This window comes from Neoarius graeffei, chromosome 5 (genome assembly GCF_027579695.1).
Source record: "Neoarius graeffei isolate fNeoGra1 chromosome 5, fNeoGra1.pri, whole genome shotgun sequence".
Taxonomy (NCBI): domain Eukaryota; kingdom Metazoa; phylum Chordata; class Actinopteri; order Siluriformes; family Ariidae; genus Neoarius; species Neoarius graeffei.
Window position 1 is genome coordinate 79,131,605 of NC_083573.1, and position 144,179 is coordinate 79,275,783.

Genomic DNA, 144,179 nt, shown 5'->3' on the forward strand with positions numbered 1-144,179 from the left:
CAGGTGCATAGCAGTAACAGGGTAGAGAATAAAGTGACTAGCTGCATCAAGTGATAGAGGGAGCACTGGCGTGTACACACGCCTATTTTCAGTATTTGAGAGTGTGTGTGTGTGTGTGTGTGTGTTGAGCTGATGCAGGAGTGAAGGGGTTAACAGAGAGGCGGAGGGGGGGAGGGGAGGAGGGGAGGGGACTGAGTGTCCCTGACGCTGACAGCGGCGCAGCAGTGCTGTGGGTGAAGCGGTGGAGCTCGCGCAGGACGAGGCTGGGTTTATACTGTGCACGCGCGTCTAGCAGCGCGCGCGCTCTCCTCAGTGCGCGTGTGTGAGAGAGCCGGGGAGGAAAATGCGAGGCAGCGGCGGAAGCGGCGGCGGCGCGCGCGGGGCAGGTGGCTGGCCGACCTGATGCTCCAGAGAGAGAGAGAGAGAGAGAGAGCGCGCTGCAGTGCTGCCATGCCTCTGTAGCCGGGTGTGTGTGTGTGAGGAGCGGTGTGAGCTGTGATCGCCGCCATGCTGCCGGGGGTCGGTGTGTTCGGCACGAGCCTGACCGCGCGCGTGATCATCCCGCTGCTGAAGAGTGAGGGCTTCTCCGTGGAGGCGCTGTGGGGCCGCACGCAGGAGGAGGCCGAGGAGCTGGCCAAGGAGATGGACGTGCCCTTCTACACCAGCCGCATCGACGACGTGCTCCTGCACCAGGATGTGGATCTGGTGTGCATCAACCTTCCGCCGCCGCTCACGCGCCAGATCGCCGTCAAAACACTGGGTGAGAGAGAGAGAGAGAGAGAGAGAGGCATCTGTGCAGCCCGTATACACCGCGTGTGCTGCTTCTGCTTCCTGCTCATCATCATCATCATAATAGAGCGGGGTGGTGTAGTGGTTAGCGCTGTCACCTCACAGCAAGAAGGTCCGGGTTCGAGCCCCGTGGTCAATGAGGGCCTTTCTGTGTGGAGTTTGCATGTTCTCCCCGTGTCCGCGTGGGTTTCCTCCGGGTGCTCCGGTTTCCCCCACAGTCCAAAGACATGCAGGTTAGGTTAACTGGTGACTCTAAATTGACCGTAGGTGTGAATGTGAGTGTGAATGGTTGTCTATGTGTCAGCCCTGTGATGACCTGGCGACTTGTCCAGGGTGTACCCCGCCTTTCGCCCATAGTCAGCTGGGATAGGCTCCAGCTTGCCTGCGACCCTGTAGAAGGATAAAGCGGCTACAGATAATGGATGGATGGATAATAGAGCAGCGACTACAATTATCGACACCTTCACGATCTTTTGGCCATTGCAAAAGTAGAACAGACTTTCAATCCATAAATTGTGCATAAATGACTACTCAGACTTCCACTGGTGAAAAAAAATATGAGTTCATTCCTGATTACTTAGCATATCAGATCACGTGACATTGTTCCACAAGTATTGACACCTTTGTCCACAGTTATCGACATCCAGATGATCCATCCATCCATCCATCCATCCATTATCTCTAGCCGCTTTATCCTGTTCTACAGGGTCGCAGGCAAGCTGGAGCCTATCCCAGCTGACTACGGGCGAAAGGCGGGGTACACCCTGGACAAGTCGCCAGGTCATCACAGGGCTGACACATAGACACAGACAACCATTCACACTCACGTTCACACCTACGGTCAATTTAGAGTCACCAGTTAACCTAACCTGCATGTCTTTGGACTGTGGGGGAAACCGGAGCACCCAGAGGAAACCCACACAGACACGGGGAGAACATGCAAACTCCGCACAGAAAGGCCCTCGCCGGCCACGGGGCTCGAACCCGGACCTTCTTGCTGTGAGGCGACAGCGCTAACCACTACACCACCGTGCCACCCCTTCTAGATGATTATTTATTAAAAAAATAATAATAATCGGTATGTGGTATTAAGTTAACAAAACATATTTTTGTTTAAAATTTGTTTTACATAGATTTATACTGAGTACAAAATATCTTTTATATAAATATATAGATGTCGGTGCTTACGTAAATGAGGAAGTAATTCTAATGTTTCTAAACAAATGAACTGATAATGTTTAACTTGTGTCAGAAAATCTTTCTATTCCACTTTCTACCCACTTTCTAAGTATTTTCGTTGATCACATTTTGTTAATCATTCACTGTTTGTATTAATTTCTAGTTTTATCGTTGACCAGTAAATGTCAACAGGGAATTGAAATTGTAACCAATTAAAGGTTGCATGTCATTCCTCGAACCAAAATATAAAATGTCTACTGATATTGTAATATGCGATCGATATTTACAACAAACTGCAAAAAAATATTTTCTGAATGGAATAGAAAAATCTGAATAGTTCAAGCATGCAATTGTTTATATGCTAGGAATTTAATTCTGGTCTAATTCTATTTATTGCAATCGGATTCCAAATACTCTATAAACATTCCATTCTGTTATGGATCAGAAAAAAAATATTATAAATCACAGCACTTTTATTTTCTTAAAGTGCTTCATCTACTTCAACAACGTTACACAAAGATCGATCCATAACAGCTGTAAATGTCCTTTAATTCCACAGCGTGTGATAATGGTGGACACCGGTGAAAGTGATCACTATTATCGACACCTCACGCGACTTCTCAAACGCGCATTTAGATACAAAATGGTGACTGTCACATGAAAGAGTAAGAAACAGAGTAGGTTTCGACAAGGAGGTCATGAAATATCGGTGAATTTGATCAGTAAAATACATGTCCATGATCTTTCCACCATGCTCACCTGCGATGATAACGTCCGGGTTTTCCTCAAATTGCTGATCGTGCTAAAAAAACTCCATCTCAGGTAACGAGCTGTGTCATGAGACGACAAGATCAAAGGGTGAGGTGGGTCTTCCGGTTGATTAATTAACCAATAATAACTAGAGTAACTGAAACTCACCTTTGTAAAATTGTTTTTGATTGGTAAATCTGAAAAGGTGTTGATAATTATGGACTGTTGATAATTAATTGTAGCCGCCGCTCTAGTTGAGTTATATTTATTGTCATGCCTCTCATCGTGGACAGGACTAGGAACTAAATATACAGTTAAAGTCACTGTTATACACTAAACGTGAAATACTAACACACGACACTATAAGTCGCACAGTAAAAAACAGTGAATCCATTCATCCATCTTCAGGAATTATCCACCACACAGGAATATACACCCTGAATGACATGCCAGTCCACGCACATATTCATTCACACACTCATTCACTCCTCGGAGCAACGTAGTTTAGCCAATCCACTGACTGCAATGTTTCTGGTTATGGGGGAGATTTGAGGAAACCAAAGAATCTGAAAAAAAAAAAGCCGAAATGTAATAATAATGTTAATAATAAATAATGATAGTCAAATCAAGACAGATAGCTGTACTGTAACATCACAGAGAGATGTAACGTTCGTAAGGAAATACAGTTCCTCTAAAACCATGGCACAGACTAGAGTATATATAACAGAGTGACAGACAAAAGGAAGTGTGCATGTGGATTTGTTCAATATTATGTCTCTTGCGTACAGTGACCTTTAAAGATAGACTGCCTTTCAGATTTTTCAAACGTCAGTCAAAAAGAATTTTCCCCGACACCTAATTATTTTTGTTTAGTGGACCGAAAGCTACTGAATTCGAATCACAGACTTCCAGTTTTGTTAGTTTTTTTGAAATAGAACAATTAATGAATTTAGGGCCACGTGGCCCTAAATTCTCCACTATGTTTTCCTGCTTCACCATGAACCAATTCAAGATACTACATCATGCATGACGTGGTGGGCTTTCCCCGTTCACGCAAGGCATTGTGGGATACAAATTTGAAACAGGAGAGGAAAATGGAGGACGTGAGTGTGCGAATGAAACGTGAAAGACCGACTACAGTAACGGAAAGCGAGAAGAAAAGACATTATGTTATATACGAAGGAAAGGAAACGCAGGACCAAACTAATAAATCTCGGCGGTCAGCGAGCACCTCGGTGTGCTCAGCTGTTCGTTTAGCGACAGAATGATGGAACTGTCAGTGCACGCTCAAAGGTACGGTAAACCTGCGCATGTTCACATGGACTTCCTCTGTCTGCTTGACTGCGCCAAGCGAGTGATTTCATGCACATTATTTGCTTTAATCCCCTCAGATTAAATAACTTCCCAGCCACAGGATGGCCTGATATTTTTGAGATATTACAGAAATAAAAATATATCACAATGACCAAATTTCAGGTGGAGCTAAATTTCACAGATTTTATGAAATCGAAAGGTTGTCTAGCTTTAATAATATTTTTAATATTATTATTTTAATTTTGGCTCCAAAATCACAAACACCTTAACATAAAATTGATAAAAAATATAATTAATAAACAATCCAGCACCCATAAACTCTTAAAACACTTTGCATTCCAGGTAATAGTTCATAGTTCAGAATAAGGGAGCACTTTATTACTGAATATTAGTATCAGGTCCAATACTGGATGAAAACACTGCCTCAGTATGTTGATCAGACTTGATTTGTTTGCTGTGAATGTATATTTTGTTGACTGACATGACCAAGATTGTCCATGAGAACAGAGGTTTTAAATCCAGCCAGATATCATCTTTGTGATGTTTCATGTAACCAGGGAAGTAACTCGGCATATCAGGGTTGAACTTCTAATTACACTGAAAATGAATTTGTCTGTTTCACCATGATTAAGCCTTTATTTGTCACATGGACACAAACATAGTGAAATTCCTCCTTAACCCATCTGAAGTAGAGAACACACACGTGCGCAATGAGCACACACACACACCGAGAGCAGTGGGCAGCTATGCTACAGCGCCCAGGTAGCAGGTGGGGGTTCGGTGCCTTGCTCAAGGGCACTTCAGCCATGATACAGAGGGAGGGGAAAGTGCTGTTCATTCACTCAGTTCTCCTCACATTTTTCCTGCCAGTCCCAGGAACTGAACCAGCAATCCGTTGCTCCCAAGGCTGTTTCTCTAACCTTCAGGCCAACTTTATGACCTTAAAGTTGAAAAGCAGCCAATCATTAGTGGCACTAACTCGCTTGGTAAGCATGCTTTAATGCTTTAATACCTTATCACCATTCTTATCCATACAAAATGATGATATCCAACAAGTCCCTGAGACAAGACATGACATTCCCAAGCCCTGTGCAGTGTTTTACCAGGTTCAGGTGTATTGGTACAGTCGTGCTTGAAAGTTTGTGAACCCTTTATAATTTTCTATATTTCTGCATAAATATGACCTAAAACATCATCAGATTTTCACACAAGTCCTAAAAGTAGATAAAGAGAACCCAGTTAAACAAATGAGACAAAAATATTGTACCGTACTTGGTCATTTATTTATTGAGGAAAATGATCCAATATTACATATCTGTGAGTGGCAAAAGTATGTGAACCTTTGCTTTCAGTATCTGGTGTGACCCCCCTTGTGCAGCAATAACTGCAACTAAACGTTTCCGGTAACAGTTGATCAGTCCTGCACACCGGCTTGGAGGAATTTTAGCCCATTCCTCCGTACAGAACAGCTTCAACTCTGGGATGTTGGTGGGTTTACTCACATGAACTGCTTGCTTCAGGTCCTTCCACAACATTTCGATTGGATTAAGGTCAGGACTTTGACTTGGCCATTCCAAAACATTAACTTTATTCTTCTTTAACCATTCTTTGGTAGAATGACTTGTGTGCTTAGGGTCGTTGTCTTGCTGCATGACCCACCTTCTCTTGAGATTCAGTTCATGGACAGATGTCCTGACGTTTTCCTTTAGAATTCACTGGTATAATTCAGAATTCATTGTTCCATCAATGATGGCAAGCCGTCCTGGCCCAAATGCAGCAAAACAGGCCCAAACCATGATACTACCACCACCATGTTTCACAGATGGGATAAGGTTCTTATGCTGGAATGCAGTGTTTTCCTTTCTCCAAACATAACGCTTCTCATTTAAAACAAAGAGTTCTATCTTGGTCTCATCCGTCCACAAAACATTTTTCCAATAGCCTTCTGGCTTGTCCACGTGATCTTTAGCAAACTGCAGATGAGCAGCAATGTTCTTTTTGGAGAGCAGTGGCTTTCTCCTTGCAACCCTGCCATGCACACCATTGTTGTTCAGTGTTCTCCTGATGGTGGACTCATGAACATTAACATTAGCCAATGTGAGAGAGGCCTTCAGTTGCTTAGAAGTTACCCTGGGGTCCTTTGTGACCTCGCCGACTATTACACACCTTGCTCTTGGAGTGATCTTTGTTGGTCAAGCACTCCTGGGGAGGGTAACAATGGTCTTGAATTTCCTCCATTTGTACACAATCTGTCTGACTGTGGATTGGTGGAGTCCAAACTCTTTAGAGATGGTTTTGTAACCTTTTCCAGCTTGATGAGCATCAACAACGCTTTTCTGAGATCCTCAGAAATCCCCTTTGTTGGTGCCATGATACACTTCCACAAACATGTGTTGTGAAGATCAGACTTTGATAGATCCCTGTTCTTTAAATAAAACGGGGTGCCCACTCACACCTGATTGTCATCCCACTGATTGAAAACACCTGACTCTAGTTTCACCTTCAAATTAACTGCTAATCCTAGAGGTTCACATATTTTTGCCACTCACAGATATGTAATATTGGATCATTTTCCTCAATAAATAAATGACCAAGTATAATATTTTTGTCTCGTTTGTTTAACTGGGTTCTCTTTATCTACTTTTAGAACTTGTGTGAAAATCTGATTATGTTTTAGGTCATATTTATGCAGAAATATAGAAAATTCTAAAGAGTTCACAAACTTTCAAGCACCACTGTACTTCAGGAAATGCAAAAGTTCTTTTATTATCACTAAATTACATCCAGGGTTGTGAAGGATCATTCTAAACCTATTTGAAAACTCATCTCAGGTTCTCTGGTAACTCAGTCACTCTATACTGTTCCCTAATATATTTTTTGAAAGTGAATACATGCTTCTGCTTATACTGGTTGCCAGATGTTAGCCCATGTGGAGCGGTCAGAGCCTAGGTGTGGCAACCAAATATACTATCTCAGCAGTAGCGTCATGCAAATCCTGCCTTGGCCATATGATGGAAAACCTGATTCTGACGTCTGGGTCATGCAGTTCAGCTCAGCAGCCTGTTCCCCACAGTACATCCAAGGTTGCATTGGATTCATGTGACAGTCGATATCCTCTCGGCCGGGTGGAAGGTTCTGTGTCATGACGGACAGAGTTATGTCAGAAGTGTGACTGTTTCAGATAATCTCAGTGCCTCGATCGGTGGGTGTGATTGCACACATCCTGTGTGCTGAAACTCGCTTTCATCTTCCGGTTTAAATGTCACTCGCTGATATGTTAGCGTTGTTGCAAGTCAGGTCATTTAACCCTCGAAACTCCTAAATTATTACTCAGTTATTCTTTTAAAAGCTTATTACTCAGTAAGTACTCTGAATTATTCAGAGCCTACATTGAAACTCAGAGAAAAGGTGTGTAACACAAGTGAAGAATGATACATCTGGACCTAGCAAGAAGTCCTGAGAAGATCAAGGGTGAACTTCGAATTGTATTGAAAGACCTCAGGCCTGTTTATAAAAGGATATCTAATATAATCAGAGGCTTGTTCTCTTCTTGTCATGCACCTTCTTGTTTCTGGTTTACTGGGGTTTCTCTGGCAGAGCGGGTGAACACAGACTGGCACAGACAGATGCCCAGTAATGACTCAGAATAACCACTAGATTCTGAGAATGAGTTATTATCGGAGTTGAGATCATGTTCATAACCCCAAAATAGTCCATAACCACGGGACGAGACTGAGGAGCAGAACGATCATGATCTCTCTTGTTGACTGTGCTGTAGCATCTCTAATCTAGTATCTGGTTGCATTTTGCGATGAATGACCTTTATCTTTCTTTTCTTAACAACAAAAAGGCACCAAAACAGTAATAACACCTTTAACACACCTGCATAAGACCTATGGACTCAGTAACAAAACTAAATTCTTTAAAATGTTGAGTAAAAGGCATATCCAGTCCAGAAATATATTTTGACATTCAATCTGTTACTTGTCACAGTGAGTAGGTTAAGTGCTGTGTTACGTAATAAATAGGTGTACATATTATGAGTAAAGAATAAAAAACAACAGGGTGTGCTATTGTATGAAAATAATTAACGACAGGTAGGTGTGGTGCAGTCTTACACAAAGGTTTTTGTACAGAGTCGCTGTTACCGTACCACCCTGAACTGAAATGATTATTTTCCAATAAGAGCATGTCCCTAAGTGTTTCACTCCTTTTATACCATATCAGTTTCAGGGTTCTAACTAGACCAGAATATCAGCGTAGTGGCACCAGTCATAACGGCTGGGGGTTCGGGGGCTGCCTGAGGCCACCAAAAGCGCATGGGTTCTGTATGCTCCGAGATGTATTCTGGTGCATTTCCTGGCACTTGCAGGCCTCCCTGAAAGTCACTCTTTTTTGGTAACAGGAATGCAATTTTTTTTTTTTCTGCCAAAAGTTGCTGTGATTGTTTTTGATTGAAGACTTATTATAATTAATATTCAACTATATTGGTGACATGTTTATGGAATAAGAATAAAACAACCAGTTGGTAGCCTTGTGATGACCTGGCGACTTGTCCAGGGTGTACCCCGCCTTTTGCCCGTAGTCAGCTGGGATAGGCTCCAGCTTGCCTGCGACCCTGTAGAACAGGATAAAGCGGCTAGAGATGATGAGATGAGATGAGATGAGATGAGACAACCAGTTGGTGTTCACCAAGTGTCAGCTTCATTTTCAGCTTCAGCCATTCAATTACAACACATTACTCTCCAGATCCAAATCAGGAACTGGCACGTATTACATGCATGGCGCGTAAGCACCACTTAACACAGATGGCACTTTATCGCAAACACAGCATCAGGAAGGAGGTCAACCGGACTAGCATGATCAGTGATAATCTTCACACGGAACTACTCGGGGCAGCCATGCACTGGGCGCTTATGTGGACGGGGAGTGGAGTCTGTCCAAATGTAGAACATTCGCATGGCGGCGTGCTGTCACCGCTGCGTAGGTATAACGAGAAAATTAAACAAAAGACCACTTTTTCAAGATTGACACGTATTTTTATGAATGTAGTGGCAATTTTTTCAGGCTTGTCGGCAATATTGTGGGCATAGCAGTAAGGAAACATTGAGAATCGGCCCGATACGCTGAAAAGGCCGAATTAGAACCCTGCAGTTTGTCAATTTTTTATTTATTAATCAACATCACATCATAATACTTATGGTTTATAGCTTCGTTTAATGCTCTGGAATGTACATGAGACAAGTTAGTTCCTGTTAGCACTTACATTATGGCAGTTATGAACAGTTATTCTCTCACCAAACTCCATTTCTGTCACCAGTTGTCCCCCCCTTCCTCTTCATGATTATATGGTGTAGTGGTTAGCACTGTCGCCCCACAGCAAGAAGGTTCTGGGTTTGAGCCCAGCGGTCCACAGGGGCCTTTCTGTGTGGAGTTTGCATGCTGTCCCCGAGTCTGTGTGGGTTTCTTCCGGGTGCTCTGGTTTCCTCCACAGTTCAAAGACATGCAGGTTAGGTTAATTGGTGGCTCTAAATTGTCCATAAGTGTGAGTGTGAATGGCTGAGAGGAGACAGCCTCTATAATAATCCAGTAGAAGGCAACAGGAAACCACTACTGTAATGTTCCCTCGAGACTTTGATGGCTGAAGCTGTCAGAGCGGCCACGTCGCTGTCGTGATATGCCAAAATGGATGGATGGAGTTATTATATGTTGTATAGTACAGTCAGTAGAAATTGAGTTAAGTCGTATTTACAACTGACCTACATTGAACAGAGGGAACAAGTCCACAATCTCTACATAATGAACGTTTGAGAGTGAATTCAACAACGAAATGTCATATTTTTGGTGTTTTACTTTACATCCTATTAAATTTCTCACTTCCTGTTGAAGACCAGGAACAGAGGTTGCTGAAATTAGCTTTACCTTGTCAACTTTCAGTCTCAGTTCATTCATTTCAGTATCGCTTTCATCAGACGCATTGAGAAGACTGCACATGTTACTCGTTTTACAGGAATGATTGCATATCTACTTTCTGCTTGATCAGAACAGAGCCTGAGGCAGTAAAAGTATTGTAAAATGTATGGCTTGAAGTCAAATAGTGTAAACCGTTTCAGAACCAGTTGTTTGGGGGCATCGTGGCTCAGGTGGCTAAGGTGCCATACCATAAATCTGGGGATCCGGGTTCGATTCTGGCCTGAAGTCATTTCCTGATCCCTCCCTGTCTCTCTCTCCCACTCATTTCCTGTCTCTACACTGTCCTGTCCAATAATAAAGGTGAAAAAAGCCCAAAAAAAATCTTTAAAAAAGAACCGGTTGGTTGTACTTCTGTCCTGTATCTTAGGCAGAATTTTTGGAGCAACCTATTCACTCTTAGTTCTCAACAGTAATTCTGCTGGACAGCTTGGTGTTTACTTTGCTGTGGTATTTAACTAATCCCTTACTCATGAAGACCTTGAAGTGAGGCCGGAAGTGAGGTGCCCTGGCTGGCTTAGGTGATGATTACTCTGCGGTGTTACTCCAAATCTGTTTATAAACTGGTGTTCCTGAATTTGTACTCAAGCCAGCCAGACAAAGTCCTCTCTTTCGTGTAAGAACTGTTTATTATCTGTGTAGGTAATCAGAGTTTGCTCCAGTCAGGTTGCGTAATGCTGTGTTGATAAACATGTTAGCTGTAGTTCAGGGGCTAAAGCTCTCTGATTAAACATGCACCGCATTGTGCTAAGCTAGTGAGTTAAGCTATGAGGTGAAACATTCACTTCAAAATGCATCAAATAAAGACTGAATTTACAGTGGTGCTTGAAAGTTTGTGAACCCTTTAGAATGTTCTATATTTCTGCATAAATATGACCGAAAACATCATCAGATTTTCACACAAGTCCTAAAAGTAGATAAAGAGAACCCAGTTAAACAAATGAGACAAAAATATTATACTTGGTCATTTATTTATTGAGGAAAATGATCCAATATTACATATCTGTGAGTGGCAAAAGTATGTGAACCTTTGCTTTCAGTATCTGGTGTGACCCCCTTGTGCAGCAATAACTGCAACTAAACGTTTCCGGTAACAGTTGATCAGTCCTGCACACCGGCTTGGAGGAATTTTAGCCCATTCCTCCGTACAGAACAGCTTCAGCTCTGGGATGTTGGTGGGTTTCCTCACATGAACTGCTCGCTTCAGGTCCTTCCACAACATTTCCATTGGATTAAGGTCAGGACTTTGACTTGGCCATTCCAAAACATTAACTTTATTCTTCTTTAACCATTCTTTGGTAGAATGACTTGTGTGCTTAGGGTCGTTGTCTTGCTGCATGACCCACCTTCTCTTGAGATTCAGTTCATGGACAGATGTCCTGACATTTTCCTTTAGAATTCGCTGGTATAATTCAGCATTCATTGTTCCATCAATGATGGCAAGCCGTCCTGGCCCCGATGCAGCAAAACAGGCCCAAACCATGATACTACCACCACCATGTTTCACAGATGGGATAAGGTTCTTATGCTGGAATGCAGTGTTTTCCTTTCTCCAAACATCTCATCTCATTATCTCTAGCCGCTTTATCCTTCTACAGGGTCGCAGGCAAGCTGGAGCCTATCCCAGCTGACTATGGGCGAAAGGCGGGGTACACCCTGGACAAGTCGCCAGGTCATCACAGGGCTGACACATAGACACAGACAACCATTCACATTCACACCTACGGTCAATTTAGAGTCACCAGTTAACCTAACCTGCATGTCTTTGGACTGTGGGGGAAACCGGAGCACCCGGAGGAAACCCACGTGGACAACATGCAAACTCCGTACAGAAAGGCCCTCGCCGGCCCTGGGGCTCGAACCCAGGACCTTCTTGCTGTGAGGCGACAGCGCTAACCACTACACCACCGTGCCGCCCCTTCTCCAAACATAACGCTTCTCATTTAAAACAAAAAGTTGTATTTTGGTCTCATCTGTCCACAAAACATTTTTCCAATAGCCTTCTGGCTTGTCCACGTGATCTTTAGCAAACTGCAGACGAGCAGCAATGTTCTTTTTGGAGAGCAGTGGCTTTCTCCTTGCAACCCTGCCATGCACACCATTGTTGTTCAGTGTTCTCCTGATGGTGGACTCATGAACATTAACATTAGCCAATGTGAGAGAGGCCTTCAGTTGCTTAGAAGTTACCCTGGGGTCCTTTGTGACCTTGCCGACTATTACACACCTTGCTCTTGGAGTGATCTTTGTTGGTCAAGCACTCCTAGGGAGGGTAACAATGGTCTTGAATTTCCTTCATTTGTACACAATCTGATTGAAAACACCTGACTCTAATTTCACCTTCAAATTAACTGCTAATCCTAGAGGTTCAAATATTTTTGCCACTCACAGATATGTAATATTGGATCATTTTCCTCAATAAATAAATGACCAAGTATAATATTTTTTGTCTCATTTGTTTAACTGGGTTCTCTTTATAACTTGTGTGAAAATCTGATGATGTTTTAGGTCATATTTATGCAGAAATATAGAAAATTCTAAAGCGTTCACAAACTTTCAAGCACCACTGTATATCTCTGTTTAATGTGGTAAAACTGTCCCGACTTCCATGTGAAGTATTTTATAGGAGGCTAATATGTGTGCTCAGTTCACTGTCATTTATTTCTTGAGGTCTTGAATGTGTGAAAACAAAACTGTCATCTCAATTTCCTTGTGACTGTAGGACAGACATAGATTTAGAGAGTGACAGGAGGATGTGGTTTATAGCTTGTAATTAGCTTTGGGTATTACCTTTGGCTGAAATATGTTTTAAATGATTAAAAACAATGACAGTTTGAGTTAACTATGGATTTTATCAGCTGTCTTTGTCCTCTTTCATGGGAGTAAGGGTTAAATAGCATAAAGGTGGCTAGCTTTATCAGGTACATTATTGTAGAAGAACGTCGTTCCACTTTGCGAACAGATATTCAAGAATGATGCAGAAATTAGTCGAGTACCAGCCAATTACTGAATACAAGCTATGGTTTTGGATTTTGAAGAAAAGAAGCACTGGTTCATGAAGAAGAAGAAGCCTTTATTTGTCGCATGTACATTTAAAGGAGATACGCAGAGCCTTTATTTTTAAATGAATTTCTGAATGGATAATATCTCCATCCTTGACTCTTGTATGCTGCATAAATGGGAATAAAAAAAATATATTTTTGAGAGTTAAAATCGACCGCAAAGTTGGCATTCGAGCTGCCCCGCTGAGCCAGCCAGCCCTGAGCGTGTGACATCACAGCAGGAACTGGTTTTAAGGCCGAGGCCTTTGACAGCTATAGACCAAAATCATATAAATAAAAATTTATGGTGAAAGTAAGAAATACCGTTACCGACTCGCTCAACTAAGACTGATTTGACTTCATTGATTGTGGGTTGACTCTCATTAAAACAGGATAGGTGTTATAACTTATGCAACAGACATGTACATGCATGCATTTTCACTGATAAAACGTAAAAGGCTAATTAAATAATCAGATGAACTGAGACAATCACATTCTGAAGCAAATTAAATAATCTCATACTGGTAACTTAAACACACAATACAAGTTACATGTATTAATCTAAATGCAGGTAAACAACGTGTTGTTCTTTTTTTTTATCCAAATAAGAGTCGGAGCTTACCCATCTGTGTTCTCGCTTCTTGAAGGCCGATTGTTTTTGAAACAATCTGACTTTCAGTTGTTCGTTCAGTTCTCCATTCATTCACTTCTTCCATGTAAGGGAGAGATGCAATATCCAGTTTAGAAATCAGACGGCTGCTTCACTCATTCACTTTTCTTCATCCTGTGTACTCCGCCATTACTGCTCGGCTCAGGCAATTACTAAAACCCGGGACGGAATGGGATGTCACCGGTTTTAGCAACAATTGCAGGGAGGTCACTGCCCAAGCGATATGTCCCGTCCTGTTCCATCCCGGGTTTTAGCAACAACCCTCGGCTCACTCCGGGAGGACTGGTGCAACTGAACTCACTTTCTTTTTAAAAAAATAAATAAATAAAATAAATAAATAAATACTTTCCTTTTCTTGTAGTTTTCTTTTCCTTTAATTGTTGATACTGCACCCTCTTTCAATACGGGCTTCTAGCCAACGCTCTTCAACAGATCAGAGGTTTCGTACGAGTCTTCAGTAAAATGTGCAGAGCAGAGGAGAGACCACTTCATAGGCACCCAGTGTGCCCGTGAACTTCTCATAAAACGTGTCCAAATCTTTGCAGTTTGAACATTCTTGGGCCATGAATGCAACGTAAATCCACCTTCTGTCGTGTTGCTGCACCGGCCAAAACCACATCTACGTGGCATGGCGATAAATTAGCTCAAAATGGAGGATTGGAGTTGCAGTCAGCTCTGTGTTTTAGTATAGCAGAAATGGCGATGAGACCGAAAGACTTCCTGTTGTGATGTTATGGACATCAGGGTCAATCACTCAGACCGCTACCTATATAAATCACTTTAATTGTAAAAATTACTGTATTAGATTTATTGTTAACGCTTAAAACTATTCCTGTGCCATTCTTGAGGTCTCAAGGCATTTATAAACGAAAGTGAGGCCATGGCTCTGCGTATATGCTTTAAGCACAGTGAAATTCATCCTCTGCATTTAACCCATCTGAAGCAGTGAACACACACATACACACACAAGTGAGCAATGAGCACACACACATACCCAGAGCAGTGGGCAGCTATGCTGCAGTGCCTAGGGAGCAGTTGGGGGTTCGGTGCCTTGCTCAAGGGCACTTCAGCTGTGATACAGAGGGAGGGGAAAGTGCTGTTCATTCACTCAACTCCCTTCACGGTTTTTCTGCCGGTCCCAGGAATTGAACCAGCGACCCTTTGGGCCCAAGGCTGCTTCTAGTGCTGAAGCTAATGCCTTTATCTAGCTGCTAAGATAGTTTTAATCTCACTGTTTGGGATTGATGACCATATTCACTATTCCCAGTGAGTCTGAAATTGTTCTTTCTGCGACTGTTTATTACAAATGAGTGGAAAGGACACTAGGTGTATAGACATGGAAGTGAAATAAGTTACATTACAGGGATAGACATGAGTAACGTGTAACCATGCTGACAAAGAAATATCTATTATTCTATCCACATTCACTGGATATGAGCAATCATGCGATCTGATTGGCTACTCTATTACTAGGCTATCAGCTCATATACCATGAGTAGAGAAAAACAAAATAGCGGAGTGTGTTGCTGAACCAACCGAGGACGAAATAAAAACTCTACTCGAAAACAAAACACCCAAAATACACAAAAAAGCAACAAAATATGGAATAAAAGAATTTGATGGTAAGAACGTATCTGTTTTTTATTTTTCAAGAATTATTATTATTGAATTTTTCACAAATTGCTTCTGTCATTTTGCTGGTTTGTTTACATTCTAAGCAGAAATTATTTTGTCGGATGTTTTATATAAAGTGTTAATTTATCGAATTTGCAAAAACTTAAAATGCTCTGTTTCTCAAAATCCAGTGAATCAACTCGGTGCTACATGCCTTGTCAGCTATCAGCTCATGTACGACTTGATTTTGTGGAATAACTGTTAGATATTTATCTGAGATATTATACACACTCACTGGCCACTTTAATCGGAACTTGTTGTTGATTCTAAGATTCCTGTTCTTTGCTGCAGGAGTGGAACCCAATGTGTTCATCTGCTGTTGCATGCTGAGATGCTTTTCTGCTCAGCATGGTTGTAAAGAATTACTATGAATTGCTATAGCCTTTCTGGCAGCTTGAACCAATCTGTCCATTTTCCTCTGACCTTTCTTATCAACAAGGTGTTTCCACCTGTCGCTCACTCAGTGGTTTTTGTTTTTCGCACCATTCTCAGGGTTTTTTCTAGAAAAATTTAGTATGAGGGCGCTCACCATGGCGAGGGAGCGAAGCGGGGGGGGGAGATGGTGCCGGTTGTCCCCCCGCCGTGCAAAGCCTTTGAAAAATGCTCCAATGGGACATTCTGAGGCTATCTGAGAGGGAAATTGTAACAAATTGTCTGTCAACATTGAAAAAGAAAGAAGTAATCTTCTTCTGCCCCGGACAGTCTTTGGCTTTCTTCCGCTTCGTGCCGCAGGATGACATCTTTAAATGCCCAAGTGTCAACAAAAACAACTCGCGAACTACTTCTGTCAAAAGCTCCCGCGCTGGTGGGTGAAAGGTCATTCAGTCTCGAGAAATCTCGCTCTACAAGTCAGCTGACCTTGTATGTAACCCATGTCAAATCTCGCGAGAGCAGCCGCGACAAGTAAACAACTAAACACCATGACGCCTCAGTCTGGAAAACGCCAATTCGGATTGTTTTTGCACCGTCTGGCGGTGTATCTACTATGATTGGAATATTTTTGGAGCAATTATAACGTATTTGATGATCAGACACATTGTCACGTAGTGTTGCTGGGATGTTTTCACGGAGTCGGTAAGGGGGCGCACGCCGAGAGTAAGAGGGCGCAGCGCCCCTGTTCCCCCGTTTAGACGAAAGCCTGCATTCTGTGTAAACTCTCGAGACTGTTGTGTGTGAAAACCCCAGGAGATCAGCAGCTTCTGAAATACTCCAACCAGTCCATCTGGCTCAAACCGACACCCATGCCACAGTGAAAGTCACACTTTGAGATCACAATTTTTCCCATTCTGATGTTTGACGTGAACATTAACTGAAGCTCTTGATTTGTATCTGTATGATTTTATGCCTTGCGCTGCTGTCAAGAGATTGGCTGATTCGAGAACTGTATAAACCCTAATAAAGTGGCTGGTGAGTGAGTATTTTATGTTATTGTATTATGTAAAGGTCTGAAGTATGGTTGGTAGTCCTTTAATTACCTTTACTTAATGAAGTTTAGCTGTTACTCGAACATTCTTAGTATAATAAATAATTTTACTGTTAATATTTAATTTTACTCTAATGATAGTCACACCAGTTATTGCGATCAGTGCTGCATTGCTATGGACTACCCATACCATCCATATTGCACCTGATCAAATTCTAGACCCGAAAACATCAGGGGCCATATTGTAGCCTGACACACATTATGGTATGCAGCAGCTCCAATACTTCAACAGAAGGCAAAATGACCAGACGATTCTACAGACTGACTCAGAATGCAAATCAATTTCCCCTTTCCAGGATGTAGGACAGTCATTATCTCCATACTGTTGGTCTGTTTACTTTGTGTGGTGTGTTGATAAGCTAATCAGTTGTTCCAAAGGAGGAATGTGAACTTGGAAGACTCTGGCTGGTATTAACAGCTTAGTATGCAGATACAGATGATGGACACTGAGGGAAAATGCAGTGGAAAGGTGGTATTTGAGTCGGCTTGACAGCGCGTCGCTGCACTGATGAACCTCCCATATGTTTGTATGTGAGAACAGCACGTTTTCGTTTGGCCTTTAAAGACATTGAAAAGTGTTTAATCTACACTTTTCAAGTGTTGATTCAAGAATAAATAACATTTACGGAATATATTGTTAATTTTGTGTGGCGTTGTCATGAGCTTTTACTTTAAACGTTTTTTTAATGTTGTGTCATGCAATACGCCAAATTCACAGGCGCCGCCATCTTGGGTTTTTTAGTGATATTCATCACCGGTCGGCGTGTTTTGTTGTTGCTTCCAGCTCACTCAGTGTTGGTTCAATCAGCTTGAAACTCATGAGTCCCACCAAATGGTCGAATCAACATGTTGACTTGTTTTTCCAATAAAATCGGCTGAACGCTTTGCTGTCTCGCGACTGCGAAAGATCGGATCACTGAGGAAAACTTTTGTGTCCTTCGTAAAAATCAATGATTTTCCTCATATTTTTTCATGGAGAAAAAATGAGAAGGTGTATAAATATCAGTCATACTGTTTTGAAGAGAATTAACAAAAGTTTGAGCCTCTTATACACAGCGCATTCAAAGCACCACTGTCATTAGTCATGCTCGGTGTCCACAATTTAAAGTGAACATACCCGCTCAATTCTGGCTTTTATTTTTAACACAAAGGCTAGACCAATTTCATTGATGTATTACTTTTAAGCCTTCTAGGTGCATAATTATGATATACAAGAAGGAGCCTTTATTTATAATTTTTACCCTGATATTCAAAATTCTAAATCTCTTTATTTTTGGCTTTTTGGTCTGATTGAGGTTTTTTTTTCCTCATGAATGGAAAATTAAATCAATGGATGCTGGTTTGTGACCGGGGCAACAGACATCCATCTATCCATTATCTGTAGCCACTTATCCTGTTCTACAGGGTCGCAGGCAAGCTGGAGCCTATCCCAGCTGACTACGGGCGAAAGGCGGGGTACACCCTGGACAAGTCGCCAGGTCATCACAGGGCTGACACATAGACACAGACAACCATTCACACTCACATTCACACCTACGGTCAATTTAGAGTCACCAGTTAACCTAACCTGCATGTCTTTGGACTGTGGGGGAAACCGGAGCACCCGGAGGAAACCCACGCAGACACGGGGAGAACATGCAAACTCCACACAGAAAGGCCCCCACCGGCTGCTGGGCTCGAACCCAGAACCTTCTTGCTGTGAGGCGACAGTGCTAAGCACAACACCACCGTGCCGCCCGGGCAACAGACAGAAATGGAAATTTGATAAAACACAGAATTTTCAAATGTTCATTATTTTTTTTTGACATATTTACAAAATGAAACAAGTTTTCAGTTCAGAGCTTTATGCTCTTTACTTTCATATATTACACAACACTATGACAAGGACTTTAAAAAATGGCCTGTCGTTGCTAATTTGAGGTCAAATTGTGGACATAATTTTCCCTTGAACTTAAATTATTGTTGATCTGTTGTTTGGTGCCTGAAACTTTGCACTGGAGTTCTGAGACTAATGTCAGTGAGGATAACTAACAGGAAGTTTGTAGCTTGTATACACAAATCATTACACAATGACTTTAAACATTTCATACTCTATTTATGACTTCATACATTAGAAGATGAAGCCTTTATTTACTACATGTACACAAGCTGTATTTACATCCTCTGTATTTAACCCATCTGAAACAGCGAACACATGCATGTACACTTAAATGAGCACACACACATACCCAGAGCAGTGGGCAGCTATGCTACAGCACCCAAGGAACAGTTGGGGGTTAGGTGCCTTGCTCAAGGGCACTTCAGCCATGATACAGAGGGAGGGGAAAGTGCTGGTCGTTCACTCAACTCCCTTCATGTTTTTCCTGCCAATCCCAGGAATCGAACTGGTAACCCTTTGGGCCCAAGGCTACTTCTCGAACCTTCAGGCCATGCCTGCCCCCATACTTAAACTCAACACTCAGACAGTCTTGTTTATATGATTTATGACGGTGTGTCTAAAAAATAATACACTGTTATCTACAAAATGGACAATAAAATGTCTCATAGCCAGAAGAAGCGGCCATCTTGAAACCAGAATCACTTCCTGCTCAAAAACTTCAAGTAGATTTTGAGTTTGAAGGCAGAATAGAAGTAAACTGGATAAACATATAGTTCCAATTTGATTCAAATATTTTATCAAACTATTTCAATATTATTATGTCAACAGGAATGTGTTTTACGGGGAGGATTTGAAGACTGAGACGAAACCGGCAGCTATAAAAATTCTCCAAATGTTAGCTAGATTTGCTTTTTATAGGTCCAATGCAGGGCGGCACGGTGGTGTAGTGGTTAGCGCTGTCGCCTCACAGCAAGAAGGTCCTGGGTTCGAGCCCCGGGGCCGGCGAGGGCCTTTCTGTGTGGAGTTTGCATGTTCTCCCCGTGTTTGCGTGGGTTTCCTCCGGGTGCTCTGGTTTCCCCCACAGTCCAAAGACATGCAAGTTAGGTTAACTGGTGACTCTAAATTGACCGTAGGTGTGAATGGTTGTCTGTGTCTATGTGTCAGCCCTGTGATGACCTGGCGACTTGTCCAGGGTGTACCCCGCCTTTCACCCGTAGTCAGCTGGGATAGGCTTCAGCTTGCCTGCGACCCTGTAGAAGGATAAAGCGGCTAGAGATAATGAGAATGAGATGAGGTCCAATGCAAAATTCAAAAAAGGAAAACTCATGGCTGAGATGAAAGGAAATGTTAATTCACTGAATCAAAGCTATCTTAATGCCATTGTGTGGACATACAGTGGATATAAAAAGTCTACACACCCTGTTAAAATGATGGGTTTTTCTGATGTAAAAAATGAGACCATGATAAATAATTTCAAAACTTTAATGTGACCTATAACCTGTACAATTCAATTGAAAAACAAACAAATCTGTTAGGGAGAAAAACATGAAAAGCTGGTTGTATAAGTGTGCACACCCTTAAACTAATACTGTGTTGAAGCACCTTTTGATTTAATTACAGCATTCAGTCTTTTTGGGTCAGAGTCGATCAGCCTGCCACATCTAGACTTGGGGATATTTGCCCACTCTTCCTTGCAAAAGCACTCCAAATCTGTCAGATTGTGAGGGCGTCTCTTGTGCACAGCCCTCTTCAGGTCACCCCACAGATTTTTCAATTGGATTTAGGTCTGGGCTCTGGCTGGGCCATTCCAAAACTTAAATTTTCTCCTGGTGAAGCCATTCTTTTGTTGATTTCGATGTATGCTTGGGGTCATTGTTGTGCTGAAAGATGAAATTCTGAAGGAATTTCTGAAGGAAAAAAAACCCAAAACATGATGCTGCCACCACCATGCTTCACCGTGGGTATGGTGTTCTTTTGGTGATGTGCAGTGTTGTTTTTGCGCCAAACATACCGGTACTTCTTGGACTTGTGGCCAAAAAGTTCAACCTTGGTTTCATCAGACCATACCACATTTTCCCACATGCTTTTGGGAGAGTTGATGTATTATTATTATTATTTTTTTTTTTTGGAGCCGGGCCTGGATGTTTTTCTTCGTAAGAAAAGGCTTCAGTCTTGTGACCCTACCCCATAGTCCAGACATATGGAGAATACGGGAGATAGTTGTCACATGTAGTACACAACCAGTACTTGCCAGATTCCTGCAGCTCCTTCAGTGTTGCTGTCGGCCTCTCGGCAGCCTCCCTGACCAGTTTTTATCTTGTCTTTTCATCAGTTTTGGAGGGACGTCCAGTTCTCGGTAATGTCACTGTTGTCCCATATTTTCTCCACTTCTTGATGACTGTCTTCACTGTGCTCCATGGTATATCTAATGCCGTGGAAATGTTTTGTACCTTTCTCCTGACTGATACCTTTCAACAATGAGATCCCTTTGATGCTTTGTAAGCTCTCTGCGAACCATGGCTTTTGCTGGAGGATGTAGCGGAGTAAATATCAGGAAAATCCTACCAGAACAGCTGAACTTTATTTGGGGTGAATCAGAGTCATTTTAATTGATGGAGGTGTGAACCCAAAAAGACTGAATGCTGTAATTAAGTCAAAAGGTGATTCAACAAAGTATTAGTTTAAGGGTGTGCACACTTATGCAACCAGCTTATTGTACGTTTTTTATTTTTTATGTTTTTCCCCCAAACAGATTTGTTTGTTTTTCAATTGAATTGTACAGGTTATAGGTCACATTAAAGGTGGGAAAAGTTTCGAAGTTATTTATTGTGATCTCAATTTTTTACATCAGAAAACCTATCATTTTAACGGGGTGTGTAGACTTTTTATATCCACTGTAAATCCCACAATGGAACTGCCATCACAAATTCTTTTTTTTTTCTAAGACTTTGTTTCAATATTACTTTGACCTCTCGTGGAAAATTACAAGTGCAAGAAAAGAAAAAGAGTGTGCTTATCAGCTGAGGACAGGACAAACAGGAAACACAGGGTAACTGTTAAGAGCAAAACTGCTACTGATTCACAAAGCCACAGCTTCAATTTTTCTGTTGCCCTTCCTAAAATCCAGCTTCATTCATTTTCTGGCTTCACATATTGTGACCCACTCAGCAAACCGTACAGATTTAGTCTGCATATCCAGCACCTTCAAGAAGGAGTGCCAGCGTGAAGCTACCATTCCCATGCTTCGAGTAAGTGCCGTCACTTGTGTAAGAATTCCCTGGGCCTCTGCCTTAAGTCGTCTGGTTGGCTATTTACATGCTAATGGAAGCACAGAGAGCGAGACGAAGAGAGAGAGAGAGCTTTACTTGAAATTTGTGCTTTTGTTCACGAAATGAATTGCCCACCTTCTCTAAGCACTGACAAGTGAGCATTCCCGAGTGAGGGAAGTGGAGCTCACATGCTGATGGGTAGAAAGAAAAAAAAGAGATCTCACGAAGCAAAGAAGCAAGCCATCCTCATTCAAAGAGACACTTTCATGTATATTTCATTCAGCCTTCAGAAAGCTTTAATAGCTTCATCTGGCATTTGACCTTCCACCACAGAGGGGCAGTAGTGCGTATTTGCATTTCATGTTAGCTTCGCTTTCTGAATACAACGAACCGTGTAATCATGCAAAACTGCTTGACTGTAGAAGCAGGAGTGTTTTCTGAGAGTAGATCCTGCTTATGGAGTATTTCATGCAGAGGGACTTTACTCCTTTCCCATGACCACCACTTAAGTGGGCTTAGTTTGGCTGAAATACTCTGTTCTGTGCCCGATTACACCTTAATTTAAAAGCACACAAACACACACAGGGTTAGTCAAAATTATGTTAAAGGAGAACTGAAGTCATTTTTAAACTTGCTTTATTTCTTAATTAACGTGTTATTCAATTACGTTTTCGGTTTTAAGGCCCAGTCACACAGCCAAAACTTACGATTTACGCATGAATTGCGCATAAATTTCGAGTTGTGCGCGATTCATCAGTGCTGTGCGTAATTCATAAGTTTTTTTGACGTGGAGCATCAGTAGTTGTCAGTGGATGTTCGACGAATCGGGTTTGTGCGCGATTCCAGGTTTTGAGCTGCTCAAAAATATTGATCACGCACAAGTATGCGCGATTGTGCGCCGTTTAACGTAATTCGTGCGTCCTTTGCCGTAGTTCTGACGCGGACAATGCGCGACATATGCGTGGACCGTTAGTGGTTGATCGCAAGAAATTTACCGCTACCGCGCACGTCGATGACTTTTCACTGACGAATAACGCACATATCACGCATGTCTCGCTGTAGTAACACGTACATTTCACTGATATCCACTGACAATCACTGACAAAAAAGTATTAACGCATAAAACACTTGATCCATGCGCGCTCTATGCGTCGTTCATCAGTGCTAGTGTGCGGTTCATGCGTACTTATACGTGGTTCATACGCAGTTTATGCGTGGAGTGTTCGTCAATAAAAACCAGAAATTGTCCCTCTTTTGACCCTATGCGCTGATGTGCGTGATTTGTAAGTGATTGTAAGTGATTTGTACGTAGTTCATGCGCAATTAATCAGTGATTTTCGACCACGCACACCCCCAAAAAATGGTCAATCTCTCCACTGACAATCACGCACAAGCCAACTTTATACGTGATTTATACGTGATTTATGCGTGATCGGCTGTGTGACTGGGCCTTTAGTAACCTTATATCGTGACTCATTTTGGCAACTAAATATTGTACTTATCGGCCTATTCGGTTTTTAGCCACGTTGAATTTAGTTCGTTAGGTCCACGGCAGGCGCGATCTTGTATGAGACTCGTGCGAGATTTCGAAACGTGAAGTGCCAGCCAGGTGTCAGTGCCTCCATTTTGAAAACTGTTTTCCAAACGAAATATTGCACAAAAACGAGTTTAAATGACGATTACTGCCTACTTTTTTCAAACTTTCCTGATTGCTATCAAAACAAACAAAACTTCCGGCTTGATTACGTCAGCATTCGAAAGAGGGTGCGCGCGTCTTTTGACGACGTTGGCAGATGTCGGTCACTTTTATTTCCGCTGTACGTTTTACTTCCATCCTACGATGTCTCGCACAGGTCTCAACGAATCTTGTTTACGGCCATCGCTTTGACATATGGACTGATATATTACAGAGCATATTTCAAACACTCATAACTTGCTATCGCAGTGACAAAATAGCTACCAAAAATGCATTCCGATATTTAATAAAATGAGATAAATAGAATTTTGATAATTAAAAAAATTTGCCTTCAGTTCTCCTTTCACACTAATGGATTATTTTTCTCCTGAATGTGTGGTACGCCGTGACCGTGAAATGTGTGTCCGGGCTTTAAATGGTACTGTTGCTTGAACAGGTTGAGACCGTCCTGTAAATCATCTTGCACATATGATGTATGTTTTGTGATTAAATGGTTTCTGCCATTTAAGTGTAAACATAATTTTGACTCACCCTGTATATGTATGTATATTTCTGTCTCTACACTGATAGAGGATATCATAATAAAAATAGAAGCCTTTGTGCTACATTGTAAATCCACCAGTAGCATAAATATTACAAAAAGTGATAGGAGATAGTGAGAAGAGGAAGGTCGTGAAATAGAATAAGTAGAAAAACTCAATCATTTTTTTCAATCCTTATGGTATGATGTGCGTTTGTGTCCTAATTTGGTTCTTGACAATTCAGACAAGTCCGATCTCATACCCAGGAATTATCACGCAATACACTATTTATGAATACTCATTACAGAGTTTCAATCGAATAATCTACACTCACCGGCCACTTTAATAGGAACTTGTTCCTGATTCTAAGATTCCTGTTTTTGGCTGGCACGAGTGGAACCCAATGTGGTCTTCTGCTGTTGTATGCTGAGATGCTTTTCTGCTCACCACGGTTGTAAAGAGTTGCTATGAGTTACTATATCCTTCCTGGCAGATAAAACCAATCTGGCCATTCTCCTCTGACCTCTCTTATCAACAAGGCGTTTGTTTCCACCTACAGAACTGTCGCTCAATTGATGTTTTTTTGTTTTTCACACCATTCTGTGTAAACTCTCGTAGACTGTTGTGTGTGAAAACCCTAGGAGATCAGCAGTTTCTGAAATACTCAAACCAGAACATCTGGCTCAAACCGACACCCATGCCACAGTGAAAGCCACACTTAAGAGATCACAATTTTTCCCATTCTGATGTTTAAAGTGAACATTAAAGTGCATATTCTGGACCAAATTTTTTTTTTTTATATGAAAGTACAACCCCAATTCCAAAAAAGTTGGGACACTGTGTAAACTGTAAATAAAAACAAAAATGTGATAATTTGCAAATCATGGACACCCTATATTTCTTTGAAAATAGGACAAAGACAGCAGATCACATGTTGAAACTGAGAAATTTTATTGTTTTTTTTTGAAAAATATGTGCTCATTTTGAATTTGATGTCAGCAACACGTTTCAAAAAAGTTGGGACAGGGGCATGTTCACCACTGTGTTGCATCACCTCTACTTTTAACAACACTCTGTAAACATTTGGGAACTGAGGAGAGCAATTGCTATAGTTTTGAAAGAGAAATGTCCCATTTTTGCACGATACACAATTTCAGTTGCTCAACAGTTCGGGTCTCCTTTGTCATATTTTGAGCTTCATAATGCGCCAAATGTTTTAAATGGGAGACAGGTCTGGATTGCAGGCAGGCCAGTTTAGCGCCTGGACTCTTTTACTACAGAACCATGCAGTTTTAATATGTGCAGAGAGCAGTTTGGCATTGTCTTGCTGAAAGAAGGGAGGCCTTCCCTGAAAAATATTTTGTCTGGATGGCAGCATGTTGCTCTGAAACATGTATATATCATTCAGCATTCATGATGCCTTCCAAGATGTGCAAGCTACCTAATGCCATGTACATTAATGCACCCTCATACCATCACAGACGTTGGCTTTTGAACTGTGTACTGATAAAAAGCTGGATGGTCCCTCTCCTCTTTAGCCTGGAGGACGTGATGTCCAAGATTTCTAAAAAGAATTTCAGATTTCGATTCGTCAGACCTTGGGACAATTTTCCACTTCACCTCAGTCCATCGTAAAAGAGCTCGGGCCCAGAGAAGGTAGCTGTGTTTCTGGATATTGTTTATATCTAGTTTTAACTTGCATTTGTGGATGCAGAAATGAACTGTTTTCACAGACGATGGTTTTCTGAAGTGTTCCTGAGCCCATCCAGTGATTTCCAATGCAAGCATGTGTCTGCTTTTAATGCAGTGTCTCCTGAGGGCCTGAAGATCACAGGCATCCAATGTCAGTTTTCAGCCTTGTCTCTTGCATACAGAGATTTCTCCAGATTCTCTGAATCTTTTAATGATATTATGTACCATAGATGATGTGATCCCCAAATTCTTTGCAATTTTACATTGAGGAACGTTATTCTTAAATTGTTGTACTGTTTGCCCAAGCAGTCTTTTACAGAGCGGTGAACCCCTCCCCAGCTTTACTTCTGAGAGACTCTGCCTCTCTGGGATGCTCTTTTTATACCCAATCATTTTACTGACCTGTTGCCAATTAACCAAATTACTTTTTTTAGCATTACACAACTTTTTCAGTCTTTTGTTGTCCCTGTCCCAAGTTTTCTGAAATGTGTTGTTGACATCAAATTCAAAATGAGCATATATTTTTCAAAAAACAATAAAATTTCTCAGTTTCAACATTTGATATGTTGTCTTTGTACTATTTTCAATGCAATATAGGGTTTCCATGATTTGCAAATTATTGCATTCTGATTTTACTGATGTTTTACACAGTGTCCCAACTTTTTTGGAATTGGGGTTGTATGTCCCTTTACACACTCATCCAGAAGGGTAATTTTGCACAAGACCGTCTGTCTGCAGCAGAAAAAAATAAAATAACAAAACACGTCTGGAAAAATCCCAAGGGAGTCCGGAGCCAGATTCGTGACGTCACCTGCGGAAGCGCCAGCAGGCTGCGCGAGCTTTGCACGGTTTCAGTGCACAGCCTGTGTAGACCAAGCGCTCCCATTTCTCTCTCATTGTCCGGTCTTTTGGGAAATGATGAGTACTAATCTCATCAAGATTGGTGTTGCTACACCCTCCTACGATACATCTGTTAACCATTTTAATAATTACGCGATAACGTTGAAGAAATTTGCAGAAAACCACCAGGTCGTTTTCTCATAAACAAACCCGCGCTGACGTAGGATTCAGAGGGAGGCGTCCCGCACGCGACGTCACGAAAATCAATGTTTGCCGGGAAATCCAAATGCCAAGTTTTTTCAGAGGCGGACCAATTCGCCTCAAATGGCTTGATTTCAACTGAATTTTTCTGGTATTGCACATGGTAAAAAAATTGCAGAGAATGCAGAATGTGACAGATATTTGACCAAAGTTTAATATAAAATAGGAGAATTACATTGATCTTGCTCCTGAATTTACCCGTGATATGCACTTTAACTGAAGCTCTTGATTTGTATCTGCATGATTTTATGCATTGTGCTGCTGTCAAGAAATTGTTTCTAATAAAGTGACCGGTGCGTGTATTTTGTGATAAGTCTTAAACGTGGTTACCCATCAGGATTCTCAAAATGTAAAGAATCAATTAAACATCACCTTGTACTTTTTATCCATTTATAGTTCAGTTTAAAATTATGGAACATCTGTGAAACATGTTAGTTCCTGTTATCACTTATGTTATTACGGCCATAAACAGTTGTTTCCTCACCAGCCTTGGGGTTTTTTTTTTCTTTCTTGCATCACTGCCTTGTTGTCATGATGCAGGAAGTTTATTGTGGTCGGCTCAAGCATTACGCAGAGTGTCCTCTCTTTTTAAGGCAAGTTTGACTAATTGCTCTCATCCCACATTATGAATTATATACGTACCTCCACCCATTTTGCTTCCCATATATAGAAGTCTAGTTTGCTGAGAGAGTCAGCATTTTTGCAATGTATATTTCTTAATTCATGACTCGTCCTGTTCATAGAAGTTAGAGGTTGGAGCATCAATGTTGTAACCTTTCATAGTCTTGGTACGTGCATAAGAAATTAGGGTAAATCTACAGGAAGTAAGAATGAAGCTGATCAAATTACACTCCACCGAATAGTGACCATGACCTTTATTAGAACAAAAACTCGTTGTCGTTAGTTAATCAATCATGTAACTGAAACAAACAGCATTTTCTAGTTAAAGATTGATCATATCAGTTAAAACACCAGTGCAGTTAGCTAGTATGTAATTACAGTCTTTTTAATTAACAGTGGATATGGTTACAAAACACCTTTATATACAGTGGGGCAAAAAAGTATTTAGTCAATCACCAATTGTGCAAGTTCTCCCACTTAAAAAGATGAGAGAGGCCTGTAATTTTCATCATAGGTACACTTCAACTATGAGAGACAGAATGAGAAAAAAAAATCCAGAAAATCACATTGTCTGATTTTTAAAGAATTTATTTGCAAATTATGGTGGAAAATAAGTATTTGGTCAATAACAAAAGTTCATCTCAATACTTTGTTATATACCCTTTGTTGGCAATGACAGAGGTCAAACGTTTTCTGTAAGTCTTCACAAGGTTTTCACACACTGTTGCTGGTATTTTGGCCCATTCCTCCATGCAGATCTCCTCTAGAGCAGTGATCTTTTGGGGCTGTCGCTGGGCAACACGGACTTTCAACTCCCTCCAAAGATTTTCTATGGGGTTGAGATCTGGAGACTGGCTAGGCCACTCCAGGACCTTGAAATGCTTCTTACGAAGCCACTCCTTCGTTGCCCAGGCGGTGTGTTTGGGATCATTGTCATGCTGAAAGAACCAGCCACGTTTCATCTTCAATGCCCTTGCTGATGGAAGGAGGTTTTCACTCAAAATCTCATGATACATGGCCCCATTCATTCTTTCCTTTACACAGATCAGTCGTCCTGGTCCCTTTGCAGAAAAACAGCCCCAAAGCATGATGTTTCCACCCCCATGCTTCACAGTAGGTATGGCGTTCTTTGGATGCAACTCCGCATTCTTTCTCCTCCAAACATGACAAGTTGAGTTTTTACCAAAAAGTTCTATTTTGGTTTCATCTGACCATATGACATTCTCCCAATCCTCTTCTGGATCATCCAAATGCTCTCTAGAAAACTTCAGACGGGCCTGGACATGTACTGGCTTAAGCAGGGGGACACGTCTGGCACTGCAGGATTTGAGTCCCTGGCGGCGTAGTGTGTTACTGATGGTAGCCTTTGTTACTTTGGTCCCAGCTCTCTGCAGGTCATTCACTAGGTCTTCCCGTGTGGTTCTGGGATTTTTGCTCACCATTCTTGTGATCATTTTGACCCCATGGGGTGAGATCTTGCGTGGAGCCCCAGATCGAGGGAGATTATCAGTGGTCTTGTATGTCTTCCATTTTCTAATAATTGCTCCCACAGTTGATTTCTTCACACCAAGCTGCTTACCTATTGCAGATTCAGTCTTCCCAGCCTGGTGCAGGTCTACAATTTTGTTTCTGGTGTCCTTTGACAGCTCTTTGGTCTTGGCCATAGTGGAGTTTGGAGTGTGACTGTTTGAGGTTGTGGACAGGTGTCTTTTATACTGATAACGAGTTCAAACAGGTGCCATTAATACAGGTAATGAGTGGAGGACAGAGGAGTCTCTTAAAGAAGAAGTTACAGGTCTGTGAGAGCCAGAAATCTTGCTTGTTTGTAGGTGACCAAATACTTATTTTATTGAGGAATTTACCAATTAATTCATTAAAAATCCTACAATGTGATTTCCTGGATTCTTTCCCCCCATTCTGTCTCTCATAGTTGAAGTGTACCTATGATGAAAATTACAGGCCTCTCTCATCTTTTTAAGTGGGAGAACTTGCACAATTGGTGGCTGACTAAATACTTTTTTGCCCTACTGTAGAAATCCAGGTGTAAATAAATTTAGACGCCAAATGAGCAAGAGAAAAGGAACAAAAAAACCCTCCGAGATGACACGAGAACGAAAGGAGAAAGCTTGAGAAGAACCAGACTCAAAAGGGACCCATCTTCTGTGTGACACCTGATAGTGAGATGATGATTCATTACAGTATACAGTTGTAAAAGAGCAAAGCTAAGCGTGTTATAGGATGTTCAGTATGAGCTTATTGTGAATAAGAATCCCGGGATGAACACAAGAGAGTCTTACTTATTACATCGTTCCAATAATGTAGATTTTTAAAAATAATAACGTTTACCTACAGTATGTGTATTTTTCGACTGGCTACATGCTTCTTGTTTCAGAGAATCTTGTTTGGATGGAGTTGCAGCTACTTTCTTTTTAGCTGATTTCTTAAAATTGGCTTTTTATATTAATACTAACACACAAATACACACGAGCCTCAATTCCTGTTATAATGAGTGTTACAATGCAGCCAAAGACTGAAACTAAGAAGAGAAGCAAGTAGTCATCCAAATGAGTCCGTGGTGTGACCTCCCACGACGCTCTCTGACTAACGCTTACACAGCTGGTGGGAGGAAGCGCAAAAAGACTGTAGACTGACCAAGACAAACAATGGTCTTTATATACTGACAAGACATAAGAAAATCAAACACTCAGGGCTTCTGAAAAATATTCTCCACTTTTTTTCCTTGAAAAATCAAGTCACAGAAGTATTCTTCACTTTTTCTTCACTTAGTCTGTATTTTTCCTTCGTTACTGAATAATCAAACTGGACTTAATGCAGATTTATATTAACCAAACTGGCACAATTCAAATATTTGTACAGATACAGCTAGGCCTCTCCATTACATATAAAATTTAGGCTCCACTCCAGCCTCTAATCAGAAAGACTAGATTTTGGGCCCCTGTGCACCATCAAGCTAAAATAAACCTCTTTAGTTTGAGTTTACTGAAGGTCATTTTAGCATGAAATTATTCAAAAGAGGTATTAGGACTCCCTTTAGCCTTGGGACACCACGTCACCCGAAACAGAGCTCCCTTCAGTTGCTTGCCGGCTGACAGCAGTTTCACTTTGGCATTTTTTTTTTTTTATCGAGCCCTGTATTACCGACACTGTCCGATGTGCTGGGGGACGGTAGGGGCTCTGAGTGTTTTTTACTGACCCCTGTATTACTGACACTGTCCGATGTGCTAGGGGACGGTAGGGGCTCTGAGTATTTTTTACTGACCCCTGTATTACTGACACTGTCCGATGTGCTCGGGGACGGTAGGGGCTCTGAGTGTTTTTTACTGACCCCTGTATTACTGACACTGTCCGATGTGCTTGGGGACGGTAGGGGCTCTGAGTGTTTTTTACTGACCCCTGTATTACTGACACTGTCCGATGTGCTCGGGGACAGTAGGGGCTCTGAGTGTTTTTTACTGACCCCTGTATTACTGACACTGTCCGATGTGCTCGGGGATGGTAGAGGCTCTGAGTGTTTTTTACTGACCCCTGTATTACTGACACTGTCCGATGTGCTCGGGGACGGTAGGGGCTCTGAGTATTTTTTACTGATTCCTGTATTACTGACACTGTCTGATGTGCTGGGGGACGGTAGGGGCTCTGAATGTGCCTCCCCTGTGCCTGTTTCAGTCCTTAAATCATCAGTGCTTGAAGAAGCTCACCCAAAAAACTTCGCCAGCTGAGACTGTGTCATCGTTCAGTTCACACAAAGATAATTACACCACCACACCAGGCCAATTAAGATGCACTGCGATTGGTCAAAAGCTTGGCACTCATTTGGTCATTATGTGTGGTCGATTTTTATTGGTCACAAGCACGTGCTCATTGTTTACACTCTGGCTTCCTGCCGTCTCTTCACTGCAGTTGGATTTCAGTAAACGGAGGGATTTCTATAAAAGTTGACTTATGATAATGATAAAGGTGAGAAATACATTCATCACTGTGACGACTGCTAGTAATTTTCTCTTCGCCACTGATGGATCATGTTCGTCAATGACAAGCGTGACGAGCGCCAGCGGGAACCTTGGTTGCATTTGATGGCACTACTATCACTAATTGGTAGTGAGGAAAGCAGTACCTGATAACACGCTCATGTTTATGCTTTAGTTATAGTATATGTTGTGGCTAAATGAAACTTAGTCAAAACACAAAACCTGTTGTGTCTCACCAACAACATTGAGTTCATTGAGTTACAGCCAATATTAGAAATAACATGATGCTGATTGCATTGTGTAGCTTGTAAAAAGTTTCGTACATACATTCCTGTATGATGCTCTCTGAATAGTGAGCATTGTAATGAATTTTTATAAAGTTCTCCTTAAAATAAGTCTGGCTTAAAATTACCCCATTCTATTACATCAGGAATAAAACATTATGGGTCATGTTGTTAAACAATGAGATGGTTTGATGCAGCCCAACCCAAAGTGTTCAGTTCCTTTAATACTACAGCACTTTTCCAATTCCATAATTTTTAGGCATTAAAGAATGGCATGTAATAGGTTTTAACAACTTATAGTTATGTTTGCTGTTGTACAGTGTCTGCAAAACAAGTTCCTGTTGTCACAGGGCTTCCACGGGGCATTAAAAAGCATTAAAAGTCATAATGTATTTTGCGAAAATTAAGGTCTTAAATGGCATTAAAAAGCATTAAATTTGATTCTCAGTTGCATTAAAAATTCTTTCAGTAGTTTTCAAGAAAAATATTTATTTTGAATATATAGGGTATATTCAGGGCGGCACAGTGGTGTAGTGGTTTAGCCTGGGCCCGCCCATCCTAAGTGTGACGCAACACGAGGGCCTGTTGCGAGCTTAGTCTGGCAAGGCAAGCTATATCCAGCTCTTCCAAGCTCCCGAAAAATTGGGAGCCAATCAACTTTGAGCATCTCCAACGGCCCTGGGTAGAGGCGTGTTCAAGGCAGTGACGTAGTAGAATTGCGACCGGAAGCCATAGATTGTTTACAGAATCTATGCCGGAAGCGCTTCATTCACATCACGAACATGGAGCAGCGGCAAGCCTTTAACACAGCGGTAGATGCTGTATTGAAAGCATTCAACGGGAAGTTCTCATTGAAAACGGAGCAAAGAGCAGCCCTGGAGGTATTTATCTTCTTCCTGTTACTCAAGCAGTTTCCGTCGTGTCACATACGTCAGAGGAAAGAGTGATGCGATTGGTTTAAGCTTCGTCACAGCCTTTTCTGGCTTCGACCAGTAGCAAACTGAGGCATTTCAGGGAGGCGGGTCAACCACGCCTTTGGGAAACGGTTGGGCTTAATATCTTTGCCAGACGAAATGCTCACAGAGCTTTGAAGTCGCGTTAGCCAGACTAGTAGTGGTTAGCACTGTCGCCTCATAGCATGAAGGTCCAGGTTCGAGCCCAGTGACTGACGAGGGCCTTTCTGTGTGGAGTTTGCATGTTCTCCCCGTGTCTGCGTGGGTTTCCTCTGGGTGCTCTGGTTCCCCCCACAGTCCAAAGTCATGCAGGTTAGGCTAATTGGTGACTCTAAATTGATTGTGAGTGTGAATGGTTGTTTGTCTCTGTGTGTCAGCCCTGCGATGACCTGGCGACTTGTCCAGGGTGTACCCCGCCTCTTGCCCATAGTCAGCTGGGATTGGCTCCAGCTTGCCTGTGACCCTGTACAGGATAAGCGGCTACATATAATGGATGGATGGGTATATTTGGTGCAGAATTGCCGTAACACCGGATGTTTGGACAGTGGCGGGCTGAACCAGGAGGAGGAAAACTTTGAACAGAGAAGGAATGGGGAAATGTAAATTCCAGCAAAAGTGGCTGGAAAAAGAGGAACTCGGGACATGGTTGTAGCCTGTTGATGGTCAAGATGGAGAAGGATTTTGCAGTGTTTGTAAAAAAAATTAAGCCAGGTACAATGGGTGTCAACGCCGTTAAGTTTCACCTGCAGTCTGATAGCCACAAATTGGCTGTAAAAGGCAGACAGCAGTTAACTGTGTCTAGTTAATTTTCCGTGACCAACAAAGTAATGTCTTCAGCAACTACTATGACCACCACAAACAGCACAACTGCTGTTATATTGACCACCGCTTCCAGCGGAGCCGCTACCATTGGAAAATCAAGCGACCTTCGAGCATTATTTGGATCGAATGCGATGCTGCAGACGAAGGTGCTCTGGTGTTTGAACACTGCCATGCAGCACCACTCATACGCATCCAATGAAGGTGTTTCTGAGTTGTTCCAGGCAACGTTTCCGGATTCAGAAATAGCCAAATCTAGTCTGTGACCAAGTTAGTGTGTGTGTGTGTGTGTGGGGGGGGGGGGTTCTCAAAGTGCCCCTCACAAAGGACCTAGTGGCTTCTGTAGCCTCAGCCAGGACCAGATACAGGATCTACCTTGATGAAGAGAGACGGAAGAGAGAGGGTGCCATACATGGACTTAAGAGAAAAGCTTTGGAAGATGAGCTAGAAGAACTGAAAAAGAAAAAGGAGGTGTTGACGGTGGTGCGTGTTAGCCTTCAGAAGGATGCTGATCAACTAGCTGAGCAGGCCGTGAACAAATGTAAGCACACTCATGGCTCAAATGATTCTAAAATCTAATACTCTAAGGAAGAGATACAAGGACAAATACAGTGGACTGAAAAATGTCAAGTCAGAGTTGGAATCAAAAGCTAGCGAACTAATCCTCTTCTGTACAAAAACCCCTGTGTAACTGCTGTAGCATGTTCTGTAGCATATAACATTCTGTGTAATTTCTGTAGCACTTGATTTTACATACACTACATTTCAGACTTGAAATTTTTTCGTTCAATTCCATTTTATTTGTATCGCGCCAAATCATAAAATGCATTTATCTCAAGGCACTTTACAATAAATTAAGAGTTTCCAGAGGTTTTTTTTTTTTTTACTATATATGTGTAACTGTGGATTGTCATGGGTTGTTGATGGCATTAAAATGTTAAAAATGGCATTAAAAGGGTATTAAAAAGCATTAAATCGGATTTGCTGATTTCTGCAGAAACCCTGTGTCAGTCACGTTATAGCAGCTATAAACATCTCCACTCAGTATGCTCTCTTATTTTCTTTCTCTCAAAATTAATAAGACAAAAAAAAAATGTTGCTTGTCATCTCGCCCTTCATCTTGACTATTTTTCCAGAACAGAAAACCTAAAGTTACAGCTTTGCCACTTACTGTTTTAAAGCGCTGGTACTGGAGGCTCCTTCCAGATACATTACTTTACAGACATTTAGCAGATGCTCTTATCCAGAGCGATGTACAACAGGAACTGGGGAGCAGTTGGGGGTTCGGTGCCTTGCTCAAGGGCACTTAAGCCATTCCTGCTGATCCAGGGAATCAAACCAGCAACCTTTTGGTCCCAAAGCTGCTTCTATAACCTTTACGCCATGGCTGAGATACTGTAAATAAAACTTCACTATATGAACAATTATAGATGTTTTCATGTAGAGTGTTTATGTGGAGCATCCGCTATACAAGTCTCATCTCATCTCATTATCTCTAGCCGCTTTATCCTGTTCTACAGGGTCGCAGGCAAGCTGGAGCCTATCCCAGCTGACTACGGGCGAAAGGCGGGGTCCACCCTGGACAAGTCGCCAGGTCATCACAGGGCTGACACATAGACACAGACAACCATTCACACTCACATTCACACCTACGGTCAATTTAGAGTCACCAGTTAACCTAACCTGCATGTCTTTGGACTGTGGGGGAAACCGGAGCACCCGGAGGAAACCCACGCGGACACGGGGAGAACATGCAAACTCCACACAGAAAGGCCCTCGTCAGCCACGGGGCTCGAACCCGGACCTTCTTGCTGTGAGGCGACAGCGCTAACCACTACACCACTGTGCCGCCCCTATACAAGTCTGAGTGTATTACTATGGAAACATATTAGAATGAGCGCATTAATAAAAACCTTGCAGCTGATACTACAGTCCAAGTCATTCTCATCTCATCTCATCTCATTATCTCTAGCCGCTTTATCCTGTTCTACAGGGTCGCAGGCAAGCTGGAGCCTATCCCAGCTGACTACGGGCGAAAGGCGGGGTACACCCTGGACAAGTCGCCAGGTCATCACAGGGCTGCTATTCATACTGTATATTACTATTCAAAAAGCTATGCTAGTTTTGCTGCTGTAGTTTAATAACATTCAGCAGAAAATACCTGAGCTGGGCAGTTAAAGGTGTTAAAAGTAGTCAAAGAAATTTTAAGGTCAAGAAATTAGTTCCACCCTGAGATGATGCTGAGTTCAAGAGCTCAGCTCTGCACTTTTTCTCGAAAAGGCAACTTGTGTGTAATGTGCAGGCACATAAGTGCAGGCAGAATGCAAATGTAATGTTTATATGGATGAATACAATCATCGTAATCATAGACAATGTCAACCATGAATAATGCATAATCTTATATTTAACCATGGTAATGTGTACCGCAAGTTGGCCTAGTGGTTAGCGTGTCCGCCTCTCGACTGGAAGATTGTAAGTTCTACTCGTGGTCGGGTCATACCAAAGACCATTATCAAAATGGTACCTCCTGCAATCTGGCGAGGCACACCATGATACAGATGCGAGTAGGGGGTCAAACTCTCATGGTTACCAAAGGATTGGCCCCCCAATGTAACCCCAAATGGCGATTGGCGCTGTCCAAAGGGCCTGGTTAGTACTGGGATAAGAGACTGCCTGGGAAGACCAGGTCCTGGCACAGGAAGGATCTTTGAAGTTTTGATGGTAATATCTAGAAACAAGGCACTCAGGAGGACATGAATTAGTGACATTAAGCACAACAAGACTTTCCAAAGGTGCTCAGTCAATTTGGAATGCCTCCTTCGCCCACGGTCCTCTGTGAGGCGAAGGAGAGTATCAAGGCTGCTGTCGGTCCAACTCTTAATGTTGTCCATCCAAGCCTTTCTTGGTCTGCCTCATTGGCGCTTGCCTTCTACTGTGCCTTGGAGAATTGTTTTGGCTAAGGAGTTGTGGCGGCTCACGTCCATACCAGCCGAGTTTTCTGCGCCTCATGACTGCTAAGAGTGGTTCCTGTCTACCTGCAAGGATATTAACTTGTTGCCTGGCATACTTGTTAGTCTTGTGCTCTGTATATTCAACTTCTGTATAAATGTTTCAATTCTACGTTCGCCGTCTGCTATTAGGGTCCAACTCTCACATCCAAACAAGAGGATGGATACCAGAAGAAATCTGTATCATTGGATCTTTACTCGGAAGCTGGTGTTGTTGCTCCTCCAAATCACATTCAGTCTCGTCATGGCAGAGGTAGCTAGGCTGAGTCTTATTCGTATCTCTTTGGTCGAGGTGCCATCAGTTGTCAGTGTGGACCCAAGGTATTTAAAACTGTCACGAAGTCATAACCCCTTATCATAGAAAGAGCCGCGTGTGATTATGCAAGAAAATAAAGATCTCCGTAAGTATTACTTTAAAATCCTGTTCCCACTTTTCTTTATTCAAGTGAAGGATAGGACCTACAGTGTAGTATGTCAACTCTGTGGCATTTTTTTTCCAAAGCTCGAGGATTGTCACCGCATCATCCCTGCTAATGCTTCTTGCTCAGATTCTCCCTGAAATCTCTGTCACGTCTTTAGTGAACCGTGATATCATCCCACATCATTCCTCTTTTCTTTCTCTCACTCGTGCACTCCTTTTTCTCTCCCTGTTCACTGAGGCTGAGCATGATGTCTTCTTGTGCAAGTTCTGGAAAAAAAAGGGAGTTTATTTGTAGCTGCCATGAGTAAGCGGTAGCAGCTGACAGGATGATGGGCAGCCAGGATGACAGGTAGACAGGCAGACAGAGCGATAGTCCTCAGCTAGGTTTGACCTTGGGTGTATAAACACTAGGAGAGACGATGTCTTTCTTTGTTCCATTGTTTTTCCCTTCAGCTTGTGGATGTACCGACAATACCAATGATTATGGTTGGCTCTACTATCTTTACCGAGAGCACAGTCTGAAGAAAGACATTTTGACTTTTTTAATTAAAATACATTTTGCATGCACAGTGCGAGATGAAAAAGTTAATTAGCAAAAGGTGAACTCCTTTCGAGAGGATGTTATCATGTGGATTGGATTGGCTGCTGTAGGTTAGCTGTGTATTTATATTTCACTGCTGATGATCGATAATTGCATTATAATTCCATTTACTGCAGTGAAGTAAAATATAAACAGCTGCTTTTTTAAGACTAAATCAAATGTGCTTTACTTTTAATATTAAAACAGCTATATCGTTAAATATACTGTGATTACAAGCTTATGGTTATAGAGCAATTCCAGCGTTATGGACGTGACACTTGAACTCAAAATGGCAACAAATGACCCAGTGCATGTTTTATTGTCTCACAGTATTTAAACAGGTGTTGCATATTTTAAGGCTGTACCATACTGGAGAAGTGATAGAACAAGAACAATTCCCATAGTACATCTAGGGCATGCCAGAAAATGCCAATAAAAGATGCGTTATGGATGTGACAGAAAAAGTATCACTTTTCTTGGGTGACTGTACATTTTTATCAAACTCTGTGAAATTGTAAACCTAATGTCGAAATGGAGAGATCCATTTGATAGAGGGGTCCAAGGTGAATATTAAAAAATCTTTGTTTAAAATATTTTGTATTTCATGCAGAGTTTCGGAAGGAAAAGTCAGCGTTATGGATGTGACGAAATTCCGTTATGGATGTGACGCGTCTGAAATAGACATGGCATATGTTTAGAAAATCAGCAATTTAACCACCATAACCCTTTGAAAAACTCTCTAAATATCAGCTAAAACTATCAAAGTTCTTAAATAATATTTAGGATGACTATTGTTTTGCTGTTTTGTGGATTTTAGCATACATAGAATTGTACATGATCAAAGTTGATTTTAGCTTGGGTTTTACATTATAAGAAAGAAAGACTGACAGTGACATATTAGGTGATCAAAACGTGACAAATTGGTTCAACTTATTCACATCTGTAAAATACAGGCCTAGGTGATATCTCTGGGAGTGGTTTTGATGTATTACATGTTGCTTTATTTTTGCATGGTGAGGTTGACATTTACATGGAATTGCCCTATATCAACATGGCAAAAAAAAAAAATCACAAGTCTTTATCACATTTGTTTTGCTGTAAATCACTGTACCAGCCAGTGTATCAGTGGTGTTTTCTGTCTGCTCTGAGTCTGTCCTTCTAACTGCTGCATAATCATAACAGTCGAAATGAGATTAGGTTTGGAATGAATACGTCTCACATGCTCGGGACACGTGTTGGGCTAAATCTCTCCTCGTTACTAACAGCGGAGGACAGTTATGTTTAGGAACACTGTATCTGTATCATGTTAAGCTGTGTTACTATGGCTAAGGATGATCACCTGCTGACCTTGGATTTTTCTTGTATTCTCCAGTAATAAAAAAGGATTAACTGAATGTTTTGAAGTAGAGGACGTATTGTATAATTTGACAGACTTAACAGTTTGTATTGTATAACAGCTTGCTTTGGAAGACGAGTAAATTCTGCTTGATGTGTCACATTGAGATTAACCTTGTTCATGTTAGCATGGTCGCCTCACAGCAAGAAGGTTTCGGGTTCGAACCCAGCGGCCAGCAAGGTCCTTTCTGTGCGGAGTTTGCATGTTCTCCCCGTGTCTGCGTGGGTTTCCTCCGGGTGCTCCGGTTTCCCCCACAATCCAAAGACATGCAGTTAGGTTGACGTGGGGCGGTCTTGGGCTGAGGTGCCCATTTCTTAATTAACGTGTTATTCAATTACGTTTTCGGTTTTAGTAACCCTATATCGTGACTCATATTGGCAACTAATTGCAATTAAATATTATACTCATCAGCCTATTCGGTTTATAGCCATGTTGAATTTAGTTCGTTTGGTCCACGGCAGGCGTCGCTTATCCGCGCGATCTTCACGAGACTTGTGCGAGACTTCGAAACGTGAAGTGTCAGCCAGGTGTCAGTGCTGCCATTTTGAAAACTGTTTTCCAAACGAAATATTGCACAAAAACGAGTTTAAATGACGATTGCTGCCTACTTTTTTCAAACTTTCCTGATCGCTATCAAAACAAACAAAACTTCCGGCTTGATTACATCAGCATTCGAAAAAGGGCGCGCGCGTCTTTTGACAACGTTGGCAGACGTTGGTCACTTTGATTTCTGATGTACATTTTACTTATGTCCTACGATGTCTCGCACAGGTCTCAACGAATCTCATTTACAGCCATTGCTTTGACACATGGACTGATATATTACATCGCATATTTCAAACACTCATAACTTGCTATAACAGTGACAAAATAGCTATTATAAATGCATTCCTATATTTAATAAAATGAGAGAAATAGAATTTTGATAATAAAAAAATTGCCTTCAGTTCTCCTTTAAGGCAAATGACACTGATGAACACATTGACAGGACATGCAGCTCTGCAAAATGCGGTTTCATAAAACACAGAATGGAGACAAATAAAGGGCCCATGCCATGGGGACACCACATTGGTGTTATGCAAGTCTGAGGCAGGGCAATATAATGATATAAATATTGATAGTCTTTCAAACCAGGCTTGTAGATTTCTCTAGAGAGTGTGGGACTTTTTAATCACTGAAAGGAACCAAGAACCGGCTACTTTTACAAGAAGAGGCCATTTGACTGTTATTATAAATGGACAAACTGGTGTAGAAGACTTTCATGTGACATCATCGCAACTGTGGATTTGTTTATGCGGCCATGTTGCTGGGCGAGTTTCATGTTTGTCAGCGACCGGCACAAGTGTACGCAAATGATTGTAAACCAAATTCAGTACATCTACAGATAACCTTGTCGAAGTTGCATCTGAAAGAACAATGCTAGAGACCTGTCGTGCTTTTGGATGTAATAACAGATGTGGAGATAAGCCTAGTTTAACTTTTTACCGCTTTCTGGCGAACCCAGAAAGACGAGAAAAATGTCGAGCTGCAGTTAAACAGGAAGACTGGATGATAAAAACATACCTGTGTGTGTGCGTGTGTGTGTGTGTGTGTGTGTGTGTGTGTGTGTGCGGAGAACATTTTATATCAGGTTGGTATGAAAGCTCTGTGCAATGTTAAAATGTAGCTCTGGATGTGGGCTTTGGACGCCATATATTTTATTAGACCTAATGCTTGGCTAAATGAGTAGCATGTTTGTTATGTACTAATACTGTAGACTCAGCTAAACACCATAAAATATGCTAGATCTAGGCCCTGGCTTGTTTATTACTGTTAGAAGTCCACGTTTGAGATTACCTTTGTCATAATAAGGTGTTTTTCTTTATCGGGAATTTCCCATAACATTCCGGCATGAAACCTGCCTTGAAATATCGGTAGGCATCTGTACTTTTGTCTGTCTTTAGCATCTCCAGTGTGTTCAGAAGTCCCAAATACTAAATAGTTCAGGATGTTGTAGTGTCCCAAATCCGGTAGCTGGTTTGCTGTACACTTTTCAAGTGGAATAAATACATTTGTGCGTAAATTTAAGAAGAAGAAGAAGAAGAAGCCTTTATTTTTTATTTTTGTCACATGTAAACTCAAGCACAGTGAAATTCCTCTTCTGCATTTAATCCATCTGAAGCAGTGAACAAGCGTGTGTGCATACACAGAGAGAGAGAGAGAGAGCGAGAGAGTTGCAAATAAATCATAAATACGTTTATAGGTAAATTATATGGATCTATGATGCCTGCATGTTTCAGCTTTTGGATGTAATACAATTTGCTGATATAAAATTTTAATCATATCAGAAAGATTGTACTTACTGCAGTCATCTTATTAACTGTCTTGGCTGTTTCTTTGTTTGCCCAGCAATATGGCAGATGCTACGTGATAAACAAAAACTTGAGACATCAGGGAAATTCCTCTATACTCATCACTGCTTCAAAAAACACTTGTTAATAAAAACGTCTTGATGTTCGCTTTTTCAATCTGGATTGAAAAAGCTAGATTGAAACAAGATTCTGGATTGAAAAAGCTAGATTGAAACAAGATTCTGGATTGTTAGCTTTTTCATTATATGTTTTTCTCGTGAAAGCCAGTGTTTGGAAGTGCAGAGAGACAATCAGTTTGCAACCTTAAGATTCTGAAGCCTGTGGTCAGCTAAATGTACACAAATCATTAGTGGCGCATCAGAAGCTGAGATTGGATATTAATATCACAATGGAAATGTGACAAATTTTATTGTCCAATTAGTGTACTAGCTACTGTTTTTGTACCAGTTTTCCTCATTAATGTAATATATTTCTTACATGATGCCACACATAGTATTTATTTGCCACTCTGTGAGCTTGTCTAAATATGTGATACATATTGTGTTTGTGTTGCCTGATGTAATATTTTTGTCATATTGTCCAACCCCTTAACATACATACTATGAACACCATATGTCATCTGCTCATTGCTACTTATAATTATATTAACCTTCAAATATAGGGTTAAACAAAGACAACCCATTTGTGGCGTTTACTCATTGTTCATGTAAATAACACCTGCCTTGTGCCCTTCTTTCATTTGCATAAAAATCCTGCAGGAATAATGATGTGTACAATTTGGTGTGTTTGGAGTGTATTGCACCATGCCGAATGGAGAACAGTGATTAATTGGTCCCAAGGCAGAGGCTGGGAGGCTGTGTGGCACACATGGCATCCTGACATGAAGTCAATCCTGATGACTGAAATGGTGCCGTATGTTTTATTCCTTACAAATCCAGGGTTCTCCAGAAGATCTGAAGTAGCCGGCCAAAAAAAAGTAGTAGGCGGCTCTGAAATTTGCCAAAGGTGCGCTAATGTTGGGGAGGGTCTGGGGGCGTGCCTCCCCAGAAAATTTTGAAATTTACATGCCTTCTGGTGCATTTTCAGCTCATTCAAAGACTCCTGAACGGAACTGCTTCAAGAACCCATTCCCTGTTGATCGAAAAGGGTTACATAAGTACTATAAGTGCTGGTGCTTCATGGAGTACAACACTGTAATTCTACAGTTTCCTCTTTGATGGATAACAAAATACATCTGGTAAATCCAAAATAGTCCACTTTTGATATTTTAGAGCCATCTCCAAAGGCATACTGGAGAATATCCAGTGCAATGGAGCACTTGCATGTGACGTCACAGCCGATCCAGATTGTGACAGACGCCATCGTGTCGGTCAAACGCCATATTCCGCCTTTTACTTCTACTTCTGGTTCTACTTCTGCTTTTACTTCTACCTTTTCTTCTGGAAAACCCTACTATATACAATTCTACCACAACGGCTGCGGCTACAAGCTCTCCCTTCCTGTGCACGTTTTTTATGTTTTTTGTGTGTATTTTTGCGTGTTGTTCGTCTGTACCGGACTTCAATATCCACTACAACCGTATGGACTTACTGGACATTGGTTTCCAGCAGAAAATGACGGTTTGTAGCGATTTCCATCGCATGCACAACATTCCGGACGAGAAAAAAAAAACATTCCGGACGAGACAGCGAGGTCTCCGTGGATTGTTATTGGAAGCAAAGCGAAGGAGGCCGCGCCGGGAGCAGAAGCAAAAGCGAGGCTACAGGCAGAGCCGGCCTGTTGACTAAGCTCAGAAATCAGCTACTCAAGCCTCTACCTCTCCAACGCCAGATCCATGTAAACAAGACGGACGATTTGGAATTACCTTATTCTATTCTATAATCGGCTGGTCAGTGCTATACTCAATACTTAAGTGACTTACCCATCCAATGAGGATTGTTATTTTCTTGTTTACAAGATGCCACATCTGAGTCGCTGACAAATCCTGAATTTCTGTAAAGAAAACTGTCCAGAGATTTATAAGCACGCAGTGCTTCACCACTGAACAGTGAGGGAAAGTTGATGAGGTAATCATACACGTCCGGGTATTCCGCTGGCAGTTCAAAATCCGGTCGTGAAAACTCCGTCCGGAAAGCCATAAGGGTCACAAATCTGTAGATCGTTTATTTTAGACATATATCTAGTTATCTGTTCATTAGAAAAATGAGCCGTGTAGTCCGTCGGTTGAAATTGATCCATTCTGTACACGAGTGCAGCAGTATTCAGCGGTGTTTTTGACCGACAAGATGGGGGTTGTGTACTTTCCGGTCACGTGATTGCAAGATCTCTATAGGTTAAAGTTCAAAGAAGGTGCCCTTGAGGGTACAGAACACCTAAAATTCACTTTGCCATTTGCAGAGATGTCTATGTCTACAAGCTCCGGCGACCAGTGGTTTTCTCCGCTTACATGGATGGTCTGCGCCGGCTACTCGATCCCAGAAAAAATAAAAACTTGCCTTTCCATGTTTACGCGATGTATATCGTCTCCACTGCCTATAATTTGCTGCAAATCCAATTATTCCACCATGAAATTGTCTTTGATTCGGGTCTAGCATGACTGGAAGCAATGCAGTATTTCTTGATTGATTCTCGCGCTCTGACTGGCTGAGCCGGACCACATGGCCATGCCGTAGCGTATGTAGTTATGTTACAGAGCCAGGCAGCGTACTACAGAGGGTAACTGAGAAAGCCAAGCACACACATCTGGAGGGAAATTTCATACATATTCAGCAAGTATTTTACAGGTTAATGGTTAGTAATTTATTAGCTGAGAATGCACCAGAAGGCATGTAAATTTCAAATTTTTCTGGGGTGGCATGCACCCAGATCTTCCTAGCATTAGTGCAAATTCCAGAGCCGCCTACTCCTTTTTTTTTTAGCCAGCTACTTCAGATTTTCTGGAGAACCCTGAATATGTATACTTGTTGATCTTTTTTTCAGGGACACTTGCCATGTAGGTCACTTTGTAGGTATCCTGTAGCCCATCTGTTACGTTGTACAATGTATCAGCACCCCCTCTACCCTCTACATCCATGATGAAAAGTGGCCACCCCGGACCACTGCTGAGCAGATATTATCCAGGTGGTGGACCATTCCCAGCACAGTGGTGCCACTGACATGATAATGGCCCTTTATTGCACATTGCTGGAAATATTAACGAGCCTGCAAATCCCACTAAGTGATGCCAGTGGCCATCACCCTGACTGAGGGCTTCTTATTAAAACTAATGGAGTTTGATGAGTCCAGGCCTTTCATGGAGGCCAAGTGCAAATTGCTCCTTTTCGAATTCTCTGTCATTCTTGGCAGAAGTGCCTGTCCTCATGAGGAACTCTACATTAGACATGCGAGTTGGCTCGGAACTGGCACACTTACTTCCAGTGATAGTTTTGTTTATCGGAAAGAAGTAAACTACTTAACACGTCTTGATTGTTATGGGGTTTTTTCTCTCGCAGCTCGCTCCTTGGCCCAGATTTGCCAGAGCACTCTTGTTGAAGCTTCTCATACTACACTAATTGAGATTCCTGCTTGACACTTAAAACTGTTGCTTGCACTGCAGCAAACAACTCTTGTGTTCTCTCACATTCGCTGAAGAGAAACTACTTCTTGTATCAAATGTAGGATATGTTTTTTTTTTTCATGCTATTTACTTAATTCTAAGGCATAAACATTTTGCCAGTGCAGACAGAAGTCTTTTGGACCAGTAAAACTAACATTGCTGGAGCCTAGTGATGCACTCATCCATCACGATTGATAGCAACTGCATTGAGATGCTAATGCGGACGGCTAATGGCTTTTGCTCTTGGCTGCTAGAGTCAGCAACCAGTAAAGGGTGTTATTCAGTCCAAAGGTGTCCGGTATTTGGATGTTTTCACAGGCAGTCTAAGGCCCTGTCCACACGGCAACGGATTCAGGTGACTCCAATACAATTGCTTATCGTTTAGGCCTGGCGTCCACACGGCGCCGGCGTTTTGGGTGCCCAAAACGCAATCTTTTTGAGAACGGGTTCCAGAGTGGAAAGATCTGGCAACGTTGCCGTTGTGAAGTCGTCTGGATGAGTAAAACGGATTTGTTTACGATGACGTCACAACCACATGACTGAATGCTTCACGCCGGGTAGAAGTGTAACGAATATCACCAGGAAAAAGCCTTACAGAGCACTAGTGAGAGTGAAACACGAGCTTGGATATTATTATTATTATTATTATTATGTTCAGTGTTAGTTCACAGTAGTAATGCAAGAAGCAGAATAGTGACAGTAATAGTGAAGCAAAAACATGCAATTGTACAAACACTGCAGCTCTACAGCAAAATATTCATTTATAAAATGGTCTGATTCTTAACACCAGTAGTGCCAATGATCTCATTGCGATGCGATGCGAGTTGTCAAGAAATCCTATAACTTGGTTCATGAAACGCGCTTACAAAATATTTTCACTGTGAATATTTATTGTGTAATGCCTGGTGCAAAGTGAGAGAGAGAGAGAATAGCCCTTAGGGCAGAGTCAATCCCGCCAGCAAAAATAAGGGGAAAAAAGGAGCGATCTCACCTCTTCAGATGATGGTTTAAGTCCTACAGTACATTCCTCAAAAAAGGGCGTAGAAAAGCAAATTAATCCATCAACGTGTATCATTCAATTTATTCCGGACAATTAAAGACGCCGCCTTCCGCGTACGTCATCCTCGTCGCCATTTTGGAAAGGTCAAAGCGGAGAATAAAGATTAGCTGCGTTTAACTGTACCAACAGGTTTACCGTCCAAAGGAGATCACATGGGATTACCTTTCACAGGTGAGAAACAGCAAATTAATCCATCAACGTGTAGTATTCAATTTATTCCGGACCATTAAAGACGCCGCCTTCCGCGTACGTCATCCTCGCCGCCATATTGGAAAGGTCAAAGCGGAGAATAAAGATTAGCTGCGTTTAACTGTACCAACAGGTTTACTGTCCAAACGAGATCACATGGGATTACCTTTCACAGGTGAGACTGGAAAAATACTTTTCATTGTATTTGGTCATTATAATGTAATTTTACGAACAGATTTTCCTGACTTTGTGGCTAATATGAAGTCTCGCGCATAATAGTTTATGCGCATGCGTCCTTACTTCTATTCCCATACGAAAAAGAACAGTAAAGAACTTATAAGAGTTTACCACTGTCTTAGTAGTAAATCCTTATAAATATAAGGATAAATCCTTATAAGGATTTATAAATAAATATATATGCCATGTATGATTTACTCCTGAAAGTGGCCCATTTTGCATTTTCCTCATACAAATTTTTTATGAAAATCTAGTATGTATGAAGTGAACATTGTGCATGGTTTTTACAGATAATGTGTATGATGAATTACACCGTCTTTGTATGCTTCATGTAATGTTTGTAGTTTTAAATTATATTTTACAGTTTAAAATGTATATGCCTTTTATATGTAAATCCACATATGTTTGTGTTGGATTTACATATAAAAGGCATGTACATTTTAAACTGTAAAATATAATTTAAAACTACAAACATTACATGAAGCATACAAAGACAGTGTAATTCATCATACACATTATCTGTAAAAACCATGCACAATGTTCACTTCATACATACTAGATTTTCATAAAAAATTTGTATGAGGAAAATGCAAAATGGGCCACTTTCAGGAGTAAATCATACATGGCATATATATTTATTTATATTTATAAGGATTTACTACTAAGACAGTGGTAAACTCTTATAAGTTCTTTACTGTTCTTTTTCGTATGGGTTGTTCTGGTGTGTCCGAAGGGACCGTCTTACAGCGCCCCTAGAGGTGTGGCATGTGTATTGCATCGTTTTCAGCAAGCGTTGCGTTGCCATATGGACCTGATTTCTACTGATCGTTGCCCATTTGGAGGCGATATTTTTTTTTAAATAACATCACGTTGCCGTTGTCGTGTGGATGTGGCTAAGGCTACATCCACACGACAACGGCAACGAGATTTTATAAAAAAAAAATATCGCGTCCACATGGGCAACGGATCAGTAAAATATCAGGTACATATGGCAATGCAACGCTTGCTGAAAACGATGCAATACGCATGCCACATCTCTACGGTGGGGTTTACATTAGACCGTATCAGCGGATCATCAGATTAACATTTTTAAAACGATTAGTGTGCACACAGCAACGCCAATACACGATTCGCGTGCACATAGCAACGCCAATACATGGATACGCTCGGCTCCGCAGGCATCCTGCGCTCCAAATCACTCCGTCCTGAACAGCGAGTGCCCTCTGGAGGGTGCGCACTCCGGCCCTGCGCAGCTCACACAGCGCGTGAGTATAGCGCACGAGCAGTGATTCGGGACTGAGCCGCTGTGTGTGTGCTCTCAGTGCATGTCGGGCATGCGCGTCACTTACCACTTGCAAGTGGAAGGATGGCAAGCCTAAAGACAATCATAACTACACAATGGGCAGTATTTGCATCAGTATTTGCAGTATTTTCATACTTTTATACTCTTTAATGAAAGGTGATACAAGGCGGAAGTCCGCGCCGTTTTTCAGCAGTCGCGTCACATGACCAACGCCAGCGAATCAGGAAGGTGGATGTCACAGTGATGTTGTCCAATGACAACGCCAGCTAGAGCTCAGCACAGCATATCCGCGTATTCTCAATGTTTACACAGCACCGGACCAGACACGATCTGGATTGAATACGTGGACCCTGGCGGATTCCCGTTTCCCGGCGTTTCCAGGCGGTTTAATGTAAACGGACAGTGCATCCGCGAAGAAAACGACACAGATACGGTCTAATGTAAACTTGGTCTACGTGCGCTGTAAGACGGTCCCATCGGAGACACCAGAACAATAGAAGAAGTAGACGCATGCGCATAAACCCCTTCTTCTACCCGGCGTGAAGCACTCACAGGAACACACAACAACAAGAAGAAGATGGCTGCGACTTCGCGAGGAAATCGTGCCTTCTGTGTGTACAAATTAGTTTTATTAGTGTGCATAGTTTTATATAACTTAAATTTCTTAATTTGTGTGTGGACATTTTGAAAAGCATTTTTATATAATTTATATAACTTTTTTATATTGTGTGTGAACATTTTGAAAAGCAGTCTTATCCAATAAAAAAAGAAATTCAAGAAATGGTTCAGTTACTTGTTTATTTAAAAGAAAAGCTGTATACAAAAGTGAATGCAATGCAGTGGTTCATACAAAACAGCGAGAGTGCTGCTTGTTCTAGTCATGTGGTTGTGACATCATCGTAAACAAATCCGTTCTACTCATCCGGACGACTTCGCAACGGCACCGTTGCCAGATTTTTCCACTCTGGAACCCGTTCTCAAAAAATATCGTTTTGGGGCACCCAAAACGCCGGTGCCGTGTGGACGCCAGGCCGAAACGATAAACAATTTTATCAGATTCTCCTGAATCCGTTGCCATGTGGACAGCCTCTAAGAGAGCTGATATGCTGACATGGCTATTTTAGATTGTTGACTGTTTCTCTTGACGTTTCCTTTCCTTATATTGTCCTGAAATATTATGTTCTACTGTGCATAGGCCCTTCCTTTTTCTGTATTACATATAACCCCTGTCCCTGTTCTATGTTATGTGTTTCTGTGCCTGTTTGGTCTATAAGAGAACCACTATTTCTACAGTCCTTTTTAAATAACCTACTCTCAGTCTTGTGTGAACAGTGTGAGATGAATAAAATCAGTAGTCAAGAGCCCGTGAGTTAATAACCGTGTTTACTCAAGGAGGGTTGGTCATTTTGGTGAGTGACACATGCATGTTTACGTCCAACACACATTTGTATTCCGAGCGTCAAGAGTTGAAATTACAAATGTCGAGTTCAAACATAAAGTAAACATCACCAACACCAATATTCACACTACAAGAATATGATGCTTTGATACAGAACCTGGCTGGGCGGCATAGTGGTGTAGTGGTTAGGACTATTGCCTTACAGCAAGAAGATTCTGGGTTCAAGCCCAGTGGTTGAGAGGGACCTTTCTGTTACCCCTTTTCCACCAAATCAGTTCCAGGGCTGGTTCGGGGCCGGTGCTGGTTCACAACTCGTTCAACTTGCGAGCCAGCTGAGAACCAGTTTGCTTTTCCATAGCTCGCGGTGCTAAAGGAAGCCACGTCATTACGTTGCTGTATACGTCAGTTACGTCGCTGTATACGTCATTACGTTGCTGTATATGTCAGTTACGTCGCTACGTTTGCATAAACCTTGGTGCGAATATTGAAGCAAAAACAACGCGGAAGAAGAAGCAGTAGCAGCAACAACAACAATAATAATAATAATAATAATGGATGACTTCACGTTTGTACAGCTGCTGCTTCTCGTCGCTTAAAAATGGCGATCTTTCGCGGTCTTGTTATTGTTGTTGGTCTTAACAACTCCGCCCCCCCGCTGACGTAAGCGGTTCTTTCCTCTGGCCCAGCAGAGAGTTGGTGCTAGCCTGGAACCGGTTTTTCTGGCCCCAGAGCCAGTTCTTTGTCAGTGGAAACAGAAAACCCGGTTCCAAACTAAGCACTGGCCCCGAACCAGCCCTGGAACTGCTTTGGTGGAAAAGGGGCATGTGTGGAGTTTGTATGTTCTCCCCGTGTCTGCGTGGGGGTGCTCCGGTTTCCCCCACAGTCCAAAGACATGCAGTTAGGCTAATCGGCTACTCGGAATTGCCCATAGGTGTGAATGTGTGCGTGAATGTTTGTTTCCCAAGCCCAGAAGTGTGTGGGGGGGGTTGTGGCAGGAAGGGCATCTGGCATAAAACTATGCTCCAGTTAATATGATATGTGGATCAATAGGGTCTACATGGACCCTGACCTGGCAACAGTGCTGGACAAGGAGGAAGAAGAATATAGAACCTGGCTCTGGCTGCTCCTGTTAGGGGTTACCACAGCAGATCTGTTCTGTATATTTGATTTGGCGTAGGTTTTATACTGGATGCCCTTGCTCTCCCCAATCTATTCGAGCTTGGCACCAGCACTAAGTATGCCCTGTCTTGGCATTTTACCTAATCTGCATGTCTTTGAACTGTGGGGGAAGCCAGAGCACCTGGAGGAAACCCACACAGACACAGGGAGAACATGCAACCTCCACACAGAAAGGCCCCCATCGGCCATGGGTTTCTAACCCAGAACCTTCTTGCTGTGAGGCAACAGTGCAAATCACTACACCACCACGCCACCCCAGAACCTGGCTCTGTGCATGCTGGGAATTATTTGCCTGACTTGTAGAATATCGGAATAGAGCATTATTTTCTTCTAGTCCTGTCTTTGGTATGCATTTGAATTTTCAAGACAGAATTCAGTCAGAGGCAGATGTAACTCCAGAATATAACTGCAGATGTAAACTGCTCAATTTTCCCACTTTTTCCACTGTGATTTTCTTCCTGTGTCGGTTCTTGGAAAATGGAAATGGAGGCCATTATCTACAGGTTTCTTCTTCCTTAGGCAGTCCAGGCAGATTAATTTTCCAAAACTGTTCCAACCTGTCAGTGTCCAAAATACAAAACCCAAATTTTGTGCTTAGGCATAATAAAGATTTCAGTTCTCTTTGGTGGATTCTGTAATTTCACTTCCATCACTACAGCATGGCGCTTTGACAAAAGTAAAATGTAACAGAAAAAAATCAAGTTTGTGCTTTGAGATAAGTTAATATCAAACAGGAGAACAGTATTTTCTTTCGCATCAGTGCACAGGGCTATATTTTAACAAATGTTTCTTCCATTATAGTGTCCTCAGAAAGTGTCTCTAACCATTTAAGACATTATATAAGAGGGTGTTATTGTATCTACACTACCGTTCAAAAGTTTGGGGTCACCCAGACAATTTTGTGTTTTCCATGAAAAATCACACTTTTATTTACCACCATAAGTTGTAAAATGAATAGAAAATATAGTCAAGACATTTTTCTGGCCATTTTGAGCATTTAATCGACCCCACAAATGTGATGCTCCAGAAACTCAGCCCATGTTTACATTAGACCGTATCAGCGGATCATCAGATTAACGTTTTTAAAACGATTAGTGTGCAAACAGCAACACCAATACACGATTTGCGTGCACACAGCAATACCAATACACGGATACGCTCGGCTCCGCAGGCATCCTGCGCTCCAAATCACTCCACCCTGAACAGCGAGTGCCCTCTGGAGGGTGCGCACTCCGGCCTTGCGCAGCTCACAGAGCGCGCGAGTGAAGTACACAAGCTGTGATTCGGGACTGAGCCACTGTGTGTGTGATCCCAGCGCATATCACTTACCACTTGCAAGTGGAAGGATGGCAAGCCTAAAGACAATCATAACTACACAATGGGCAGTATTTGCATCAGTATTTGCAGTATTTTCATACTTTTATACTCTTTAATGAAAGGTGATACAAGGCAGAAGTCCGCGCCGTTTTTCAGCAGTCGCGTCACATGACCAACGCCAGCGAATCAGGAAGGTGGATGTCACAGTGACGTTCTCCAATGACGACGCCAGCTAGAGCTCAGCACAGCGTATCCGCGTATTCTGAATGTTTACACAGCACCGGAGCTGACACGATCTGGATTGAATACATGGACGCTGGCGGATTCCCGTTTCCCGGCGTTTCCAGGCGGTTTAATGTAAACGGACAGTGCATCCGCGAAGAAAACGAGACAGATACGGTCTAATGTAAACGTAGCCTCAATCTGCTCAAAGGAAGGTCAGTTTTATAGCTTCTCTAAAGAGCTAAACTGTTTTCAGCTGTGCTAACATGATTGTACAAGGGTTTTCTAATCATCCATTAGCCTTCTGAGGCAATGAGCAAACACATTGTACCATTAGAACACTGGAGTGAGAGTTGCTGGAAATGGGCCTCTATACACCTATGGAGATATTGCACCAAAAACCAGACATTTGCAGCTAGAATAGTCATTTAGCACATTAGCAATGTATAGAGTGGATTTCTGATTAGTTTAAAGTGATCTGCATTGAAAAGAACAGTGCTTTTCTTTCAAAAATAAGGACATTTCAAAGTGACCCCAAACTTTTGAACGGTAGTGTAGATGAGACATCACCAAATCTTGATTTTAGAGATAGTTCTATTGCAGCAAAGAACTGGATGCTTTTTTCTCTTTTTTTCAGTTGTGTTTTGGTAAAACAAAACATAACTGCTACATTTTGAGTTGTCTGTACTGAAGAAAGTTGAATTGATAAAGTATGAGTGATGTAGAAATATAAAATCTCTGCTGCCTAAACAATTCTGTCTCACGGATATCCGGGCGCGATGATCGCTGACACAGACACAGCTGTTCAGAGATGCTTCTCAGTTCATTGAAGGACAAACATGAATATGTATCCACATTCGAGAGTGTGGTGTAGCAATATGATTGCTATGATTACAAAATGTAATTTCAGGAAGCCGACTTGGCCGAGTGTGATAGGGTAGCTTCAACGGGTGATGGAAGATGACTGAGCAGGATAGCCTTATGAAAAACAGAGAGCACATGTGCGAGCAAAGATAAGTTTCAAGGATTTAACTGAAACTAGCCAAAACAAGTTGCAAGCATGCCAAACCAATAACGGAGCCCCCATGTCCTTAATCTTCACATATCACTCATTGCATGTTATCAGTTCTGGCCATTTTCTTTAGGGGTGCCAATAATTCTGCAGGGCAATGTACATTCTGTCAGTTGTAAAACTTACATCCTGTCAGTTCTTTAAATTGTACCATTTTTAAGCTTTTTTTTTCTTCAAAAAGAGATCATATTCAGTTGTATATGCCTAACCCTGTGCTCACACTGACAACGACTTTGTCGCTGTGTGTCACCAAGTCACTGTGTCACTATCGCTAGCTGTCTCTTGGAGCCAGCTTGTGGCTATTGCTAACATAGTTTTGAGGAAGCAGGCTACAAAATGTCTTGGCAGGAGATGCATCAATTTCCTAAAATAATGTATATACTAATAAATATTATAAGTATAGATTATATTTTAGATTTATTGATGTTATAGTTGCACCATCTTTGCGATATTCATTGTAGTTACAATAAATATCAGTTGTATGTTTGTATTTCTTAAAGTCAGGCCTGTTAATATATTTCCCAGTATACGTGTGAGCCTACAAATCAGGTGTGTTCGTGCTGAAAAATATGTTTTGGCAGGAATTTATTTTCATATAAATAGTGTGATCTTGGTTCAACCACTACCGTTTCACCATGGACCACAAAATAACACTCGTAATCCCAGCTATCCATGTGCGGAAATAACGCCAGCGGAGGCCCTTGTAAGTGCACAGTATTTTGCAGAGCTGCCACAAACATGGTGAATTCCATGGGAACTAAAATGCTTGTAAAGGAAAGTTTAAGAAAACATTTCAAGAATATAAGAGGAACACATGTGCCCTCTGGTTGTTGCTCAACTCTGTCAATGCTTATTTGCAGAAAGTTGAACTTTGCAAAACTTTTTTTTGTCGCTAAGTCATGATGAGTTTGTTGCCAAGTGAGTCGTTGCACCATGTCACTCAGTGTATTTCAGTAACAGCACCGAAATTCCATAGCTGTCAACCCCAAAATGAGAAAAGAAGTGAGACAGCCGGGGTCCAGGGGCTGCAGGCCCCAGTCAGGTCTAGGGTAAAGACCTGGTGGGGAGTCTAGGGGGGCAAAGCCCCCCAGCTGAAAACGATTTTGCCAACTTTAAGAGGGGATTGGTGGCTTTTGGATGAATATTTAGTTTTCACCTTCTTGTTAGTATTAATAAAAAAAAATTTTAATTAATCCGAACACACCGTACTGCTCTCAGCCAATCCGAACACACCATACTGCTCTCAGCCAATCAGAACACATTGTACTGCTCTCAGCCAATCAGAACACATTGTACTGCTCTCAGCCAGTCAGAACATACCGTACTGCTCTCAGCCAGTCAGAACATACCGTACTGCTCTCAGCCAATCTGAACACACTGTACTGCTCTCAGCCAATCCGAACTTTGTTATTTAATAACAAAGTGTTGCCAGGCAAAACAAACCTCGCCTGGTAGCACTTAGGATGAATATGAGAGAAGATATCGTGAAAAAATTATTTTGACCTTTTTGGTGACCTTGATTTTGACCTGGTGTGTGAGCATACTTGGCCAATAAACATGGTTCTGATTCTGATTCTCATTTGCACACCGTACTGCTCTCAGCCAATCCGAACACACTGTACTGCTCTCAGCCAATCAGAGCACACCATACTTCTCTCAGCCAATCAGAACATACCGTACTGCTCTCAGCCAATCAGAGCACACCATACTTCTCTCAGCCAATCAGAACATACCGTACTGTTCTCAGCCAATCCAAACACACCGTACTGCTCTCAGCCAATCCGAACACACCGTACTGCTCTCAGCCAATCAGAACACACCGTACTGCTCTCAGCCAATCAGAACACACCGTACTGCTCTCAGCCAATCAGAACACATTGTACTGCTCTCAGCCAGTCAGAACACATTGTACTGCTCTCAGCCAGTCAGAACACATTGTACTGCTCTCCATAGATTTACATAGAAGACTAGATGCCTCGTCCCCGTTGCCCGTCAACGAAGTCGAACGTCCACACATGGCGGCCATCTTACCTCAGACAGCTGGCTTACCCATTACATTGTGTTGGTAGTGATATGTACTTTTCAGATGACCGTAACTTCCTCAAATTTCAATCGATATTCAAACGGTTTGGTTTGTTATATATAAAAAAACAAATGGAAGTATGTATTTTTGTATGTATTATTATTATTTATTTAAGTATGTATTAACGATGAATAATCATTTTATGTTTTAAAAAAATACGCATAGCTTGGCGAAAATATTTCAGTATACTACAGACTGCAAGACAGGATGCATGCTGAAATTCCTATGCTGTGAGAAGCCTAACACTGCATACTTATGGATAACTGCGGCCTTAGGACAAATAACCATACAATTTATTTCCAATTTTTAGTGAAAATATTTTTACATGTGATAGGGCCGTGGGGGAAGCTAAAGTTAAATAAACAGCTTACTCACTTCTGAAACTTCAGAAATACTTCATCCACCTCAAAAACCTAATGCACTCACATCATAGCATAATAACAAATGTAAACTCACATCATAGCATAATAACAAATGTAAACTCACATCATAGCATAATAACAAACGTAAACTCACATCATAGCATAATAACAAATGTAAACTCACATCATAGCATAATAACAAACGTAAACTCACATCATAGCATAATAACAAACGTAAACTCACATCATAGCATACTAAGTGTACTAAGTGTACTATAGCGTACTAACACCTTCTGCGCGCTTCAACAGCGCATTGATACGGAGCTCAGATATCAATGCGCTGCCGAAGCGCGCAGAAGGTGTTAGTACGCCTGTCATTATAGTGCGGACTTTCCATAGCATAGAAAATCGCTACGTTTCAATTTGCGTAACTGAACTTGTTTCATGTCACTGCTCATATAAACCTATGTAAACAGGAAAAACGCGGAAGAGTTTGGTCGCATCTAACTACAGCCCCAAAAAATACCATTGGCCATGCTGAGCCTAGCTACATTGCTAACAGGAGTGACAGCGCGTCTGACTGCGTCTGACTGACTGGGAGGTCGCGCAAAGCTCGGATAGGTACGGAGCAGCTCGTCTCAATTCAGAGAAGAGCATATTTCATTATGGAAATACGGTGGACTGTTCCTTTAATACATTTATGTGCTTATTTTTTATTTCTCGTCACTAACACAGACTAGCTAGGCTACTACTGTAACAATAATAAACACACCAAACACAGCATGCAAAGTTCCTGTTGAAAAAAGTATTTGGCTATACATTTATGATAATATATCTGTGGGACAGTTCACAATAAGCTATATTATTGTACTTTAACGTATCCATCCATCCATTATCTGTAGCCGCTTATCCTGTCCTACAGGGTCGCAGGCAATCTGGAGCCTATCCCAGCTGACAATGGGTCATCGCAGAGCTGACACATAGAGACAAACAACCATTCACACTCACGGTCAATTTAGAGTCACCAGTTAACCTAACCTGCATGTCTTTGGGGGAAACCAGAGCACCCGGAGGAAACCCACGCGGACACGGGGAGAACATGTAAACTCCACACAGAAAGGCTCTCGCTGGCCACGGGGCTTGAACCCGGACCTTGAACCCGGACCTTCTTGCTGTGAGGCGACAGCGCTAACCACTACACCACCGTGCCGCCCCTGTAGGTCTGATTTTAGTTGAAATTCTCCAAACTGTGCAAGGCCTCCTGAATGACTGTAATTAGTGGTGGTTGTTTTTTTTTTGTAAACTTGATCACACTTTTGCAACCTGCAGCCAACGAATGTGGCACGAAGACCAGCCACAGAGTCAGAAAGATTTGAGAACCAAAACCATGAAGTTTGTAGTGGAGAAATCATTTGTTAAAGGAGAACTGAAGGCAATTTTTTATTATCAAAATTCTATTTCTCTCACTTTATTAAATATCGGAATGCATTTTTGATAGCTATTTTGTCACTGCTATAGCAAGTAATGAGTGTCTGAAATATGCTCTGTAATATATCAGTCCATATGTCAAAGCGATGGCCGTAAGCGAGATTCGTTGAGACCTGTGCGAGACATCGTAGGACGGAAGTAAAACGTACATCGGAAATCAAAGCGACCAACGTTGTCAAAAGACGCGCGCACCCTCTTTCGAATGCTGACGTAATCAAGCCGGAAGTTTTGTTTGTTTTGATAGCAATCAGGAAAGTTTGAAAAAAGTAGGCAGTAATCGTCATTTAAACTCGTTTTTGTGCAATACTTCGTTTGGAAAACAGTTTTCAAAATGGCGGCACTGACACCTGGCTGACACTTCACATTTCGAAGTCTCGCACAAGTCTCGTGAAGATCGCGCGGATAAGCGACGCCTGCCGTGGACCAAACGAACTAAATTCAACATGGCTAAAAACCGAATAGGCCGATAAGTATCGTATTTAATCGCAATTAGTTGCCAATACGAGTCACGATATAAGGTTACTAAAACCGAAAACGTAATTGAATAACACGTTAATTAAGAAATAAAGCAAGTTTAAAAATGACTTCAGTTCTCCTTTGATAGCTTTGTTCATAAAAGTGTCAATGTTACAGCAGTACAACAATATACAGACTGAGAAATGTCTCTCTGATTTATGTGTCAGTGATTGGACGGTCCTGTGAGGAAGAGAGAAAGAGATCAATAGTAGAGTATGGACTGGGCATGTTGCCTGGGGATGAGTAATTTAATCTTAGACTACATCCTCTCTCTCTCTCTCTCTCTCTCTCTCTCTCTCTCTCTCTCTGTCTCTTTCCCCAGGCAGTGGACTTGTATTTCCATGTTTGTATCTTGCTTATCCAGGCTTTGGGTTGCCTTATGGTTTTTGTTTTTTTTTAAATGAGGGAAATGGATGCAAATGTGACATGTTTGCTCGGTGGCTGTAGCACACACCTGGCTCATTGTGTGTACCCGGTATGTGTCAGTGTGTAGAAAGTAGTGTAAAGTGTGCCTTATTGGCGTCAATGTGCAAGTGTGTGGGTGTATAATGGTGGTAGGATGTTTATTTACTCAGCCTGTGCATCTATATTTTCATATATATGCCACAAGTATCTAACCTTTATAATGAGGACCTTTAGGGCAGAGGTGGGAATCACTAGGGACTGTACGGTTCAATTCAGTTTCGATTCGGGCTGACTCGCAATTATAAATTAATGACATCTCCATCTTAATAGATCTCTAATCTTGGCTTCTGTAATCTGCAGGGTTTTTTTTTGCCCAGCTGCTTTTAAAACCATATTTCCCAACATGAAAGACATTAAGTTCAGATGCTGGGTGAAAATGTGATAATGATATTGGAATAAATTATGATAGCGTTGCATGTATTCTTAGTCCACAGTTCTCTAAGTCCTTGTTAAATGTTTTGAAGATTGAATAAGATTTTGTTCTTATTTTGTTGGCAGTTAATGTACAAAACCTCAACAAAACTAAATATCTGCGCACATGTACAGGACTGTGCAAAAGTCTTAGGCACCTTTTTTTCATACAAACTTTGTTCTCATCTCATCTCATTATCTGTAGCCGCTTTATCCTGTTCTACAGGGTCGCAGGCAAGCTGGAGCCTATCCCAGCTGACTACGGGCGAAAGGCGGGGTACACCCTGGACAAGTCGCCAGGTCATCACAGGGCTGACACATAGACACAGACAACCATTCACACTCACATTCACACCTACGGTCAATTTAGAGTCACCAGTTAACCTAACCTGCATGTCTTTGGACTGTGGGGGAAACCAGAGCACCCGGAGGAAACCCACGCGGACACGGGGAGAACATGCAAACTCCACACAGAAAGGCCCTCGCCGGCCACGGGGCTCGAACCCAGGACCTTCTTGCTGTGAGGCGACAGCGCTAAGCACTACACCACCCACCAAACGTTGTTATAGGTTTCTATTTTATGATTTCTTCATTATCGAGTCAGTATAAAAACATTTTAGAGTCCAAACGTTTGTTTTCCAGCACAAAATTTAAAAAAGAAAAAAAAAAGTTTGTACCTGAGCAGCATATTCCATAAGAGAGCACTTTTCAGATTAAAAAAGAAAGCATAATGAAGGCCGCTGGGTTTTGGTGCAAAATGAAGAAGCGAGTGTGAGAGTCAAAATGTCCAGAAGAACTGGGGCTGGTTCTGTAAGACGCTCAGTAAAACCTACAGCTCATTTCCTTATCAAACTGCACTCATTGTACCTCAGACTACTATTTTTTTTTTTAAAGCAAAGGGACGTCTCACACCAAATATTGACTTTGTTTCATTTATTATGGCTTACTGATTACTGTTTATAGTATTTTTTTAATGTTGAAACATTTCATTTCATTATTTTTTAAGCCAGTTTTGGTCTCCAGCGTTTCTTTACACGTGCCTAAAACCCTGTCCACACGGCAACGGATTCAGGTGAATCCGATAAAATTGTTTATCGTTTCGGCCTGGCGTCCACACGGCACCGGCGTTTTGGGGATATTTTTTGAGAACGGTTTCCAGAGTGGAAAAATCTGGCAACAGAGCCGTTGCGAAGTCGTCTGGATGAGTAGAACGGATTTGTTTACGATGACATCACAACCACATGACTAGAACAAGCAGCACTCTCGCGCGCATCATTCGTAACAACAACAGCAACAATGGCGGACCCCAGAGTAGTAGTAGTTTCAGTGCTGCAGTCGCAGTCCAGACAAGAGAGTCGGTTTTTCCTCGCGTAGTCGCAGCCATCTTCTTCTTGTTGTTGTGTGTTTGTTCCTGTGAGTGCTTCACGGCGGGTAGAAGAAGGGGTTTATGCGCATGCGTCCTCCTTCTTCTATTGTTCTGGTGTCTCCGATGGGACCGTCTTACAGCGCACGTAGAGGTGTGGCATGTGTATTGCATCGTTTTCAGCAAGCGTTGCGTTGCCATATGTACCTGATATTTTACTGATCCGTTGCCCATGTGGACGCGATATTTTTTTTTTACCCGCTAAAAAAAAATCTCGTTGCCGTTGTCGTGTGGATGTAGCCTAAGACTTTTGCACAGTACGCTACATGATAGTGCAGTGGTTAGCACTGACGCCTCACAGCAAGAACATTCTGACAGTTCATTTAACACCATGAATGTTCTAAATGCTGTGATTACAGAACCTTAATGCTGATGAGAATGCTAATATTAGTGAGGACATGGCGCACTGTTAGTGTTTATGTGACTATTATGCGGCCAGTGTTATGATAATTAAGTTATTCCACGAAATCGAGTCGTACATGAGCTGGATAGCCAACGAGGTGCAGCTCATGTATGACTTGATTTCGTGGAATAACTGTTTTATTCAATCCACATTCACTGGATTTTGAGAAACAGAGCATTTTTATTTTGTTTTTTGCAAATTCGATAAATAAAAACTTTATACAAAATGTCCGACAAAATCATTTCCGCTTGGAATGTAAACAAACCGGCGAAATGACAGGAGCAATTTGTGAAAAATGCTATAATAATAATAATAATAATAATCAGGCTTTCGTCTAAACGGGGGAACAGAGGCGCTGCGCCCTCTTACTCTCGGCGTGCGCCCCCTTACCGACTCCGTGAAAACATCCCAGCAACACTACGTGACAATGTGTCTGATCATCAAATACGTTATAATTGCTCCAAAAATATTCCAATCATAGTAGATACACCGCCAGACGGTGCAAAAACAATCCGAATTGGCGTTTTCCAGACTGAGGCGCCATGTTGTTTAGTTGTTTACTTGTCGCGGCTGCTCTCGCGAGATTTGACATGGGTTACATACAAGGTCAGCTGACTTGTAGAGCGAGATTTCTCGAGACTGAATGACCTTTCACCCACCGGCGCGGGAGCTTTTGACAGAAGTAGTTCGCGAGTTGTTTTTGTTGACACTTGGGCATTTAAAGATGTCATCCCGCGGCACGAAGCGGAAGAAAGCCAAAGACTGTCCGGGGCAGAAGAAGATTAGGCCAAATAAAAAAAAAAGTGTGTTTCCGGTAACCTGACCAATCGAGAATTTCCGCGTCGAAATTGCCGACCGTAAAGTTTTTATTACAAATTTCCCTCGATATTTTAGTGTAAGCGGCGTTAGTTTGTCATAATTTTTTGTTTCAACGCATTCAAGTTGTGAAAGAAACGATAAAAAGTAAAATGTTTCGCCACTTCTATCAGCCCGCCTCCATAAACTGAGCCGAGCCGCCATTTTGAATCCTCATTCAAGGCTGTAATGCAAATTGCTTCCTTTTCAGTATACAAGTGCACTTCCATCGCAGGGAAAAACACTACATTTTGTCGCCTATGTAGTCCCCTATTTATACAAATAGGAGTCATTCAGGATTCAGCCATGTTTTTGCTCGACCCAAGTTCTACAGTAGGCTAGGCGAGGCCGTCTGCTTTTAATGGAAGTAGCCTAGCCTAGGACGTTATTTTCACGTTATTTCTTGATAAGGTGTTTTCACGTTATTACATGAAAATATCATGAAATATCGCTTCCGTAGATCATAACTCAAACTCTTGCGATATTTTTTTTTTTATTATTTTAAAGATTTAAAACACTTATTTTATTATGATGTGTGGTATAAAGGATTCTGTGCCAAAATACTATTTTGTAAGATGTTTACTTGTGTTAATTTTTTCGAACAAAATAAAAAAAAATTAAGAAAAAAAAAAACTTTCCTACCTACCGACCTTATTATTTTAGTATTTCATGTTACCGGAAACACACTATTTTTTTTTGGCCTTACTTTTTTCTTTTTCAATGTTGACAGACAATTTGTTACAATTTCCCTCTCAGATAGCCTCAGAATGTCATTTTTCAAAGGCTTTGCACGGCGGGGGGGACAACCGGCACCATCCCCCCCCCCCGCTTCGTTCCCTCGCCATGGTGAGCGCCCTCATACTAAATTTTTCTAGAAAAAACCCTGATAATAATAATAATAATAATAATTCTTGAAAAATAAAAAAAATATATACATTCTTACCATCAAATACTTTCATTCCATATTATTTTGCTTTTTTTTGTATTTTGGGGGGTTTTGTTTTCGAGTCGAGTTTTTATTTCATCCTCACTTGTTTCAGCAACACGCGCCGCCATTTTGTTTTTCTCTTCTCACGGTATATGAGTGTATGATTGCTCATATCCAGTGAATGTGGATAAAATAAAACCGTATATTGTTGAAGACTAATGTTTCTGTTTCTGAATTTGCTTATCCACTTTTATACTCCATGTTAATGTCCAGAGGTGTGAATGGACAGAACGGCCTCGGCATATTGCGTACTGCGGCTGCTGTCTCTTAATATGTAGTGTCTCATGCGAACGCAGCTTTATCGAATATTGGGAGGCCATACAGCAGAGTAAGCTTTGTGTGTGATTAATGTGGAAGAGCGCAAAGCTCTCATCAACAGCACTCAGCTGGAGTGCGCCTGGCTCTTTGTCGTGGAGTCGCAGCTGCATCCTATGTCTCTCACACACACACACACGCGCGCACATGCACATACGCCTTTCCTATAACGTCGTCCATACATGCTCTTCCTTGACACACAGAGCAGGGGCGTGGTAGAGGCAAGAGAAATATTGTATGAGCACGTGCCCCATTGTGTGTAAAGTGTGAGCAAGACCTGTTTTACTTGCTCCTGCTTGAATGTTGAGGTAATCAGATAAGGTGTGTGTATATATGTTGTAGTATGAGTGTGTATGTGTGTGTGTGTGTGTGTGTGTGATTGTAAAGGGGTGGAATGACTAATGTATCTACAGGCAGACACGTGTGCATCTCCTCTCATTGGTCTATTCTTGTGTGTGTGTGTGTGTGTGTGCGTGTTCATCCGTGTCATTGTTTCCTGGGTAACACATTTCCTTGGTGACTCTGAGGCTCGAAGTCAATCGCATGCAGAGTATACTGAAGGTGTTATATCATTCTTACAAATTAACTAAGTGTTAATGTCATACTGGGGGTTTCAATATGTACCTCAAATATATACTTTAATCGTGGTCACACATGTTTGGCTTTTTTTCATGAACTGCGTAACGCCCCAGGTTATTATCCAGTTGTTTACCTTAAAGCATATTATTCAGTAAGTACTATGAATAATTTAATGCATACGATGAAACTGATAGCAAAAGGGGTATTTTAACAAGACTGAGAAACTGCTGAGTTTTAGGGGTTAATTAAATCTAAGGCATATGCTGTTTGCGCCCAGGGTGTCAATAGCCATTATATTGGAAAGCCAGTGTGTCATTTACACTTGGGTATATCCAGCACCACCCAGAGACAACAAGCGCCCAGGTATCCGTAGCTAACAATGCTAATCACATCCAAACCCTAGCCCTCACCAAGAGCTGAACAGCTACCGTATGCCATAGACACTTCCTGAATATAGAATCACTCGTGGTAGTAGCTAAACAGCTCTGGTGCGCAAAACCACAAATAAAAATCAAATCCCATAATTACTATATTTTTCTTTTCTTATTTTTGAGAATGACTTTTCCATAAAACTCTTACACTGTCAGTATTTATCATACAGACATTGTAAGCTGCGAGAGAGAGAGAGTGGCTGTGAGGAAATGTTGAAAGTCTGAGAAATACGAAGAAATCTGTTCAGTGGTACACATAGACTGTAAAAATAGATGGACAAAGTCTCTGCGACATCACTCATAGGATTTCTGAAGAGCGGGTATGAAGCTCAAATAAGGAGGCCACGGCCGTCGCCTTCTTGGCAGCGCCTGACTTCGCCTAACTCCCGGCTAGTCCATAAATGGCAAAAAGGGCACGGATAGTGAAGCCTGGCTGCTGGAATAGGACAGCTGGAACACACCTACTAACCTCAAAGCTAACAAGCCAGCTATGCAAGCTAGCCAACAAGCTATAGCTAAACTAAATGAAACCGCTTCATAAGATACAGACCATAACCTCAACGGCTGGTTTACAAAAAAAAAAAACAACAACACTGGGCGTGTAACTGTCTGATAAACATATTTGATCAAGGAGTGTCATCTTTTCAATCTTAATTATTAATAAAAGCATCATTAATGATAATATTTTCTCCCGATAGCTTAGATAACAAGCGTTAGCTCGATTAATAGCTAGCTTGCTAGTGATATCGCTAGCTAGGAGTAGCTGAGATTGATAGTAGCTACTGTTAGATGGTCAGCCCATGATGGTCACATAGTGCAGTGTATTTGATATGAAACAATTGACCAAACCCGTGGTTTAGTTAAGAGACGTGTCTCTGGATGAATGATTGATTGTTGATGTGCAAATCTTCATGCTGAATGGATATTATTTCTGTCAAACTCCAAAATTTTGTATTTTTTTTTTAGTCGCTCAAGCTGTTAAATTGTCAGTCTGAGCCTAACCCCCACCCCCCCGTACAGTTGTCATGAAGGGATCGAAACTAGCTGTAAAGACCAAAACTGTTTTTTGTACCAGGCGGTAAACTGGTTTGTTATCGTGGGAAAGTTGGACATTAACACTGGGGTCTATGGGAATTGACTAGCTTTTGGAGCCAGCCTTAAGTGGCCATTCGAGGAACTGCAGATTTTAGCACTTTCGTGTTGGCTTCACTTTTCAAGAATGGAGGTTGCCGTTTTGGTGGTACAGAGCCAAAATAAGTCATTCAGTACATTTACATGCATAGCACACTGATATTCTGCTATTATTCCATCTATGGCAGCATTTGGTCAATTTGATCTGGGTCATGTGAACGGCATATTGCATTTGAATATTCCGAATGTGTCGATATTATTGACGTTTGAGGAGCATGTATACAGCGCTTTCAGAATATGCATCTCTTTTGGGGGTTTTACAGGGGTGTGTGACACTCGGCCTCTTCCCCGTTTACGATCAGCTCTGTTTGTTGTACACGAACCAACATAAAGGTGTTTAACATGAATCAGAGTATTCATGGCTGCATCAAGTCAAAGTCCTTCTCACACCAGAATCTGGTCTTCCCAGGCAGTCTCCTGTCCCAGTACTAACCAACTCTTTAAGGCGTATGGGTGCGGCGCCGATCTCCGCTTCTATAGCCCTCGGCTTCTCACCTATTGAGGTTTTTCACCCACGTGACCAAGTCATGTGATGCATCGTTAGGCTGCCATTTTGGACGTCACGGCTCGAATCAGTTTGAATACGAGGAAGGCGACAAACAAAAAACATAAAAGAAAAAGGAGCGAGATGCAGAAAACACCTTCACTATCCAGCGACGTAGGGCATTTACAGGGCGAGCAGAGGGAGAGGTATTTGCAAAAATTGAGGTTAGCAGGCTTAGAGAACGACGTTTACCTGCTTCCACCAGGATTGTTCACTGACGTACGGAAGTACATGAAGCCCTCGTCTTTACCTGACTTCGGCCCACATGATCTGTATACCTATGTCGTTAAAAACCCATCGCCATACACAGGTATTGATCTGAAAGCATATAAGAGTTTGGATGCCTACAAATATTTTGTCAGGCTGGGTAACATGCCTACATCAGCGGGTCGTCCCTGGAGCCGGTGGTCGCCATCTTATTACAGCTAAGGTTTGTTCACATTTTCATTTACTTTCGGTCCTCAGGATAAACAAAATGTTATTAAATGTCATTGAAATAACTTCTTAGTCTGTTGAGACATGGCCCGTTATAAATTTGCTGTTACCAGGCAATGACCAAGAACTGTATTATTAGGGTCGGTGTCTGTGTTGTAGCAGTGTACTAGCAGCTAGCTGTTAGCACTAGCTAATGTCAACAACATAGTAGCTAGTATGTTACTGTAGCAATGTTGACTTTCAGTCATTTGGATGACTGTTAAAACCTTTCAGTCTCAAGTTTTTCCTTTACTGTATTTACTAGTTTACTGTAATTATGATCCGGCAGCTATTTACACCGGATCCAGTGTAAATAGCTGCCGGAGTGCGCTCCGGCTTGCTCCCCCTCAAATTAAGCAGCAGGGAGCAAGCCGGAGCGCGCTGCTTAATTTGAGGGGGAGCAAGCCGGAGCGCGCTCCGGAACCTCGGCCGGAGCACTCCGGGAGCAAGCCGGAGTGCGCTGCTTAATTTGAGGGGGAGCAAGCCGGAGCGCGCTCCGGCAGCTATTTACACTGGATCCGGTGTAAATAGCTGCCGGATCATAATTACAGTAAACTAGTAAATACAGTAAAGGAAAAACTTGAGACTGAAAGGTTTTAACAGTCATCCAAATGACTGAACGTAAACATTGCTACAGTAACATACTAGCTACTATGTTGTTGACATTAGCTAGCTTGACCTTCAAAATGGCGGACACCGGGGCGTCACGTGACCATGTGACGTCAGGTGAAATACCTCAATACAGCTAGGGTACCAGTGGGGGGGCTAGTCCTCTGGTAACCATGAGAGTCTGACTCCCCACTCACATCTGTATTGCAGCGTGCCTTACCAGACGGCAGTAGGTACCGTTTTTATGACGGTCTTTGGTATAACCCGACCGTGAGTAGAACTCACGATCTTCTGGTCGAGAGGCAGACACGCTAACCACAATGCCAGCTCGCGGTCTCATGGCTGCATGCAAACTGGAATATGAGAGGAATGTTCGTTTTCATTTGCCATATAAACAGCTTAGTAGGAATGTTGTCTTTTTCAGAATAAGAGCAAAAACTGGGATATTTTGTGCATGTAAACATAGTGATTGTTTCATTTCGTTTTGATCAGCAATGCCACCTTCTTCTGTGCTTTTGATAGCTGTCACGTGCGATAGTTACAAACATGCTCAGAGTTGCAGCAGAGGTATGGGACATGCTTGAAACAACAGCGGATTAAAGGGTTTTCAGTGTAGTCAGGAACTTGATTGGGTAAAAAAAGTCAAAGAAGAAGTAAACACTTGATTAAGCATCGTGACTAATCATGAAAGCATGACAGGAATAACCCGAGTGCTGCCCTAACTAACTGTGCATCTGTCTGTCTGTACTTAAAGGGCTCCTGGTAGCAAAAAATATGTTAAATTGTTAATTTCAGCCATATTGAGCTGAATAAAATGACATATTTACTTCACACATCGCGCGACAGAATAGTAACAAACATCGTTTTGAATGGCCCACCATGCAGATAAATCGATATCATAGCGAGCCAACCCACGGCCGAGGAAGAAGGCGGATATGACGTCACATGCAGAACCACTGACAGACATTTTCTCAACTTCTCATTGTTCACCAGTGCTTTTCAAGTGAATATTTTTGCGTCTGAATCGTTTATTTTGGTGAATATGCCTGCTCGTTGTGTATGCGATGGAAATCGCTACAAACCGTCATTTTCTGCTGGAAGAAGAAGAAAAAGAAGTCAGTCCCATATACATTTTCCGTACATTGGGGAGAGTGCCTGTTAGAGAGCACACTCTGTCTAGGCCACGGCATGGTGAGGTAGGGTGGCCAGTTCCTTTCCTCGCCGCCTTTTGACTTCCCCTAGTGTTTCCACCAGGTCCCCATTCACTGCTGGGTGGACAGGAGGCGAGCCCCAGATCACCGTCCGAGGCGAGGCTCGAACCGGGGACCATTCGCTTAGTGGTCAAGCGCTCTAACCACTTGGCCACTTCGCCTCTTTCTGCTGGAAACCAACGTCCACTAAGTCCATACGGTTGTAGTGGATATTGAAGTCCGGTACAGACGAACAACACGCAAAAATACACACAAAAAACATAAAAAACGTGCACAGGTAGGGAGAGCTTGTAGCCGCAGCCGTTGTAGTAGAATTGTATATAGTAGGGTTTTCCAGAAGAAAAGGTAGAAGCAGAAGCAGAAGTAGAAGTAGAAGATGGAAATATGGCGTTTGACCGACAAGATGGCGTCTGTCACAATCTGGATCGGCTATGACGTCACATGCAAGATCTCTATAGGTGAATTTGTTCATGATTCAAAGTTCTGCCACAGTTCCACTGCAATACCGTGTTGGCTGGACCTTATAGGCCTAACATACAACTGAATTTCATCAGTTCATAGAAGTTTTTATTCTTATCAAATAAAAATGTGAGAAAACGGCCCAAATCTAAAAGACCATGAACTTTCAAGAGAGCATATTTTTTAAAAGGAAATCAGTGCGGTAATATTGTCCGCATACACCCCCCCCACTGAGGACTAGGTCTATTATTATTATATTACCATTCAGTGTTTGGGAGCCTCCCGATGTCAGCTGGGATCATGACGTCCTCTGCATTGGGCCCATCGTCGTCTGTGTCCGAGTCGGAAATCTCGCCTTCTGCAGACAAATCGTCCAGATACGGCTCAAAACGATAAGGCAAAATGCCACCCACTGCTTCGTCTTCATGTAATCCGACATGTCCAGTGTCAACCTCAAAAAGGGCCTCAGTTTCTGAAGACTGGTCAGAAAATCGCTGTTTCATCGTCCGTAGCTGCTTTGAAGGCCGAGCAGTCGTTCTGCATGTGACATCACGGCAAATATGGCGGCACTGACAGCGGCTTAGCGCTTGGCCAGATTGACGCAACTTCGCACAAAGACAAATCTACTGATTTCGTTCGGTTGGTGGTTAGTTCTATCATGAAAGTGATCAGTGGTGTTTGTAGTTTTATTACAGAAACCTATTTTAGAGCATAATTTTGCTGTCAGGAGCCCTTTAATCTACTTAACATTTACAGTGCAAACAATTTAAAAGCATGCGCAAGAAGAAACACCAGCTTAGAGATTAAAACAAGTAATAAAGTACACTGTAACTACATTGTCCTCAAGCTGGCTGAATTAACTGGTATAAATGGTTTAACTGGGCGGCACGGTGGTGTAGTGGTCAGCACGGTCGCCTCACAGCAAGAAGGTTCTGGGTTCGAATCCAGCGGCCGGCGAGGGCCTTTCTGTGTGGAGTTTGCATGTTCTCCCCGTGTCTACGTGGGTTTCCTCCGGGTGCTCCGGTTTCCCCCACAGTCCAAAGACATGCAGGTTGGGCTAATATGGGACGGCCTTGGGCTGAAGTGCCCTTGAGCGAGGCACCTAACTCCCAACTGCTCCCTGGGCACTGTTAGCATGGCTGCCCACTGCTCTGGGTATGTGTGCGTGCTCATTGCTCACGTGTGTGTGCGGATGGGTTAAATGCAGAGAGGAAATTTCACAAGTGTGTGATGAATAAAGTTGTGCTAAAAAAAATAGTTGTGATTTCCATCTCATCTTCTCTAGCCGCTTTATCCTGTTCTACAGGGTCGCAGGCAAGCTGGAGCCTATCACAGCTGACTATGGGCGAAAGGCGGGGTACACCCTGGACAAGTCGCCAGGTCATCACAGGGCTGACACATAGACACAGACAACCATTCACACTCACGGCCAATTTAGAGTCACCAGTTAACCTAACCTGCATGTCTTTGGACTGTGGGGGAAACCGGAGCACCCGGAGGAAACCCACGCTGACACGGGGAGAACATGCAAACTCCGCACAGAAAGGCCCTCGCCGGCCATGGGGCTCGAACCCAGGACCTTCTTGCTGTGAGGCGACAGCGCTAACCACTACACCACCGTGCCGCCCCTGTGATTTCCATATTGAGTGAAAATATTTATATGAGCAACAACAGCAAGGTAAAGTCGCTAAGTATGAGGGACTAAAGCTCAAAAGCACTATGTCAGCCTACTGAGAAAATGCCTTTTGACCCACACTGTATTTTTACCTCTTCCTTCCTCTTTCACTTTTCATTTGATTTTATCTTCTGCCATGTAGCGTTACTTTGTACATATAGCACAGCCTGATCTCATTTCTGTGTGTGTGTGTGTGTGTGTGTGTGTGTCATTCTCTGGCTCTCTCCAAGTTGCGGTTAGGCAGGATGAATGTGTAATTTCCCCCCCGCCTTATGTCCTTTCCCTCTAGAAGCTCGCTCAATTATCCTCCACCCCAGCAAGCTGCATCGAGCACATGCTTTTCCCTGCTTTCAGTATAGCAATTACAAGGCTGACTTGCAAAGCATATCTCTTCACTGGAATTACCTTTCATAATGGATTCCTGTCCAAAACGGGCAGATAAGGAGAGGCAGTTATGTCTCTGTTACCTCTGACTCCGATGTAATTTCAGGGTGGTTAATTGTTCACTGTACAAATAATTACTGAACTGTTCCAGGAATGCTGTATTGTTTGTCAACATTATCTCTACCACATGTGATGATGATGATGATGATGTCAGGACGTTTCATTGTGGTGAGAACCAAAAGGAAATTCTTTCTTCAGGAATGTTGGAACAGTGAGCGCTTTCATAAAAGATATTTGTGAATTAAATTCGACACTCGCCAGCCACTTTATTAGTGGACTTAGCCACTTTAACCCGCCTGCCGTTTGATGCGGTTCTCTAATCAGCCAATCCCTCGACAGCAGCCGATCACAATGCATAAAATCATGCAGACACAAATCAAGAGCTTCAGAAACTGCTGATCTCGTGGGGTTTTCACACACAACAGTCTTGAGAGTTTACACAGAATGGTGCAAAAAACATCGATTGAGCGACAGTTCTGTGGGTGGAAACAAAGATAAGAGAGGTCAGAGGAACATGGCCAGATTGGTTTTATCTGCCAGGAAGGATATAGTAACGCATAGCAACTCTTTACAACCGTGCTGAGCAGAAAAGCATCTCAGCATGCAGCAGCAGAAGACCACATTGGGTTCCACTCCTGCAGCCAAGAACAGAGATCTTAGAATCAGCAACAAGTTCCGATTAAAGTGGCCGGTGAGTGTAGATTATTAGATTGAAACTTTAATGAGTATTCATAAATAGTGTATTGCGTGATAAACCAAAGCGCTTGATCCTGCAAACAGATTTAATTGAGCTTTACAAAGTCAGCTACAGCTTGTATACATGTAATTGTATACACTCACCAGCCATTTTATTAGGAACACCCATCCACCTGCTGTTTGATGCAGTTCTTGAATCAGCCAGTCTCATCTCATCTCATCCCATCATCTCTAGCCGCTTTATCCTGTTCTACAGGGTCGCAGGCAAGCTAGAGCCTATCCCAGCTGACTACGGGCGAAAGGCGGGGTACACCCTGGACAAGTCGCCAGGTCATCACAGGGCTGACACATAGACACAGACAACCATTCGCACTCACATTCACACCTACGCTCAATTTAGAGTCACCAGTTAACCTAACCTGCATGTCTTTGGACTGTGGGGGAAACCGGAGCACCCAGAGGAAACCCACGCGGACACGGGGAGAACATGCAAACTCCACACAGAAAGGCCCTCGCCGGCCACGGGGCTTGAACCTGGACCTTCTTGCTGTGAGGCGATAGCGCTAACCACTACACCACTGTGCCTCCCTTCAGCAGCCAGTCACAATGCATAAAATCATGCAGATACAAATCAAGAGCTTCAGTTAATGTTCACTTCAAACATCAGAATGGGAAAAATTGTGATCCCTAAGTGTGACTTTCACTGTGGCATGGGTGTTGGTTTGAGCCAGATGGACTGGTTGGAGTTTTTCAGAAACTGCTGATCTCCTGGGGTTTTCACACACAACAGTCTCTAGAGTTTACACAGAATGGTGTGAAAAACATCGAGTAAGCGACAGTTCTGTGGGTGGAAACAAATGCCTTGTTGATAAGAGAGGTCAGAGGAAAATGGCAAAATTGGTTCAAGCTGCTCGGAAGGTTATAGCAACTCATATAATCACTCTTTACAGCCGTGCTGAGCAGAAAAGCATCTCAGCATACAACAGCAGAAGACCACATTGGTTCCACTCCTGACAGCCAAGAACAGGGATCTTAGAATCAAGAACAAGTTCCTAATAAAGTGTACATCTGTATAAATCTTTTTCAGAGGGAATCATTGTGGTTATACGGTACCCATGTAGTTAACTCAAAATAAACATGAAAGCGCCCCAGTTTCTGCAGGCTCTATGGTATCAGGAAATGTGTCATTAACTAGAAACACTGTTTCTGTATTGCCCCAGTGTTGGAAAGTTCCCTCATATCATTTGTAATTTTAAATTTAGATTATATCGTCATGTTTGTAAAAAAAAAAAATCAACAACTGCCCTTACACCATTTATGAAAGTGAGTACTATTTAAGGGGTTTTTCATTCTTTTCTCAGTACAGGAAAAAGTAAGCGTATACATCAAAATGCTTGTCTGTGGTAACTGCAGTAATGCCTCCGGATGTGATACAGTTTTAAAAAAAGATAGCATATTCTTTTAATAATGTTGTCACACAACAGAGACTGTTAGATGTCAGTCTGAGGCTTTTGTTGAGAAGACAAATTCATAGTCACAAATCAGGCAGGGCTCAAAATCAGAAAGAGAAACGAAGAGCAGATGCAAAAGTCAAACCAGGAAAGCAATCAGAAACGCACACAGGAAATAGAAAAAACTCAAAAGTTTTTAGGTGAGTGGGAGTGATAGAATATCTGTACTGGATTTGGGTGTGGAGTTCTGGTGGCTCTTGGATCAGGAGCCAATTTGGATGTGGATTTGATTATTAGAGACTCATCTCACCTCATTATCTCTAGCCGCTTTATCCTGTTCTACAGGGTCGCAGGCAAGCTGGAGTCTATCCCAGCTGACTACGGGCGAAAGGCGGGGTACACCCTGGACAAGTCACCAGGTCATCACAGGGCTGACACATAGACACAGACAACCATTCACACTCACATTCACACCTACGGTCAATTTAGAGTCACCAGTTAACCTAACCCGCATGTCTTTGGACCGTGGGGGAAACCGGAGCACCCGGAGGAAACCCACGCGGACCCGGGGAGAACATGCAAACTCCACACAGAAAGGCCCTCGCCGGCCACGGGGCTCGAACCCGGACCTTCTTGCTGTGAGGCGACAGCGCTAACCACTACACCACCGTGCCGCCCATTATTAGAGACTGATTGTTATAAATGTAATATTTGTGTTAGTGTTAAGGCATTGCATTGGATAGTGCTGTGTGTTTGCTCATGAAAACTTTACCCTGGAAATATATCATCATGAACAAGCCAATATGCAAAGAAAAAAAAAAGTTTTTTCTCAACATTAATTCACCTGGCTGTAGATGCTTGCAGCTGTGACCTAAAGGTGTGCATCTGTTCTAGGATCCTTCAGGACTCATCACAGGTGCAGGCAGTTTTTACTCATACTGGTGGGAATGGATGTGAAAGTCCACCTTGATTAATCTGGGCGTGAATTGGACATGGGCTACTGCTCACATGGTGCTGTATGATGCATTTACCACATCTGGTGTAACTTGGGCTTCATTCATTCATCTTTAGTAACAGCTATCCTAGCTAGAGTATTTACATTTTGCAAAACAAACGCAAACTAGAAGAGCACTCAGAGATCACAGACTTCCACCAAGGCCAAATGGCATATCTTACAATGTTTGGGAAAGTGAAACTAAATTCGTGGATCTGCCTCATGACTCGGATGTGCGCCAAAATTTGATGGGTTCTTCCTTGGCCCATGCTACACACTTCCACCAAGTTTTATGGAAATCAGGTCAGTAGGTTTGGCATAATCCTGCTTACAGGCAAACAAACAAACCACCCACATTACGTTACAGGTATTTAGCAGACGCTCTTATCTAGAGTGACACACAGCCATACCCAGAGCAGCCCAGGGAGCAATTGAGGGATTAGGTACCTTGCTCAAGGGCACTTCAGCCATTCCTGCTGGTCCAGGGAATCAAACCAGCGACCATTTAGTCCCAAATCTGCTTCTCTAACCATCAGGCCATGGCTTCCCCCAACGTAACCTCCTTGGTGGAGGTAATTCATAACAAACGTAACTGCAGGAATGGGTTGCTCAGAGATTGATCAAAAATCCTTTATGAGCTTAGCATGAGTCGGATAGAAAAACAGTTGTGTGCACACCTCTAGTATGTCCTGGTTATAGCAAGGCATCCTGGTGTCTGGCTTGTGTGTTTAATTTGAGCTTTACTGTTATATAGTCAGGCTACACAGCTGTGATCTCTGCTGGCTGATTTATGCCTGGAGGCAACAGTAGAGCTGTGAGAGCAGCACCTGACCCCACGTTAACCACTGCATCACTGAGAATTCCCCTTTTGCTTACATTAAGCTTGGATGAAGTGTTTGCATCATGACTCATTTCTCTTTATTATCGATGGTACAACCCCAATTCCATACATTTGGGACACTGTGTAAAACGTAAATAAAAGACAGAATGTGATGATTTGCAAATCATGGAAACCCTATATTTCACTGAAAATAGTACAAAGGCAACATATCAAATGTTGAAACTGAGAAATTTTATTGTTTTTTGAAAAATATATCCATCCAGCCATCCATTATCTGTAGCCGCTTATCCTGTTCTACAGGGTCGCAGACAAGCTGGAGCCTATCCCAGCTGACTATGGGCGAGAGGTGGGGTACACCCTGGACAAGTCGCCAGGTTATTGCAGGGCTTGAAAAATATATGCTCATTTTGAATTTTATGTCAGCAACACATTTCAAAAAAGTTGGGACAGGGGAAGGTTTACCGCTGTGTTGCATTACCTCTACTTTTAACAACACTGTAAATGTTTGAGAACTGAAGAAACCAATTGCTATAGTTTTGAAAGAGAACTGTTGTCCCATTCTTGCCTGGTATACAATTTCGGTTGCTCAGCAGTTCGGGGTCCCCTTTGTCGTATTTTGCACTTCATAATGCGCCAAATGTTTTAAATGAGAGACAGGTCTGGACTGTGGGCAGGCCAGTTTAGCACCTGGACTCTTTTACTATGGAGCCACACAGTTTTAATATGCGGTAAACATGCCCCTGTCCCAGCTTTTTTGAAACGTATTGCTGACATCAAATTCAAACTGAGCATATATTTTTCAAAAAACAATAAAATTTCTCAGTTTCAACATTTGATATGTTGTCTTTGTACTATTTTCAAAGAAATATAGGGTTTCCATGATTTGCAAATCATTGTATTCTGTTTTTTATTTATGTTTTACACAGTGTCCCAAATTTATGGAATTGGGGTTGCAGGTTAATCACAGCTAGTCATTGCTGTGTAGGTGTACTTGCTATTAACTGGATGTTAATGTGTGATTTGTTGTGTTAAGTTGTCCGATGTCAAGGTGATGCATATGATGAAGATCTACTTGTCCTTTGTATTAAGGCTCCTGCATGCTCATGTGAAAAAAAGATCATCTTAGGGCAAGAATATCTAAGAGACAGTTTGCTAAGACAGCCACAAGGGTGATGTTAACACATTTTCACCTTGTCAGGAACAGTTTGAGAATAGAGACTTACATGTCATAATAGTTAATCAAGGCAGGATATTTGTGTGTCTACTAATACATAAAACAATCAAGATTAGTGCAGGTTGCGAATCCCTGTCACTCTTTCACACACCGATTGGCCTTTAAAACGGCAGTGTATTTCCTCAGAGAGCTGTGTGAAGCTTGTGCACACGCTGCTGGAGTGTTTGAAGGCAGAGTTTCTATAATTGATGAGGAGGGCTGAGCACTAATCCCAAAGACATTTTCCACTCCATTAGAGTTGAGAACAGAGACTCTACGAAGTCTGTGACCCAGCGAGAGACTCGTGCTCCTGGTTATCTCCAGCCGTGCCCTTTGACCTCGGGCTGATTCAGGCCATATCGTGATTTGAAACCTCATTCAGCAACCACGCTGTAAATCCCACAGGCCGGTGTTCCATTTAATTCACAAACCCAAACAGGATCTGATGGTTGAGATCACAATTTGCATCTTCTGTACTTAAATGTATCTTTTGGAAATGTGTTTTATTGGAAAACAAGGAAAATGGCCACTTTAATTTAAAGAATGCCAAATAAATATAACATGTTATCATTAACTACTGTAAGATTAAATGACGTAATAGATGAATTGGTCAGAAACACAATAATTTGGTGCAAAGGCAATTTTAATTTTTGCACATATCCAACATTTAAGTCAGCACTAATTACCTTGCCCGGGACGGAGTCCACCAGGGGGCGAGGTATTGTTTTCGGTGGGGTTTCTTCCTTTTTTTCTTTTTTTTTTTTTTTTTGTTAACGATATTACGGGGGGGCGGCACGGTGGTGTAGTGGTTAGCACTGTCGCCTCACAGCAAGAAGGTCCGGGTTCGAGCCCCATGGCCGGCGAGGGCCTTTCTGTGCGGAGTTTGCATGTTCTCCCCGTGTCCGCGTGGGTTTCCTCCGGGTGCTCCGGTTTCCCCCACAGTCCAAAGACATGCAGGTTAGGTTAACTGGTGACTCTAAATTGACCGTAGGTGTGAATGTGAGTGTGAATGGTTGTCTGTGTCTATGTGTCAGCCCTGTGATGACCTGGCGACTTGTCCAGGGTGTACCCTGCCTTTCGCCCGTAGTCAGCTGGGATAGGCTCCAGCTTGCCTGCGACCCTGTAGAACAGGATAAAGCGGCTAGAGATAATGAGATGAGATGAGATATTACGGGAGAACGGCTGGACTAATCTTCATGAAACTTTCAGGATAGATGGGCATTGGTCTCAAATAGAACCTCCAACATTTTGAGAGTCATCTGGTCAAGGTCAAGGTTTTTGTGGCTACTGCCTCATATAGAGGCGCTAGCCACTACGTCATCGTGCTGTAAGAATGTAAGAGTGTACCAGTCACGCAATGCACATGCGCATACACGTGTTCTGATTAAAATGGCCGGTGAGTGTATACAATTTGGTTCACCATTCGAAATAAATGGACTAGACCAGGGATCATCAAACTACGGCCCGTGGGCCGACTCCGGCCCACCACCCCCCTTTGACCGGCCCCTCTGCCCCCCACCACTTGAACCGGCCCTATGAGGCAATCCCCAAAAGTGGTCATGGCCTATTTTTTTTAAATTGCTTTTTGGCAAATAATAACATGTCTGCATCTTGTATTTTGTTGATTTTATCAATTAAAATTGATATTTAGTTATAAAATGAACTATTCATATTTTCCGAATTTTCGTCATATGCTCGCGATCAAGCAGTGACAGGCAGCGCATGCGCAGAGAACTGTCAGTGTTCAGGACAGCAAAATGGCTAGCGGTCAGCGAAAAGCTGCCAGAGAGTGCAGAGTTTTTAAAGAACAGTGGACCACTGATTATTTTTTCGTTCAGTGTAAGGACCATGCAGTTTGTCTTGTATGTAAAGAAAGTGTGTCGGTTTTCAAAGAATATAATCTGCATCATCACTACGAAACCTGCCACAAAGAGTATGCTAGTTTGCGAGGGCAAACAAGAGAAGACAGGATTCGGAGGATGAAATGCGGACTGGCTGCACAACAGAATGTATTCCTTTACCAAACCCAGATCAACCAGGCTGCTGTCCGAGCTAGCTATAAGGTAGCTCACCTACTAGCTACCCATGGAAAGCCGTTTACTGATGGGGACTTTGTTAAAGTATGCATGCTTGCTGTGGCCGAGGAGGTGTGTCCCGACAAGAAGGATGCGCTCAACGCGGTGAGTCTCTCCGCACCTGCTATGACCAGGTGAACCGAAGATTTGGGGGACAACGTGTATGACCAGCTGAATGAGAGAGCGTCAGAATTCGAGTTTTTTGCTTTGGCCATGGATGAGAGCAATGACGTGCAGGACACAGCACAACTGCTGTGATGTATTGATCTATTGCTCATATTATTATAATTTCACAGTTTTTTAAATGTATTTATTTCATAGGCCTATTTATTTGACCTTTATTAAGTGCTGCACACAATTATTATTAATATTATTAATAATATCAACAGGCCTACCTACAATTTATAATTTTCCACTCACCTTTGCCAGTGTCAGTCACCTCAACTAGGCAGATGTTTCTTACCTTGACAGCTTTGATGTTATTTTTATTAGAAAATAAATAAATGGAATGTCTGTGGTATTTCAAATTAAAACAAAGTGTGAAGACTCGATTACTACTGTTGCAAACCACTAGTAAAGATAAACAAATATGTGCCAGGAATCAAGTGTGGATATAGTAGTGGGGATATAGTAGTGTGGGTATAGTAGTGTGGGGATATAGTAGTGTGGATATAGTAGTGGGGATGGCTGTGCCAGGCTCGTAATCTCTACTACACAATGAGGCCTGCTGGTGGTCATATTTGTCTGGGTCATACAATTCTATGTTATATAGCTACCCGACCCCGGCCCCCCATCACAGTCAGGAACGACAATGTGGCCCCCAGTGAAAAAAGTTTGGTGACCCCTGGACTAGACTAAAGAAATCGCTTTCAGACATGTTTATGCTTATTACAGAGGGAAAGTGCGTTCCACTGAGCTCTAGCGCCGGGCCATTTCCGGGAAATAAGAGTTTGGGTCGTGGCGACAGCGTGTATATGTCAGCCTCGGTTCGGAGGTTTCAGTTTGGAAAACTGTAAGAGGTAAGAGTAGAATAATATAAAGTACAGACACTTGGTATATTTTACTTCTGTGATTTTTAAATTGTTCATTTTTGGATTACGCTTCATTTTTGTGGCTACTGCCTCATAGAGTAAATATATGGACATGGCATCAGAAAACAACTTTATTTATAAGCAGTAGCCACATGTACCCATAGGGTACCTATTTTTTTCGCGATATCTTCCTTCATATTCATCATAAGTGCTACCGGGCGAAGTTTGTTTTGCCTGGCAACACTTGTTTAATTTTGAGATCCCATGAACTGTATGTTTTCTTGCTGTACGAGCTTGATGGTATTTTTAGGCCTTGACCTTTTGAACTCATATCAGGATGTGTTTTTAATGGAGGCTGTAAAGTAATTCTGTAAGCTGATCTGGATAAGAGCATCATCTAAATGCTATAACTGTGAATATACTGTATATGTAACTGTAAATCTAAACACTAAGTTTGCCTCAATGAAGGATTATTTTAATCCAGCCTCGATGGAAAACAAGCAGTCTGACCTCTGACTTATTGAAGATAGGAAGAAAATGAATTAAGAGTGCTAAAATAAATAACTGTCCCCTGTAAACAACACATTCGAGAAAAGTACTTGAAAGTCTTGTGATTTTATTGAGACACCTTTGTGATTGTCCGTGTCATTCCCATTACTATTATAAAAATGACTGATATTATTTTGTGAGAACAGCCTGTTCATTTGATATATCAGGAACATCATTTCAATATTTTATATGGAGTTTGAGTTATATGATATTTTATATCTAATTGGGGTGGCGCGGTGGTTAGCACTGTCACCTCACAGCAAGAAGGTTCTGGGTTCGAACCCCATGGCTGACAGGGGCCTTTCTGTGTGGAGTTTGCATGTTCTCCCCGTGTCTGCATGGGTTTCCTCCGGGTGCTCCGGTTTCCCTCACAGTCTAAAAACATTCAGGTTGGGTAAAATACCCAGCCACTAGGGTTGTACAAGCCAGTGCATACTTAGTGCTGGTCCCAAGCCCAGATAAATTAGGGAGGGTTGCATCAGGAAGGGCACCCGGTGTAAAACCGATGCCGGAACAGATCTGCTGTGGTGACCCCTAACGGGAGCAGCCGAAAAAAGATATCTAACTGTTTAAATATGTGTATTTAGTGATGTATGGCTGACAGATCCCACTGTAGTTTGTTCGGGTATAAATCTTAATGCCGTGGATGCTTATCAGGCAGTGGCTCATATCAGATAGGCTGGAAGCTTGTGAGAGGTCTCCAGGTCAAAAGTGTCATCAACCTCTTTCTGGAGGTTCAGTGGAAGGCTTTCAGCACTGCTGAGCTGCCAGACTGTGGCGTGTGTGTGTGTGTGTGTGTGACATTGGGGTTTGAAACAAAGATGCATCATTTAGACTACAGAGATTAGCCTAGTCCATCTCAGATATAGAGAAACTGATGGGTTTGTGGCAAGGTGTGGTGCATGGTTTTATATCTCGATGAGGACCAAATGTCCCCATAAGGACAGGAACATGTAACAGTTTTGACCTTGTATGGGATATTTTTTTGTCAAACATCCCTGTCCATACGCATTTGGTCCCCATTAAGATACTAAAAACATGGCATCCTTGACACACACATGCACACTGTCTCTGAGTGCAAGTGTGTATGGGGTGTGTGTGTGTGTATTTTTTGCCCATTAGTGCTGGTTTGGTCCCTAGAGAGGGTTAGCATAATAATGAGTTTACTCTCTCTCTCTCTCTCTCTCTGTCTGTATCATCTTTCATATGTTTTTTTTTTTCCTGGCAGATTTGCATTTTAGTATCCACATTACTAGATCATGTTTCCATGAATAATGAAGACCTTGTCCTTGTTCTCACTGCTGTTTCCGAGTGCTTTGTCTTTCCTGTGGCAAAAATGCCTTTTCTGAAAGTGTGTGACTGTCACTGACACATTAGGCTCCCAGGACCTGCATAAACATCTGAGCTGGACCGGCACACTCAGGGGGGAAATTGGATTTATTCTTTTCCGTAGCACTGGAGAGCTTCATTCAGATCAGACATGCTAGTAAATGTAATCTGATATTCCTGTCTGTTTATGAATATGAAAAATACCGCAGTGAGTGGTGCAGTCTCAGTATCTCATCATCTCTAGCCGCTTTATCCTGTTTTACAGGGTTGCAGGCAAGCTGGAGCCTATCCCAGCTGACTATGGGCGAAAGGCGGGGTACACCCTGGACAAGTCGCCAGGTCATCACAGGGCTGACACATAGACACAGACAACCATTCACACTCACAGTCAATTTAGAGTCACCAGTTAACCTAACCTGCATGTCTTTGGACTGTGGGGGAAACTGGAGCACCCGGAGGAAACCCACGCGGACAACATGCAAACTCTGCACAGAAAGGCCCTCGCCGGCCACGGGGCTCGAACCCGGACCTTCTTGCTGTGAGGCGACAGCGCTAACCACTACACCACCGTGCCGCCCATAAAGTCATAAGTTTCCAAAAAAAATAATACTCAAGTAAAGTACAGATACTCAAAAAGTGTACTTAAGTACAGTACTCAAGTAAACGTACACTACCGTTCAAAAGTTTGGGGTCACCCAGACAATTTTGTGTTTTCCATGAAAAGTCACACTTTTATTTACCACCATAAGTTGTAAAATGAATAGAAAATATAGTCAAGACATTTTTCTGGCCATTTTGAGCATTTAATCGACCCCACAAATGTGATGCTCCAGAAACTCAATCTGCTCAAAGGAAGGTCAGTTGTATAGCTTCTCTAAAGAGCTCAACTGTTTTCAGCTGTGCTAACATGATTGTACAAGGGTTTTCTAATCATCCATTAGCCTTCTGAGGCAATGAGCAAACACATTGTACCATTAGCACACTGGAGTGAGAGTTGCTGGAAATGGGCCTCTATACACCTATGGAGATATTGCACCAAAAACCAGACATTTGCAGCTAGAATAGTCATTTACCACATTAGCAATGTATAGAGTGGATTTCTGATTAGTTTAAAGTGATCTTCATTGAAAAGAACAGTGCTTTTCTTTCAAAAATAAGGACATTTCAAAGTGACCCCAAACTTTTGAACGGTAGTGTACTTCGTTACTGTCCACCTCTGTCGCGCATCGAAGGCGTGACAGTCAAGTGTTCGCTTGCTGTGTGACCACAACTTTTATCTCACCTGTATATCACCATGCATCATCACCAAAATGCCTCATTTTCATCGGTAACCCATCGCGAGCCGTAGTGTGACCATAGCTTAAAGATTCAGATGAACTCGTGATCACTTAATTAGTTGTATATATGGTTGCCTAGATACAAAAGCTGTCACTTGAACTTAAGGCTAAAGGCCCAACTTACAAATCTTTGCATTTTTTGTTTGCTCTGATTTGATTCTGAGACTTCTGACCAGAAGTGATTCGTATCGCTGCCGCTTTGATGCTTCTTTCAGAATGTTGGTCCGTTCGCTGCTATTCCTCATCCACCATGCTGTCTTCTGTTGACTCAATAAGTTACACCTCCAAGATGCATCGAGCATCAACTGAGCATTGTTATAATTGTGTCTCAGCTAATCACAAGTTTGCTCATTTCATATGGAGTAAGGAAATTTGGACAGCACTGTTTATTTGTTTGCTTGTTTGTTTGTTTATTTAATGCCGTGATCTGTACAGTTCCTCCGAAAAGCAGATAATATGCCAAGTTAAGGTCATCCATCATATAAGATCATCAGATCGCCCACCTCTACTATAAAGTCAAAGAGTATCATGTGTTTTGAAAGGATGTTTGTCTATGAGCATATTGTGAATAAGATTCCTGGGCGAAGGGACAGTTTTTATGATTACAGCAGCAGTTCTTAGGTTCAAGTCTATAGTACTGATGTGAGATTGTCTACTGAGGAATAGGCCATTTGCAGGAATTGGTCACGTGTCACGTTCCTTGACAACCATAAGAGTTTGACTGGCGATGCAAAGCAATCCATTTCTATAATGGCTGTTTTTACCTTTTCTACTGTCTTTTTTGACCCGAATTTTCGTGTGTACTTGGAAAAAGTTTGTGGTTTTAACTTCTGTCGTAAGTTAAAGCCAATCATTGGCCGTAAAAGAGAGTTTTTTTGACTCAAGTTGGTCGCCGCTGAAAGAAATTCATGTGCGAAATGCCAGATTCCTCAGGTATGTTTATAACTTACAATTTCTCCTTTTCTACCTTTTTATCATTCGCTTAATGTGTGAAGATTCTTGAAAATAAATACAGATATATCTGTAGATGTGGTTTTAGCCGATAAGAAGCAGATTTATTCGCTTTCGAGGCCATTTTTACGGCCAATGATTCGCTTTAACTTACGACAGAAGTTAAAACCACAAACTTTTTCCAAGTACACACGAAAATTCGGGTCAAAAAAGACAGTAGAAAAGGTAAAAACAGCTATTATAGAAATGGATTGCTTCGCATCGCCAGTCAAACTCTTATGGTTGTCAAGGAATGTCAAGTTAGCTTGCCCACCACGGGCTTGTTGCTGCAAGTGTATGTTTTTGGGAAGTGCACATTTTCAGGTATTCATATCGGCCCATCCACAGCAGCAGAAAGTGAGTCGCAGAAATCTGCAAGCCTCATGATGATAACATATTTCTGGAGTCTTATGATCAGGATTGTAAGTGTGTAATCACAATGACTGCAGTGTGAAAACTGGATTTACTGCATAGTTAAGATGAATTCGAGCGATAATCTTGAGAAACACATCTCAAAAGAGGCAGAAAAATCACATGACCATCTATAAATATATTCACTCTGACTGTGCCTGAAAGTCAGGAGGTTTCAGTTACCTTCACACAACCCGTAGAGATCATGGCCCGGCTACATTCTCTGCTGTTACATTATCTGAAACTGTATTCCATCATACACTCTGGGAGTGTAAAAGTGGGTCAGGAGGTTTAATTTTGTAGCCTGAATTTCGCTGTTGGGAGCTAATGGGAGATAAGCTGGTAACTTTTTGTTCCGTGGGTCTCCGAAAGCACAATGGCTGTTGGTCGACCAGGCCCCTTTAAGAAAAGGTCACATGAAGTGGTGGAGAGCTGTGAGAGCGGCACCACTCCAGCTCCCCCGCTGTTTATCTAGCTGACCAGGCCAATCAGTCTGGTCTTTTACAGCCCAAACAATGGCAGGTCTGGTGGCCCACTTTCCCACTGATGAGTAGTTTTATCCGACATTTTCTCTTATAATGCAGAATACCAGGTCCTTAGCATTTATGATTCTGTTTGATCAGCAGCTTTATTTATAATGCATCTAAGGGTAAAAAATAGTCTTTATAGACATCGTTTTAATGCAGCATGGCTGAATGTTTTGATGCCACTGCAACCCTTCTGCTGTGAGGTCTTGGCCTCGGTCTTCTCAGCTTTAAAAACCATACTTGTTATTACAGAGAGAACCCACTAATGTGCAAAACAATGCTATAACCTGACTTCCTAACTGAGGATTTACTCTATAGCTCGATGGTAAGTTCATAGGAAGCCGACTTTCCTGCCATCTTGGTCACTTTGATTTTTATCGTTCTTTAAAAAAATCACGGTAGGGGAGGATTATTAATATGATTATTGCTGTGGGCAAAGTGCCCTTGAGGTTAAAGGATGTAATAGCTTGTTAGGGCCCGGTCCCACAACACTGATAACTATAACTATACCTATAACTACAACCATGACTATATCTCTGCCTGAATTTAGTTCCAGTCTGGAGCAGTCACACCACAACTATAACCCCGACTATAATATCGCTTGGTCCTGCCACTCAGGGAAATAAATGCATGCGACTTAGGAATAGTCATGGAAGTTTTTTCCAAGTAGTAGCACATTATTCCATGTGAATAATGAATAATTTACCGATTCGTCACAGATGTTTCAGTTTATTACAGCTTGATTATGGATTTCATACAGATGATGCATCACGGATAAAAAATGAAGAAGTCTAAAACAATTACAACCCCGATTCCAAAAAAGTTGGGACAAAGTACAAATTGTAAATAAAAACGGAATGCAATAATTTACAAATTTCAAAAACTGATATTGTATTCACAATAGAACATAGACAACATATCAAATGTCGAAAGTGAGACATTTTGAAATTTCATGCCAAATACTGGCTCATTTGAAATTTCATGACAGCAACACATCTCAAAAAAGTTGGGACGGGGGCAATAAGAGGCTGGAAAAGTTAAAGGTACAAAAAAGGAACAGCTGGAGGACCAAATTGCAACTCATTAGGTCAATTGGCAATAGGTCATTAACATGACTGGGTATAAAAAGAGCATCTTGGAGTGGCAGCGGCTCTCAGAAGTAAAGATGGGAAGAGGATCACCAATCTTCCTAATTCTGCACCAACAAATAGTGGAGCAATATCAGAAAGGAGTTCAACAGTGTAAAATTGCAAAGAGTTTGAACATATCATCATCTACAGTGCATAATATCATCAAAAGATTCAGAGAATCTGGAAGAATCTCTGTGCATAAGGGTCAAGGCCGGAAAACCATACTGGGTGCCCGTGATCTTCGGGCCCTTAGACGGCACTGCATCACATACAGGCATGCTTCTGGATTGGAAATCACAAAATGGGCTCAGGAGTATTTCCAGAGAACATTATCTGTGAACACAATTCACCGTGCCATCCGCCATTGCCAGCTAAAACTCTATAGTTCAAAGAAGAAGCCGTATCTAAACATGATCCAGAAGCGCAGACGTCTTCTCTGGGCCAAGGCTCATTTAAAATGGACTGTGGCAAAGTGGAAAACTGTTCTGTGGTCAGACGAATCAAAATTTGAAGTTCTTTATGGAAATCAGGGACGCCGTGCCATTCGGACTAAAGAGGAGAAGGACGACCCAAGTTGTTATCAGCGCTCAGTTCAGAAGCCTGCATCTCTGATGGTATGGGGTTGCATTAGTGCATGTGGCATGGGTAGCTTACACATCTGGAAAGACACCATCAATGCTGAAAGGTATATCCAGGTTCTAGAGCAACATATGCTCCCATCCAGACGACATCTCTTTCAGAGAAGATCTTGCATTTTCCAACATGACAATGTCAAACCACATACTGCATCAATTACAGCATCAGGGCTGCGTAGAAGAAGGGTCCGGGTACTGAACTGGCCAACCTGCAGTCCAGATCTTTCACCCATAGAAAACATTTGACGCATCATAAAACGGAAGATACGACAAAAAAGACCCAAGACAGTTGAGCAACTAGAATCCTACATTAGATAAGAATGAGTTAACATTCCTATCCCTAAACTTGAGCAACTTGTCTCCTCAGTCCCCAGATGTTTACAGACTGTTGTAAAGAGAAAAGGGGATGTCTCACAGTGGCAAACATGGCCTTGTCCCAACTTTTTTGAGATGTGTTGTTGTCATGAAATTTAAAATCACCTAATTTTTCTCTTTAAATGATACATTTTCTCAGTTTAAACATTTGATATGTCATCTATATTCTATTCTGAATAAAATATGGAATTTTGAAACTTCCACATCATTGCATTCCGTTTTTATTTACAATTTGTACTTTGTCCCAACTTTTTTGGAATTGGGGTTATAAATGTTTGGACTGCCAAAGTTCATAGTTAAAATGTCTTACCCACATTTATATGTTTACTATTGATATTTCATGGAAAATATCACATATCCGTGAATAAAAGATCCTTGCTTTGTATTCTATTTTTATTTTCCGTGAATCCGTATTCCGTGACTTCATGATGCAACAAGGATGTACAAAGACGCCCAGGAAAAATAGCACATGCTCAGACAATGTCACATGTAAACGATTACCTGATTGGTCAGATGTTTTATCGGATCAGGTCCAGGACTGGAAAAATCGCTCCAGAAGCAATCTCACCGATACGGATAAACCCAGGCCTGGGCTGTAGGTACTGTTATCGGTCTGGTGTGACCACCAACCACATCAATTGCAGGGGACCAATTCATTTATAGTTGTAGTTATAGTTGTAGTTAGACAGTAGTTATCGGTATTGTGGAACCGGGTCTTAAATTCTTTCAGTCTCTAACACATAGATGGCAGAGGTATATAATTGTGCACACGTTTAGATGAATACGAGTACCATGTTCCTGTTTTGAAACTGAGCTGTGCATGTTTCTGATAGCACATCTTGTGCCCATATTCATTTTTGGCAGGGCATGCTATCTTTGGGGATTTTGATGCAATGAAATAAAAGATGAGGCTTAAATAGAGGTCTTTTGAAGTACTGTGACTGAGATCTGCCTTGTGCCATTGAACAAGCACTTGGTCTCTTTTTCTTAAATGAAAGAGGTCAGTAGCGACAAACATGAACAAAAGCAACAAATGAACCAGACTGCTGTTTCTTTTATCACTTCCTTTTTTCCCAGGTGATCCTGATAGCATTCTTCATGGTCTTGGTCATTGTTTGGCTTTGGCGTGTAACCTGATGACTCAACCTTTGACTAATTTTCTGTTTTATTCTCTCTATTCTTGAAGGTATTGGCAAGAATGTCATCTGTGACCGCACAGCTACACCGCTAGACGCCTTCCACATGATGTCAGCAGCGCAATACTACCCCAAGCTGCTGAGCATTATGGGTAATGTTCTACGTTTTCTTCCAGCCTTCGTACGCATGAAGGACTTGCTAGAGGAGGGCTATGTGGGAGAACTGCTGGTCTGCGAGGCACAGGTCCACGGAGGCAGCCTCTTGGGCAAGAAGTACAACTGGAGCTGTGACGACTTAATGGGCGGTGGAGGACTTCACACCGTGGGCAGCTACATCATTGACCTGCTCACGTTCCTGACCAGCCGGCGCGCCATCAAGGTGCACGGCTTCCTCAAGACTTTCATTAAACAGACAGACCACATCAAGGGCATCAGACAGATCACCAGTGATGACTTTTGCACTTTTCAGATGGTGCTGGAGGGTGGAGCCTGCTGCACCGTGACGCTCAACTTCAACGTGCCGGGTGAGTTCCGGCAGGAAGTGGTCGTGGTTGGAACAGCCGGACGGCTCACAGTGAGTGGCACTGACTTGTACGGACAAAAGAACAGTGGCATGGGAGGCCGTGAGCTACTGCTCAAGGACAGCACACCTTTAGGCAATGCCTCGCTGCCTGACAAGGCCTTCAGCGACATCCCTGCGCCCTACCTCACTGGCACCATCTGCATGGTCCAGGCTATACGACAGGCCTTCCAGGACCAGGAGGATCGGCGGACTTGGGATGGCCGGCCGCTCACCATGGCCGCCACTTTTGAGGACTGTTTGTATGCTTTGTGTGTGGTGGACACAATCAAGAAGTCCAACCAGTGTGGCGAATGGCAGAACATTGTCGTGATGACGGAGGAACCTGAGGTCAGTCCAGCCTATCTAATCAGTGAGGCCATGCGACGCAGCAGGATGTCGCTGTACTGCTAGAGCTGCTTGACTCATGACTGAATAAATATGATCGGACTTAAGAAATGAATGACTGGAATTAAATCAAAGCCTACTGAATTTTATGGTTATAAATTGTTCAGAAATGCAAAACAGCAATATACAGTACTCTTTCCGCTTTCTCTGAGTGGCACTGCTTCTGGATTAAATCACACTGGATTCACGGAGGAAGAGTGGAAATTATACAGAAGATATTTTCAACACTGGAGAATACCACTCAAAAAACAAAAACATTTAGCTGTGGCAAACATGGTCGTGTCCTTCTTGCATGGTGACGGATGTGCAAACCCAGTGGGCTGCCCTGTCTGTGTCCTGTGTGTAGAACATTACAAAAATCAATAGTTTGGCTGGTAGGCCTTTTAGAGAGGAACACCCTTCTGGTCAATTACACAATAAATCTGCCTAGATATGCTTGTGTGTCTGAAATACAAAGGAATGGCTAGTTTTTTTTAGCTAAGTCTGCACAGAGGACAGTGTAATCCCAGCATGCTAGCGCAACTCTACTGTTCTTTTAGGGTTTTAGGCACAAATTCTGTTCTTCAGCTCTTATATGAAGCTTGTTTCTGAGCTTGACATATTCAGCATGTGATGCAAAACCAAACGGCTCTTGCATGCATAGACGAGGGCTACAAATCACATCTCAAACAATCAGCAATGGCCGCTGGTTAGATCAGCATGGGTAGGTGCTCCAGCATGCAGCCTCCTGCACTGTCACAGTGTTGCAGTTGGGAATAATTACTATAATTAAGATCTCAGCAAACAAGTGGTAAATATGGCAGACGTACAACATAAAGCAGAAAAGTAAACACCCCTTTTGTTTTACAAATTCATGGTTAGCACACACTAAGTGTCATTGAGCTGTTACAACAACAATGTATAATGCATTCTGTTTACACGTCAGATTAATGATGATCTGACAGTTTAATGCCAGTTTTACACCTCATACCTTTTCATCTGTACGGTAGATTTAGGAGTACTGATGGATGACGTGTCATAATTAGATTTTATCTCTAGTAACATTCTTGCACATTCTTGAGGGCTGGACACAGCGGAGTCGATTCTAAGCAAAAATATGGATACCAAAATCTATTCAAAACAATGCAAAGATTCCTGCTTAGTGCTGTCCTGATTGGGACATGGTCTCAAATTAGTTAGCTTTTTTTAGTGCATAATTTTAATCGAGGCTTAAATATCCACTGTATTAGTTATTAGATCGTTACTACATCATCTTCTAATATTGACCTACAAGCCAAAAGATTGATTTTTTTATTCTGAACTCTTATTTGTTTTGGTTCATTTAGGCATTGATGATGGATGACAGTGCTCTAATATTGACCATTGCTTCCTGTTTCCTTTTCCTGTTTCTGTTCCAAGTTGGGAATGTCCCACTTCAGGCATCAGAGGGGTGGTAAAAAAGGCTCAGATGATGATTGTAATTGGTGATGAAATAAAATCACAAACACGAACACAATGCAAAGACTCTCCACAGGATTGGTAGCAAGAACTTATTCTGATCACTGTGTCATTTGTTTGTACAGTGTAACGTCATGCTACTCATGATGCAATGAAAGTGAAATGAAAGTTCTTGGCCGAAAACTGGACAATTGCGAGAGTTCGTTTTGAACTGCCTTTTTCGTACTACAAAATAAACTATATTATATTAATTTATTTTTTTCTGATTGATACTTAAGTCTTAATTTAAGATCTACAAGTTAATGAAGTATAATCACCGTGGATAAATGGCTGTTTTGCAGCAACGAACATAGTTAAGTTATTCTACGAAAATCGAGTCGTACATGAGCTGATAGCTGTAAGCCATGTACGACGAGATTGAGTGGAATAACTGGTTTATTCTATCCACATTCACTGGACTTTGAGAAACGGAGCATTTTTATTATTGGCAATAAATAAAAACTTTATACAAACGCTACGTTCACACTGCAAGGCTTAAGGCTCAATTCCGATTTTTTTGTGAAATCCGATTTTTTTGTGAGGTTGTTCACATTAACAAATATATGCGACTTGTATGTGATCCTCAGTATGAACGAAAAGCGACCAAAAGTGTTCCGCATGCGCATTGCAGGATACGACGACGTCACACGCAGTGAGCATGGCCAGTGTTTACGGAAGTAAAACCGCCCGGTTGCGGTATGACCCATCCAATCTAGCTTGAATAGCTGTATCTCCCCAAATGGAAATCAGCTCCCTAACCTCTGCGTCCTTCCATTGAGAAGATTCAGAACCTTCACAGCCCGAAGCGTCCCTCGCATTGATGTCATGTGCGCCATGTTGTTGTAACTTTTTTGAGAGACCCGCCGCCTACTTCAGCGCAGAATAGTGACGTTTGTGGCTTGTTGATGACGTGTAAGTCGGATGAATGCGACCTGGCGGTTCAGACTGAAGTCGCATATGAAAAGAGCGGATAGGAATCGGAATTAGGACCACATATCCAAACGGCCTGGGTCGGATTTGAAAAAATCGGATCTGTGTCGTTCATATTGTCAATAAAAGATCGGATACAGGTCACATATGGGCGAAAAGATCGGATTTGAGTCACTTCAGCCTGCAGTGTGAACGTAGCCAAAATGTCCGACAAAATCATTTCCGCTTAGAATGTAAACAAGCTGGCCAAATGACAGTAGCAATTTGTGAAAAATGTTATAATAATAATTCTTGAACAAAAAAAAACATACGTTCTTGTCTTTAAATACTTTAATTCCATATCTTCTTGCTTTTTTGGTATTTTTTGGGGTTTTGTTTTGGAATAGAGTTTTTATTTCGTCCTCAGTTGGTTCAGCAACACGCGCCGCCATTTTGTTTTTCTCTACTCATGGTATACGAGCTGATAGCCTCGTAGTAGAGTAGCCAATCAGAGCACACGATTGCTCGTATCCAGTGAATGTGGATAGAATAAAAATTGTTACACATACAGGTAGTGTTTGAAACCATGATACACACACAGCGCAAATCTAGCACATAATGAATCGGCTTTATGATAGTACAGAGTTGCCAGATTGGATGCAGTTTCCAGTTCACTACAAATCAGCTGAGAAATTTAATGATGAAAAATGACAACAGATCCATGGACATTTTGCTTAGGCTCAGAGTGATTACATATACCCCCCAGCTATAATTTAGGGGATTGGATTTGGTAGGATTGGGGATTATTCCTAATCTGGCAACAATGTACAAGTGCTTTTAAATGAATAAACTTATTTGTAGTGTCATATTTGAATATGCTGGATGATTTAATTAAAAAATAATTAAGCCAATATAACTTTTCTGTTAACTTTTTGCAGCATTTGTGCTCTTTCTTCCAAGAACCGGATGTGTTGTGAACGTTTTCGGCCAAAAATTTTCAGTGGGTGAAATTTCGAAGCATCCTTAGAACCACTGTAATAAATATTATGACCACTTATTCACCTGTTTTTAGAAGTGTCATGGCAAATGACCGGTCAAAATTGATTCTAAGAAATTTATTTCGACATTTTGTCAAATGTGAGATTTTTTTTTTTCTTTTTAAGCTGCCTGTGAAAAACATCTGCTGTAAATAAGTACAGACACTTTTATACATGCTGTGCGTAATATAGACTTATTTATTTTTGTGTGTCTTGGTCGAGAGGTGCATTGAAGCTGTTGATTTAGACGCTTCTCCAAGAGAGGTACAGCACTTCCACTGTGATGCTACTGTTACTGTCAGTGTGTGACCAGGATCTGACTGTTTTGTTTTTGTTTCTCAGTTTCACAGCTGGTAATTCACACAGTATAATATATAATAATTCTATGAGCCTATACAGGAAAATTGCCATGAAAATCATCTCTGGATGTGCATATTTATAACATTTGCTTCCTAAAATGCCTCTTTTTTTTGCTCTCTTGCTTCCTCCTGTACTTGATATTTGTGCTTGCGTGCATGCTCGTCTTATAACCCTAAAAAATGGATATCGTTTTCAGTGACCTTTCAGCTCCGTCTCTATATCCTTTTCGTTCACTCCACTTTGTGTACAAAATGCACAAATAGAACAATCGTCAGAATGTGAATCATGATGAGTCAAGTCAAGTTTATTTATATAGCGCTTTTAACAACAGACATTGTCGCAAAGCTGCTTTACAGAATTTGAATGACTTAAGACATGAGCTAATTTTATCCCTAATCTATCCCCAATGATGAAGCCTGTGGCGACGGTGGCAAGGAAAAACTCCCTCAGACGACATGAGGAAGAAACCTCGAGAGAAACCAGACTCAAAAGGGAACCCATCCTCATTTGGGCGACAACATGATTATACTATTAACAGTTTTAACATGAAGTCAGTTTCGTTGATGTTATAACTCTGATGATAAGACGACAGGCTTAACATGCTTCATCTTCTATCGATGTTTGTTTTTAGATTGATCTTAAACTGGAAAAAGTTCACATTATTCATGTCTGGGATGTCCTTATGACCAAATGAAAAGAAGCCCGGATGTAAATTTGATGTGTCCTGCAGCCTCGATTAGATCAGCTTTCTGTTTAATAACCTACCGGTCACAGCTCCTGTTCACTTCTCTAATTGAGCTGATGACTTCAAATCATGTTTTCTTGGAGCAGAAATGGGCTGAAAACTATTCGCTACAGGATAAAGATTAGGATAAAGACCTCGACAGCTAATCCACTTATCAGCACCAAGCATATATGAGTAACGCTCATCAAAGCAGCTTTTGATGATTTGTGAGCGTTGTTTATGAAGTCGGCTCTTTCGTAGATGCAATATGAAAATGTTTAAAATAAAAAGAGATGCTGATTACAGGCAAACTCGACTTTGAGGATTAGATCATGAAATCTCTGCATTAATTTGATATCAGAATAGACCGAGATCTTATCCAAATTCACATAAGGCATCGTTTCAAATTTTATTATTTCCTCAGATATCCAGAGATGATTCCTGCAGCGATATGTAAAGATTGTATTATTATTATTATTATTATTACTTAAACAGGCCAAATTATATCACCAAAAATTATGTCTTTGGAAATGGGATAAATTAAAGATTGATGTTGGTCTCTAATTTGAATATGGTTTACATTTGCAAACAAAAAAATGACAAAAAAAAAGGTTTGTTGATGTATTAGTGTCTCCACCTTATAGCTCTGTCCTCATACAGCTGCTGTAGTAACGCAGTTATGCAAATAGTTTGCAGATTGCAGATGTAACTGGAATAAGTGTGTTGTTATTGTATCATCATGAGGTTTCACCCTAAAAATATATCATACCTGTGATTACAAATCTATTACGTTGCCAGTTATTGCTGTTTTTCTGAACTCTGTTGTTTTTCATCTGTACAAAAGAATTTAAAAAAAAAACAACCTTGTTGGACGTTCCATCTGTGTATTTTTGAAGTGTGTGTATATATCTGCAAGCACTGCTGTTGTGTAAGGCTCTTTCCTTCTCTTTATGGAGCATTAGCAAACATGTTTAGTTAGAAGGTGGGGGTTTGGGTGCTCTTAAAAGGCCGAGGCTCAGCGGTCCAGCTTTGGCCACGCTTCAACAGGAGACACTCGGCTTTCAAAGTTGATTCCGGTGAAACAAAGCTTTGATGGAAGGGTGAGTCGGAGAGAAAAAGTGAATCCTTTTACCCGTCCTTGGGAAGCGATTAATGAATGCGTAGCCTCATCAGCTCTTCCCACTCTGAATGATAAACGATCACATGGTCCTATGTAGGGTGAGTTAGTGCTGTTGTTGTGGGTGACATTTGCTCTGTGTTGCTTTAGATTCCTGTGTTTCGAGCTGCATTTGCAGAGTAGAGATGATACACACCTTTAATTGCAGTTGGGATGGAGAGGGTGTTGGTCTGCTCCCACTGAGAGCGGCCTGCTTCAGTATGAAAAGACTCCAAGCTCAAAGAAGAGCTTCTTCTGCTGCCTCAGACAGTAACCTAGCAACCGAATACCGCTGGGCGAAACCAACCTTATCTTAAATGTTTTCTGCACTCCTTTTCTCCACGAAAGGCACCGATTTACAGTTTCGGCATCAAGTGAGCTTTAATCTGATTTTTATATTTGTAACTGGTGTTAATGTTCAAGTCATCAACTAATATGAACAAAGACTACCTGGTACACAATATAATCTTATATGCTCACTGGATTGGACGTCATGATAACACTAAAGATAGACTACAAATTTGCAAGCTGGAACAACAGTAATGCCGAGGCATATTTTTTTACACCCTTAAAACAAAAGACTTAAATGTGGAACATGAGGCTTTATTTGGTTTGTTTCTTTGGGGGATCCTCGAAAGGTTTGATGCAAACAACAAAGCATTTTCTTTTCAGAGATGGGAAGCTACGAACCCTTGATTATCTAATGCAGTGGTTCTGAAAGTGAGGTCCAGGGACCATAGAGGTCCATCCGGAAAACAGCGCACCATGACCAAGTCAAGCCAAAGTCCCTCTCATGCCAGAATCTGGTCTTCCCAGACAGTCTCCTGTCCCAGTACTAACCAACTCTTTAAGGCATATGGGCGAGGCACCAATCTCCATTTCGATAGCCCTCAGCCTCTCGCTTATACAGCTAGGGTTACAGTGGGTGTCTAGTCCTCTGGTAACTGTGAGAGTTTGGCTTACCCACTCGCATCTGTATTGCAGCATGCCTTGCCAGACGGTAGTAGGTACCATTTTTATCATGGTCTTTGGTATGACCTGACCATAACTAGAACTCGTGATCTCCCAGTCGAGAGGCGGACACGCTGACCACTAGGCCAGCTCACGGTCCACCATGACCAAAGTTGCATTTATTGTTAAGTTATAGTTATTTGCCTGTTTGACTTGTCACTTCAATCCAGTGGGTTTAATACAAACCTTAATAACAGGAAAACAAGTACGCTTGTAAGTAACATCAACTTGGACCTGTTCTGTCAAGAGAAAGTTCAGGAATAAAAGCCTCCAATAAATAGCCAGTATATTATTGTACACGTTTGAGATTGTAATGAGGGTAATATTGTAATATATCCAAAAATAAATCTTATCTAAGGGACTCTGTGGAGTTTTTTTTTTACAACCAATAGTGCTGGCGGCAATACATTTGGGAACCTGATTGTTGCTGTATGTTCTTGTTCTCAAACTTAAGTAAATTCTCTGGCTAAAGAGAACTGAAATTCATAAACCAAAAATTCAATCATTTCAGCACTTTGAACTTCACCATCCATCCATTATCTGTAGCCACTTATCCTGTTCTACAGGGTCGCAGGCAAGCTGGAGCCTATCCCAGCTGACTATGGGTGAGAGGCGGGGTACACCCTGGACAAGTCGCCAGGTTATTGCAAGGCTGACACAGAGACAAACAACCATTCACACTCACACCTACGGTCAATTTAGAGCCACCAATTAGCCTAACCTGCATGTCTTTGGGGGAAACTGGAGCACCCAGAGGAAACCCACGCAGAACATGCAAACTTCACACAGAAAGGCCCTCGTTGGCCACTGGGCTCGAACCCAGGACCTTCTTGCTGTGAGGCGACAGTGCTAACCACTACACCACCATGCCAACTGAACTTCACCAACTACTGATAAAGTACAAAATATTATCGGTTTCTAGGCCACAGAGACACTGCCAATCAGGAAGTCTTCAGTATGTTAAAGGGATCCTCCAGCAGATTTATTCTCAATATTATTTTAAGTAAAAGTAGTCGCAGATTTCAAAAATCAAACTTTCATTTTCGGAGACCAAATCGTGTTCGAGAAAAAAGTATTTTCTCTAAAATGCCAGATGGTCTTCCTGTGGTAGTGGCGTATGCGACGATGTCAGGTAGTGGTTGCTTGGAGTGACTCAGCTGTTTATATTCTCTGTTTACATCATAATTTTGCTAGTTTTACAAGTATTTTTACCAAATGTATCAGTTTTTAAATAAGTATGCCTCACTGTGTAGCATATAAATGCCACAATGATGCTAAAAAGAAAGCACAAGCTGGAACTAGACTGCATTTCCACAGAGAAAATGCAAAGTGTGCTTGCTCAGCTGTAGCAAATGCTCACTGACAGAAACTGCATCAGACATGAGACCTAGCGCTGTAAAATCTTTTTTTACATGATCTACAGGAAGTATGTGTAGCAAAGTGTGTGTGTGTGTGTGGCTGCACACTCTAAAATCTCAGTTAAAAATGGCTCAATTTGCAGCACAACATGACACTTTGTGCTCTAAAACCTTTTTTTACATGATCTACAGCTGGTGCTGGGTAGATTAACAGATAGAGTGTGTACCATAGTTTAGAACAGAGATTTTAGAGCATGAAGTGTCATGTCATGCTGCAAGTTGAGCCATTTTTAACTGAGATTTTAGAGTGCGCAGCCACACACACTTTGCTACACACACTTTCTGTAGATTGTGTGAAAAAAAAGATTTTAGAGCGCTAGGTCTCATGTCGGGCGGCACGGTGGTGTAGTGGTTAGCGCTGTTGCCTCACAGCAAGAAGGTCTGGGTTCGAGCCCCGTGGCCGGCGAGGGCCTTTCTGTGCGGAGTTTGCATGTTGTCCGCGTAGGTTTCCTCCGGTTTCCCCCACAGTCCAAAGACATGCAGGTTAGGTTAACTGGTGACTCTAAATTGACCGTAGGTGTGAATGGTTGTCTGTGTCTATTACCCCTTTTCCACCAAATCAGTTCCAGGGCTGGGCCGGTGCTGGTTCACAACTCGTTCAACTTGCGAGCCAGCTGAGAACCAGTTTGCTTTTCCATAGCTCGCGGTGCTAAAGGAAGCCACGTCATTACGTCACTGTATACGTCAGTTACGTCGCTATATGTTACGTCAGTATATGTCAGTTACGTCGCTATGTTTGCATAAACCTTGGCGCGAATATCGAAGCAAAAACAACACGGAAGAAGCAGCAGCAGCAATAATAATAATGGATGACCCCGTTTGTACAGCTGCTGCTTCTCGTCACTTAAAAGTGGCGATCTTTCACGGTCTTATTATTGTTGTTGGTCTTAACAACTCCGCCCCCCCCCCCCCCCCCCCCCCCCCCCCCCCGACGTAAGCGGTTCTTTCCTCTGGCCCAGCAGAGAGTTGGTGCTAGCCTGGAACCGGTTTTTCTGGCCCCAGAGCAAGTTCTTTGTCAGTGGAAACAGAAAACCCGGTTCCAAACTAAGCACTGGCCCCGAACCAGCCCTGGAACTGCTTTGGTGGAAAAGGGCCATATATGTGTCAGCCCTGTGATGACCTGGCGACTTGTCCAGGGTGTACCCCGCCTTTCACCCGTAGTCAGCTGGGATAGGCTCCAGCTTGCCTGCGACCCTGTAGAACAGGATAAAGTGGCTAGAGATAATGAGATGAGATGAGGTCTCATGTCTGATCCAGTTTCTGTCAGTGAGCCGCTGAGTAAGCACACTTTGCATTTTCTCTGTGGAAATGCAGTCTAGTTCCAGCTTGTGCTTTCTTTTTAGCATCATTGTGGCATTTATATTTATTTAAAAACTTATAAATTTGGTAAAATACTTGTAAAACAAGCAAAACTGTGACGCAAACAGAGAATATAAACAGCTGAGTTGCCCCAAGCGACTGCTACATGACGTCATCACGTCAAGCCCATATGGCATTTTAAAGAAAATTAATTTTTCTCGAACACTATTTGGTCTCCGAAAATGAAAGGTTTAATTTTTGAAATCTGTGACTATCTATCCATCCATCCATCCATTATCTGTAGCCGCTTATCCTGTACAGGGTCGCAGGCAAGCTGGAGCCTATCCCAGCTGACTATGGGTGAGAGGCAGGGCACACCCTGGACATTGCAGGAAATCTGTGACAACTTTTACTTAAAATAAGTTTGAGAATAAATCCGCTTGAGGATCCCTTTAAAACTGAAGCAGGGATGTTCCTGCTTATTCCCATTTCTTGAAAATGCAAATGTTTTTCACTCAAGCCTCAGCTGTATACAGACCTTGAGTAGTCAGTTTCAGGAATCCACTCATTGTGATTCCTCTGAGTGTGGTGTTGAAGATACGGTGCTTTAAGATGAAACATAGTACAGGATGTTTATAATCAGAAAGAACACTGAGCTTTTGTTTGGCCTGTCATTCCACCGAAGCCCACCATTCTCCTCACCACAAGGGGTCAGTGTTGGTGAGCATTATGGCTGTGAATAGTTATTTGTCATTGGAATTCAACCATTTTGATCACATCTTTCACACAAGAGACATTTAAGAAATGTGTAGTGCTTGTGCTTTCAGTTTACTTCAAGCATTTGAGCTGCTACTGCATATTAATTTGCAGGTTTGCAGGCTTTTTGTGACGAATTCTCAACTGACATCATAGAATAATCTCTGGCATTGTGTTTTTTAGTCAGATAACACAATGAAAGGACTAATCTGACTCCATGATCTACACTTGCATTGAAATGTAAATTTCATATCATGATAGAAGCCTATAGGTCATATGTAGACCACTGTTTCTCAAAGTGAAGTCTGCAATTTTCATAGAATTTTATTTTAGAAATCACAACCCACCATTATCAACATTGTTATACTCATGATTGGGTTCTTCAAGTTATCAGCCTCCATCCATCCATCCATTATCTGCAGCCGCTTATCCTGTTCTACAGGGTCGCAGGCAAGCTGGAGCCTATCCCAGCTGACTACGGGCGAAAGGCGGGGTACACCCTGGACAAGTCGCCAGGTCATCACAGGGCTGACACATAGACACAGACAACTATTCACACTCACATTCACACCTACGGTCAATTTAACCTAACCTGCATGTCTTTGGACTGTGGGGGAAACCGGAGCACCCGGAGGAAACCCGCGCGGACACGGAGGGAACATGCAAACTCCGCACAGAAAGGCCCTCGTCGGCCACGGGGCTCGAACCCGGACCTTCTTGCTATGAGGCGACAGCGCTAACCACCATACCACCGTAATCCAAACATCAATAACTCAAAAATAATGTCAACTATTTTTTAATGTGTTCCGTTGGTGAAAACTCCAGTCATAAAAAGCTCTATAAAAAATCGTGACTATATTATCATACTAATAGTTGTATAGCTTGATTATGCTCATAAATAAATCTGGACTGGAGATCCATAGTGTTTAATTTAAAGTTGAAGGGCTCTATGGATGCAAAAGCTTTGAGAATCCCAGACGTAAACAGTAAAAGCTCCAACTTGCCATTCCCATTCTTGGAAAGTACACCTGCCTAACACTTATTTGACTACTCAAATGTGTGACGCAACTCTGCTCTGGTGTCATGTGCATCTGACGCACATTTCTTGTAGTTGATGCCTCTGTGGCCCCCACCTCAGAGATTTGTTTGTGAATGCTGCCTATTGCATTGCATTTATTGTACTATATGTATATCATGGATGCATGGATATGTGTATATATATATATATATATTTTAGAGTGGCAGACACATATTTATCAATCTTGGACAAGAGAATATAAATGTATGAGGAGCATTAAAGAGTATATATCTGCTGTATGGAGGGCTGGTGGGACAGGAAAGCAGGAAAGTCCATCTGTTATATTGATTTCCACTGGCCCTACATAGCCACCCTGTGTGTGTGTACACGTGTACAGTACGTGTACAAGTGTACAAGTGTATATGTAAAAGTAAGCACCAGTTTATGTTTTCATGAGTGTTGTTGAGTCTCTGTGTATCAGATCATTGTCGAGAGAATGTTACTTGTCCAGACCTGACCATCCAAGTCTCTGATGTAGTTTATGGTGTCATCTGATGGTGTGGATTCTGTGGAATTAAAAATATGTAGACAAATGTGTGTGTGTCGTCTTCTTCATTCACCTTCTTATTATTACATTTAATATCGCAAAATGGGGGCGGCACGGTGGTGTAGTGGTTAGCGCTGTCGCCTCACAGCAAGAAGGTCCGGGTTCGAGCCCCGTGGCCGGCGAGGGCCTTTCTGTGTGGAGTTTGCACGTTCTCCCCGTGTCCGCGTGGGTTTCCTCCGGGTGCTCCGGTTTCCCCCACAGTCCAAAGACATGCAGGTTAGGTTAACTGGTGACTCTAAATTGACCGTAGGTGTGAATGTGAGTGTGAATGGTTGTCTGTGTCTATGTGTCAGCCCCGTGATGACCTGGTGACTTGTCCAGGGTGTACCCCGCCTTTCGCCCGTAGTCAGCTGGGATAGGCTCCAGCTTGCCTGTGACCCTGTAGAACAGGATAAAGAGGCTAGAGATAATGAGATGAGATGAGATCGCAAAGTGGGGTGGCATGGTAGTGTAGTGTTTAGCACTGTTGCCTCACAGTGAGAAGGTTCTGGATTTGAGCCCAGTGGCTGACGGAGCCTTTCTATGTGGAGTTTGCACCCCTCGTGTCTGTGTGGGTTTCCTACAGGTGCTCCAGTTTCCCCCACAGTCCAAAGACATGTGGTTAGGTTAACTGGCTACTCTAAATTGCCCATTGATCAAGCTTGGAGAGGGATGGGCTTGGCCAAGTTTCAGTGCCCTATAGACGCACCAGTGATGGACTGTTAAATGTCATCAGTGGTGCCCCTACAGCCCTTGCTGGCTATGGGACGATGAAGAAGAAGCAAAATAATACAGTAAAATGATTACAGGTGTAATGATCAAGGTTTAGTGTTTCTTACATTCATGTTGAAAACTAAATCAAAATTTCATCACCCCTTTCTTTTTTAAATCTTTTTTCGTAATTTATTACAGAGACCCATTCATAGACGTCAAATCTTGTCCATCATTTTGAAAAAGAACCCAGAAAGCCTTTATTTCTCACACGTACACTCAAGCACAGTAAAATTTAACCTCTGCATTTAATCCATCTGAAGCAGTGAACACACACAAGTGAGCCATCCTTTAATCCTTTAATGAATTACTCTTAAAACAGCATAAAAAACTATACAAAGAGATGAATCTAATGAGCACACACACATATCCAGAGCAGTGGGCAGCTATGCTACAGCACCCAGGGAGCACTTGCTCAAGGGCACTTCAGCCCAACCTCAGGCTATGGCTGTCTTATATTAACATTAGCATGTCTTTGGACTGTGGAGGAAACCGGAGCACCCGGAGGAAACCCATGCAGACACGGGGAGAACATGCAAACTCCACACAGAAAGGCCCTCGTCGGCCGCCAGGCTCGAACCCAGAACCTTCTTGCTGTGAGGCGACAGTGCTAACCACTACACCACCGTGCCGCCCCGTTTTTAAAATAATAATAATAATAATTCTTCAACCACACCCACTGGAGTCTGAGGCTGTTGTCATGGAAACAGCTCTCCTAACATTACACTACATCTTTGTCTGAAAGATATTATACTCAAGTATTAAGTATTTGACTCATACAGTTAATGGTAAATTTCAATGGACAAGTGTTGGTCAATTTATAGGTGTATAATTACTGACTGTTGTCCATCTGTTGCTATGCACAATTTGTCAGACCCCATTTACCAACTCCATCAATACAAAGTGACCTCCATTCACTCTCAAAACAAAACGGTTCTCAACTTCACTGTTCCTTGTCAATGGAGCGGTACCCTCAACGTTTTACAGGTAAAAGATACCAGTTCAGCGACAAGGAAATGTACATTTTATAGCCTGTCCCGCAGAAGAGTGTAGGATCTCCACTGACCAGATATTATTTGGGTGGTGAATCTCAGAACAGTTGTGAAACTGATATGGTAGTGTATGTGGGCCTGGTGTGTCAGGTACACTAGAGCTGGGATAACAAATCATATGTAGTAGATATAGAAGTTGGGCTAACAACAGTATTTTGATAAAGTATACTGGTAATTTTGTGATCATGTTACCGAATAAAATGTACCTTGGTATCTTATCACTTTTATCACAGTTTTGTATCACCATTTCATTTTTACTATACTGCTTTTGCAGCTTATTATAAGAATCCCTTGATGAATGCTGCCCTCTGCTGGTAAGGAGTAATCCTGTATTTTTTAAAAAAATATATGCTCATTTTAATGTCTATGTACATTCACCAGCCACTTTAATACAAACACCTTTATACCTGTTCATTTATCCAATTATCAAACTCACCCAGTTATTTGGCAGCAGTGCAATACATGCAATACTACACAGCTCAAGGTCAAGAGCTTCAGTTAATGTTCACATCGGACAGAATGAGGAATGTGTGTGGCATGGTTGTTGATGCCAGATGGGTTTGATTATTGCAGTAAATGTTCATTTCTGGGGATTTTCACATTCTCTAGAGGTTATGAAAAACAAACAAAAACGTTCAGTGAGTGGAAGGTGCGAGGGCAGAAACACCTTGAAACGTGACAGTCAAAAAGATCAAGAGATGTTTTTCTGATCTTCAGCTGTCCAGTATGGGTGAACCTGTGCCCACTGTAGCCTCAGATTCCTGTTTTTGGCTGACAGAAATGGATTTCAATGTAGTTTTCTGCTCTTGTCCCTCAAGGTTCAGTGCTTTGTGTGTTCTGAGATGCTTTTCAGCTCACCACAGTTGTAAACAGTGGTTATTTGCATTCCTGTAGTCTTCTTGTCAGCTCAAAACACTCTGACCATTCTCCTGTCTCACCAACCAGGGATTATTGCCATCCAAACTTGCTTTTGAGGTTTTGTTTGTTTGTTTGTTTTTGATTTTGAGTAAACTCGAGAAACTACTGTATGTTGTTTAAAAGAAAAAATAGTTTCTTAAATACTCAGACTAGCCCAGGATTGTATACATTGCACTGCTGCCACATAATTGGCTCATATGATAATTGCATGAATGGCTGGTGAGTGTACGTGCTCACAGTGATCCACAGGATATTCCCAATTATGATTCTGGGCTAAAAATCCAGTACCTTGTATTAGACTTTATTACACTCCATCCATCCATCCATCCATCCATCCATCCATCCATTATCTGTAGCCGCTTTATCCTGTTCTACAGGGTCACAGGCAAGCTGGAGCCTATCCCAGCTGACTACGGGCGAAAGGCGGGGTACACCCTGGACAAGTCGCCAGGTCATCACAGGGCTGACACATAGACACAGACAACCATTCACACTCACGGTCAATTTAGAGTCACCAGTTAACCTAACCTGCATGTCTTTGGACTGTGGGGGAAACCGGAGCATCCGGAGGAAACCCACACGGACATAGGGAGAACATGTAAACGCCACACAGAAAGGCCCTCGTCGGCTGCTGGGCTCGAACCCAGAACCTTCTTGCTGTGAGGTGACAGGTGTATATTTGAGGATGCTACCTGAATCTTAAGGAATAATACAGTTTAGTAAGATTTTTTTTTTCTGAGAGTGAAGATTTTAAAACAAGTCCATAATAAAAGGTAGTATCGTATTCTCCAACAATATTTAAAATGGAGACCAACCCCTTCCAGTGAAAGATACACATTTACAAGGTTCATACTGAGGTCAGGATCAGTGTTTCCTTTCAACACACACCGGCTGTGATTTAGAGACTTTCGTTTCCAATGAGTGCAAGAAATAAATTATATTTATACTGTATTTACATTTAATGTCTCTTCCTGTATCTTTCTCCCTTCCTGGAAAGTGAATCTGTATGTTTTTATAGCTTCTGTTGGTTTCTCAGAAGGAAATAATATTCTGCTACAAATAAAGTCCCACTGATCCTTTTTCATTCCAAAAGTTATTTTACCCCAGATTTATGTAAGTGTTAACATGAGAGACACCAGGCTATACTTCTGTCTGAGGAACTTGGGAATTCTCATGTTTAAGTGTCATAATACTTTTTTTTTTGTATTGCTGGGTTTCATGTGACGTCACATCCATCTCATTAGTTATTCAAAACTTCAGCTGGTGGTCTACCAAAGCTCAGTTGAGAAAGCGTTTGTACGGAGAAGGTGCATTGCTCGCATGAAAAATGCCTCACGCTTGCGTTGTTTTAGGTTGTTTGAATTGATCAAACCATGAAACTGATAAAAGTTTCTTCAGGGTTCCCCGTGAACTAATAAAAAAGGGTGAACGAACACAGGATTTCACAAAAAGACGTGGAGAAAGGTAGCTTTTGAACCTCTCACTGAAATCGAAGGGAGCCAAGTCGAAGCATGCTCGAGTTTGCAGTGATCACTTGGTGAAAGGTTTGTATCTCCCTCTCAGCTACGTCCTTAGTGTTTTCCAAGGACTTTTCTTGCTATGTGTCGTTATTTCACGGTACTTTTTTTAGTCCCGAAGCGCTAAAGTCCCCAGCTGTTTCTTTGTTCACTCCTCACAAAGTCCATATGCATGAAGGTCGCGACAAAATTCTTCCCCAGCCATTCAGTTACAATGCGCCGTGATCACTTCTCCATCTTGTTTAACTAAGATCCAGGTCTTTAAAGGGGTTTCTGATGATCTTTGTGAATGATTTACCTGAGAGATAAGAGCCAACACAAGTGAGAATCAAGCCAACTGTTGTTTGTTTACACTTCAACTTGCAGCGCTTCATTGTAAAGACGTGAACGAAAAGCTTAAAAAAGCACTTACACGGGCAAAAACAATACAGGATTCATTCGGCAGCGACTTGATAGAGAGGTCCTTTACCCAGCCACATACAAAAAATTTGTAAGCCTCTGTACTCTTCCACACTTTTATCTGTTTTGCGGTGTAGAAGGACGTCTGCAACACCAGATAGTTCGAGATGTTGGGGAACTCGACTGAAGGGTAGTTTTCGAGATCGTATGACAAATCCTTCTTTCCCAGACTGTAGGGGTCGATTCCATTGCACATAGCAATCTTCTGAATATATCTAAAGCCAGCAGTGGCTTCTAGATTACGAGCGTACTCTGATAAGTTATCGCTAGTTGTTTGCACTACAGCAGCCGTTTAGACCACCAGCTATTTCACTTCCGGTAAAACTGCTAAGAAAAGTCACGTGACTGAAACCCAGTAATTGCTGATGGATTTTTTTTTTTAACAAAAGATGTGGCTCCAGCTTGCCTGCGACCCTGTAGAACAGGATAAAGTGGCTAGAGATAATGAGATGAGATGAGATGAGATGAGATGAGATGAGATGAGATGAGATGAGATGAGATGTGGCTACATTTTTAGCATTACACAGCCGCTGATGTTTTCTCTCTGATTCCCTACTGATTTCAGGATTTCCAGAGCATTTATACTTGTATCAAAAGTACAGTTATCCATTTGCTATGAAATGTGAAGGAAAAATCTTAGAAGACGGAAAGCTACCAGCATTGTGGATGACCCCACACACGCCTCACGCAATCTCTTCACTCTCCTGCTGTCTGGAAAGAGGTACCAAAGTATTCGGGCCTTCACAGCCAGACTCTGTAATAGTTTCTTTCCACATGCCATCAGACTCCTCAGCTCTGAGGGACTGGACTGATACTCACGGACTGCTGATCACACCATTCCCACTGCAGACTTTGCACAGTGAACAATAATGCATTATCACTTTTACAATGTTTACAAGGCTTCTCTCTCTCTCACACACACACACACACACACACACACACACACACACACACACACACACACACAATGTTTATAATGTTTACATTTATTTATTCCTTTTTACATATACTACCTCAATATGCACACTCAACTTTCTGCACATTAACAGTAACAGGTATTGGTTGGCAATATACTGTTGTTTGTGCTTAGTTGTCGTTTTTGTACTGTGTGCACTTTATGTTGTCGATATCTGCACTTTATGTTGTGTGTAGTTTATTGTCTGCAATGTTTGCACTTGCTGCACTCTTGCACTTTATGTTGTATTTGTAGATTTGTAGTCCGGTGATGTTTAAAGTCGCACCATGGTCCTGGAGAAACGTTGTTTCGTTTTAACTCTGTACTGTACCGACTGTATATGGTTGAAATGACAATAATAAAACCTTGACTTTGACCAAAGCCACCCTGCTTCAAGATGTTCTCATCTCATCTCATTATCTGTAGCCGCTTTATCCTGTTCTACAGGGTCGCGGGCAAGCTGGAGCCTATCCCAGCTGACTACGGGCGAAAGGCGGGGTACACCCTGGACAAGTCGCCAGGTCATCACAGGGCTGACACATAGACACAGACAACCATTCACACTCACATTCACACCTACGGTCAATTTAGAGTCGCTAGTTAGCCTAACCTGCATGTCTTTGGACCGTTGGGGAAACCGGAGCACCCGGAGGAAACCCACGCGGACATGGGGAGAACATGCAAACTCCGCACAGAAAGGCCCTCGCCGGCCACGGGGCTCGAACCTGGACCTTCTTGCTGTGAGGTGACAGCGCTAACCACTACACCACTGTGCCGCCCCGCTTCAAGATGTTATTGAAGTTAAAAAAAAAAATCTGGGCATACTGCTGCTCTTGGAAACTTGGCAAACTTCGAACAACGACACACAACCGAAACTGCTCACTCCCTCCGGCTATAGTTTTTTGCTCAACTCCATGCCCAGTGGGAGAGGGGATGGCCTGGCTCTTGTAGACAGGAATACTCTGAAAACTGTGACCATTGACCTCCACAGTGTTCTGTCATTTGAACATCTTGTACTGAAAATAACTGGCCTCAAAGCTCTATTTGTTCTTCTCATCTACCATCCACTCAAACTACTCCCCAGGTTTTTCTCCGATCTGACTGAGTTGCTCACATTAATCAGGAGCTCCAACTCTTCTGTACTGTTCTTAGGTGATTTCAATATCCATGTCGATCCTGACTTTGCTACTGCAAGAGAATTTAAAGCTATTTTGGAAAGCTTTAACAGTAGGCAGCATGTTGACTTCCCCAGTCATGGACGTGGTCATACCCTTGATCTAGTCTGTACCTCTGGGCTTGATGTCTCTGTCTCTGGGCCTCTGTCTGGCATCTCTGATCACTACCTTATTCACATCTGTTTTTCCTTACCAGACACCATATATAGACAAGATAAAACTAAAATCGCTGATCAAAATTTCAACTCTGTTGATCCAAATACTTTCTCGTCTGCTCTCTCTGCCTCCTCTTTCTCCTTAGTGCTTGATTTATCTTCCCCCTCTGAGATTATCACTGTGCACAACTGTTCCATACCTTCAGTTTTAAATATGCTTACTCCTAAGAAGGTTCAGGTTTTACTTTCTTTTCATTCCTCCCCCTGGTTCACTCCCCCTGGAGCTCCGGATAATGAAAGCAGCAGGTCAGCCTCTGGAGACGCTTTACAAAAGAGCTGGACTTCTTGTCCACTCACAAGCTTACTCTGATTACATTCAGAAATACAAAGGTACCTTAAATGCTGCTCGTGCATCTTACCTGTTCTCTGCGATTAGTAATGCCACCAGTAGGCCTAGATAACTTTTTTCTAATATGAACAAGATTATTCAGCCATCTGTTACTGGTTTGAGTGGTTCTGCAGAACTATGTGATTCTTTCCTACAGCTTTTTTCCCCACGATAAAATAAACTCAATTTAAAGCTGTTTCTCTAACATTGGCGCTTTCTTTCCCAAAAGTCCTATAGACTGCTTTCTACGCTGGCTATCTTCTTTCACTCTTGCTACTTCTCTATCTGTTGCAAAGCAAATTAAAAATTCAAACTCATCTTACTGTCAATTAGACCCTGCTCCCACCTCACAAAAAACCTATCCATTATTGCTGAAATTTTTTTCTTCCTCTGGCCAGGTTCTTGCCTGAACTGATAATTGCATCATCAGTTTTTCTTTGGCTAATCAGGCACAAGGTACGCCACCACACTTGCCAGAGCAGTTGGGGGTTAGGTGCCTTGCTTAAGGGCACTTGAGCCAAGCCTGCTGGTTCATGGAATCAAACCAGCAACCATTTGGTTCCAAAGCTGTTTCTCTAACCATTTGGCCATGGCTTCCTCATTATCCTTGACTTGCAAGTGACGTCAAAGCAAAATAGAAACCCAGATGTCGGTCAGGTTGGTGGATATACAAATGTGGGGTCAAGTGACATTCCATACAAAACAGTCACATGTGTGCAACTCTCTTTGGTTTTCCACTGCTTTAAGCATTCTTTTAGCTATGCCATATCTTTGTGCTGTATATGGTTGTGGTCACAACAGTACTTGTGACCGTGGCACGTTCCGATTTTTTATAATTCCGTCTGTGATTCGGAAAGAGGGTGAGGAAACTCTGAGGTTTAGTACAGAGAAGAGACGAGGGGATCAGGACACTTTGTTCAATGCCATTTCATCCAAAATTTAAGACATTTCGTCCAAAGCCTTTTTAATAGGCACTATCGATTATTTTATATTTCAGGTATTCTGGTGTTCGCGAACAAAAGCCCTGCAAGAGCACTGCTCTGCGCCTGAAGATTTAATATGATACAGCCGGAAACATAGACATGCAAGCAAGCAGCCTGCAATAAGAAGAAAAGAAACCTTTATTTGTCACATGCACACTTCAAGCACAGTGAAATTCATCCTCTGCATTTAACCCATCTGAAGCAGTGAACACACCCAGAGCAGTGGGCAGCCACATCAGAGCACCTGGGGAGCAGTCAGGGGTTAGGTACCTTGCTCAAGGGCACCTCAGCCCAAGGCCACCCCATATCAACCTAACTGCATGTCTTTGGATTGTGGGGGAAACCAGAGCACCCGGAGGAAACCCACGCAGACACGGGGAGAACATTCAAACTCCACACAGAAAGGCCCTCGCCAGCCGCTGGGTTCAAACCCGGAACCTTCTTGCTGTGAGGCGACCATGCTAACCACTACACCACCATGCCGCCCCATAACAAAGGAGTTAACTCATCCCAGGGTCAGCAACTGGCACGGGCTGACGTGGTTACCAACCTTAGTACGTTCTTTAGTGTTGAAGCCCACGTACTATGGCACTCATTTGCATTACAAAAATGTGTTTTGCTTCAGTCAAATTCCATTGAGAATTCCTCCTTTTTTCGAACAAACAAATACCTGAAATATAAAATAATTGCTAGAGCATATGAAAAAGGCTTTGGACGAAATGTCTTAACTGTTGGACAAAAAGGCATTGGATGAAATGACCTGTATTCATGCTCGATGGTCGGTAGAAGCGTCTTATCTTCAGAAAAGTCTGACCTTTTTAAATAATATGGGTCAAAACCAGGGCTGCATGGTGGCGTAGTGGTTAGCACTGTCGTCTTACAGCTAGAAGGTTCTGGGTTTGAGCCCAGCGGCCGGTGAGGGCCTTTCTGTGTGGAGTTTGCATGCTGTCTGCATGGGTTTCCTCCGGGTACTCCGGTTTCCCCCAAAGGCATGCAGGTTAGGCTAATTGGTGGCTCTAAATTGACTGTAGGTCTGAATGTGAGCGTGAATGGTTGTCTGTGTGTCAGCCCTGCGATGACCTGGTGACTCGTCCAGGGTGTACCCCACCTCTCGCCCATAGTCAGCTGGGATACTGTAGGCTCCAGCTTGCCTCCGACCCTGTAGGACAGGATAAATGGCTACAGATAATGGATGGATGGATGGATGGATGGGTCAAAACCACACATATCTATCTTCTCTTTGTATCAAATCTTCGCTTGATTGTTCAAATTTTGATAATAGTGAGAAACTTCAGCATTGTTTACAGACACGCTTTCAGCGGTTGCCATCCTAGTTGCTTTGTATATCCACCATCATGGTGGATGATCATGACTTAGCACATTTTGATCACATGGTTGCAAGTCATCTATTGCTGAAAAGGTAAGAAATTGCACTAATTAACTTTTGACGAGGCACCTGTTAATTGAAATCCATTCCAGGTGACTACCTCATGAAGCTGGTTAAGATAATACCAGTAGTGTGCAAAGTGTCATCAAAGTAAATGCTGGCTACTTTGAAGAATATAAAATATGAAACAGGGGCGGCACGGTGGTGTAGTGGTTAGCGCTGTCGCCTCACAGCAAGAAGGTCCTGGGTTCGAGCCCCGGGGCCGGCGAGGGCCTTTCTGTGTGGAGTTTGCATGTTGTCCCCGTGGGTTTCCTTTGGGTGCTCCAGTTTCCCCCACAGTCCAAAGACATGCAGGTTAGGTTAACTGGTGACTCTAAATTGACCATAGGTGTGAATGGTTGTCTGTGTCTATGTATCAGCCCTGTGATGACTTGGCGACTTGTCCAGGGTGTACCCCGCCTTTTGCCCGTAGTCAGCTGGGATAGGCTCCAGCTTGCCTGCGACCCTGTAGAAGGATAAAGCGGCTAGAGATAATGAGATGAGAAAATATGAAACATATTTTGTTTTTTTTAAAACAATTTTTTGTTTTCCGTGTAATTCCATATATGTTCCATATGTTATTTCATAGTTTTGATGTCTTCAGTATTGTTCTACAATGTAGAAACTAGTCCAAATACAGAAAAAACAATGAATGAGTAGGAGTGTACAAGGTTTTGACCACATACTGTATGTTCTACTTGTAGCCTCACTGCCTGGAAAATCATGCACTACTGCTAAAGATGACCCCACATGGATGGCCTACAGATCATCATTTTACTGTTTACTGTGAATACTATGATACAGACACCCTAAAGATGGCTGTCGATTTGCTTTCTTGGATAGTCTAAAGACATCAGTTGCTCAGAACAGTTTATACACAAGTGTCCATCATTGAACAGTTGATAACTTCAGTTTAATACAAGAAATTTAAAGTTACAACTCGATTGTAACTCAAAGAAACTCACACTTAAGTTTCTTTGAACACAATTAGTCCTGAATTAATAGTATACTGTGATAGAAGAGAAATGATGTGACTATGTGGAGTCACCCAGATGAGGATGGGTTCCCTTTTTAGTCTGGTTCCTCTCAAGTTTTCTTTCTCTTGTCAGCTCAAGGACTTTTTCATTGGTCATAAGTGATAAAATATTTTTCTCATTCAAATTTGATATTTGGATTTCTGGAAAGCTGCTTTGTGACAATGTCTGTTGTTAAAAGTCCTTGTTGTGTGTGTTCTGCCTACAGGCAGGTCCTTCTTATAGCTCCTGTTCCATGGTGTGTCTCTTGACCATTACATAGGGGCCGCCATTCTTTACTCTGTCCAACATTCCTGTTTGGGGTCTTCCAGGAGGCCTCCCCCTTCTATTCTCCCCTCTATTACTACCAAGAGAAGATCACCATGCCTATCCCAGCTGACTATGGGCGAGAGGCGGGGTACACCCTGGACAAGTCGCCAGGTCATTGCAGGGCTGACACAGAGACAAACAACCATTCACACCTACGGTCAATTTAGAGCCACTAATTAGCCTAACCTGCATGTCTTTGGACTGTGGGGGAAACTGGAGCACCCAGAGAAAACCCACGCAGACATGGGGAGAACATTCAAACTCCACACAGAAAGGCCCTCACCGGCCCCTGGGCTTGAACCCAGGACCTTCTTGCTGTGAGGCAACAGTGCTAACCACTACACCACTGTGCCACCTTCTATTCCGTCTTCTATTGATAATACAGTGGGGCAAAAAAGTATTTAGTCAGCCACCAATTGTGCAAGTTCTCCCACTTAAAAAGATGAGAGAGGCCTGTAATTTTCATCATAGGTACACTTCAACTATGAGAGACAGAATGGGGGGAAAGAATCCAGGAAATCACATTGTAGGATTTTTAATGAATTAATTGGTAAATTCCTCGATAAAATAAGTATTTGGTCACCTACAAACAAGCAAGATTTCTGGCTCTCACAGACCTGCAACTTCTTCTTTAAGAGGCTCCTCTGTCCTCCACTCGTTACCTGTATTAATGGCACCTCTTTGAACTCGTTATCAGTATAAAAGACACCTGTCCACAACCTCAAACAGTCACACTCCAAACTCCACTATGGCCAAGACCAAAGAGCTGTCAAAGGACACCAGAAACAAAATTGTTGACCTGCACCAGGCTGGGAAGACTGAATCTGCAATAGGTAAGCAGCTTGGTGTGAAGAAATCAACTGTGGGAGCAATTATTAGAAAATGGAAGACATACAAGACCACTGATAATCTCCTTCGATCTGGGGCTCCACGCAAGATCTCACCCCGTGGGGTCAAAATGATCACAAGAACGGTGAGCAAAAATCCCAGAACCACACGGGGGGACCTAGTGAATGACCTGCAGAGAGCTGGGACCAAAGTAACAAAGGTTACCATCAGTAACACACTACGCCGCCAGGGACTCAAATCCTGCAGTGCCAGACGTGTCCCCCTGCTTAAGCCAGTACATGTCCAGGCCTGTCTGAAGTTTGCTAGAGAGCATTTGGATGATCCAGAAGAGGACTGGGAGAATGTCATATGGTCAGATGAAACCAAAATAGAACTTTTTGGTAAAAACTCAACTTGTCGTGTTTGGAGGAGAAAGAATGCTGAGTTGCAGCCAAAGAACACCATACCTACTGTGAAGCATGGGGGTGGAAACATCATGCTTTGGGGCTGTTTTTCTGCAAAGGGACCAGGACGACTGATCCGTGTAAAGGAAAGAATGAATGGGGCCATGTATTGTGAGATTTTGAGTGAAAACCTCCTTCCATCAGCAAGGGTACTGAAGATTTTCATCTTCAGTACCCTTGCTGATGGAAGGAGGTTTTCACTCAAAATGGCTGGATGGATGGGTCAAAACCACATATATCTATCTTCTCTTTGTATCAAATCTTCGCTTGATTGTTCAAATTTTGATAATAGTGAGAAACTTCAGCATTGTTTACAGACATGCTTTCAGCGGTTGCCATCCTAGTTGCTTTGTATATCCACCATCATGGTGGATGATCATGACTTAGCACATTTTGATCACATGGTTGCAAGTCATCTATTGCTGAAAAGGTAAGAAATTGCACTAATTAACTTTTGGATGGGTCAAAGTGGCTGGGTCTTTCAGCTTGACAATGATCCCAAACACACCGCCTGGGCAACAAAGGAGTGGCTTCGTAAGAAGCATTTCAAGGTCCTGGAGTGGCCTAGCCAGTCTCCAGATCTCAACCCCATAGAAAATCTTTGGAAGGAGTTGAAAGTCCGTGTTGCCCAGCGACAGCCCCAAAACATCGCTGCTCTAGAGGAGATCTGCATGGAGGAATGGGCCAAAATACCAGCAACAGTGTGTGAAAACCTTGTGAAGACTTACAGAAAACGTTTGACCTCTGTCATTGCCAACAAAGGGTATATAACAAAGTATTGAGATGAACTTTTGTTATTGACCAAATACTTATTTTCCACCATAATTTGCAAATAAATTATTTAAAAACCAGACAATGTGATTTTCTGGATTTTTTTTCCCTCATTTTGTCTCTCATAGTTGAGGTATACCTATGATGAAAATTACAGGCCTCTCTCATCTTTTTAAGTGGGAGAACTTGCACAACTGGTGACTGACTAAATACTTTTTTGCCCCACTGTAGATATGATAGCTCTCTTCTCACCAACACGTCGCAATACTTCTTCGTTGTTTACTTTGTCTGACCAAGAGACGTTCAAGACTTTTCTCCAAAGCCACATCTCACAGCTCTCCAGCTTCCGCACATCCTCTTTCTTCAAAGACCACGATTCGGCCCCATACAGTAGAGTACTCCAGATAACAGTCTTAATAATTCTCTTCTTCAGATCAAGGCTGAAGGCTTTTGTGAGCAACTCCTTTCATTTAGAAAGCGCGTCCTTCGCACGGGCTATTCTTGATCTGATGGCTTTCTCACAATATCCATCCTCAGTCATCAGACTCTCAAGATAGTTGAAGTGTGTTACTTGGCTTAGTTGGTTGCCCCCAAGGAAGATTGCAAATTCCTCACCAGGTCTCTTACTGACTCTTAAAAGTGCTATAGAAATAAAATTCAGTTGAACTGAATCGAAGTGACATTTTGCATGGTACAGTGTATTAATTTGTGTGCACCTCAGTAATTCCCTTCAGGCAGATTTGTATGTCTGTGCTGATCTGCAGTAAGGAGCTTATTTGTAGAGGTCCTTCAATAGAATGCTCTCTTATCTCTTAACACTTAGTGGTCTTACCTTCTTTTCCATCATAGGAAATAAATCTATTCAACACAAGACATTTGACAGAAGATAATGAGATCTCTGGGATGATAGATTTTCTTGACAGAGAAAAAAATATATATTTTTTTCCATTCATTCAACACAGTGTGAACGGAAAGGACAAACCATTCCCAGGTCTGAGAAAACAGAAGAGAACAGGATTTTACCAGAAGTCAGTGGTTGACTTTGGCTCTTTGGCTTTTGATCCTCTGGGAAAACAGCAGCATGGAGCAACATCTTTCATTTGGGGAGGTTGTTAAGGAATAGAAGAGAGTACTGATTTTCTCCTCTGGCTAGTGAAAAAAATAAGCAAACCTTTTTTCTCTAAATGATAGAAAAGGTGGGGTGGCACGGTGGTGTAGTGGTTAGCACTGTCGCCTCACAGCAAGAAGGTCCGGGTTCGAGCCCCGTGGCCGGCGAGGGCCTTTCTGTGTGGAGTTTGCATGTTCTCCCCGTGTCCGCGTGGGTTTCCTCCGGGTGCTCTGGTTTCCCCCACAGTCCAAAGACATGCAGGTTAGGTTAACTGGTGACTCTAAATTGACCATGAGTGTGAATGTTTGTCTGTGTCTATGTGTCAGCCCTGTGATGACCTGGTGACTTGTCCAGGGTGTACCCCGCCTTTCGCCCGTAGTCAGCTGGGATAGGCTCCAGCTTGCCTGTGACCCTGTAGAAAGATAAAGCGGCTAGAGATGATGAGATAGAAAAGGTCTACCTTTATTAGATATCTCAAGCAATAGCTGCTCAGATGTTTTACAGAGTGTGACTGAAAATAAAAAGTCTAAGACATACAGCATGATCAAGCTTTTTTTTTGGAACTAAAGCAAATCTGCCTTAACCCTGATAGATTTTCTGATCTGAAAAGAAAGGCATGATTTATTATTTCACGTCTTTGGAACACGTCATAGTGTACTAAGGTGAATTCAAGAGAACTACAGTAGTCTGCAAAAGTCTTCGGCACATGTAAAGAAATGCTGTAGACCAAAATTGGCTTAAAAATAATGAAATGAAATGTTTCAACATTAATAAAAAATTATAAACACCAGTAAACCATAATAAATGAAACAAAGTGAATATTTGGTCTGAGACGTCCGTTTGGTTTAAAAAAACAAAACAAAAAAAAAGTCGTCTCAGGTACAATGAGTGCAGTTTTATAGGTTTTACTGAGCGTCTTACAGAACCAGCCCCAGTTCTTCTGGACACTTTGACTGTCACACTCACTTCTTCATTTTGCACCAAAACCCAGCAGCCTTCATTATGTCTTCTTTGATAATCTGAAAAGTGCTCTCTTATGGAATATGCTGCTCAGATACAAACTTTTTTTTTCTGTAACATTTAATTTTGTGCCGGAAAATGAATGTTTGGACTTGAAAATTTTTTTGTCCTGACTCGATAATGTAGAAGTCATAAAATAGAAATCTATAACAAAGTTTGTATGAAAAAAAGGGTGCCGAAGACTTTTGCACAGTACTGTATATCTATTAAACCTTCTCTGTATGCATCACATCTTTAATTGCAGGCTTCTGTTTCGAGGACTTTGAAGAAACAAGCCTAAGCATTAATCAAGCATGTTTTGTCTCAAATTGACTGATGTGCATAAAAAAAGAAACACATACACTCAGGAATGTGCTGCATTGTACCAGAATGACAAAATAATTGCCATAAATTATAGAAACTGACCAAAAAACATAAAATAAAATAGAAAACTACACATTAGCCTAAACCTCACATAACCACAACAGTGCCATGAAAAATGTCAACATGGCAGACATAAATAAAAGGTCATGACCTTCTTTGAAGGTCCGGGTTCGAGCCCCGTGGCCGGCGAGGGCCTTTCTGTGTGGAGTTTGCATGTTCTCCCCGTGTCCGTGTGGGTTTCCTCCGGGTGCTCCGGTTTCCCCCACAGTCCAAAGACATGCAGGTTAGGTTAACTGGTGACTCTAAATTGACTGTGGATGTGAGTGTGAATGGTTGTCTGTGTCTATGTGTCAGCCCTGTGATGACCTGGCGACTTGTCCAGGGTGTACCCCGCCTTTCACCCGTAGTCAGCTGGGATAGGCTCCAGCTTGCCTGCGACCCTGTAGAACAGGATAAAGCGGCTACAGATAATGAGATGAGATGAGACCTTCTTTGACCGTTGTACTTTGTGTCACACGCTCCACTCCTCAGCATTCTCTTTGGACCATTGATGTGTCGTTTGGAAATAGATCAGCTCTTTAACTCGACTCTTTCAGGTGAACATTGCGAGTTGTCTTATCTCGCACTTTTTTGTGAATATTTGGGCAATGGCGTTACTGTTTCAGTGTAATTTAATGAAAAAGCTTTCATGGAAACCTCTTTTTAACGTCTGAGTTATTTGTCAGTATTATGTGGTGAGTCGTGTGTTTGACTCTGTGCATATGAGTCAGACTCAGCAGGACAAAGGACCTGTCTGCACTGCTGCCTGTGAGAGATGTTCTGTTTGTAGTCAAGTATATTAGAGGATGAGATCATGATCAGTGTTGTGTAAAGAAAAACAATCACTGGTCAAGTGATTGCAGACATAGACTCTAGACAAAACTAGCAAGAAGTTGTTTGGGAGATGAAAGAGTCCACTCTTATTTGGGTGGCACGGTGGTGTAGTGATTCGTGCTGTTGCCTCACAGCAAGAAGGTCCTGGGTTTGATCCCAGTGGCTAACAAGGGCCTTTCTGTGTGGAGTTTGCATTTTCTCCCCGTATCTGTGTGGGTTTCCTCCAGGTACTCCGGTTTCCCCCCCAATCCAAAGACATGCAGGTTAGGTTAATTAGATACTCTAAATTGCCCATAGGTGTTAATATCTGGGCTGTGGTCAGACATGAATAGCATAGCAGCTGCCTTTGTATGCCTTCGACTCAGCCATGTTGAACTGCATTCTTCACAATTCAGCTGCAAGAAAAGATAATTAGCCACTCTAAATAAATATACTGGTGATCTCAGAGAAATGATCTGACTCATTGAAAAGACACGGAAATCCTGTCGCTAATTTGGAGACAACTTTTTGGAGTTTTGGTCTGTTAGATGGTGATTGTGATAAAGATGATTAAGGCAAAGAAGAGTACGTACAGTATATTTATCCTGTGGTAAATAAGATGGTAGTACATGGCTTAATTTCTCAAGCCCTGAACATTAGGCCAACCTCTACTCATGGTGTCATAAGCTTTTTCTGCCTATGAAAAAAATTATATCACAGATGCAAAATACATGTACAAGATTATCTATTTTGCTATGCATTTTGTGCTGCGGGCGGCACGGTGGTGTAGTGGTTAGCGCTGTCGCCTCACAGCAAGAAGGTCCGGGTTCGAGCCCCGTGGCTGGCGAGAGCCTTTCTGTGCGGAGTTTGCATGTTCTCCCCGTGTCCGCGTGGGTTTCCTCCGGGTGCTCCGGTTTCCCCCACAGTCCAAAGACATGCAGGTTAGGTTAACTGGTGACTCTAAATTGAGCGTAGGTGTGAATGTGAGTGTGAATGGTTGTCTGTGTCTATGTGTCAGCCCTGTGATGACCTGGCGACTTGTCCAGGGTGTACCCCGCCTTTCGCCCGTAGTCAGCTGGGATAGGCTCCAGCTTGCCTGCGACCCTGTAGAACAGGATAAAGCGGCTAGAGATGATGAGATGAGATGAGATACCACACACTTGAACGAATCATACTAGTGGTGGCCGCCAGAGGGCGCACAGTTAAACGTTCAAGGGCAGCTCCAGGGTTTCATCCCTGCATTTCACCCTTTTAAAGAGGAAATGATTAAAACTGGACTGCTTTTCAGATTTTTCAAGTGTAGGTCATAGAAAGAATTTTCCCCTGACCCCCAATTATTTTTGTTTAGTGGACTGAAAGCTATTGAATTCAAATCACAGACTTCCAATTTTATGAGTTTTTTATAAAAATAGAACAATTAATGAATTTAGGGCCACGTGGCCCTACATTCTCCGCTATTTTTTCCTGCTTCACCATGATGCAAAACAAGATACTACGTCATGCATCACATGGTGGGCTTTCCCCGTTCGTGCAAAGCATTGTGGGATACAAATTTGAAACAGGAGAGAAAAATGGAGGACGTGAGTGTGCGAATGAAATGTGAAAGACCGACTACAGTAACGGAAAACAAGACAAAAAGATATGTTGTGAAGGAAAGGAAACGCAGGACCAAACTAATAAATATCAGCGGTCAGCGAGCACCTCGGTGTGATCAGCTGTTCGTTTAGTGGCAGAATGATGGAACTGTCAGTGCAGGGTCAAAGGTAAACCCGCGCATGTGCACACGGACTTCCTCTGTCTGCTTGACTGCACGAAGCGAGTGATTTCATGCACATTATTTGCCCAGGAATCCGCTCAAATTAAATAACTTTCCAGCCACAGGATGGCCTGATATTTTGTGAGATATTACAGAAATAAACATATCTCACAATGACCAAATTTAAGAGGGAACTAAATTTCACCGATTTTATGAAATCGAAAGGCTGTCTACTTTTAAACAAGTAAATTAACATTTTTTTTTCCTGTTTAGTTAAACTGAAACCCCACACATGCCCTTTGTGGCTAAGCACAAAGACCCCTGGTATAAAGTAATAGGGATGCAATGTGGAGTCATTTACCTTCCATGAGACTTCACTGCTAATTGTGCATTTAAGTATCAAAAGCAACTGAAAACATATTTATTTAAATTAGGAGTTTGTGTGCACAAATATTTATTTAGTTTTGACTTCCATTCCTCCAACCTTTACATTATTACAGGCCTGGAACAGCGAGTAATTGAATTTGGTCTACTGAATGGAGTGCGTAAACGAATGTGGCCTACAGAGCACAGTTATAAAGAGAACTGTTTAGATAACATGATAAATGTATGTTTATTTTATAACAAACATCGAAGATCAGAATGTCCCTCACGACTGATTCACTAACTCACTAATTCAGGAGCATTCAACGAAAATTTGTAAATGTCCAGTTACGTAACATTCCTTGCTTACAAATGTGTAAATAAGCAACTTAAGTAACTAATGTTATTGAATGGTAACAACAGATTGGTTTATGGCATTAAATCAAGTGATTAAAGTGATTTTGAAAGCAATTTTGTTTCGTAGTGGGGCTTCATTTTACCAGTTTGACTAGTGCTATAGACTCTGAATCGATGAGATGCAGAATAAAGGCTCACAACTCTGTTTGCTAATCAGTAAATATAAACTGAATAATCTACAAATATCTGTGAAAATGTTCCCCTTTCTGAGCTACTGTATCTATCCCTGTTGCTGTCACTGGTCCAATGAGCTTCCATTAGGAAGCCATGGTCTAATGATTAGAGAAGCAGCTTTGGGACCTAAAGGTCACTGGTTTGATTCCTTGAACCAGTAGGAATAGTTGAAGTGCCCTTGAGCAAGATAACTGACCCCCAACTGCTCCCCAGGCTGCTCTGGGTATATTGTATGTCACTCTGGATAAGATCGTCTGCTAAATGCTGTAAATATAATGAGCTGCCTTCAACAGATGCTTTCCTGAAGATGCTGCAATGAACCAGAGTTGATGCACTCTGGATTTTTTTTTTCTTTCAGTACACTTATCTCTGGTACATTATCTGGTTTCAAGGATATGTTGACAAAAATGGACATCCAGTGTAGGTCTGATGTACTGTGTTGTGTCCTTGTGCATTTTTAAAAGGAACGGATACCTGCCCAGGATGTACCCTGCCTCTCGCCCAGAGTCAGCTGGGATTGGCTCCAGCTTCCCTTGTAACCCTGAAGGATAAGCAGTATAGAGGATGGATGGATGAATGGATGGATACTTTCCTAGTTTGAATGTGTTCTATTAACTGAGCACACCTCAGTCAGACTTCAGTATGTTGCTCAGATCACCATCCCTACGGTACAAGCTGCACACAGGGCTTTCTGCAACACTATCTGTAAATGAAAGAGACGGAAGAAGAAGCCTTTATTTGGGCACAGTGAAATTCCTCCTCTGCATTTAACCCATCTGAAGCAGTGACACACACCTGCACACACAAGTGAGCAATGATAGTGAGCACACACACATACCCAGAGCAGTGAGCAGCTATGCTACAGCACCCAGGGAGCAGTTGGGGGTTAGGTGCCTTGCTCAAGGGCACTTTAGCCATGATACAGAGGGAGGGGAAAGTGCTGTTCAACTCCCCTCACATTTTTCCTGCTGGTCCTGGGAATCGAACCAATGACCCTTTGGGCACAAGGCTGCTTCTCTAACCCTCAGGCCATGGCTCCCCCCATGGGTTTTGCTATAATTAGGATGATATCAATATTTCTTATCATTGAGATAGCACAAAAAAGGCTTTTAAAGTGATCTTTTCGCTGCATTTGCTTTCTAGTTGGAAATCTGAAAAGTCAGAGCGAAATCTGGGGCCTGGTACTGTTTCAGCAACTTCAGACTGGGCTTTTAACATGATATACTGCTTATTCTTTGTGGCCCATTTTCTTCTGGGCAGAAATTAAGTGCAGTTTCTGAATAAATAATACTTCTAATGCAGACGCTCTACTAAAAAGACTTTTTGGACTAGGATGGGGATTTGTGTCCAAAAACAGAAGTCCGAGGTGTCCTTGAAGTCTGTCACAGCATTGTCAGCTGCCAGATTTCTTTATCAGAAAAGCAGGGAGTTTTAAAGCTCAGAATCTTACACAGACACTTTTGTCCTTATCCAACCCTCCTGACACGTTTTTCCCATTATCCTCAGACCCTTCCAGGTGTAGAAGCTGTGCAATATCTCTGCCTCATCGTATCCCACAGGGCATTCTGCATCCTCGTCCCACCCTGTCTGCTCCATAAATCCTCAGATTCTGACTCACTCTCTTTCCATGCTCAGTCGTTTTCTATTTCACAAAAAGTTGTGTGCCAGTGGGGTTAGTAACACAGTGTATATTAATATGTATTAACTTTGGAAATGTTTCAAAAGACTATTTCCTAAATAAAGCTGAAGAGCAGTATTTTTGTGTCATTTGGTCACTGTACAATTAGCCACTGTTTACTTTTGTGCTAATGCTGTGATTAGAAAATTGCAAGAAGAAGAAATGGTATTTGCAGGACAAATTAATCTTCCAAACTATGCAGAGTAAACAAAATGTGTATTACTTTTTATTCATTCATTCATCTTCAGTAATCACTTTATCCTGGTCAGGGTCGCAGTGGATCTGGAGCCTATCCTGGGAACACTGGGAAAAGGAAGCATGAAAGCAGGCCATGTCATATTTTTCTGTGTTGCCATGATATAAAAATGGATTCTCTCCCCTTCAGTTTCCTCAACTTCAGCTCTCTCCACTACTGTCCATTTGTTACAGAGCAAATTCAGGATCAACTTGAGAAAAGTGAGACCTCTACATATAGCTGGAGAGCCATCTCTTTATCCACTGGTACACACCTTATCCTCAGCTCTTACTGATCATTTGTTTCCCAACAATATTTCAGCCAATATATGGAGATATGCAAAGACCATAATACAAAAGTATTTCATAATACTTATTTATAATCATTCCCTGCTTCAAGTAAGGAATAAAACATGCTGTTTTAAGAAAATAATTAACAGTAAAATGGTGTGATGCGACCTTGGGCAAAAGAGTTACTGTTACCACCCTGGAGTTGATTATTTTCCAAATACATCATGTCCTGAAGTATTTTATTCCTCATATATGACAGCAATTTGCTGATGCTGTTAATTTATTAATGACACAAGAGACTCCTTCTATAAATATTAAATTCACAGAAAATGTTACCATACCAATTATACAGAATGATGTTTCAATTTTAAATGTTTAACTTTTTTTTAAATCCAAAGTTTGTTTGTATGTGGGAATCATATTGTCAATAAAAAGGCAAGTGTTAGGTTGGCTAAATGTGAGACCTCGGCTTTAGCTGACCATGCCATCAGCCTGGGCCATGACGTTGTGTGGGCTAACAGCAGTGTACTCATTTCTCGAGACCATTGGTGAAAGAGAAAAACTGCTGAAGCATGAATGATTGCTAGCAATAGCAATGCACTAACCAACAGAGACTGTGGCAGGAAAATACTTGAAAGTTATCTGCCTTTAATTAAAAAGCTATAATTAATAGCATGTGAACTTAACGTCAGGTTTTTAGTTTATCTCGTAGCATTTATTAGCTCATCCGGCCAACAGCTTATGCCATCATGTGTTGTCCGTCGTCTGTCTGGCGTTTGTCGTCTGGCGTCCGTCTGGCGTCATCCACATTTCAGGAAAATCGCTTCTTCTCTCTCAATTCTTCACCAATTTGTATTCTTTTTGGCAGGAAGGTAGGTCTGCCTGGGGTGCATATACAGTGTCTTACAAAAGTATTCATCCCCCTTGGTGTTTGTTCTATTTTGTCGCATTACAACCTGGACTTAAAATGGATTTTGGGGGAGTTAGTACCATTTGATTTACACAACATGCCTACCACTTTAAAGGTGAAAATTGTTGTTTTATTGTGACACAAACTATAATTAAGATGAAAAAGCAGAAATCTGGAGTGTGCATAGGTATTCACCCCCCAAGTCAATACTTTGTAGAACCACCTTTTGCTGCAGTTACAGCTGCAACTCTCTTGGGGTACGTCTCTATTAGCTTAGCACATCTAGCCACTGGGATTTTTGCCCATTCCTCAAGGCAAAAATGCTCCAACTCCTTCAAGTTAGATGGGTTGCGTTGGTGTACAGCAATCTTCAAGTGATGCCACAGATTCTCAAATGGATTGAGGTCTGGGCTTTGATGAGGTCATTCTAAGACATTTAAATGCTTCCCTTTAAACCACTCCAGTGTAGCTTTAGCAGTATGTTTAGGGTCATTGTCCTGCTGGAACATGAACCTTTGTCCCAGTCTCAAACAGGTTTTCCTCCAGAATTGCCCTGTATTTAGTGCCATCCATCTTTCCTTCAGTCCTGACCAGCTTTCCTGTCCCTGCAGATGAAAAATATCCCCACAGCATGCTGCTGCCACCACCATGCTTCACTGTAGGAATGGTGTTCTCAGGGTGATGGGAAATGTCCGGTTTGTGCCACACATGGCACTTCCTATGATGGCCAAGAAGTTCAATTTTAGTCTCATCTGACCAGAGAATCTTCTTCCATGTGTTTGGGGAGTCTGTCACATGCTGTTGGGCAAACTCCAAACGTGTTGATTATTTTCCAAATACATCATTGTAGCGCGAATCGCGTGTGGGTGGAGCACAGAGGACGGCAGGACAGAGATCAGGTTTGTTAAACGGCTTTATTGCCACACTTTTCAGAGTTGCAACACTGTTTCACTAGCGCGAGAGACACACACACACACACACACACACACACACACACACACACACACACACAGCGTCTCGTCCGGCTCTCCCTCTGCTCTCGCTCTCCCTCCTTAAATAGGGCGGTTTACTGGGGAGAACACACAAAACACAGGTTAATGACACTCAGGTGAAGCGATTCTGCCACTTACCTTCCCCAACTCCGCCCTCCTGTCACAGACCGGTGCTTGACCACGCCCCCGCTGCCACATACCCCCACCGCCCGACTCAGGCCGGGCGCCCGTCCGGCCCGCAGCCGACTCCCCCCCCCCTTGACGGGAGAGGAAGTCCGCCACGACCATCTGCGCCCCCGGCCTGTGGACCACCTTGAAGTTGAAAGGTTGGAGCGCCAGATACCAACGGGTGATCCGCGCGTTGGCATCCTTCATGCGGTGGAGCCACTGGAGGGGCGCGTGGTCCGAACAGAGGGTGAAAGAGCGCCCCAGCAGGTAGTAACGGAGGGCGAGGACCGCCCACTTGATGGCCAGGCACTCCTTCTCGATAGTGCTGTAGCGCCCCTCACGCACTGACAGCTTCCGGCTGATGTACAACACTGGGCGGTCCTCTCCCCCCACCTGCTGGGACAAAACGGCCCCCAGCCCTCTGTCCGACGCATCCGTCTGCAACAAAAAGGGGAGAGAGAAGTCAGGGGAGTGCAAAAGTGGCCCCCCACACAGTGCAGCCTTTACCTCAGAGAAAGCCCGCTGGCACTGCTCCGTCCACTGGACCGGATCTGGCGCCCCCTTTTTAGTGAGGTCAGTCAGCGGGCTGGTGACGTCCGAATAATTAGGTACGAACCTACGATAATAGCCAGCCAGCCCCAGGAACTGTCTCACCCCCTTTTTGGTCTTGGGTCTCGGGCAGGCCGCAATCGCTGCTGTCTTATTAATTTGGGGACGCACCTGCCCGTTACCCAAGTGGAAGCCCAGATACCGTACTTCCACCCGCCCAATCGCACACTTCTTCGGGTTGGCAGTGAGCCCCGCCCGCCTCAGCGACTTAAGGACGGCCCTCAGGTGTTGCAGGTGCCGCTGCCAGTCATTACTATAAATGATTATGTCGTCTAAATAAGCGGCCGCATAGGTGGCGTGGGGCCGGAGGATCCGGTCCATCAGCCGCTGAAACGTAGCGGGCGCCCCAAACAGCCCAAACGGAAGTGTGACGAACTGGTGTAAGCCGAACGGTGTGGAAAAGGCCATTTTTTCCCAGGATAATGGAGTCAAGGGGATCTGCCAATATCCCTTCGTCAAATCCAGTGTCGAGTAAAAGCGAGCCGTGCCTAGTCGATCAAGCAGCTCATCAATACGAGGCATTGGGTACGCGTCGAATTTAGACACCGCATTGACTTTTCTATAGTCCACGCAGAACCAGACTGAGCCGTCGGCCTTGGGAACCAAGACCACCGGGCTGCTCCAGTCACTGTGGGACTCCTCGACGATGCCCATTTCGAGCATGGCCTGAAGTTCTTCCCGAACCACCTTTTTTTTGTGTTCGGGTAATCTATAAGGTCGGCTACGCACTACCACCCCCGGGGGCGTCTCTATGTGGTGTTCTATGAGGTTGGTGCGTCCGGGCCGGGGCGAGAACACATCCGAAAACTCGGCCTGCAACTGGGCGACCTCCGTGAGTTGGGTCGGGGAGAGGTGGTCTCCACAGGGGACCGGAGAGGTGCGAGATGCCAATGACCCTTTTTGGATCTCCGGCCCCAGCTCCGCCTTCTCCGGAACTACCGACACCAACGCCACGGGGACCTCCTCATTCCAGAGCTTCAGCAGATTGAGGTGGTAGATCTGTAGCGCCCCCTCCCTGTCCGTTCGCCTAACCTCATAGTCGACATCCCCGACTCGCCGTGTGACCTCGAAGGGCCCTTGCCACTTGGCGATTAATTTGGAGCTCGACGTGGGCAACAGGACGAGTACCTTATCTCCTGGAGTGAACTCTCTAAGGCGCGTGCCCTTGTTGTACAGGCGGGTTTGCCGTTCCTGGGCCTGCCGCAAATTCTCCTGAGTTAAGTGGGTGAGCGTGTGGAGTTTTGCGCGCAGATCCATAACGTATTGAATTTCATTTTTGCTCTGCGAAGGTCCCTCCTCCCAATTTTCCCGCAGTACATCTAAGATGCCGCGCGGCTTACGCCCATACAGTAATTCAAATGGGGAGAACCCCGTGGAGGCTTGGGGGACCTCTCGCACTGCAAACAACAAGGGTTCGAGCCACTTATCCCAGTTACGTGCGTCCTCACTTACGAATTTTTTGATAATATTCTTGAGGGTGCGGTTGAACCGTTCGACTAAACCGTCCGTTTGTGGGTGATACACGCTGGTGCGGATCGGCTTAATACCCAGTAGCCCATACAGTTCGGCCAGTGTTCGTGACATAAACGAGGTGCCTTGATCAGTCAGAATCTCTTTCGGGATTCCGACCCGGGAGATGACGTGGAAGAGGGCCTCTGCAATACTACGTGCGGAGATATTGCGAAGAGGCACCGCTTCCGGGTATCGCGTTGCATAGTCCACCAGAACCAATATAAAGCGGTACCCTCGTGTTGACCGATCTAATGGCCCGACGAGATCCATCCCAATTCGTTCAAACGGGGTCTCGATTAATGGTAGGGGGCGCAAGGGCGCTTTTGGAATGGCCGCTGGGTTTACTAACTGACATTCGCGGCACGCCGTACACCACTTACGGACGTCGCCGCGAATCCCCGGCCAATAGAATCGGGCCATTATCCGGGCGAGTGTTTTATCCTGCCCGAGGTGTCCCGCCATGGGATTAAAGTGAGCCGCCTGGAATACCAATTCCCGACGGCTCTTTGGAATTAACAACTGGGTGACACGCTCCTTCGTCTGAGTGTCCTGCGTCACTCGGTATAACCTATCTTTTAAAATGGAAAAATAGGGGAAGGTCGGGGTGGCATTCGGCTGGAGCGTTTGACCATCGATTACTCTCACTTGGTCAAACGCGTGTCGCAGAGTTTCGTCTCGCGATTGTTCCAGTGGGAAATCCGCGAGGGATTCCCCAATAGAAAGAGGAGGAGCCGGGGGCCCCTCACTCTGTCGCGGAGATGACGTAGACGGCCCTGCGACCGCAGCTCCAGCCAAAACGACACCGGGACCCCCCCCGGCTAACCGGCAGGACCCACTCTTTACTAGGTGTGCCATCAACCCCCGGAATCCCGGCCAATCAGTCCCCAAGATTAAAGAGTGGGTAAGGCGAGGATTAACCGCCGCCTTCACTATAGATTTGTCCCCTCTGAAATGTATGTGGACCGACACCAACGGGTAGCAGTGAACATCCCCGTGCACACACAACACCTTCACCCCTTGTGCTCCCCCCAATGCCTCGTCTTGCACCAGGCTTTGGCGGATCGAGGTCTGGTTGCAACCCGAATCCACCAACGCCTGATAGGTCACCCCTTGTACACTTACCGGTATGCGATATGCTCCGGCCTGATCGAGGGCAGCCTCTGGCGCGTCGGGGATCCGCACCACCGCCCCCACCTCCATCGCGGCACACTGTTGCTGCAGGTGGCCCGGTTCCCCGCAGCGCCAGCAAACCGGCCCGGGCCTCCCCTCTGCAGCTGTGGACTGGGGGTCACTCACCTGAGGGGGGGGAGAGACAGACATAGAAGGGAGAAACGGGAGGGCACCACGGGTGCGGCGGGCCGGCTGGGGTGGGGCCGGCCCCCGCCTCCGTGGTGGGGGAATGGGGCGAGGACGGGACACGGGAGGAGGGGGAAGAGAGAGAGAGAGAGAAGAGGAGAGAGAAGAAGACATCCATTGTCCTGCCGCCGGGACAGCCGCCAGATGATCCTCCGCCACTCCTACGGCCTGATCCAGCGACGCCGGGCGGTGGCACTGGACCCACTCCGCGGTTCCGGCGGGTAGGCGGGCGATGAACTGCTCCAGCGCCACCTGGTCGATGATCCCCTCGGCGTCGCGATCTTCGGCCCTCAGCCACCGCCAGCAGGCGTCCCGGAGCTGCTGGCCGAACGCAAACGGGCTGCCGACTTCCTCCATTCGCAGCGCGCGGAAGCGCTGGCGCTGCTGCTCCGGCGTGCGCCCCACGCGCTGGAGGACAGCCCGGCGAAGGTCGGCGTAGGCCAGCCGGTGGTCGGCGGGGAGCTGTAGTGCGGCTAACTGCGCCTCTCCCGTCAGGAGGGGGAGGAGGCGCGCCGCGCGCTGTTCCATCGGCCACCCCGAGGCTTCGGCGACCTGTTCGAATAATGCGATGAACGCCTCGGGGTCGTCCTGCGGGCCCATCTTAGTCAAGGTGATGGGAGATGGGCCCGCGGCCGGGGCGCTGGTGGACCCCGCCGACGCGAGGAGGCGCCGGAACGCCTCACGGTCTTCCTGTTGAGCCAGTACCAGGGCTTCGAAGCGGCGCTCCTGCTCCTTCCGGAGTGTGACGAGCGCCTGGTGCTGGCTCTGCTGGGCCGTGGTGAGGGCGTGGACCAAGTCCGCGAACGGGGAGGATTCCATGGGGCTGCAGGACAGGTGCTCCACGGTCCCGGGTTTCAGCACCACTGTAGCGCGAATCGCGTGTGGGTGGAGCACAGAGGACGGCAGGACAGAGATCAGGTTTGTTAAACGGCTTTATTGCCACACTTTTCAGAGTTGCAACACTGTTTCACTAGCGCGAGACACACACACACACAGCGTCTCGTCCGGCTCTCCCTCTGCTCTCGCTCTCCCTCCTTAAATAGGGCGGTTTACTGGGGAGAACACACAAAACACAGGTTAATGACACTCAGGTGAAGCGATTCTGCCACTTACCTTCCCCAACTCCGCCCTCCTGTCACAGACCGGTGCTTGACCACGCCCCCGCTGCCACAATCATGTCCTGAAGTGATTTATTCCTCATATACTGCAGCAATTTGCTGATGCTGTTAATTTATTAATGACACTCGAGACTCCTTCCATAAATATTAAATTAACAGAAAATGTCACCATACCACTTATACAGAACTATTTCAGTTTTAAATGTTTAACTTTGTTTTAAATATGAATGTTAATCTGTGATTTGCAGCCAGCACAACTGTCAGAGCTGCTGTTCTAGACTATACTATACTATAAATACTTTTACTGTATCTACTTCACAGGTATTGGCTTCCTCTTTATCTCTAACTGTTCTCACGCCAATTTAAAAAGCAAACACATTTAATTTTGCTGCATGCTGTTTCAGGAAATTCTTGACCTGTCACTGCACTCAATGACATTTATTGTGTTCTTAGCTGAATGTTTTAAGATGCGGCTTCAAAGCCACTTTATTGCACACTTAAAGGCATTACTGTAAACCAGACTTGAAGACTCATGAATTGCTAAATAGCCTAAAAAACAGGAAAACACAAATGTTGGACACATGAGATCTTTAGCAAAGCTCCTAATGTTTGTTGTCTATTTATTCATCTCTTCTCAAGTCCACATGGTGTTTGAGCTCACAGATTTCTGCTGGCCTGCTGACATTCTTCCATGTCATTTTCACATGACTTCCCAACCCCTGCACTTTGTTCTTGGATCCTTCTTCCCTTTGTGCATACGAGTTCGTCTTTGAAGTGTCATTTCAACTAAGGAGGCAGTAAATAAATAGGAAACATTTCAAACATGAATACTGGCAATAATCATGTTCTTGTTGAGTTTGACCATTTCTGAATTGGTGACATTTTGTCATGTCTAAAGGAAACAAGAGAAAATGTAATGCACCCTGGTTGGGAAAATTCCTGGTGGTACACACAGACACAAAAGTAGTTGACCAATTCCCATTATGTTTACTCAGCCCTGTCCTGATTCATCTGGAAGAAATGGGGGATTTTTGGGAGCTCAAGGGCATGACACAGGCCAGTGAGTTCACTTTAGTGCATGACTCACCACATCATCAGCAATAACATTTGACTTTGGTTTAGGTGTTCCACTCACTGGAAAACCTTTAATGTAGGAATAGGCTTTAGTCTTGCTGCTATAACTGTTGTTGGACAAGGTGATATAAATAAGGTATAAAACACTATGGGGTGTGTTGTTATAGGAAGATAACCAGTGACAGGTTGGTGTGATGTGACCCGGTGATACCATGATAACAATAACAGTTTTCCCAATAATATCACATCCCAAAGTGCTCTTCTCTCCACTTTTGGCAAGGCAAATCTTCTCACTTAATTTTATTTGTTAAAGAATGACATACTGTTTATCCATTTACAGCCCCAATTCTGAAAAGTTGGGATGCTGTGTAAAACATAAATAAAAACAAAACACTATTATTTGCAAATCCTTTTTGACTTCTATTCAGTTGAATACAATATAAAGACAAGATATTTAAATGTTCAGACTGATAAACTTTATAGTTTTCTGTAAATATACACTCATTCTGAATTTGATGCCTGCAACACATTCCAAGACGTTTGGAGCAGGGGCATATTTACCACTGTGTTACATCACCTTTTCTTTTAACAACACACAGAAACCATTTGGGAACTGAGGACACTAATTGTTGAAGTTTTGAATCTGAAATTCTTTTCTATTCTTACTCAAAATACGACTTCAGTTTCTCAGTCTATGGTGTCTGTTGTCGTATTTTGTGCTTCATAATGCACCACGCATTTTCATTAGCAGGCAGACAGGCCAGTTTAGCACCCACACTCTTTTACTATGAAGCCCTGCTATTGTAACATGCAGAATGTAGCTTGGCATTGTCTTGCTGGAATAAGCAGGGACATCCCTGAAAAAGACATCATCTCAATGGCAGCATTTTTGCTCCAAAACCTGTATGTACCTTTCAGCATTAATGGTGCCTTCATAGTTGTGTAAGTTATCCATGCCATGGGAACTAACACAACCCCATACTATCACAGATACTGGCTTTTGAACTTTGTGCTGGTAACAATCTGGACTCTCCTTTTCCTCTTTCGCCCAGAGGACACAGTTCCTGATTTTCCAAAAACAGTTTGAAATGTGGACTCGTCAGACCACAGCACACTTTTTCACGGTGCATCTGCCCATCTCAGATGAGCTCGGGCCCAGAGAATTTGGCAGCATTTCTGGATGCTGTTGATATGTGGCTTTTACTTTGTATGGTACATGCAGCAATGAACGGTGTTTACCAACAACAGTTTTACAAAGTGTTCTGAAGCCCATGTAGTAATATCCTTTACACAATCATGTTGGTTTTTATTGCAATGCTGCCTGAGGTCATGGGTGTTCAATGTTGGTTTTCGGCCTTGTTCCTTATGTGCAGAGATTTCTCTAGATTCTCTGAATCTTTTGATGATCTTATGGATGGTAGTTGGTGAAATCCTTAAATTCCTTGCAAGTGCACATTGAGAAATGTTGTTCTTCAGCTGCAGGACTATTTGCCCACATAGTTTTTCAGAAAGTGATGACACTCACCCCATCCTTGCTTGTGAACAGCTGAGCCTTTCCAGTTACCAGTTAACCTCTTTACTTGTAGAATGTCCCAAACAGGTGTTTTGTGAGCATTTTACAACTTTCCCAGTCAAGTCAAATCAAGTCTATTTGGATAGCTCTATTAACAATAGACATTGTCGCAAAGCAGCTTTACAGAATTTGAATGAATTAAAACATGAGCTAATTTTATCCCTAATCAATCCCCAGCAGTGTTGGGCACGTTACTTTCAAAAAGTAATTAGTTATAGTTACTAGTTACTTTTCCCAAAAAGTAACTGAGTTAGTAACGGAGTTACTTTGTCATAAAAGTAACTAATTACCAGGGAAAGTAATTATTCCGTTACATTTTGTTCCCCCTCAAAAAAAATCAATTTCAATTAGTGTAATCATAATAAAAGTGAATGTTAAATGTGTTTAATGACTGAAATGGACACTTAACAGAACCAATTAGTAACGTTATCTACACTATATTAATATGTTTGTGGGACAATGTGAGATAAGACATCTATCAAATGTAATATATTTTTGTAGTTATTAAAATTATATTACTAATTACTGGCCACTGACGAGGACAAACGCTTTGTTCCTCGACATAGTGTGCATTGCACGTAAACACTCTTGCCTTTTATTTCAAGTAATGAAAAGTACTGGCTGTATTTCCAGTGTGAAAGCGCAGTGCTGGGCTGACCGCTCGCCATCGCTGGGTCTTCCGATTGAAAGCGTGCGCAGTAGTGCAGTAGGCGTGGCCTACCTACGTATGTTGTCCAAATCTACTCTGATTGGCTTACTGTGCCGTTGTCTCGTGTCTCCCCGCCCCACACGAAAGCAGAGTAAAGAAAGGCTGAACGAGCAGCGTGCCAGATGAGAACAGCTTTAATAAAGTAACGCATAGTATTTTATTGTAAGTAACGGGAACGGCGTTATAACGATGTAAAAAGTAATTAGTTAGATTACTCGTTACTAAAAAAAAGTAACGCCGTTAGTAACGCCGTTATTTCTAACGCCGTTATTCCCATCACTGATCCCCAGTGAGCAAGCCTGTGGCCATGGAGGCAAGGAAAAACTCCCTTAGATGACATGAGGAAGAAACCTTGAGAGGAACCAGACTCAAAAGGGAACCCATCCTCATCTGGGCAACAACAGACAACATGACTATAACATTAACAGTTTTAACATGAAGTCAGTTTTGTTGATGTTATAACTCTTCATTGATGGAAACTTGAGTGCAAAAACTGTTCGTGACAACTGCAGTCCTAAAGTTAGCAAGGCAACTGTAGTCCTCAGCCATAAAAGCAATACTTTTTTTTTAAGATTCTTTTTTGGGCTTTTTTCACCTCCATTGGACAGGACAGTGCAGAGACAGGAAACAAGCGGGAGAGAGAGAGAGAGACGGGGAGGGATCAGGAAATGACCCCAGGCCAGAACCGAACCCGGGTCCCCGGACCCACGGTATGGAGCCCCATCCACCCGAGCCACGACGCCCCCATAAAAGCAATACCGTAAGTGTCCAGAGCGTCTTCCAAGTATGACTTTCAACTGTCCATATGGGGCCGTCCTCCACAGGAGTGATGTGATGAGACTCCAACCAGACATAGGGCATCAGGATGGATCAGGCAGGTCCAAGGAGCAGAAGAGGTCAGCATCTCGATCTCAGGATTGACATGTACAGTGGGGCAAAAAAGTATTTAGTCAGTCACCAATTGTGCAAGTTCTCCCATTTAAAAAGATGAGAGAGGCCTGTAATTTTCATCATAGGTATACCTCAACTGTGAGAGACAAAATGAGAAAAAAAAAATCCAGAAAATCACATTGTCTGATTTGTAAAGAATTTATTTGAAAATTATGGTGGAAAATAAGTATTTGGTCAATAACAAAAGTTCATCTCAATACTTTGTTATATACCCTTTGTTGGCAATGACAGAGGTCAAACATTTTCTGTAAGTCTTCACAAGGTTTTCACACACTGTTGCTGGTATTTTGGCCCATTCCTCCATGCAGATCTCCTCTAGAGCAGTGATGTTTTGGGGCTGTCACTGGGCAACACGAACTTTCAACTCCCTCCAAAGATTTTCTATGGGGTTGAGATCTGGAGACTGGCTAGGCCACTCCAGGACCTTGAAATGCTTCTTACGAAGCCACTCCTTCATTGCCCGGGTGGTGTGTTTGGGATCATTGTCATGCTGAAAGACACAGCCACGTTTCATCTTCAATGCCCTTGCTGATGGAAGGAGGATTTCACTCAAAATCTCACGATACATGGCCCCATTCATTCTTTCCTTTACACGGATCAGTCGTCCTGGTCCCTTTGCAGAAAAACAGCCCCAATGCATGATGTTTCCACCCCCATGCTTCACAGTAGGTATGGTGTTCTTTGGATGCAACTCAGCATTCTTTTTCCTCCAAACACGACAAGTTGAGTTTTTACCAAAAAGTTCTATTTTGGTTTCATCTGACCATATGACATTCTCCCAGTCCTCTTCTGGATCATCCAAATGCTCTCTAGCAAACTTCAGACAGGCCTGGACATGTACTGGCTTAAGCAGGGGGACACATCTGGCACTGCAGGATTTGAGTCCCTGGCGGCATAGTGTGTTACTGATGGTAGCCTTTGTTACTTTGGTCCCAGCTCTCTGCAGGTCATTCACTAGGTCCCCCCATGTGGTTCTGGGATTTTTGCTCACCGTTCTTGTGATCATTTTGACCCCACGGGGTGAGATCTTGCGTGCAGCCCCAGATCGAAGGAGATTATCAGTGGTCTTGTATGTCTTCCATTTTCTAATAATTGTTCCCACAGTTGATTTCTTCACACCAAGCTGCTTACCTATTGCAGATTCAGTCTTCCCAGCCTGGTGCAGGTCTACAATTTTGTTTCTGGTGTCCTTTTACAGCTCTTTGGTCTTGGCCATAGTGGAGTTTGGACTGTGACTGTTTGAGGTTGTGGACAGGTGTCTTTTATACTGATAACGAGTTCAAACAGGTGCCATTAATACAGGTAACGAGTGGAGAACAGAGGAGCCTCTTAAAGAAGTTACAGGTAGAGCCCTGCACTCCCGCGGGACTTGCCGCAAAGGAGTGCGGCGCGGGACAAATTTTGAAAGCTCATTGCGCGCGCGGGTGGGAGCAGTGATAAGCTGCAGTCCCACTAACTAAAAACGTGCTTGAAATAAAATTTATAAATTATTAATTTATGTCTATCATATATAATCTGTGCTGGATATTTTATTTAGCATTAATAAAAACATCATAAGATACCTAAATCTGCAGAGAAAGTCAAGATTGAGTGAGAAATGGCATTTTAAACTTGCCATTAATCATTCTAAGGGGAAATTCTTTATTCACTCTAACGACTCGCAGTTCACACACAGCTAACAAGAAAACCATGAGTGAATTGGTTTACTTGTTGCGTTAGTCTACAACTTTAATCAGAGAGACAGGTTACACAGTGATGGTAGGCTTGACTCAATGCTATCCCAGAAATCCTTCCTGTAATATGCAAATTTGGCTGTCCAATCAGAGGCGGTCAAATTTGCATATTACAGGAAGGATTTCTGGGATAGCATTGAGTCAAGCCTACCGTCACTGTGTAACATGTCTCTCTGATTAAAGTTGTAGACTGACGCAAGCAGTAAACTAATTCACTTCTTTTACTAGCTCTGCCTTGCAATTAAAAAAAAAAAAAATTAGCATTGGTACAAAGCAAACCCATTCACTTTTTTAAGCTGATCAGAGAATTACCATGGTTTCTTATGTGATAAAAATATGCAATTTGCGATTAAATATTTTAATTGTTTAACAGCACTAGTTATTATTATTGTTGCAGATACTACATGCTAAATTCAGAAACAACGTAAACAATAACAAACGTGAGCTGTAGATATTTATGCTCAAATCCACTCAAAGTAGGGGGTGGGGCACCATCACGCTGTGTCAAGACAAGAACTTTCCTGAGAAATAACGCGAACGTCTGCATCATGCGGGATTTGCGGGCGGGAGCAGGACTGAAAATCATAATTTTTTTGTGGGCGGGCGCGGGCAGGAGTGGGACTGCACAATGCGGGCGCGGGCGGGAGCGGGACTGCACAATGCGGGCGCGGGCAGGAGTGGGACTGCACAATGCGGGCGCGGGTGGGGGCGGGAGCGGGACTGAAAAATCCGACCCTCGCAGACCTCTAGTTACAGGTCTGTGAGAGCCAGAAATCTTGCTTGTTTGTAGGTGACCAAATACTTATTTTACCGAGGAATTTACCAATTAATTCATTCAAAATCCTACAATGTGATTTCCTGGATTCTTTCCCCCCATTCTGTCTCTCACAGTTGAAGTGTACCTATGATGAAAATTACAGGCCTCTCTCATCTTTTTAAGTGGGAGAACTTGCACAATTGGTGGCTGACTAAATACTTTTTTGCCCCACTGTAACTCAGAGGAACAGATTGGGGGGGAGAGAGAGAGAGAGAAAGAAAACACAGGTTGTTAGGTATGCCCAATGTCACCTGAATAAGAAGGAACAGTATACATTTTGTGCTGAGTGCAAGCAGGGACTCCGGCAAAACTAACTATGACAGCATAACTAAAAGGGGAGAGCCAGAAGGTAACACAGGCATGAGGAAGCCCTGGGACATAAAGCAGCAGCCACTACACCGTCAACAAACTCGAGTGAGCAAGCGAGTGGGGACTGACAGCATCCATACATCCCAGTTTACCAAAACACTGTATGTCTGAAGACCCTCCAGATCTACTCCTTTCCCTCATAAACACTATTAACAAAAGGCTTGACTAAACAGATATGTTTTCAGCCTAGACTTAAACACTGAGACTGTGTCTGATTCCCGAATATTACTGGGAAGGCTGTTCCATAACTGTGGGGCTTTGGAAGAAAAGGCTCTGCCCCCTGATGTAGCCTTCACTATACGAGGTACCAGCAGATAGCCTGCACCTTTTGATCTAAGTTGTCTTTTGTTGCCCCTGTCCTACCTTTTTTTGGAATGTGTTGCAGGCATCAAATTCAGAATGAGTGTATATTTACAAAAAAAAAAAGTTGATTAGTTTGAACATTAAATATCTTGTCTTTTCTGAATGTATTGAATTGAATATAGGTTGAAAAAGATTTGCAAATCATTGCATTCTGTTTTTATTTATATTCTACACAGCGTCCCAACATTTTGAAATCAGGATGTCAGAGAAACAAGCCATAAACAGTCATTTTCCTCTTTTTTTAAAACCCTATCTATAACCAAAGCACTGACACTGGAGACTCCCTACAAATGTTAAATAATTGTCTTCTTGCAGAAAGTTTCACCATATCAACTATCATAGTTTTTTGTGTTAAATAACAACACTTTTTAAAAAATATCTCTGTGATTTTTATGGTTCAGCAGGGAAAAGAGGCAGGTAAGTGAAACTCAGTAATTCTTGATTTATTCTTGTCACTTTCATTTTGCAGTGGTTTTATTTCACTCAACATATACACACATAGGGGCGGCACGGTGGTGTAGTGCTTAGCGCTGTCGCCTCACAGCAAGAAGGCATTGTTGCCAGATACTGCTGACGTTTTCCAGCCCAAATTATGTTCAAAACCCGCCAAAATGCACTTGAAACCGCCCAACTTGGGCGGGAAACCGCCCAATCTGGCAACACTGCAAGAAGGTCCGGGTTCAAGCCCCGTGGCCGACGAGGGCCTTTCTGTGCGGAGTTTGCATGTTCTCCCTGTGTCTGTGTGGGTTTCCTCTGGGTGCTCCGGTTTCCCCCACAGTCCAAAGACATGCAGTTAGGTTGACGTGGGGCGGCCTTGGGCTGAGGTGCCCTTGAGCAAGGTACTTAACCCCTGACTGCTCCCCGGGTGCTCTGGTGTGGTTGCCCACTGCTCTGAGTGTGTATGCGCGTGTGTTCACTGCTTCAGATGGGTCAAATGCAGAGGATGAATTTCACTGTGCTTGAAGTGTGCATGTGAGAAATAAAGGGTTCTAAAGAAAAACATGATAAATAGATGTCTTTTCAGAGAAAACCTTGCCATATCAACAACACCATATTCGTTTATGTCAAACGTCTGCCCTACAACTCCCTGTGTAAGTTATTATAGAAATGATAACATATGAGAACATTGATATAAACCTCAGATTTGCCTTGCACCTAAAACTACTGTCCATGTCACGCTGATAAAATTAATCAACAACTTCTGACCAATCGGGGTGGGTTTCCCAAAAGCCTCTTAACGCTAAGAGCATCTTAACTAGGACAGAGAGAGAGTTCATTGTGCTGCTTGCTCTACCATTTAACGATGATCTTGGTGCTACGATGCTTTTGGGATTTTATTCTATCTACATTCACTGGATATGAGCAGTCATGCACTCTGATTGGCTACTCTACTACTACTACTACTTTTTTTTTTGTTTCTGTTTCCGGTTGAGAGTACGTCGTGCGCGTTCTGGCTGCCGCTTCTCACCAGAACTTTTTTTATTTTATTTCTTTTTCTATTTTCATTTATTTATTTTTTTTCTGTGTGTTTGTGTAGTTTGATGTTTGTTTGAAGGTTTTGTCCGCTGTTTGTGGTCTAGCTCCGGACCTAGTTTTGGGCGTCGGTTCCCTCCAGGCCTTGGTTCGCTGTGGGTGATGCCTGTGCTCCCAGCTATGGACTGCAGTGAGCTCGTTGCTCATTTTACATTGTGGTTGTCCAGCGCTCTGTGCTTTAATGCTTGGCATGATGTCCTGAGCGATGTTGCTCGGTGGTGTCGCGGCGGCTGTGCAGGCGGTTTGGACATACCAGCACTCTGCATGTCGGTGCTTCTGTGCTCGCTTTGTGGATCCATGGCGTGGTGTTCGAGCGATGTTGCTGACGGCGTCACAGCGGCAGTGCTGGAGATGTGGGACTCGTTTTCGTGCGCCTTTTGGTGGGACTGTGGCTGCTACACCACGGGAATTACATCCTGACCCTACTTGGTGGACTTATTTACAACCTCCTTACAGACAGTCAATATGGATTCAGAATGGACAGATCAACATCAATGGCACAAATGGAACTAATAGAGGAAATCACAAAATGTATAGACAATAAAAAAATAGCAATTGGAGTATTTGTGGACCTAAAAAAAGCATTTGATACCATTGATCATAGTATATTATTAAGTAAACTAGAAAAGTGTGGTGTTAGGGGAGTTGGGTGGAGCTGGCTGTCGAGCTATCTAAGAAACAGGAAACAGTTTGTGCAGATAGGTGACCATAAATCTCATTTCATGAACATTACATGCGGGGTACCACAGGGGTCAATATTAGGTCTGAAATTATTCATATTATATATTAATGACATATGTAGAATTTCGCGAGTACTGAAATTTGTTTTGTTTGCAGATGACACCAATATTTTTTGTTCCGGTGAGAATTTGCAGCAGACTTTAGAGACAATCACAACTGAAATAAATAAACTAAAACTGGTTTGACATAAATAAATTATCATTAAATCTAAGCAAAACAAAGATCATGTTGTTTGGGAGACACAAAATAGATTGTAATGTAGAATTGATAATAGACAATACTAAGATAGAAATGGTACAGGAAATTAAATTTCTTGGTGTGATTTTGGATCATAAAGTCTGCTGGAAACCTCATGTAGGATACGTACGAGCAAAACTGGCAAAGTGCTCGGCAATTCTGTGGAAAACAAAACATATTTTTGATTGCAAATCTTTGTATACTCTATATTTCTCATTATTTTTGCCATATCTGACTTACTGTGTCGAAGTCTGGGGAAACACCTACAAAACCACTCTGCAGCTGATATGTACAATACAGAAAAGAGCAATAAGGACAATAAACAAAACAGGATACAGAGATCACACAAACCCACTATTCATAAAATCACACATGTTGAAATTTATGGATCTGGTCAAATTCAGAACAGCACAAATAATGTATAAAGCGAGAAATAATCTATTGCCAAAAAATATACAAGGTATGTTTAGTGAGAGAGAGGGGGGATATAATCTAAGGGGAGACCTAAATTTTAAAAAACCAAAGGTTTGAACAAATATGAAAAGCATGTGCATATCGAGCTGTGGGGTGACTTTATGGAACAGACTGGAGACAGAAATAAAACAAAGTGCAAATATAAATCTGTTTAAAAAAAGGTACAAAAATATTTTTAAACAAGTATATAGAAGAGGAAGTATGTCAATGGAGGATGATGAGGGATAAATAGAATAGAGTTGATTGTTATATTAGAACTAACTTAGTATATGGTATATATGGTATGTATTTATTTATGGGGATAGTTTATATATTCATATTTACAGGGATAGGTATGTAGTAGATATTTATTTTTGTAATTATATATTTATATAGATATTTATGAAGTGTATATATGGTATATAGTATATATATTTTTTTGTAATTATATATTTATATAGATATTTGTGAAGTGTATATACTTCTTCCCACTCCTTTTTCAAACAATGTGCGGTGTATTGTAATGTCTTAGCTCTTTATGTATTTTATTTATGAATTTATTTTGTCACTTTCTCGTGTTCTTTCTTTTGTATGTACAAATAGTTATATACATTTTTTATACATGTTCGAAATAAATAAATAAATTCATTCATTCATTCATTCATTCATTCATTCATTTATTATTATTATTATTATTATTTATTATTTTTTTCCTTGTCTATAATTGTAAAGCGTCCTTGGGTTTCTTGAAAGGCGCTATATAAATTTAACTTATTATTATTATTACTAGGCTATCAGCTCATATACTGTGAGTAGAGAAAAATAAAATGGCAAAGTGTGTTGCTGAACCAATTGAGGATGAAATAAAAACTCGACTTGAAAACAACCCCCTCCAAAATAGCAACAAAATATAGAATAAGAGTATTTGATGGTAAGAACATATCTTTTTATAAAAAAATGTTCAAGAATTATTATTATAGAATTTTTCGCAAATTGCTCCTGTCATTTCACCAGTTTGTTTACATTCGAAGCAGAAATGATTTTGTCAGACGTTTTGTACAAAGTTTTTTTTTTTATCGAATTTGCAAAAAATAAAAATGTTCTGTTTTTTAAAATCCAGTGAATGTGGATAGAATAAAACAGTCATTCCATTCACTCTCGTCATACATGGCTTATAGCCAACTCGGCTTTATGTGCCTCAGCTATCAGCTCATCTACGACTTGATTTCGTGGAATAACTGTTAAATAGTGCACAGAAGTATTACAGTGATATTTAGACTTTACAATTTGACTTGCTGTTGATGCGTTTACCTGGGCTGTGTAAGAAAATCAGCATTCCCTTCCTGCCCGTTCATTAAATAGTCCTTATCTTTTTTTCTCTCCCTCCTGTCCGTCTTTCATTCACTGTCTGAACACCTAACCTCCCAGCTGACCTCACGAAATCACTAATGCATCACTCAGTGTAGCTGCTTGTGTGAAAGTCTTGGGCTCTGGGACCCTCTTTATTTCCATGGCCTGATAACTCTGAGTAAAAGGGGAGTAGAAGAGAATGAAGTGTCCCCTCCATTACCCCAATTCTAGCTCATCTAATGCATTTCACGGCAGTCTGTTATCCCTGTCTGCTTCCTCTTCCCCTTATCTGAAACCCTGAACCTCTTAAAGAATATTGTAGAGGATGTAACTTTGTTATACTAACAATATACACAGTGTGTATATACTGTACTGCAGGGGTCACCAAACTACGGCCCGCGGGCCAGATCCGGCCCGCCACCCCCCTTTGACCGGCCCCCCAGCCCCTCTGCCCCCCATCACTTGAACCGGCCCTATGAGGCAATCCCCAAAAGTGGTCATGGCCTATTTTTTTTAAATTGCTTTTCGGCAAATAATAACATGTCTGCATCTTGTATTTTGTTGATTTTATCAATTAAAATTGATGTTTAGTTATAAAATGAACTACTCATATTTTCCGAATTTTCGTCATATGCTCGCAATCAAGCAGTGACAGGCAGCGCATGCGCAGAGAACTGTCAGTGTTCAGGACAGCAAAATGGCTAGCGGTAAGCGAAAAGCTGACAGAGAGTGCAGAGTTTTTAAAGAACAGTGGACCACCGATTATTTTTTCGTTCAGTGTAAGCAGGGCTCGAATTATAAATTTGACCCTATGGGGGTCTCTATTTAAAAAAAAAAAAGCAATGCATACTCGCTCTCCTGGACCAGCGCACTTTTGCGCACTGCAGTGCACAGCTTTCACACACAGGCGCGCGCATGCACGCACACACACACGGTGTTGCATATATATATATATATATATATATATATATATATATATATATATATATATATATATATATATATATAGTTAAACAAATTATATATATATTGTGTATATATATATAATTATATATATTGTTAAACAAAGGAAGATCGTTGTGAGATAGAGGACAAGTCTTCTTCGGACTTAACTTCACATTCGATTTCGCAGGCTGCAAATTTCAGTTTGCGCGCATAGTGGTGTGGTGGTGAAGTACAGCCGTACATGTTGCGGTTTAATAACACGTTCAATACAAAGTTATGGCTGCATGGTGATCGGAAATGAAATGAGTTTTATTTATATTTATATGTGATATAGGCTATTCAAGCTTATTATGGTGATATATGACGTATTTGAGAGACTTCCACAGAAAATTAAGTTTGCTTCTTTCATGGGAGCCTGAGGGAATGGGAGCTCAGCTCCCATTGGCTCCCACGTAATTCGAACTATGAGTGTAAGGACCGTGCAGTTTGTCTTGGATGTAAAGAAAGTGTGTCGGTTTTCAAAGAATATAATCTGCGTCGTCACTACGAAACCTGCCACAAAGAGTATGTTAGTTTGCGAGGGCAAACAAGAGAAGACAGGATTCGGAGGATGAAATGCGGACTGGCTGCACAACAGAATGGATTCCTTCGCCAAACCCAGATCAACCAGGCTGCTGTCCGAGCTAGCTATAAGGTAGCTCACCTACTAGCTACCCATGGAAAGCCGTTTACTGATGGGGACTTTGTTAAAGTATGCATGCTTGCTGTGGCCGAGGAGGTGTGTCCCGACAAGAAGGATGCGCTCGACGCGTTGAGTCTCTCCGCACCTACTATGACCAGGCGAACCAAAGATTTGGGGGACAGCGTGTATGACCAGCTGAATGAGAGAGCGTCAGAATTCGAGTTTTTTGCTTTGGCCATGGATGAGAGCAATGACGTGCAGGACACAGCACAACTGCTGTGATCTATTGATCATATTATTATAATTTCACTGTTTTTTTAAATGTATTTATTTTATAGGCCTATTTATTTGACCTTTATTAAGTGCTGCATACAATTATTATTTATATTATTAATAATATCAACAGGCCTACCTACAATTTATAATTTTCCACTCATCTTTGCCAGTGTCAATCACCTCAAATAGGCAGATGTTTCTTACCTTGACAGCTTTGATGTTATTTTTATTAGAAAACAAATAAATGGAATATCTGTGGTATTTCAAATAAAAACAAAGTGTGAAGACTCAATTACTACTTTTGCAAACCACTAGTAAAGATAAACAAATATGTGCCAGGAATCAAGTGTTGATATAGTAGTGGGGATATAGTAGTGTTGATATAGTAGTGTGGGTATAGTAGTGTGGATATAGTAGTGTGGATATAGTAGTGGGGATATAGTAGTGTGGATATAGTAGTGGGGATATAGTAGTGTGGATATAGTAGTGGGGATATAGTAGTGTGGATATAGTAGTGGGGATATAGTAGTGGGGATATAGTAGTGTGGATATAGTAGTGGGGATATAGTAGTGTGGATATAGTAGTGGGGATATAGTAGTGTGGATATAGTAGTGTGGATATAGTAGTGGGGATATAGTAGTGTGGATATAGTAGTGTGGATATAGTAGTGGGGATATAGTAGTGGGGATATAGTAGTGGGGATGGCCGTGCCAGGCTAGTAATCTCTACTACACAATGAGGCCTGCTAGTGGTCATATTTGTCTGGGTCATACAATTCTATGTGATATAGCTGACCCGACCCCGGCCCCCCATCACAGTCAGGAACGACAATGTGGCCCCCAGAGAAAAAAGTTTGGTGACCCCTGCTGTACTGTATATGGTACACTATGTATATACAGTATATACAAATATGCAGGGTGTTTATACATACAGTGTAGTTTACATGATCGATATATTTAGTTTACTTGGATGAAGCGTAGCCAGAAAATGATCCACAACATTTCTGTGCTATCCTTTGTTGATTTAGGTCTCCTGTGAAATAATTCTGTTTCTAAGGAAGAGTGTGAATCATGTGGCTGCCGTGTTAATAGTTTGAAACTGCATTGTCACAGGCCAGTTCATCCATCTTAACCAAATCCAGCTTTTCCCCTCTGAAATATTACCTGGAAAATGTTTTACTGGACAGTGATTCACATTTGTTCTGCTGCAGTGAACAAAGTAAACCAGATTGTGACCTCCATTTGTTCAATAAATATACAAAATGGTAGGCCAGTTGTATAAGAGAGAAAAATGTTCTTGGCTTGACTGCACATGTATTTCACAACCACGACATGATTTTTTTTTTCAATCAAGGCTGATTGCCAATGCCATTCTCTGGCATCCTTCACGGGAAGGTTCATATTTCATGGAGCCTTTTATTATCTGAAACTATCGGCCAGTTATCTGAGTTGTATCAAGGCTGGAATGTTTGCTGTTTGCACTGAAATTACTGTGTTTCTTAACCATGTTCTCTTGCCATGTGTAAATTTCTTATATTTCTGTATAGCTGATCTAATCTAAGGTCAGAGGTCAACCCTAGTTACTATTAAATGTTTTTGCTGATCAAACAACAACTCATATGAGAGAATTTCAGCAGCTTAGATGACTTAGATGCTTCTTAGATGAACAATTTCTGAATTATTAGCTCATCTGGCTGATAGGCGATGACCTTGTGTCATCATATGTTGTCTGTCATCCGTCATCCATCTGGCGTTGTCCACATTTCACAAAAATCGCTTCTTCTCTCAGTTCTTCACCAATTTTTGGCAGGAAGGTAGCTCTGCCTGGGGTGTATATGGCTTCTACCCAAATTTGCATAATTGCAATTAATAATGAAGATATGGAGTAATTAAGCCCTAACGAGCAGTTTCTACACAAATCGCTTCTTCTCCCTCAATTCTTCACCGATTTTGGTTCTTTCTGGCATGAAGGTAGGAGTACCTAGGGTGCATATAACTTCTACCCAGATTTGCTTAATTACAATTATTAATTAAGTTATGGACTAATTAAGCCTTGATTAGCAGTTCAACAAAAATCGCTTCTTTCCAGTCAATTCCTCGCCGTTCTGGATTCTTTCTGGCAAATAGCTCAGTATTCCTAGGGTGTATATAGCGTCTATATATAGCTTGTAGATAGTTGTATACTGTATACAGTGGTGCTTGAAAGTTTGTGAACCCTTTAGAATTTTCTATATTTCTGCATAAACATGACCTAAAACATCATCAGATTTTCCCACAAGTCCGAAAAGTAGATAAAGAGAACCCAGTTAAAAAAATGAGACAAAAATATTATACTTGGTCATTTATTTATTGAGGAGAATGATCCAATATTACATATCTGTGAGTGGCAAAAGTATGTGAACCTCTAGGATTAGCAGTTAATTTGAAGGTGAAATTAGAGTCAGGTGACTTCAATCAATGGGATGACAATCAGGTCTGATTGGGCACCCTGTTTTATTTGAAGAACAGGGATCTATCAAAATCTGATCTTCACATCACATGTTTGTGGAAGTGTATCATGGCACGAACAAAGGAGATTTCTGAGGATCTCAGAAAAACATTGTTGATGCTCATCAGGCTGGAAAAGGTTACAAAACCATCTCTAAAGAGTTTGGACTCCACCGATCTACAGTCAGACAGATTGTGTACAAATGGAGGAAATTCAAGACCATTGTTACCCTCCCCAGGAGTGGTCGACCAACAAAGATCACTCCAAGAACAAGGCGTGTAATAGTCGGCGAGGTCACAAAGGACCCCAGGGTAACTTCTAAGCAACTGCAGGCCTCTCTCACATTGGCTAATGTTAATGTTCATGAGTCCACCAT

The 144,179-nt window shown here is 42.5% G+C and overlaps 1 protein-coding gene across 1 annotated transcript; it reads left to right on the top strand.

The window, feature by feature from the left end:
- The first annotated feature begins 232 nt into the window (after window positions 1-232).
- Window positions 233-92,925, top strand: gfod1 (glucose-fructose oxidoreductase domain containing 1). Its single transcript, XM_060922453.1, has 2 exons — window positions 233-760; window positions 86,717-92,925. The coding sequence occupies exons 1-2, from the start codon at window positions 508-510 to the stop codon at window positions 87,637-87,639; spliced, it is 1,176 nt and encodes a 391-aa protein (XP_060778436.1). The 5' UTR covers window positions 233-507; the 3' UTR covers window positions 87,640-92,925.
- Window positions 92,926-144,179: the final 51,254 nt, after the last annotated feature.

Excerpts from the sequence above, each read along its gene's own strand:
- gfod1 (XM_060922453.1), top strand. The coding sequence starts at position 508 with ATGCTGCCGGGGGTCGGTGTGTTCGGCACGAGCCTGACCGCGCGCGTG. Across the intron at positions 761-86,716 it reads GATCGCCGTCAAAACACTGG|GTATTGGCAAGAATGTCATC; the intron begins GTGAGAGAGAGA and ends CTATTCTTGAAG.